The 134,571-nt window shown below is 48.9% G+C and overlaps 2 protein-coding genes, 1 long non-coding RNA gene and 1 pseudogene across 8 annotated transcripts; 1 reads left to right on the forward strand and 3 right to left on the reverse strand.

The window, feature by feature from the left end:
- Positions 1–14,894: 14,894 nt before the first annotated feature.
- CCNJL (cyclin J like) lies at positions 14,895–69,315 on the forward strand. Of its 5 annotated transcripts, XR_003522339.2 has the most exons (7): positions 14,895–14,972; positions 16,087–16,201; positions 42,666–42,879; positions 63,716–64,018; positions 65,578–65,737; positions 67,189–68,147; positions 68,847–68,982. XR_003522339.2 is itself a non-coding variant. In XM_027607022.2 (6 exons), the coding sequence occupies exons 2-6, from the start codon at positions 16,136–16,138 to the stop codon at positions 67,610–67,612; spliced, it is 1,167 nt and encodes a 388-aa protein (XP_027462823.1). In that variant the 5' UTR covers positions 14,895–14,972; positions 16,087–16,135; the 3' UTR covers positions 67,613–69,315. The 5 variants fall into 5 exon arrangements, 4 of the variants coding, with proteins under 4 accessions (XP_027462823.1, XP_027462826.1, XP_027462825.1 ...); XM_027607022.2 differs by having other exon boundaries at positions 67,189–69,315; XM_027607025.2 differs by lacking the exon at positions 14,895–14,972 and adding an exon at positions 15,048–15,124 and having other exon boundaries at positions 67,189–69,315.
- LOC113929829 lies at positions 22,918–28,035 on the reverse strand. Of its 2 annotated transcripts, none has more exons than XR_003522340.2 (3): positions 27,779–28,035; positions 25,108–25,277; positions 22,918–23,236 (listed from the first exon to the last, which is right to left on the reverse strand). It is a non-coding gene; the product is annotated as an uncharacterized LOC113929829 (long non-coding RNA). The 2 variants fall into 2 exon arrangements; XR_003522341.2 differs by lacking the exon at positions 27,779–28,035 and adding an exon at positions 27,560–27,614.
- A 7,571-nt stretch (positions 69,316–76,886) lies between the features above and the next one.
- On the reverse strand, positions 76,887–82,644 carry FABP6 (fatty acid binding protein 6). The gene is made up of 4 exons (XM_027607026.1): positions 82,481–82,644; positions 81,120–81,295; positions 79,543–79,632; positions 76,887–77,110 (listed from the first exon to the last, which is right to left on the reverse strand). Exons 1-4 carry the CDS (start codon positions 82,545–82,547, stop codon positions 77,057–77,059), a joined length of 387 nt encoding a protein of 128 aa, XP_027462827.1. The 5' UTR covers positions 82,548–82,644; the 3' UTR covers positions 76,887–77,056.
- Positions 82,645–84,972: 2,328 nt separating this feature from the next.
- LOC118357019 lies at positions 84,973–85,342 on the reverse strand (annotated as a pseudogene).
- Positions 85,343–134,571: the final 49,229 nt, after the last annotated feature.

Here is a 134,571-nt window from a genome sequence, read left to right on the forward strand (position 1 = left end):
TGGAACTCTGGGGCCCTCTTCCCTCCAAGTTTCCTCCTCCTCACATCCCATCCCTCAGTGGGCTCTAGTGAGACTGACTAGGTACCGGTTAGAGCCTAGCCTGTGGAGTCAGATGGTCTTGGTTCAAATCTCTGGTCTAGGTGACCTTAGACAAGTTACTCAATCTTTCTGTGCCTCAGTTTCCCTATCTGTAAAATGGGGCTAAGACTAGTACCCATCTTCCTGGGATTTTGTGAACATTGAGTTAATTTATAGAGGGTTGCTAGAAGAGTATCTGGCAAACAGTAGGCCCTATCTATGTTTGCCATTGTTCTTTGCAAAACATATCCCAAATCCTCTACTTTTCTCTATCCTCATTATTACTACACTAGTCCAAGCCACGGTCTGCACCCACCATCATGGCTGGGAGTCCTGTTTTCACGCCCTCCCCACCAACCCACTCTCTCACAAAACTGCTGATCAACCCATGTCACTCCTTTGCTTAAAATCTTCCTATGACCTCCCATCCATGGCACTTAGAATAATGTTCCTGGATTATGATGTCCCTCACTCTCTGGCCTCCTCTCTACCTCATCTCCTCACCCACTAAATTCCTCGTTCACTCACCTTCTGCAGTAACAGACCAAGCACACTCCTGCTTTGGGCCTCTGCACCACCTGCTCCTTCCACCCCAGATTATTCCTTCCCCTAGACCACGCATGGCTGGGTTCTTCTTGTCCCTCAGGTCTCAGCTGAGGCTTTCCATGACCCCACTGTCGTGTGGCCTCCGATTACTTACTCTGTTCATGACTACTTTAATCCCTCTGCGTGGTATTCACTACCCTCTTGTATTTTTTTTTCTTTCTTCTTTTTTTAAAATGTCTGTGCTACTTTGAATTTCCCTGAAAGCAGAGACTGAGACAAGGCTTTGGGTGTGGATAGGCTATTTGGAAGATGTTGCCAGAAGTCGAGGGTGAGGATGCAGGGAGAGTACATGTGCTGCCTCAGCGAGGACAAGGGTGCCAGGAGAGACAGGAAGGTGCACAGCATAAGCGCATTAGCCTTACTACTGAGGGAGGGGGAGGGGCGGGATCCCACCAGGACCTCCTGGAAGCATATGGGATACCTCACAGACTTGTTCTGCTGAAGATGGGAGGCTGAAGCCTTGATCCACTGGCTCCCATCCCCCATTGGCTGAGGGCTGCCTTTGGAGCATTATTTCCCTGACTTCCAGGTGGTGCTAACCTGAGGGCCAGTCTAGTTCTGGCTGCCTGGCTGCCTTGGAGAAGATTCTAGCAGCCAGAGGCCGGTCAGCCATTCCCCACTCAGCTGTGACTAAACTCAGAAGTGGGCTGTACCACAAGCTCTGGAGGTCTGCTGCCTGACCCATTTTCCCCTCTACAGTATAAGTTCTTAGTGAGTGGAGACTGTCCTTTCTGTGCACTCTTGTATCCCAAGAGCCCAGCATAGTGTCAGACAAATAGTTGGTACAGTAAATACTAGTTGAAGGAATTAAATTCATCCTTTATTCAATCCAGGGGTAGTTACCATTGTTATCTGCATTTTTACATTTTTTAAAAGATTTTATTTATTTATTTGAGAGAGCATGCAAAAGCAGGGGGAGGGGCAGAGGGAGAGGGACAAGCAGACTCCCCACTAAGCAGGGAGCCATACTAGTCTTGATCCCAGGACCCAGAGATCATGACCTGAACCAAAGTCAGATGCCTAACCAACTGAGCCACCCAGGTGTCCCTTAAATTTTTTTAAAAGTAATCTCTATGCCCAACATGGGGCTCGGGCTCACAACCCTTACAACCCTGACATCAAGAGTCACATGCTCTACAGACTGAGCCAGCCAGGTGCCCCATTATCTGCATTTTTAGGTGAGGAAAGTCAAGTTCAGCCACTCAGTTCACTGGTCATACAGCCAGAATGTCAACCCAGGCAAATCTGACTAATGGCTTTCATGTTGTGTTAGGGTGTGATTAGAGGATTAATAAGGATGAAAAATGCAAATGGTTCAAAGTCTGAGAGGGTCAGATAAATAATTACAACTGGCCAAGTTTGATCCAAGAGTGAGTGGGGGGTTCTCCTAGCAGAAACTGGAGAGTACATGCTCCATTTAAAGGCGGCATCTATGGTGGCCCACACTTGGTGCCTTACAGCGGGATCAGCAAACCTTTTGTGTAAAAGACCTGATAGTAAATAGGTTTTGTGAGCCATATCATCTCTGTGGTGGCTACTCACCTCTGCCACTGTAGCATGAAAATAGCCACAGAGAATACATAAACAAATGGGTGTGGCTGTGTTCCAATAAAACTTTATTTATAAAAACAAGTGACAGGCCAGATTTGGTGCTTCGGCTGTAGTTTGCTGACCCCTGCCTTGTAGGACTGTAATCCAAATCTTCCAATTTTTCAAGGGAAATGGAATTGAGCTTTTATGTGAAATTTCCCAATTCTAAAACTATGATATAGACCGCCAGTTTGCACTCACTAATTTAGTGGTTTGCCATATTGCCTTGGAAGTTTGTGTACTTCTGTTCAGGAAATAAGACCTGACATCAACAATCATAATACATGTGGCATGTGAAAAATACGGTAGTTCAAAAGAGAAAATTTCCTCAGGAAATAGTTGCTAAAGCTGTAAGGAGGAGGTGGTGCTTAACTGGGGTTTAAAAGTTAGGTAAGGGGTGCCTGGGTGGCTCAGTCGTTAAGCGTCTGCCTTCGGCTCAGATCGTGATCCCAGGGTGCTCGGATCGAGTCCCGCATCGGGCTCCCTCCTTGGCGGGGAGCCTGCTTCTCCCTCTCCCACTCCCCCTGCTTGTGTTCCCTCTCTCGCTGTGTCTCTCTCTGTCAAATAAATAAAATCTTTAAAAAAAAAAAGGTAGTATTTTTCAATGTAAAATTTATACTGTGGGAACATTCCCAGCGAAGGCAATGGTATGAGCAAAAATATTTAGGGAATCACAAATATTCATTTTGACAGAGAGCAGCAGGTGATAGGGCTGGAAAACACGGAAGGAGATCAAGGACTCCAAGGAGATAGGGTCCAGTCTATAGACCTTGAGCAATGCTTACAACTGCCCTCTGGGAAGGTTGATGTTAGCAGTGCCCACTTAAGATTGGAGCCTGGGGGCGCCTGGGTGGCTCAGTGGGTTAAGTGGTTAAGCGTCTGCCTTCGGCTCAGGTCATGATCTCAGGGTCCTGGGATGGAGCCCTTCCTCCCAGCCAAGGGCTCCCTGCTCAGCAGGAAGTCTGCTTGTTCCTCTCCCTCTGCTCCTCCCCCAATTCATGCTCTCCCTCAAATAATAAATAAAATCTTAAAAAAAAAAAATAAGATTGGAGCCTGGAGGGATCAAAAAATGGAAGACCAGGGTGCCTGGGTGGCTCAGTTGGTTGGGCGACTGCCTTCGGCTCAGGTCATGATCCTGGAGTCCCAGGATCGAGTCCTGCGTCGGGCTCCCTGCTCAGTGGGGAGTCTGCCTCTCCCTCTGACCTTCTTCCCTCTCATGCTCTCTCTCTACCATTCTCTCTCTCTCTCTCTCAACAAATAAATGAAAACTTTAAAAAAAAATGGAAGACCAATTAAGACACTGTTATAGATTAAAAAAACAAAAAAGACACTGCTATAGACTGAATGTTTGTATCCTCCCCCGAAATTCATATGTTAAAGTCCCAATTCCCAATGTAATGGTATTTAGATGTGGGGCCTTTGGGAAGTAACTGGGTTTGAATGAGGTCATAGAGTTGGAGCCCCCAAGACAGGATTGGTGCTCTTATAAGTGTTGAAGGGACCAGAGCTTTCTCTCTCCACCATAGGAGGATATAGAAAGAAAGCTACTGTCTAAAAACCAGGAAGAGGACCTTCCTCAAGAACCCAACCATGATGGTAGCCTGATCTCAAACTTCCAGCCTCCAGAGCCGTGAGAAATAAATGTCTCCCAGTCTAAATCACCGAGTCTGTGGTAATTTGTTATAGCAGCCCAACTAAGTCAGAGACTGTTTTGATAGGCAGTAAAGGTTTCTTACATGGCGCTCTGAGCTCAGGACCAAATTTCTAGCTTTAAACCTAGAATCATAGAATGCCAAAGCTGAGAGGGAGCTCAGAGGTCTAACCACATCTACCCCCACCCCACCCGACCCCCCTGACAGATAGGGAAGCTATGATCTGAGAGATGTCACCTGCCTGTGGTCATACATCAAGCTAGGGCAGAGGTTGGCTTGCACCTGGGTTCCCAGGGCCTTTGGGCACATATGACAACATGTTTTAGAAGCCTATCTCTCAGGAAGGGAAAAGAGGCTTGACTCTATAGGTCCTGTAAATTATAAAAACCCAACATAAAAAAAAAGGAAAGACAGCAGGAAAAATATTTGCCATAAATTCAATACACTAATTCTTGTTAGTTTTAATATATAGCTAGCTCGTCCTTTAGCAAAACCTAATATGCCAACAGATAGAGGGATAAAGGACAGTTTGCAGAAAAAATGCAAGTGACAGATAATCACATTTTTAAATTCCAACCTCATTGGAGAGCCGAGAAATATGAACTAAAACAATGTATTCAATTTCAAATCAATTTGGGGGAAAATCTAATATACTTTTCTCTCCTTGTTTTGTTTGGGTAATGGTGACTTTGTTTTGGTGAGGGGTCAGGGAAGCAGTCACTTTCTAACATTGTATTGACAGGAATGTGTTTTGGTAGAATCTTCCCGGGGGTTAATTTATAATCTGTTTCAGAAGCCATAAAACTGTTCATACCCTTTATCACAGCAATTTCACTTCTAGGAGTGTGTCCTCAAGATATGATTGGAGAAACATAAAGAAAGTATGTTTTTAGGATTTTTAACTCAGTGTTGTTTATCATACCCAGAGAAAAACCAGAAACAATGTAAGAGTTACCAATAGCTCTTAGTCATAGTTTAAAATATCCAACAATAAAAGACTGTTTCAATAAATAATGATTTATCCATATGATAGTGTATTATGCAGCCATTACAAATATTTTTGAAAGATATTTTTTTAAGGTATCTCATGGAAAATGCTCATAAGACAATTTGGGCCTTAGAAGAGCAGGACACAAAACGATGTGTATATGTGATCACAACTTACTGGCAGCACGATGATTTGGGCTCACACCTATTCAGTGCCCTGTACACACGAGGCATTATACCACCTGATCTTCGTACAACGCTATAAAGGAGGTGATCTTATTATCTCCATTTTGCCAACGAGGAACCTGGGGTTAAGTAACTGGCTGAGAGCAGCAACTAGAAAGAAGCAAGGCCAAAGACTAAAGTCTGAGGTGGTGTCACTGAGAACCCAGCCAGGGTGGGAGAAGGGTAGTACCTTGGAAATGTCCCTGGTGATATAGGATTAAGGTCCTTGTATCAGTAGATGAACACTTCAGTTTTCAGGGGCTCAGAACGAAAATCTTGGAGGTCTTCTTGATTCCCCTCTTTTACACCCCACATCCGGTCCCTCAGCAGGGCCTCCTATTAGCCTTAACTTCAAAATATGCTCAGAATCTGGACTCTTCTCACCTCCTCCACCACGGCCACCTGGAGCCTCCGACCTAGTTTTCCTTGCCCCCCATACCCAGAATACCATGTGGTATCGCACGGTTGCCTGGTGCTGGTAGGAAGATGGGGTTGTTTAGGATCTCAGTGATATTTTTATCATGCTTAGGAGGAGAGTGATACTTGTGTCATCAAAAAAAATTTTAAATAGGAGATTGTGCAGCCTCCTGTCTCCACCCCCCCAACAGCCTCAGGCTCCCCAGATGAGTGGCTGCTACCCTAATTCTTGGCCCTTCACCCTCAGGTCTCTGCCCACCTGGAAGCTTTGGAAGCACCTCACAGAAGGTGACCTACGGGCACCCTGCTGCGGGCCGTCAGGACCTTCCCACCTTGAAGGCCCAACCTGCAGGCCCCAACAAGCTTCTCTGGTTGCTTTTTACTGTCCTGGTCTCAGTTTCCTTCCTGTTCATTGTCTGTCAGAGGAGGGGATCTGGCAGGCTCAGGGGCTTTGAAGTTAATGGCTGCTTTTATTTCCTCCTCCTGGAGTCTGGGTTGTTCTGAGGGTCTTGCTCCATTGTTCCCCACAGACTCCTAGTCAGTCTGGGAGGCTCCTTACCACACACCTATTCCAGAGCTCACAAACTAGGGCTGATGGGGGGTGTGGCCACATGGCAATTTTTTTTTTTTAAGCCAGTGTTTTAAAAATTAAGCAATATCTCAATTTCTTCTTTCTTTTGAAAAATCTTACAGTCTGGCAATGACACGCCCAAATTCTGGAGCTGGAACAATCAGAGGGTGTTGAAGGGGCCTCTTGCTTTGGATGTGCCACAGGCTCTGGCTTCACAGCAGCCCCCCACTCTATACTGTTTCCCTGCACCTCCCTGGCCCTCTGCTCTCGACCCTCACAGAGAGAAAGACTTCTCTATCCCCATCCCCCCATCTCTCTTTCTATGTGTGTTGGCGGCGGGGGGGGGGGGGGGGGTTCAGGAAAGGCAGACCAGGAGAGCTATGAGCCTTTCTTCTCAGCAAGCTTCTTTCACTTAAACATTGTCTTCCTGATCTCATAATGCCCCTAGGTCTTTGCCCCCCCCCCCCCCAATCCCATTCCATCCCTTCCTTTGATAGAAGGAGAAACTGATGTCCATGGGAAGAAGGCTGTTTATCAAGTCCCCGCAATGAGTTTACACAGTGCTTTCTTCAGGGTCTGAAGAGCAACATTCTAGGAAGCTTCTAGCATGTTTGCTGCTATTCTGAATGACAAATATTAGTGAGCTGTCTGTACTTTCCCTCGTGTTTCTTCTTTTCACAGCCGTGACAGTTTTAAGGAAAGAGTAGTTCCTGCCTTTTACTAATAGGAATAATGAGGCTCAAAGAGCATAAATGTCCACAGTCGCAGAACTTACTGGGTCTCATGTGAAAAATGGGGACAGTAACTCCTCAACCTGAAGTCTCAGCCAGGTGATTCCTTCAGGCCCCATTAGCTCGGCTATCTCTATGTCCCTCATTTATGTACTAATTCAGTAAACCTGAATTGACCACCTCCTTTATTGTTTTATAAAGATTTTACTTATTTATTTGAGAGAGAGGGCACAAGGGGGGGGCAAAGGGAGGGGGAGAAGCAGACTTCCCGCTGAGCAGGGCGCCCAACACCAGTGGTGGTGGCCTACGCTGGGGGCTCAATCCCAGGACCCCAGATCATGACCTGAGCCAAAGGCAGACACTCGACTAAATCACCCAGGCGCCCAACCACCTCCTTTAAATCAGGCACTGTGATTATTGTCTTCAAGGAGCCTACACTGTGTGAGGGTAAATAATAATACTGAGGAGAAAGAGGGAAAATTTTTCCCCAAGTGTTGCCCATGGAGGGGGAGGGGTGAGTTCAGATTAAGTGATACAGTTTAGAATATCTTTGGGAGAAAACATAAATAGGTGTCTTAGTCCACTTGGGGCGCTAAAACACCATACCACAGACTGGGTCGCTTATAAATGACAGGAGTTTAATTCTCACAAGTTCTGGAGGCTGGGAACACAGATCAAGATGGTCCCAGTATGGTCAAGTTCTGTTGAGAGTGTTCTTCCTGGTTCATAGCCAGCACCCTCTTGCTGTGTCGTCACATGGTGGAAGGGGCTAGGGAGCTCCCTGGGGCCTCTAATCCATTCATAAGGGCTCCACCCTCATGACCTAATCACCAAAGACCCCACCTCCTAATACCAACGTACAAATTTGGGGGTGACACAAACATTCAGACCATAGCAGTGGATTTCCTCTGGAGTAGACTTCAGAGGGGACAGAGGTGGGGGCTGGGTAAGTGACACAATGTGCAGGACCTCGTGCGAAATGAAAATAGGGGGCCCCGGGTTTATAATGCAGAAATGTGCTGTTAAGGGTAGTAAAATATGAAGGTTTCTCCTTTCTCCTGCCATCTCTCAACTTGCCATGGGTTTTCTTAGTTGCTATTTAATGTTCTAAATAAAAAAATTTAAAATATTAACATGAGTTTTACTATTCATCTTTATATTGTGAAATGTCACCTTTCGATGTAAAAATAAGAGTATTTAACTCATATGTAGGATCCCTGAAATTACACAACCCATGTTTGATAGCTCATTTGTGCACGGGTATTTAGTTCCTACAATAATGGTAGAAATGCTGCAAAAAGTCAACTCAATGGTTCTTAATTTCACTTTTTTATTTTCTTTTTTTGTTCTGTTTCATTTTTGTTTTTTAATAAAAACTATCTATTTAAGGTGTACAACATGATGTTTTAATATATATGTATACACACATAGTGAAATGATTACTGCAGTCAAGCTAATTAACATATTCATCTCCTCACATAGTTACCTTTTTTTTTTTTGGTGGTGAGAACACCTGAGATCTATTGTCTTGCCGAATTTCCAATATACAATACAGTGAGTATTGACTACAATCATTGTACTGTACTTTAGATCTCTAAAACTTATCCATCCTATATAACTGCAACTTTGTACACTTTGACCAACATCTTCCCATTTTCCCCACCTCCCTGCCCCTGGTAACCACTATTCTATTCTCTGCTTCTATGAATTGGACGTTTTTAGATTGCACATATAAATGATACCACGTAGTTACTTGGCCCTCTGTAACTGGCTCACTTCACTTTGCATAATGCCCTCCAGGTTTATCCATGTTGCTGTATACGGCAACATCTCCTTTTTTAAGGCTGAATAAAATTCCATTGTGTGTGTGTGCACGTGTGTGCGTGCACACTACAATGTCTTTATCCATTCACCCAGCTACAGACATTTAGGTTGTTCCCATGTCTTGGCTATTGTGAGTAACGTGGCAATGAACTTCTTGAGGTGTGTCCATCTTGTGCTCGCTTCGGCAGCACATATACTAAAATTGAAGTGTGTCCATCTTATCAATACTTTACCTTTGGCTGACTGATGACTAAGGAAGGGCAAAAAGGAAAAGGAATGATGGGTTGCCCTATCTTTTCCTTTTCAACAGTGTCATAATATGTGGTTGCCTAATACAAGGAAGCAACACCAATAAGAAAGGATATGAGAGAGATCCTTGGTCATTCTTGTTTCTTAGAACGCTACTGCCTTCTGTTATAGGTTGAATTGTGTCCCTCCAACAAGAGATGTTGACATCCTAACACCCGATATGTCAGAATGTGACCTTATTTGGAAATAGGGTCAATCCAGATGGAGTTAAGATGAGACCCAGTAGGGTCTCAATCCTGTATCCCTGACTGGTGTCCTTTAAGAAAACTGTGAAGGTGGGGGCAGAGATGGCATTTACGCAGCTGCAGGACAAGGGACACAAAGGACAGACGGCCACCACCAGAAGCTGGAGGAGGCAAGGAAAGATCCTACCCAGCGTCTCAGAGGGAGCACGGCCTTGCTGACACCTTGATTTCAGACTTCTAGTCTCCAGAACTAGAGAGAATACATTTTTGTTGTTTTAAGCCACCCAGTATGTGTACTTTGTTACAGCATCCCTAGGACACTGCTATACCTTCTTTCTGGGTTCAGAGCAAGTTCTATTTCAAGTGGAAAGCATGGCCTCTCGGGGGTGCATCCAGGAACTCCCATGCCTAGTAGGTCCACTGGACTTCTGTGCTCATGGGACATGGAGAATATCATATGCGAAGGGTGGCAAGGAACAGCAGACAAGGCTCCTCAGCTCGTGTGCATGCTCCACTGTCCCCTTCATTTACAAACACCGCTTCGAAGATCAAACTCAAGAATTTCCAGTGGTGACGGGAGAGCATTAAACCAAGCACAAGGCCCTTCTGAGCACAGGCCTGTGCAACTGCATAGGTCATACGCGTGTGAACTGGCCCCCAGGGGGAGGGAGATTTATTTTTTGATCTTTTACCTTTCTTTTTTTAATTAAAAAAAGTAATATGGGCCAGCTTTCCAAATGTCCTAGGTTTTGAGCTCTGTTTGCAAAATGCTGCCTTTTTATTCTTCCTGCCCAGCTCTCAGACCTAATCTGTAGAGTTGTATCTCAAGAATTTCTAGTTAAGGACCAGAAAGGATTTGGCCAACGTTCTTCTGACTATGTACAGCACACAGCTAGAAACAGTTTGAAAGCGTGGTTTCTGGTTAAAGACCAAAGTGGTAAGTAAACAAGGCTTATGTCTCTAGGTTTATGGTCCAGATGTCTTCCTTCTGTCCCTATAAACAGAGCCAGCCTTCATGAGTTGGGTCCTAAACGAAACAAAGCAAACCATTAAGACCCAAAGGAAACGCTACTCAAAGTATATGCTTATCTTCCCCTGAAAAGCTGAGTGCTTGAAGAATTTGTATCACTGACTCGCCTGCCACCGCAGGGTGGTCATGACAGCAAAAGGCTGGAAACAACCTAAATGTCCAGCAGAAAAAGACTGGTTGCACGTCTCATGATGGATCCATTCTCTGGGACACGGGGTAACGGTGCGGCTCTGCGACCACAGCCGTGGAACCAAAAGGAAATAACAAGGTGCAGAGGGATGTGGACCATATGCTGTCGTTCATGTACGAGGAAAAAGGCAGAAATGTCTACGTTATTAAATGCACAGATCACTTCTGGAAGGAAACATAAGGCACCGGTTTTCCTTGCGGAGGAGAATGAGCCCTGGGACCAGGGTGCGAAGACACACATTTCACCATATATATTTGTGGTGTGAGAGTTTGTATCCTATGAAAAAGGAAAGAAAAAGAAAAGTTAAAGTGAGAATCTGATAATATTAGATTGACTTGTCCTCTGAGGAAGATGGGAAAGGTCAGAGAAATTTTCTTTTTCCTGATTTTATACATGGGCAAGTTGTAGGTAGGTAGGGTAGTCTTGCCTGAATCTTTGGCTCCCAGCCTGTAAGCCTCAGAGACTGGGGGTGGAAGGGTGTTAATTGGCTCGTAGTGAGCCCTTGATAAAGGTTTGATTTTGAATGAATGAATGAGTGAGTGAACCAATGAATACTTCTTGGCTTGGGTGGGGTGTAGTGGTGTGGAGAGTTCCTCTGCTGGCCACGGGAGGAAGCTTCTGCTGTTAAGGGCACTGACGTCATTTCTACCCGTGGACAGTGACTCACCACCCAAACCATGAGTGCAATGGTCTCAGGAGACGAGAGTCTCCTGAGAACGATACACAAAGGACAGCAGAGTATGCATGATTTTTAGAATCCTCTTAAAATCGTTCCTGGAGAAAAGCCAAGTTTCTGCCTCCCTCTGTCATCCGTCAGAACTCCCGATAACAGACAGCTGAAGTTTAGGAAAAGAGGAGTCCTGATTGGTGAATTATAAAGACCTTTCCTCCTTTGGTGAACCCTGCACAGAGAGGTGATAATACTGCTATGAGGAATGAAGAAGAACAGCAACAGGAACAGAAAGCAAAACAATACTTTGAACTGTTATTCAGTGGAGGCCCCTCTAGTAAGTAAGTGATTAAAAAAATAATAATAATAACATGGATGTGGTGCCTGGGTGGCTCAGTCGGCTAAGCATCTGCCTTTGGCTCAGGCCATGATCTTGGGATCTTAGGATCTTGGGATTGAGTCCCGCATGGGGCTCCCTGCTCAGCGGGGAGTCTGCTTCTCCTGCTTCTCCCTCTGCCACTCCATAGCTCATTTTCTCTCTCTCAAATAAACAAATAAAATCTTTAAAAAAAAAAAAGCATTGACTTTTTTTCTGATTATAAAAGTAATGCATGTTTCTTGTAGAAAACTTAGAAAATACAGATATCCTAGAATAAAAAGTAAATGAAAATTTCCCATAATCCTACCACTCTGATTACAGTTAATATTTTTATGGATAGTCTTCAGCTTCTTTTGCATATGTACTTAACCAGTCCCTGTTCTAATAGTTCACTATAATAAAAAAAAAATGTGATGAAACCCCTATAAAGAAATCTTTGTACTCATCTGCTTATTTTTTTTAAATAAATTTCCAGGGATGCCTGGGTGGCTCAGGCAGCGAATCTTCTGCCTTCGGCTCAGATCATGATCCCAGGGTCCTGGGATGGAGCCCTGCATCAGGCTCCCTGCTCATTGGGGAGCCTGCTTCTCCCTCTGCCTGCCGCTCCACCTGCTTGTGCTCTCTCTCTCTCTGACAGATAAATAAAGTCAATAAATAAATAAATGACTGAATAAATAAATAAATAAATTTCCAGAAGTGGAATAGTTAGATCAACGGATACATTTAAATTTTTTTTGTTATATCTTTTAGTAAGATGGTATTAATTTATATTCCCAACAATACTTACATTTGTTAACCTTATGTGTTATGTTTTTAAAAATCCTCAACAAGGATATACTGCACTTTCTAAAAAATTTTTAAAAAATTTTTTTAAAGATTTTATTTACTTGAGAGACAGAGTAAGGGAGAGACAGTGAGAGAGACAGTGAGCACGCACAAGCTGGGGAAGAGGCAGAGGAAGGGAGAAGCAGACTACCCACTGAGCAGGGAGCCCAATGTAGGGCTTGATCCCAGGACCCTGGGATCATGACCTGAGCCAAAGGCAGATGCTTAACCGACTGAGCCACCCAGGAACCCCTAAAAAAGTTTTTGGTATGTCTTTGCTAGTGAGTATGAACATTTTCAAAATGATACTAATCCATTTGAATTTCTTTTTTCATGGCGTGCCTGTTCATCCATTTCTGAATTTTGGTGTTAGTGTTTTATGTAGTATTGATTTACATGAGATCCAGATAGTAAGACAAACTTATGTCACATTTGTTAAAAACATTTTCTCCAATTGGTCATTTGCCTTTTCAATGATACTCGGTATGTCCAAGTCTTGCACATTCATTCAAATATATATACTCATTCTTTGGTTTTTCCTGCGCTTTGTATCTGGGCTTTCTCCTCTGAAATAATTCACCTATGTTTTCTCTTAATTGACTTGTAATTTTGTTGTTGTTGTTTGTAGTTCTTTGGGCTTGATAAAGCTAATTTATAGATAGGGACCCATAAAATGGAAGCCACCCTAATGACCTGTCCCACATCACAAATCTAAACCTAAGACAGACTGCGCTTTTCTGGAAACACCTGGCAAAGAAACCTAAAGTACACCAATCACGAATCTCCAAATTAGCTTTAGCTAGTTTACCTTACCTTAGAAAACAGGACCTGCTAGCCTTATAAGGAAATCCCCAACCTCCTACCTAGCCAATCATGCCCTGCTTCTGTATCGCCTTTTCTAACATTCTGTAAAACTTGCTCTTGCCCAAAATCCCTCTAGAAGACCACTCCACTGCTGGTGAGGCTGTATTCCCCCAATCCACGGACTGTCTTCCCTTGAATAAAAAGGACGTCAAATTTGTTACTATATTGTTTTAGTTTTGTCATTTCACAGGTTGTTATGTTTATTTTGGTGATGGTTTAAATAAATCTCTAGGTGCACCTGAGTGGCTCAGTCGTTAAGCGTCTGCTTTCAGCTCAGGTCATGATCCCGGGGTCCTGGGATCGAGCCCCACGTCGGGCTCCCTGCTCGGCGGGAAGCCTGCTTCTCCCTCTCCCACTACCCCTGCTTGTGTTCCGTCTCTCGCTGTGTCTCTCTCTGTCAAATAAATATATAAAATCTTTAAATAAATAAATCTCTAGGTTTTTTTCCTTCAATTAACTAATTTCCCCAGCCTAAATTATTGAAGAAATTATCCTTTTTCCCACAAAAGTGAAATGCCACATTGATCCTAAGGTTACTATTTAAGTATCTTGTATACGTCTCTAGGCTTCAATGATTCCACTGATGCTTATCCAGCCATTGTTGTATCAACACCACACTATTACAATTACAGCTTGGCAATATGTTCTAAGATTTGGTAATGCAGGTCTATCCTCCATTTTTAAAATATAAAAAGCTTAGGTTTTCTCACAGATATTCTTCCATTTGAGTGTTAGAAAAAGTGTTATGTGTCATCCCTCACCCACCCCTATCTATCTGCAATCATTAGAATTTTTTTTTTAAAGATTTTATTTATTTATTTGACAGAGGGAGACACAGCGAGAGAGGGAACACAAGCAGGGGGAGTGGGAAAGGGAGAAGCAGGCTTCCCTTGGAGCAGGGAGCCCGATGCAGGGCTTGATCCCAGGACCCTGGGATCATGACCTGAGCCAAAGGCAGACGCTTAATGACTGAGCCACCCAGGCGCCCCGCAATCATTAGAATTTTATTAAAAGAGCTAATTGATGGGCGCCTGGGTGGCTCAGTTGCTTGAGCATCAGACTCATGATCTCAGCTCAGGCCTTCATTTCAGGGTTCTGAGCTCAAGCCCCACAGTTGGCTCCACGCTGGGCAGGGAGCCCATTTAAAAAAATTTTTTTTGAGTAAAGTTGGTATTTTCACCTCCTTCTATTTCTTCAAGCCTTTCTTATTGTTTCAACTTTTGTAATTTCTTCATTAAGAGCCTGCACTTAACAGTAAATTTATTCCTAGGTATTTTACACTTTTACAAGAATATATATATGTATGTATATATATATATTCTATTAAAACTGGTCTTTATGCTCCAATTGAAGCTTATCAAAGCTGACTTAAAAATTTTTTTTCCAGGTGGGTATGCGCTTGCAGGAAATCAGTCAGAAACTAAAGGCTCTTTAGTCGTGGCTATTTATTGAGTGTTCTTTGTATACCTGACATGGCGATTATTCTTTTACACGAATTATCTTATTTAATAATACAATATCTCCAGCAGGCTGCTGCAATTTTTGTTCCCATTTTATACAAGAAGGTTCCCAGGCTTAGAGCGAGTGAGGAACTTGGCAAAAATCATCCAGTTTGTAGGTGGATTGGAAACAGATCTGTGACTCTCCGAAAGTATCACAAAAACCCAATCAGCCAAGAGGACAGCCCACTGATGTGCCAATAGACCAGCTGATTCAAGGGAGTGCCTTTCCGAAAACAATCAGCTGAATTAAAATGACAATGCTTTCCAGCCACCGGACCCTTCCAAAAGACCGGTTTTCCTCCAACCTAAGACGAGATCTACACTCTGCGGGAACACAGTAAATACCAGTTCATTTACTGATCCTCCTTTAGAATGAAGGACTCGTGGGTAACCAAGAGTGGCTTTTCTCGAGCTTTCGTGGGAACTGTCCGTTTGGAAATCTACCTCCCCATACTAGGACAAGTTTAAAAGGAAAGAAAGGAAAAACAGGTGAAACCTACGTAAGATTGGCTACAGCAGCGCAGGCGGGAGACAGAACTTTCTGGGGGCATCCTGCCCGCGCGTTTCACGCGTGGTTGCGCGCAGGTGGCGCTGCGGTCCCTGCGCTCCCCGCGCAAGCCCGCGAGGCGCCCAGGAGGCCACCCAGAGTCTCCGCGAAGGTGAGAGGAAGCTTTTCCACCCAGGCGGGGGAGGAGAGCGGGCAGGAAGCGGAGCCAAGACTGGTGAAAGAAAAGACTCCAATTCCCAGCCCCCCGCCCTGCGGGGTGCGGGCCGGCGGCGCATGCGCGACGCCCGGCCCCCAATTCCCCCAGTGAGGGAGGGAGGCCCCCGGCGGCCGGGAGGCTGCGAGCCGCGGCGGGACCCGAGCGCACACAGGGGCGCGGCGGCGGCGGCGGCGGCGGCGGCGGCGGCGGGGGCGAGCGGGGCTGCGGAAGCGGCCGTCGAGAGCGTGGAGCGCCCCGCTCGTTCGCCCAGACGCGTGCAGGCACCCGAGGGCACCGCCGGCTCGGCCCTGATAAGGGCCTGGCGCCCGCAGCCCCCCACGCCCGAAGAGGGATGCGTGAGTTTGGCCCCGGCTCTAGGGCAGGATGTGGGAGCAGGACAAAGGCTGGGCGGCGGGGGAGGAGTTGGGGACGGCGAGCCGGTGGCCGCTGCCGGAGCCCCAGCCTCGGGCGACCTAGCGGAGTCGACAACTTTCCCTGCAACTTTTGCAAAAAGGAAGATAAAAATTCGGCCAGTTGTTGCACAGCTCCAGGTCGCCCCGGCTCCCGCGAGCAGAGGGCAGAGGGGCACCGCACCCTCCCCGGGACCGGAGACGACCACCGGCTCCGCCAAGCAGGGCAGGAAGGGGCGCCCGTTCGGGCCCCAGCCGGGGACGAGCGAGGGTAAGGGTGCCGGGGGTCGGAGCCCGGGGGCGTCCTGCGGCTGCTCAAGTTGCCGTGTCTACGCAGGGTGCGCCCTGAGAGCCCGGTAGCGTCGAATCGCTGCGCTGCATACCCGATGATGGATGAACCGTGGTGGGAAGGGCGCGTCGCCTCGGACGTCCACTGCACCCTTCGCGAGAAGGTCAGTTCCTCCCCGGCCGCGGTCGTGGGGCTGGGCATTTGATTGGGTCTCGATTCGATATCCTCTGGTCGTCCCGCGTAGGTACTCGAACCTACCGGCGCCTTGCCTTCTTCCTGCCCTTACCCTTCTCCCGGAGTGTCGTGGGGGAGACACTGGAGGTTGGGAGCTTTAACTGGTTTTACTTATTAGGAACCCAGACAGCTAAACGGAGATAGTCACTGCACTACTTAAAGCTGTATTTCCCATAGTGTTGACACCTGAGATGAATTTAAATAGTACATTTTAAAAAAGATTGTGTATTTATTTTAATGTGAAATTTAAAAATGCATATCTAGCAAGCTCTGCATAGGATAAATGATGCTGATTCTCATTGACTGTAATGATGTAGCAGTTTAAGATAGAAAAAGTTGTGACTCGATATAAGGAAAAGTTAGGTAAATGAAAGTACATGGAATATATAGTTATGCCCCCCTCAAAAAAAAATCGCTGGGATGGGACTGAATAAAATTTAACTAGTCTATAGGGGTGCCTGGGTGGCTCAGTTGGTTAAGCGACTGCCTTCGGCTCAGGTCATGATCCTGGAGTCCCGGGATCGAGTCCCGCATCGGGCTCCCCGCTCAGCGGGGAGTCTGCTTCTCCCTCTGACCCTCCCCCCTCTCATGCTCTCTGTCTCTCATTCTCTCTCTCTCAAATAAAATGAATAAAATCTTAAAAAAAAAAAATTTAACTAGTCTAAGTGAGAGGCTACAAAACTGGGAGGATGTGGGGAAAAACAAACACTCCCCTGTCCCCTGCCAGTTTGCCTCTGGGGGTGGCCGATATGTGATCCCTACACTCACTCCGCTCACCTTAAAGAGAGAAGTGCTGGTGGGCACTGAGAAGGTAGAACCTCCAAGAAGGTTGGTGGCATGGCCTGTGTGTCTCACCTGCTTCTGGGCTGAGACTGGGAAGGGTGGTTTGGGAAACAGGTGTGAAATAGAATGTATTGGTTTTCCTTCCTTCCTTTTTTTTTTTTAAGATTTTATTTATTTATTTGAGAGAGAGAGCAGAGGGAGGGGGAGAGGGAGAGGCAGGCTCCCCCTGTGAACAGGGAGCCTGACTCGGGGCTGGATCCAAGGACCATACGATCATGACCCGAGCAGAAGGCAGATGCTTAACCGACTGAGCCACCCAGGCGCCCCTTGTGTTTTGGTTTTCTAGGGCTGCTGTGACAAGGGGACTTAAAACAACAAGAAATGTGTTCTCTCACAATTCTGGAGGCTAGAAGTCTAGAATCGAGGTGTTGGCAGGGCCATGCTAATTCTTGGCACCCCTTGGCTTGGAGATGCATCATTCCAAACTCTTGAGTTGGTTGTCACAGGGCGTTCTGTGTGTCTGTCTTGTTTTCTCTCCTTATAAGAACACCAGCCATTGGAATAGGGTCTACTTGAATCCAGTATGGTCTCATCTTAACTAATTACATCTGAAAAGACCGTTTCCAAAGAGGGTCACCTTCAGAGATTCTAGGTAGACATGAATTTGGGGGCATGGGTGGATACTATTCAGCCCAACGTGGGGAGGGAGAGGCCTTCCTAGGGGGGTACTTGGGTCCCTACACAGACAGGTCCCACATCCAGTGCATTTGTACCTAGTGTCTATGGAGTTCTGCTTAAAAAGTCACCAGCTATTCAGGGGTTTTTTTCCCCTCATCAGGGAATAGCTGTCTTCCAACCGTATTACTATTATTATTTTCCTGTACCTACTAGTCTACCTCTGTCTTGCATTGGTTTCCCAGGCCATAGCTTTTTTCTGCTTCCTTTGGTCCTCTCCCGGGGGAGCAGAATGGCCAACATGCAGCCCGTTTTGGTCATCTAGAGAAGGAATCTAGGTCTTGGTGTTCAGTTAGAAAGCAAACCAGGCAGTCTAGGCTTGGTTCTTTTCTGGGTGGTGGCTAAATGAAGTAGAGAGAACTGCCATGGCAACTCGGCTTCCTTGGTTCTCATAGGCTTGAGTGTTGTCCGTTCTGCTCAGAGCTCAGGAGCAATGACCGTGACCTCATTTGCCCCTTTCATGCAGGAAGGCTGTCTGAGAGCAGTATAAACTGAATGAGCTCAGGTACCTGAGAATCCCCCATCTTTTATCCAAGCGTTCCAGCCACTCAGGGCAGCAGGGGCAGGTAGTCCCCCACTAATTGTGCCTCAGCCACACCACAGTGCCATCCGTGGTAGTTTCTTACGGGCTGCCCACCTCAGGGGGAGGAGAGGTTGGCCCGGGTTTTACAGGTTAGAAATAGAAACCTCTCCCCGGGGGTTGATGCCCGGGGTCTTATCTCAGGTTCCTTTGGCTATAGTGTCCTGCCTTCCCAATATATTAACTATTTTTCTGCTTTATTTCTTCTTTCTGTTCAAAGAAGCAGATGCCCCTCGAGACAAGTTGGCTTTATGGAGAGTTTTCAGAGAAAAGTGAGGACTAGGGGGAATCCAGACCAGCCTCACCTTTCTTAAGGAATGAGGGCTGGCCTTTCATTTTCCCCAGAGTAATTTTTTAGTAAACATCTATTCCAGTAATACATTTCTAACCCTGTAGGACAACTTCGTAAGTGTCTGGCACACAGTCGACCTTCCTTGTTTGTCAAATGTTGCCAGATGAACACAGAGCATGTTTGCATGTGTGCTGTGGAATTGTCAATCATTGAACCAGGAGTGGTTCTGCTCCCTGGATTGATGCAGGAAGCAAGGCTGGATCAGAGAGATAACGGGAGCCCCACTTTGTCAGATGTGCGATTCCAGAGTAGTGTTATACTATTCGTGTGTAAAATGTGACACTGTGGAAGTGAACTGTGGTGTTGGATGCAGACTAGTTACGGCGGTCAAACCCCGAGCCGCTTGTTTAGTCTCTAAACTTTGAACCTGGCCGCCATTGTCCATTCTTTCCACTACCACCAGAACTTAGATCGTGTCAGTTCCCTGCCTAAAAGACCTCCAGTGTCCTCCCATTGCATTCACAACTACCTGTGCCCGTGGTACCTGACACAGTTGGGCCCGGGCCTGCTCTCCTACCTTGTCTCCCACTCCTTCCCACACTGACCTCCTTTCTCTTCCTTGAATGAGTCAAGCTTATTTTGTGTCTCAGGGCCTTTGCACTGGCTGCTCCCTCTATTTGAAGTCTGCATTCCTCTATTACTATTCCTCTGTGTCTCTCCATCAAATCATCCTGTTTTGTTTCCTTTGTAATATTTACCAGTATCTGGATTTATTTCCTGTTGATGATCTTTTCCCTTCTGCTAGAATGGATGCTCTGCAAGAATCGAAGAATCGGCCAGTGTCAGTCTTGTTCAGTGCCGGGTGTCAGTGTCCAGAATAGAGCCTCTCTGATCTGAGCGGAGTTGTGAAAAGAATGAATCTCCTTTAGTTTCTTCTTCTGTAACCCAGGCAGGCGGGTATTTTATAGGAATGTTAGGAGTGACTTGAGGACTTGAGAACTGTGGGAGGTATGTCACGTGACAGGCCTTGTGCCTTTCCACTTAATGATTGTTAAATATGAGGCCGAATGTGAAACCGACAGTCACTTTCATGTAGTGTGTGGTCAGAGTAAGGCTTGGGGTTTGTGATCACCCTCGGAAGGCTTCATTAAGTCTGACAGGTAATCCTTATTAAGAAAGGCATCATTATCCCATTGGGCTATTGGATGGTAGGGGGTTGAGGCTGAGAAAGGCATCAGTTTGCCAAAAGTCACGTCCCTGGGACCCAGCAGCTAGACACTGTCAGCAAAATCTAAGCAGCTAGCCTAAAGCATCCTGACTGTGATGGGGAGAATGGAACCTTCCTCCCGCCCACATCGCTCTACTTTTATCCCATGCTCAGCCTTAAATTGCTGCCTTCATCATCCTTCCTGGCCTTGCTTCTGCTGGAACTGACCTAGAATCCCTTTCTCCCAACTACTTCCTCCTGGGGGTGGGGCTGCCAGCCAGTACAGGGGAGTCAGGTTTCTTACTTGTAACACCTGTGCCCTTGAACTTCTTCAGTGAACATGAGGTGGGGAGCAGATCCTCACCAGGCCAGTGGTGACAGTGAGGCTGTTGGTGATATTTCCCCATTACCAGGTGTATGTCCCCATGAGTATCCAGATTAAAGCTGAGAGCCCATTAAAACCTGGGGCGCCTGGGTGGCTCAGTTGGTTAAGCATCTGCTTTTGGCTCAGGTCATGATCTTGAGGTCCTGGGATCGAGTCCTGCATTGGGCTCCCTGCTTGTGCTCTCTCTCTCACTCTCAAATAAATAAAATCTTTAAAAAAAACAAACTGAGAGCCACCTTTTCTTTTTCCCCCAAAAGAGGAACCCACCTTAAGTTTAAAATTAGCTTTAAATGGGGCGCCTGGGTGGCTCAGTCGTTAAGCGTCTGCCTTCGGCTCAGGTCATGATCCCAGGGTCCTGGGATCAAGCCCTGCATCGGGCTCCCTGCTCCGAGGGAAGCCTGCTTCTCCCTCTCCCACTCCCCCTGCTTGTGTTCCCTTTCTCGCTGTCAAATAAATAAATAAAATCTTTGAAAAAAATAGCTTTAAAATAAGTTTAAAATTTAAGACCCCACCCTCCCAAAGCCATGTTGATAAGCCCTACTTGGCATGATCTGGTAGCTTTATCTTCCGGGGCCCTGGGGAGCCTGCGTGTCAGAGGCTCCCTCCTTCATCCTGTTCACCTCATCCTAGGATCGGGGTCATGGGATATCTCGGAGGTCTTTTTGGCCTGCCGAGATCTGCAGGGCAATCAGCCTCCTTCCTGAAGCTTGCTTTCTTTGCACACTCAGAGAACTTTACCTGTGTGAGACCACGTTTCTTGAACCTGTAGACTGATAGAGGACATTTTTACTGATTTGTGACTGAATTTATACAAAGATCTTCCTACACACCATCAACAAAAAGGACATTTAGTGATGATAACGTTGGCAGTTACTGTTGATTGAGTACTTACTGTTTCAGGCGGTGTGCCGAGCGTGCCCGCCCCCCATGCATTGACCCCTAATGCTGGCTTTGACCTTGTTTTACAGATGGGAAACTACAAGATTCAGAGGGTGTAACTCTGTTGAGAGCAAACAGATCATTGTATCAGAGCTTGAACATAAATTCATTTGCAAAAACATCCATTTTAACAAAGATTGGAAATCTGTGGCAGGGGACCATCAAGGCTGTACCATCCATGGCACTGTAGGCTCTGGGTTTCAGTCTGTGTTATGATGACTCTCCAACTTGGGTTTTCTTTAAACCACCCCGAGAAGCTAGCGGTCCCAGGCTCTGGCCTTGCCCTGGGCTTTGCAAGAGCCTTCTTTATTTGGTCCTGGTACCTCAGCTGTGTGTGGTGCTTCTCACCCTGAAGCGATTTGGCCTCCGGTGTTGTGTGTCCCTGGGATGGACATGATGGTGTTCTAACTTGTCAGGGCAGGGGAGGGACACTTCTAGGCCTTCTCCTACCCGAACTCTGACAGCTGGAGGTGGTAGAATCTCACCCCAGCTCAGTCCCCTGCCCCTGGGTTAAAGCCACATCATTTTCTAGTGGCTTCCAAAGCTTTCACGTCCTTTTATTTGTCTCTTCCAATATCAGTGTTTTGTCTTCTCACTCTTCTCCCTAAATTCCTTAAACTTCCCCACTGCAAGGCTGACCATTTGACTCTTTATAGAAAGTGTTGATCCAAGTCCATGCTCCACAGTTTGCCTGGATTGAGCCCTAACTGGTTTTTCTGTTCTCCTCCCCTTTTGGGTTTCTGCACACCCAGGGGACAGTTCTTCCCAAACCATGAGACCAAACTGGATCTACCAATAAGAAGATGTTTTAGATACTGGCCACAGGACATGTCTGCCCAGCTTAGTTCCAGAATGTGTCATTTAAGCCTATCAGACCCCAATGGCTGGTTTTGACAAACCCTTACCCACCAACAGGGCTGCCTTATGGTTGTGGTCTTCAAGGGAGACCCTAAGTTGCGGGTCCTCAGGGCCCTTCCTGGAGGGGAAGGTGAGGCTTTTAGTATAAGCAGGGTTTCCTGCAGTCCTGTTGGCACGGGTGATGGGGCTGCCCCCCAGGGTTGTATAGAGAGGATGGAAGACGGATTGAGAAATGGGGTGGGGGGGGCTGGTTGAGACATCATTCATGGTGGCGTCCAGCTTTGAGACTCCCTGACTCCAGGACCCCCACCTGTATTCTGAAGGGAGCTGGGGACAAAACTGAATCAGAATTGGGTGTTTTCTCATGAGCCCCTCTGGTCTTAGATGACAGAAGGTCTCAGTGTGCCCACAACACTCACCTGACACTTGGTCTCAGTGCACCTTACCTGTGGACGAAGCAAATTGCCTTAGAGCCTTCCTTTCGTCTGCACATTTGGATGGTGTGATCCCCGCCCCACCTGCCTCCCACGTGTCCCAGGAGAAAATACATGGGTATGGATGTACTCGGTCAGCTTTTGGGGCCTCTGGATTTTGGGGGAGGGCAGGGGGTTGGCGGGTACCCCGGTTGACTGGGGAAGCCTGTGCCAAGTGAGGGGAGGATGTTTAAGGCTTTGAGCTGGCCCCATGCCTCTACCCTTGACTTGTTCTTTGTCTTCCTAAACCACACAGCCCCTTGGGTAAAGGGAGTGCAGCCAACGATTCTCTGGTGTATCTGAGCACCTGGCAGAAAGAGGTGACACTGGGTCTGCTGTTTTCTCTTTTTGTTTTTTTAAAGTTATTAAACGTAGACACACACACACACAGAGTGGGGTGGGGTTTTTGGTGGTTTTTTTTTTTTTTTGCTTGTTTGTTTATTTAAGAGACTGCAAAAATAAATACAAGCAAACAGAAGAAAGCAAAATTCCTCCTACAGTCCCAGCACTTGGAAGTAATGATATTTTGGGTTAGGTTCTTCTCTTCCTTTGTGTGCATGTCATCATGATACATTTTTATTTTGTCTTCTGTGTTTTGTTTTTTTAGTAAAAATGGAAAATATCTTGAGTCAAAACGCTCTGTTCATTTCATAGTTTATCATGCACACATTTCCGTATCATTCTTCTGCACCCAATTCCTGGTTATTGGACACTAGCAAAAAAAAATTAGAAACAAGCAATTGTGCTTATTTAGAATAAGTAATATGAGAACATGGTAATAAAAACTAAGCTATATAAAGGGGTAGGTAGTGGGGCGCCTGGGTGGCTCAGTCGGTTAAGCATCTGTCCCCAGCTCAGATCATGATCCTCGGGTCCTGGGATCAAGCCCTACTCAGCAGGGAGTCTGCTTCTCTCTCCCTCTTCCCATCCCCCTGCTCATATTCTCTCTCTCGCTGTCTCACTGTCTGTCTCAAATAAATAAAATCTTTAAAAAAAGGGAGTGGTAGATAGTGAATAGGCCTCCTTCTACCCTGTTTCATTCCCCTAGTTCCATTCCATTTACCCTTTCTAAAAGGTACCGTTGATCCCAGCTTCTTGTCAATACTTCCAGAGTTATTCTGTGCATAAACAAACACACATATGTGTGTGTGTTCTAACACAAGTGTAGTAAAATTTGCACTTTCTTGTACCATTTGATTTTTTTAATGTGTATTTTTAATAATTTAAATATTTTCTATGAAACCAGTGAACAGAAGGGTTCTGTGACCAGAAAGGTTTAGGTTTTTTTTGTCTTTTCTGCTCATTGTAACTATGAAAGAATATAGTAGATGCTTTTATTGAATAAATGGATGGGATATTTCTTTTTGGCCATTTTTTATCTAAAAATATATATTTTATCTTATAAAATGCCATTGTAGTATACCATAGTTCTGTAAATTAATTTTTTTCTTTCATAACCCTATATACTAAATAACTTATGTCATTAACTATTTTTCTACAATGCCATGCATCATGTTTTATTGTGTGGATACACCAGGATTTGGTTGGCTCATCTCCTTGTTGGATATTTAGGTGGAGCTGCTTATTCATTTTTTAAAATTGAGTTGTAATCTATAGTGCAATGTACAGATCTTAAGTGTGCAGTTTACAGTGCACAGTGAGTTTTGATAAATGTATGCACTCATGTAACTACCACCATATTCAAGATACAGAACATTGCCAGAGCACCTAGCTGGTGTGGCTCTTGATCTCCGAGTCATGAGTTCGAGCCCCACATTAGGTACAGAGATTGTTTAAATAAATAAGCTTGAGAAAAAAATCTTAAAAAAAAAGATACAGAACACTGCCATCAACCTAGAAAGCTCCCCTGTGCCCCCTCTCAGTCACTCACTCCACCCTGCTCCCAGCCCCAGGCAGTGATCTGCTATTTGTAGATTGTATTTATCTTTCCTGGAGTTTTGTATAAATGGAGTCACCCGCACGTACTCTTTTCTTTCTGCCTTTTTCTATTTAGCATAATGCGTCTGAGATTCATCTGTGTTGTTGTGTCTATGAGGAGTTTGTTTTTTTCCTGCTGAGTAATATTCCATTTGTTTATGTATGCAACACAACTCTTTCATCCATTTCTCGCTTGTCCTTTGAGGCATTTCTAGTGGACTGTTTGATTATAAATTGCACCGTGGTGGTGATCTAGTCTGTCTGTGCATATGGCCATGAGAATAAATTCCTTAAATAAAATTGTCGGTCATAGGGTAAAATTTTGAGAATTTTGCCTGTCACCAGTTAATAAATTCCCAAAAGGTTGCATCTGTTTGCACTTCCACCAGTGGCGTGGGAGAGTGCCTGCTTCCCAACAGCTTTGCAAGACCAAGGTATTGCTTTTTTTAAAAAAAATCAGTGCCCTTTGGATAGGTCAAAGTGGTGTCTCCTGGCTGTGTTTGAAAGGAATGGGAACCCAGGGTGGGAAAAGCACTGGAGGCTGGAGGGCAATGGGAAGGGAACTCTGAATCAATCTCCCAGGACCCGGGGAGCCCCATCTGCACCCCCTCGGTGTGTTGCTCCCAACCCCCAGGTGGCACTTACTTGGAAACTGAATCCTTCCAGATTTGCATTTTCCAGAGGCATTGGCTCCCTTGGAGGTCACAGGAGCAGGCGATGCCAGAACCTGGGCATTCTTTGGGATACAGACAACCACACTGGTACCACGAGCTACTCAGTCCAGAAATGACCATCCAGTGACTTGGGTGGGTGGGCTGGGGGAACAAGAATGGGAGGGGAGGGTCATTAGAAGAGAAGCACCAGGAACTAGATTCAATGACTATAAGGAAAAGTTGGAAAGAACCTAAATGCTCATCAGAAGGGAATTGGTTTTGCTGTGGGGGACCCATTAGATGTGATGGGCCAAGACAGCTTGGCACATAATGACTGCCGATTTTTCTGATCATTGTGAAAAACCCAGACAACTCAGAGCATGTCTGACTCTGGAGTGTACCTCAGTTTGTTTTGACTTTTTATGATAGAGATTTTTAAAGATACACAAAAGTAGAGAGAATAGTAAAATGAATTCCATGGACCCTCCACCGAGCTTAGTACCTATTTCATCTGTTCCCCAGACAGCATATCATTTACCTATAAATATCTGCTACCAGACTGTTTTTTAATGTAACACCTATGCCATTATCACACCTAACAAAATTAACAACAATTCATTAATATCTATTGTTGTCCAGTCCATATTTAGTTTCTCCATGTGCCTCAAAAATGCCTTTAAAGTTGGTTTATTCAAAACATTATCCAGATAAGGTCCACATATTACATTTCTTAAAAAATTACTCTTGGGGATGCCTGGGTGGCTCAGTCGGTTGAGCGTCTGACTCTTGATTTCAGCTCAGGTCATGATCTCGGGGTTGTGGGATCAACCCCCGCATTGCGCTCTGCACTCAGTGGTGAGTCTGCTTGGGATTCTCTCTCCCTCTCCCTCCCCCCCAAAAAGTAATCTTTTTTAAAAAAATTACTCTTAAGTTTTTTATTCATGATGGTCTCCCTGCCCGCCCCCATTCCCTTAAAAACATTTTTTTTCCTGTAACATTGCCTTTTGGAGAAACCAGATCATTTGTTCTGATAAATGTCCCCTACCCTTGATTTGGCCTGTTCCTCATGGGATCATTTAACTTGAGTACATGGTTCACAATTTGTTTTCTATACTTCCCTACTCTTGTGGGATTTTAATATGCTGTAACCTGCTTGCTGTTGAGCTGTCAGCTCAAACATCACTTCCTCAGAGAAGCCTTCCCTGACTCCCAGACAAGGTCAGGCATGGTCCCCTTGTTACATTCTCAGACCACCCCATGTTATTCCTTCAGCGCTTAGCACAATTTGTAATTATACAGTTCTTAAAGGGAATATTTGATTTAGAACTGGCTTAACCCCTATAAAGGGCAGGCCCGTGAGGGCAGGCTGGGGCTGTGTCTCTTCAGTTCCGAGCAGAGTGACTACTGCACATCGCAGACACCTTATCTGGAGTCTGTGCCCTACAGCCCACACATTGCCTTCCTGGACTTCGCTGTTGAAACAGGCTTATGGGGTAGGTAAGCATGGCTCCCAGTAATCCATCCTGCTGGTAGAGAAAGGGCCTCTGAGAGCTTAAATGCTCAGCCAGGGCTTCCCTCTTTAAGTGGAAGAGCTGGGCTTTAAAAACCATGCGATCTGCTGTCCAGAGCCTGACTTAGGACAGGCAGGAGAATTGCAGCCAGCCTTGAAGTCAGTGATGGTGCGACACGAACTTGCCCTCGAGGGACGTGAGAATGCGGGGGCTCGTGGTATAAAGCTGTTGGCTCTGAGTTCATATCTCTTGGTAGTCTGTCCTTTTGTACTCACTTTCTGTTTTGAAATAATATCAAACTTACAGAAGAGTTGCCAGCACGGTACAGCGATTGGGAACATTTTAACACATTCGCATTATCGTTCTCTTCTTCCATCTTTATTTGTTTTTTCTCTGGACCGAGTTGCAGGCATCATACCCCATTATCCCTTAACACTTCAGGGTTTATTTTGCATGGTTACTTTTGAGATTGGCCATGAAGTGGTTTTTGGGGGCATTTTTGTCAGACCACTAGGAACATCTTCCCAGGTGTCGGGAACTTCCCTGGAGGCCTGTTTGGGGAGGAAGGGATTTTAGCATTCTGGTGAGAAAGGAGGAAGCCTAGGGGCCACAGGCAACCTTTCTACACCGTGATTCTGGGGAAGGCAGAATTCTGGCTTATTTTCTTGGACCATCTCCATGACCTCATTGGCAGACAGCCTCTTTATCCAGCACGTACTGAGCCCCAAGTATAACCTGTAGACCTGTGGGGGGCCCTGCCAGGGGAGTGTGGCCTCAACCACGATAGTCCACATTACTGTACATTAATGGGTGTTTGCTTGACAAACCTTCCTTGACGATCCAGGTCCTCAGGCAGCCCTCTCGGGTGTATACTATAATTATCCCCATTTTACAGGTGAGACATCCTTAAGCTTAGGTAGTTAAATGACTTACCTAAGGGCGCCTGGGTGGCTCAGTCGTTAAGCGTCTGCCTTCGGCTCAGGTCATGATCCCAGGGTCCTGGGATCGAGGCCCACGTCGGGCTCCCTGCTCAGTGGGGGGCCTGCTTCTCCCTCTCACACTCCCCCTGCTATGTTCCCTCTCTCGCTGTGTCTCTCTGTCAAATAAATAAATAAAATCTTTAAAAAAAATAATAAAAAATAAATGACTTACCTAAGACCATACAGCGAAGAAGACGGCAAAGCCAGGATTTGAAGGCAGGCAACCTGGCTCCAAAGCTCACATTGTTAACTACTACAGATGGTCACACCTCGTTGCCTAGAGACGCATGAAAAGCTTCAAAGAGGAGGTGCGGTTTGGGCTGGGTTCAAAGGATAAGCAGAAGCTTGCTAGGCAGAGAGAGGTGTGGAGGAAGTTCATCTCCCGGGGCGGTGTGTGACGGCCACTCGGGGACCTGCGAAGGGCGGTCTGGTGAGTAGGAGAGGGGAGGAGAGGGACCAGGAACGTGGGCTCTGGGGATGCGGGGCTCCCAGAGGTGTACGCATGTCCTGCGAGCGCGCGGAGTACTAGGAGGAGGGAATGCTGGATCACTGGGAAATGGCCTTGGCCTTGGAGACCTGTGTCTTCAGCGTTGGTGGTGGTCCAAAGAAATGGCATCTGAACTAGGGCAGGAAGTGGGGAGACTTGAGAGTTTTAGGAAATAGAGTCAAAGGACCTGTTAACAAAAGGAGAGAAGGGTTTCAAGTTTCTTACCGGTTGGAACAAAGTAATTTTCCATTGCTGAGCATGATTGGCTTTTTTCACAGTGAACATGGTTCTTAGAAAACTCCTCCTAGCATGTGCTAGTTTCTGTTTCCTCTTTAAAGACTTCTGTTCACTTAAGGGAGTTAATGTGTATTGGGTGCCTACGATAGGCCAGACGCTGTTAAATGCTTGGCGCACATTATCTCATTATCATCTCATTGACTATTAATGTTGCTTTAAAAAAAGACAAGTTGGGGCACCTGGGTGGCTCAGTCGGTTAAGCGTCTGCCTTTAGCTCAGGTCATGTTCTCAGGGTCCTGGGATTGAGCCCCGCATCGGGCTCCCTGCTCAGCAGGGAACCTGCTTCTCCCTCTGCCTGCTACTCCCCCTGCTTGTGCTCTCTCTCTGTCTCTCTGACACATGAAGAAATAAAATTTAAAAAAGACAAGTTAATTGTCCTGACCAAGACACTGGCAGTTCTTAAACATCGGTGCGCGTTCATTCTTGCATTCAACGTATATTTTTTATTTTATTTTATTTTTTTTAAAGATTTTTTTTTATTCATTTGAGACACAGAGATATGGAGAGAGAGACAGAGAGAGAGAGAGAGAGCATGAGCTGGGAGAGAGGCAGAGGGAGAAGCAAGCTCCCTGCTGAGCCAGGAACCCGATGCGGGGCTCGATCCCAGGACCCTGGGATCATGACCTGAGCCGAAGGCAGACGCTTAACCATCTGAGCCACCCAGGTGCCCCACAACGTATATTTTTTAAAGCCCGCCACAAGCCAAGCACTACGAGCTGCTGGGCGTAGAAGTGTTGAACACAACCAAGTTCTCTACCTTCATGGAGCATGTGGTCAAGCATCAGGCTCAAACGAAGTGCACACAAAGCCCGGATGGGCGCCCAGCTGCGTCCCCAGGAAGTCTGAGACAGTAAAGCTGGAAATGGGTAATGCAGTAGACCACGAGGGCTGCCTCAGACTGGAAACAGTAGAATTTTATTCTCTCACAGTTCTGGAGGCTAGAAGTTCAGAATCAAGGCGTCTGCAGCTCTGCGCTCCTCCCAGAGGTTCTCGGGGAGGATCCTTCCTTGCCTCTTCCTTGGTGCTCCTTGGCTTGTAGCCACACTGGTCCCTTCTCAGTCTCCATATTCACCCCGCCGTCCTCCTGTATCCATCTCTGCCTAGTCTTTCCTCTGTGTGTCTCTATTTTCTGCCCTCGTGGGGACACCAGTCATTGCTTATGAGCCCACCCTAATCCAGTACAACCTGGTCGTCACTTGATCACATCTGTAAAGACCCCATTTCCCAAAAAAGGTCACATTCTGAGGTTGTGGGTAGATAGGGATTTTGGGGAGACGTTATCCAACTCAGTACAGGGGGAAGCCTCCATTTTTCTGTGAATTCTTAGAAGATCCCAGTGCCTGTCATCAGCTGACCACAGTGGCAGAAACCCTGGACGGTAGATCAGCGGGGGAATGGCGTCCCAGCAGGAGCGACTCAGGGATAGTGGCAGTGCTTACCCTGCTCACGTGTTTCAGGCTGGTAGGGTCAGGGTGCCCAGGGGGATCCATCAGAAGGAATCTGGAAATCGGCGACAGGACCTGGAAGTGTCACATGAAGAGCTGTTGAGGCCACCGCTTAGGAATGGTGACCCAGGAGGGAAGGTAGAGAGATCCAAGGGTTGGACCTATTCCAGAGAACCGCCCCTGCACTTAGATAATGGAAGGTGTGGGAGAATGAGGGGCACCCCCAGTTGAGAAGGTGTGAGGGATGTGGTCATATCCGGAAGCTGCCAAAATGAAGAACCTGGGGGACATTTTATAAAAAGGCCACGAGTGTTGTCTCTGGGGGCGTGGAGAGGTCCCGGGGGCCGGGGTGGGAGAGGGACTGCGGAGAGGTAGGCACATGTGTCTTTGGCCACAGCTGGGTGCCCAGCAGCCGTAGCCGGGCCTGTCACAGAGTCTGCTCTAGAGGACAGAGGCTCTGGCTCCTGGGAGCGAGGCGGTGTGTCCAGAGCTGACCCTTTTCTGAGTTCAGAGGGCCAGTGAAAGATGTGGTGGCTTGGCGTGACCTTTCTGTCTGCTGGCAGGAAGCTACAGGCCGGAGGTCAACAAGAGGGATGTCACTGGCTCTCTGTGCCGCAAGCCACTCTCTCCGGAGTGTTGAAATAGTTTTCTCACAGAGATGTTGGTTCTTTACTGAAAATACCTCCCAGGGCTTTATGAAGCAATTGGGGCAGAGAGGGGAAGGAGGGTGATCCTCGGGCCTCGCAGGGCCTCCTAGGTCAGTGGTGTGTACTGCTGAGGCCTCTGAAGAACCAGCCTACCCCCTTCCCCTTTCTTTTTCCCTTTCAATTTGCAAGTCTCCACTTCCTGTTGGTCACCTTGGTTACACATGGTGTTTCTCCATGTCTTGCTACCCTTTGTTCTCAGGCAGACACGATCCCTCAAGCTGTTTCCCAACCAGCTGGCCCAGTGCCTGGAGGCCCAACCTCCCTAGGGAGGCAGTGGTTGGCAGCACTGAGGATGAGCATGGCGGGAAGCACAGAGGAGACCAGTGTGGTTTTCCGTCAGTGGCCAGTGTGGGAGAGCCCCTCGGCCCTGCTCTGTACCTTGGCCATTTATGAAGTGGTTGTCACACTCAATGCAGCATCACACCCCAGGCCCAGCCAGTTCCTCTGATGTCCAGGCCCAGGATTTGCCACTAACCTGCAATGTGGCCTCGGTTTTCTGGGTACCGACCAGTCCTGGGGTGGTACCACTGACCGGGCCCCCCTCAACAGGGTGAGTGCTGGGATGGGGAGCCCAGATGGAGTTACAGTTGTCCGTAGGGCGATAGCACAATGAGAGACAGAAGTGGGGGCATGTGTGTGCAGAGAATCAAGACTATGTACATGCTCACACTTCTCTCTCAGTGGTGGGATTGCTAGTGAATTCAATTTTCTTTGTATGCATATATGTGTTTTCTAAAATTTCTATAGTAATAAGATGTCTTATAATCGGTTCAAGATAACATCACTTTGGAAGGAAAACACAAACCTAAACTATCCCATGGAAGCCACAAAACCGTGTTATGGGCGTGGAGTCAGAAAGCCCAGATTCAGATCTGTCACTTATTAGCTAGGTGACCTTAAGCAAGTTCCACAGCCTCTCTGAGCTGTCTTCGTCTGGAATACTGGGATGCTGATAATCCCTACCTTGTGGGCTTGTTGGAGGCTGAGAAGACAGAATGCGTGGGACACAGTATCTGGCAAATGAGATACATATATATTTGAAATTATGTATGTAACACATGTATATAAAATGGAAAGTTGTATAGAACTGTTCATCACAATGGGTGATTCCAGATACTTGTGAAGACCAGAGAGGAGGTGTAAAAGCCTGGGGATGCTGAATTCCAGGGGAAAGAGAAAGCTGTGTCCTTGCCTTGGGGTGGCACGTGCCTCAGTCTACCCAATAGCAGTATATGGTTTCCAAGGAGGAATCAGGTGTTTGCAGAGGATCGGGAGTTGAGTTTCTATAGAATATATAGAAAAGATACGTGTATATAGTATCTGAGGTGGGGCTGTTGGCGGGTTGGGGGCAGGGATTTAATTTGGAGCCGAGTCCCTAGACCCCGCAGGGCAGGGCACCCAGGGCCGCCTGGGTAAGCTGGCATCTGGAGCCTCTTGTGCCACTCCTAGGCTCCTAATGGCGTGGTTGTGGGGAAGTTCTTACCAGGGCAATTCTGCACGTGAAAGCAATGGTTTTTGATCTCAGCGAGCTTTTCAGTAAATCTCTCCGCTTAGCATCATCAACTTATTGGGAGTTGAGCCAGGGATTTTCCCCGGAGTCTCACCTTGCAGATGCATTGAGGTTTAATTTCCCCAGCACACCCATGCCCAGCTGCCAGCACCCTAAAGCACCATCTCGCAGAACGAGCTCTCTGGGATGTTGTTACTCTGCCCGCCACCCCCCACCCCCGCCCCCACCCCGAAAGGGGTGGTGGTAATGGTGATCTGTGGATAAACAGATTGAACCTAGAGTTTCCTAAAACTATGTTAAGTTTTTTCCTGAACAAATGTTTCAGGGCTTCCAGTGAGCTTTTAGGAAGGAACAAAGTAGAATGCAGTATATAGTATGGCCCACAGATCCCTCTTCTTCAGGGAGTGAACCTTGGGTCTGGGATGTCATGGAACACACATTGGGAAACATTGCCTTGGAAATGACTGAGTGTGGAGTGCATAATTTATCATTCTTGAAGTTCCCAGTCCCCTGTAAAACACTACCTGCTTCCTCTGTGTTCACCCTCTGCTGCTATTGGGTAGACTGAGGCGCGTGCCACCCCAAGGCCAGGACAGAGCTTTCTCTTTCTCCTAGAATTCAGCATCCTCAGGATCTTACACCACCTCTCTGGTCTTCAGTTGCACATTATGATCGTTTCATTCGATCTAAGATCAGGAGCAAATCATTTTTACTTACCTTTTCATTTCAAGTATTTGCCTTTGTCCAAGGTTGAACGTTTTGTTAATTATTAAGTATCTTTTTTGTGTCAAGAATTGAGGCCACAGAGCTGAACAAGACGAACCCATCCCTTTCCTCATGATGTTTACAGTCGAGGAGTGAAGAAAGACACTAAAAGTGAATGGGTGGAAGGACGGATGGATGGATGGATGGAGAAAAGTTCTAGATGCTTGGAGAATATCTGATAGAGGCATGACCAGGGAACACTTTTCAGAAGTGACTTTTAAGCTAAGATCTGAAGGAAGAGTAGGTTAACAATGAGAAGTAAAACCATAAGGCAATTAGAAAACAACTCAGTGCAGGACACCAAGGGTTAAAATGAAGACCTCCCTTCCTCCCTTAATAGGAGAAACCAGGGGTGACTGGCTGAACTTTTACAGTGCATGTGACCTTCAAACTTCTCTGAGGTTAGCCTCAAAATGCCGGCAGAGCCTGTGTGTGAAGAACACAGGCTGAATTTTCTCCCCCATCTGTCCTGCAGCAGTGACAGGCCAGGGTCCCTGCCCAGGTGTCCTGGCTGTGGGCTCCAGCCTGTGTAGCTGCACAGCAGCCTGGCCTCACCCATTCTCCCAGGCACATCTGAGCCCAGCACAGGTGTACAGTGTTTGCCACCTCTGCCAAGGTCAGTGCCTTTGGGGGAGGAGAGAGCAGTGGCGGCGAGCCACATGCCTGGAATCTTCAGCAGCCTGTCCAGGCAGCCCTGCTCCCTCTGCATGCATCCCAGTTTGGGTTTTGTAGGCGTTGTGATTCACTTGTCCGCGGCCTTTCTCGGAGCGCTGTCCCTCTCAGATAATCCTCTTTCTGCTTTGGAACCCCCAGACAGAGCTCTTGGTCAGCAAGCAGGGTGGTTATTAAAGGACTCAGCCTTTTCTGAACGTGTACCACCTTCCTTTTCCCCAGAATGGTGCCTCTAGTCACAGAAGTGTCCCGTGTCATAGCAGAGTTTCCCACTCAGGGGGCAGTCCCCACACCCCCATTGGTTACCGAGGAAGGATGCAAGGCTGGATAAGGAGACTGGGGCGAGGCAGGGATGGCCACAGGCAGGGAAAACATTCCCCCAGCTGGTGTTGGCTGAGGTCACATCTGTGTTCATCACGAAAAACACTCCATTCATTCAAACATTCATTCACTCATTCAGCAGATACTCATTAGCGCTTGCCTTGTGCCAAGTACCAGGGGTACATCTAAGACCTGGAGGGAAAAGTGACTCCCTCTCTCTGACAGAGGTCACATTCTGCAGGATGGAAGGAGGAAGACAGTTAATAAGCAAGCAAACCCACTGCGCAGTGTGGGAAGACACAGGCTGCTGTGGCACGGGAGGGCGGCCAGGGAGGGACCATCACGGACACCACAAGGGAGAGAAATGGCCCAAATGTCCAGAATGGGGGTCTGATGGAGTCACGACACAACTGCACAGTGATGAAACGCTCGGCGACCATTGAAAACGTGGTTTCCAGTGCCATCTTGAAGGGGAAGTGGGGTACACTTGTAGATTATGATCCCCTGTTGTGGAATTTGCACAGAGAAAAACGTGAAGAATCCATGTAAAACTTAACACGACTTCTCTGCGCGAGGGATCAGAAGTGATATTTGTTATTTTTTTCTACTTTTGAAAATTTGTCAGTGAATATATAATTTATAACTAGTAAAAAGGAAGGAAAAAGATGACTACTTGTGGGTTGGACTTGGGTGGGATGTTGCATCTTGCGAGGACGAAGTGGGATATTTAGCATAGTGCTGGCATGGGGCATATTCTTATGAAAGGGCTGATTTTCTCACAGTCGTGATGATGTGGGATTGCCAGGGAATCCTTGGGGATACATTTTGAGCTGGGCCTTAGTATAGTGGGTATCTAGTCCCTCCCTCTTTTTCTTTTCAAACTGGAAATACAGTAATTGGAATTCAAATCGATTACACGTTGAATGTTTTTTTAAAATTTCAGTCTTGGGCGCCTGGGTGGCTCAGTTGGTTAAGCGACTGCCTTCGGCTCAGGTCATGATCCTGGAGTCCCAGGATCGAGTCCCACATCAGGCTCCCTGCTCAGTGGGGAGTCTGCTTCTCCCTCGGACCCTCTCCCCTCTCATGCTCTCTCTCTTATCTCATTCTCTCTCTCAAATAAATAAATAATCTTTAAAAATAAATAAATAAAATAAAATTTCAGTCTTTTTTGAAAGTTATTTTTTAATTTGTTTTTGAAGTTTGTTGGACATAACAATGTTAGGTTTCAGGTGTACAACATGGTCACTCGAAAAGTTCTATATACATTAAGCTATATGTTCACCATGATAGTTACCATCTGTCACCATACAACGTTATTATAGTATATTGACTGTATTCCCCATGCTGTGCTTTTCATCCTCGAAACAATCTTTTTTTTTTTTTTAAGACTTTATTTGACAGAGAGACAGCGAGAGAGGGAACACAAGCAGGGGGAGTGGGAGAGGGAGAAGCAGGCTTCCCGCCGAGCAGGGAGCCTGATGCGGGGCTCGATCCCAGGACCCCGAGATCATGACCTGAGCCGAAGGCAGACGCTTAATGAATGAGCCACCCAGGTGCCTACAATCCTCTTTTACTGACGTAACATTATATTAGTTTCAGGGGTACAACATAAGGATCGAATATTTGTATATATTGGGAAATGATCACCACAATAAGTGTAGTTAGCATTTGTCACTCAACATAGTTACATTTTTTTCTTGTGATGCGGAGTTTTAAGATTGACTCTCTTAGCAACTTTCAAATGTACAAGACAGAATTACTAACTGTAGTCACCATACTGTACATTACATCCCCAAGATTTATTTACTTTATACTTACAAGTTTGTACCTTTTGACCGCCTTCACCCATTTCGCCCATCTCCCACCCCCTCGCCTGTGGCAACCACCAATCTATTCTGAGTTTGGGTTTTGTTTTTTTTTTTACTTCGAGTGTTTTTTAAAAATCCACAGTGTTGAAAGCATGAAAATAAAAATCACACAAGATCTGAGTGGTCCAAGATACCGCTGTGAACATTTTGTTGTATATCTAATAGTTTTTTCTTGTCCTTTGTTACTATTTTTATTTTTCTCATTATTACTATTTTTAAAAACCAAAATAAACTATTTTGGTAACAGAGGCAGTTTTTTGTAAGGTGGATTCCACCCCCGCACCTGAACTCCTCGGGGCCACCTGTCCCTGGCTCCAGCCTGCTCATTTAAAGATATAGCTGAGGAACGCGTGCTCTCCTGTCCGGCTCAGGGGATAGAGGGCCCGCGGCTTGGGAGGGAGAGTTTCTGGAAGCCTCTGCCTGTCCCGATGCCCCTCTTCATCTGTGCCCTGCCCCCACCCTTTCTGCTGGCCACAGAGATGTTGCCCCTGCCCTCCTGAGTGGAAGGTCACTCTGCCTGGCCTGGTTCCTGCCCCTTTCCGCCCACACTGGCAGCCGAGTGCCTGCCTAATCCGGGAGGGCTTTACAGGCCGCCCCTCAAAGCAGGCTGCTCTTTTGTTTCTGGAATCCAGACCCCTCGATAGGAGGGGCTGGCTTCATGCACCCCTGCTGCCGGCTGCCACGGCCTTCAGGCTGACTTAGGTCAAAAGTGCCTGGGGAGGAATTCGGATCTTTAGAGCAAAGCCCTTGTAATGAAGGCCTTTCCCCCCTTAATTGGGTTAGGGAAGGAATCAGCTGGGCTCTCAAACTAAACAGGGGAGGCATGCTGGCGTCCCACACTGTTGTTCATTTGCCAAGGAATCGCCCTTCTCGGCACCAGAAGCTGAGGCTGAGAGCCCCTGATTCCATTTGGCTTGGGGGTTCTCTGGAAGACCTGGAATGGGCGGCTTGGTTTCCTTTCTTGCAGAGGCCCTCGGGCCCAGCTGTAAACCCTCAGGTCGAAAGCTGCATTCCACCCGACAGAGCACGTTCCTTTGAGAGTCCAAAGAGCTTTTCACAGAGGCAGATAAGCTCCGTTTATCTGAAGTTTGATTGCCTAGCTTGAGGAAAAGGCCACTAAAGCTTGCGGATTGCTGTTAAGTGCCACATACTTTACAGTTGTGGCAGTGTGCCCCCCCCATTTTTTAGGACGAGGGCACTAGGGTTCAGAACTCACATGCCCAAGGTTAATAAAGAGTGGAGTTGAGATTCCACCCCAGAACTGCTGACTGCACAGTCCCTGCCAGGCTGCTCCCCAATATGTGGGGAGAGAAGTGTATTTGGTGTAGGGAAACATATTACTGTATTCATTCTTTTTCTTTTTTACGACTATTTTTTAGAGCAGTGTGAGGTTCACGGCAGTACTGAGCAGAAGGTACAGAGGTATTCCATATACCACCTGCCCCCACACAGGCACAGCCTCCCCCATATCCACATGCCCCACCAGAGTGGTACATTTGTTATAGTCGGTGAACCTCAGTGATACATCATTTTCGCTTAAAGTTTATGGTCCACATTCAGGTTCCGTCTTGGTGGTGTACACCCTGTGGGTTTGGACAAATGTATAATGACATGTATCTACCATCATAATATGATACAGAGTAGTTTCGTTGCCCTGAAAACCCTCTGTGCTTGGCCTGTTCTGTCCCTCACCCCCCCAACCCCTGGCAACCACAGCTTTTCTTACCCTCTCCGTAGTTTTGCCTTTTCCAGAATGTCATATAGTTGGAATCCTACGATACGTAGCCTTTTTGGATTGGCGGCTTTCCCACAGTAATGTGCATTTAAGTTTCCGCCTGCCTTTTCCTGACTGTTTGTTCTTCTGAACTTGTGCCCATAGTTCCAGAGCAGCTGCCTCTGCGCCAAGCACGCCCTGGACCCCGGCAAATGGTACAGGCCCGACGGACCTGGCCCCCACCCTCAGGAGCAAGAGCTTAGCAGGAAGACACATAAATAAGTAAATATTTGGCCACGAAGAATAGCATGCTCTGAGAACCAGGGGGGACCTGATTTGGAATGGTGAGGGGTCAGAGAAAACCTCTCTTAGGAAAGGACATTTATTTATTTAGTTCGTTTAAAAGATTTTATTTATTTTATCTGTCAGAGAGCGAGCACAAGCAGGGGGAGCGGCAGGCAGAGGGAGAAGCGGGCTCCCCACTGAGCAGGGAGCCCGACTCAGGACTCGATCCCAGGACCCCAGGATCATGACCCGAGCCGAAGGCAGACGCTTAACCGACGGAACCAGCCGGGCACCCCAGGAAAGGACATTTAAAGCAGGATGTGAGGAACGAGCAGAAGTGGGGATAAAGAGCCTCACAGGCCTAGCTTTCAGAATCCTGCCTGCTTTTGGCACCAGCCTCTTCTGGGAAGCCCTAGCTGCTAATTCCTCCTTGACGTGTATTGTTGCCTGTTCCAAAGGTCCATAGCTTTTTCTTTCTTTTCTTTTTTTCTTTTATGCACGAATGGCTTCCTTTGAGAATCTGCTCAAGCCACTGGACCCTTTTCCCAGGAAAGTATACCAAGGGAAGACCTACAGTATGTTGCTCTGAGCTCTCTTCTCCCAGTTCACCCGAGAGAAAATTCCAGAAGCTGTTAAGTTTGGCTGCGTTGAGCAGGGAGGGAAGTCAGGACTTTGCATCTCTTCCTTGTTATGTTTTGGGACTTTGAACTGCCTCGAGGAGGGCCGTGCTGCCAAAGGTCAGTTGTCTGATTTCCAGCAGTGGCTGCCAACGGAACACCAAAGATCTGTGATTGTCATTGCTTCTTGTCAAGAGCCTCTGAGCCCTCAGTTGAGAGGAAATACCCAAGTAGCCTGCAAGCTTGTGGGGGCTGCTGGGGGCGGTGAGAGGGAGGCTGCTGTTGGAGCTGTATGGCCACAGTCCTGGAGGAGCCTGGCTGAGAGGTCTTCACGCATGGCCATCCTGCCCGTCTTGATGCCCAGCTCCGAGCCCTTCCGTGGCTCTCTGGTGCCCTGAGGGCAGGCTAGGTACCTTAGCGTGGCACACAGGATGGGACTGTGCCTAACCATCCCCACCTGCTCTGTCCAGGCACACCCTACCTGTCTGTCTGTTCCAAGTGCTGCAGATTCCCTGGGCTGAACACGTGTAGCTTTCTAAGTGCTGTTTTTCCTGCTGAGCTTCCTTCCTTCCTGCATCTTTAACAGGTCAATTCCTAGATGTCCTTCCAAATCTTGGCTGGATACATCTCTCCTCCTTGAAGTCCCCACTGACTGCTCCTTTATACCGATGGGCTCAGGCATTTGCTCCTCACCACTACAGTTCAGTCCCTCTTTTTGCCCTGGTTCTCCCCCTCCCTGCCATCATTCCTTCCACAACTGGTTATTGGGCACCTGACGATGTTCCCTAGTCACCCTAAGGTGGTGAGAAAAAGGTGAGGAGCCAAAGCAGACCCAAACCCTGCCGTCAAGGAGTTTGAAATCCCATGTTGGCCACATAAATTCATCAACGAAGATGATAATACACAAAGAAGTCAAGTCTTTTTTTTTAAGGAAATTAAACTAATGATAAATCTTTTCCATGGTTTAAACAAACAAAAAAATCGGGGAGCCTGGCTGGCTCGGTTGGTGGACCTTTCGACTCTTGATGCCCAGGTTGTGAGTTTGAGCCCCGCATTCGGCATAGAGATTACTTAAAATGAAGGGTTGAAAGAAAAGATACGTTGAAAGTCTTGTGATCTCAGGTCTGTTGCAGGTTAAATAAAGCCTGGGGTCTCAGGACTTTTTCCAAACTCAGTTTCTTTAGGTGTAAACATAAGGGAGAGGCAATAACTTATTCATCTAGGAGCACCTTCCATGAGCAAAACTCTAGGGTTACCAAGAGAGCTGTCCCGGCCTCGGGGCTCTGTGAGGGAAGGAGCTGGACAAGAAGAGATCCCCTGGCTTTTTCCTTTGTAGTGTTGATCACAATCTGGACTGGTGTGATTGCCTTATCATTTGATTTCTAGCTCTCTCTTACTGGGCCATAAACTCCATGAGAATGGGTGATGTGTCCATCTTATTCTTTTTACAACAGCTTTATTGAGAGATAATTCATATGCCATAAAATTCACCCTTTTCAAGTATACAATTCAGTTGCCTTTAGTGCATGCAGAGTTGTGCAACCATCAACACTATCTAATTTCAGAATATTTTCATGATCCCAAAGAGAAAGCCCATATCCATTAGCAGTCACCCCCCCGTTAACCTCCACCCACCCCTAGCTCCCAGCAGCCACTAATGTACTTCATGTGTTTGTATGGATTTGCCTATACTGGACATTTCATATAAATAGGACCACAATATGTGGCCTTTTATGACTGGCTTTTCTTTGCATAGCATGTTTTTAAGGGTCATGTTCATGTTCTTTCTTCTTTATGGCCAAATAATATTGCATGGTATGGATATACTACATTCTGTTTATCCATTCATCAGCTGATGCACATTTGGGTTGTTTCCATTTGGAGGCTATTATTGATTCAAGCTAGCTGGGTCTGAGGACCCAGAGGAGGTCCCGCAGGGCCAGCCAAGAGGGTCCTCGGCTTCTTGCAGGACAGAAATCAAACATGAGCCAAGAGGAAGCGAGAGCAGTTTGTTGAAGACGTAGAGCAGATACAGACAGCGTGTCTGGAAGACTCAGAAAGGAAAGAAGAGTGAGTCTCCTCTTTGCTTGGGGCCTGGGGTTTTTGTTGAGGATGGTGGTCTCGTGCAGTGTCTTCTCAGGCATCCAGGAACAAAGAGGAGTATTTAGGTGTCCTGCACTTATGCCCAGAGCCAGGAGTCTTTGTGACTCATTGGTCTTGGAAAACGTTCATGTTGATCCTGCCCCATCACTCCTGAGATGTTATCTGTTGTGCTGAAAGACTCCAAAGAAATCATTAACTTCTTGACCTTTACAAGGAGGACGTTACTGTACCATAAGGTGTAGGGTGGGGGATAGGTCCTAGCAAGAAGAGAGGCAAGAAAAAAAAGTAGTTTTTCTTAGGGTCCCTTCAGTTTCCCTATCTCGTGTTGGATAATGCTGCTAAAAACATTCCCATACATGTTTTTGTGTGGCCATATGTTTTTAGTTTCTTCACATCCTCACCCATACTTGTTTATTTTCTGATTTTTGTTTATATAATGGCCATTGTAATGGGTGTGAGGTGGTATCTCAAGGTGGTTCTAATTTGCATTTCCCTAGTGATTAAGTGTTGCACATCTTTTCATGTGCTTATTGGCCATTTCTGTCATCTTTGCAGAAATATCTGCTCAGTCCTTTGCCCATTTTTAAATTGGGTTGTCTTTTTATTGTTGAGTTGTAAGAGTTCTTTATATATTCTGGATACAGCCTCTTACTGATACATGATTTCCAAACATTTTCTCCCAGTCTGGGTTGTCTTTTCACTTTCTCGATGTTGTCTTTTGAAGCATGAAAGTTTTAAATTTTGAAGTCCAATTTAGGTATTTTTTTCTTTTGTTGCTTCTGCTTTTGGTGTCATATCAAAGAAACCATTGCCTAAGTCATAAAGATTTGCTTCTGTTTTCTTCTAAGAGTCTTAAAATCTCCAGTGCCTGGAATAATGTCTGATATATAGAAGGTACTCGATACTTACTGAGTCAAATGAATGAATTAATATATCTTGAATGAGGGCACTGAGGTGGCTCAGTCCATTAAGTGTCTTGCCTTTGGCTTAGGTCATGATCCCAGAGTCTCCTGTCTCCCCAGGCTCTCTGCTCAGCGGGGAGTATGCTTCTCTGCCCCTCCTCTGGCTCGCATGCACGCTCTGTCCTGCTCACTCTCTGTCAAATAAGTAAAATCTTTAAAAAAATAAACATTTAAAGAAGTATCTCCTGAATGAATGAATGAACAGATATCTCTTGTCCCAGAACTGTTGCTACCTGCATAGAGCCTCAGGGCTAAGAAAGTGACAGTATACTGCCGAGGGGCTCCAGGTTGTTTGAATCTCACCCCCAGTGAATCTGCCATGAATCTCACCCCCAGTGAATCTCCCACAGTTCCTTTTCTGCCATCTCCTTCTTGCCCATTTCCCCTCAGTTTTGCTTCTCTTTAGTTTCTCCACTTGACAAAATGTAGCTACAGCATTTCCTAAATAAATCATGTCTGGCCTACTTTGGTTAAGTTGCAAATAGGGTAGGTATATAAGAAAACTTTTCCTGTCATAAAAATCTTGGTGGGTTTGATATTTCTTTTGTGGGCTTTTCTTGTGTCAGAGAAATACATTCAGATAACATGGCAGTATCCGAATGACAAAGTACAAGTTGCCTCCTTGCGGGGAAGTATGTTTGGAATTTACTTCTAGAAAAAAAATGTGTATGTGCAAGCAGATAAAATGAAAACTAAGGAATTTGGGTGAAGGGTATTTTAGGAGTTCTTTGTACTATTATTTTAAACAGCTTTTTGTACATTAAGTATTTTTTAAAAGTCATCTCTCACGGCCCCACCCACAGAGGGAATTAAGCCGGGGACCCTGAGAGGTGCCCGTGTGCTGGGCGTTTACATTCATTTTCCGTCTAATCCTCAGCTGTTGAGGAGGTGACAAAGGTGAAGGCAGGTGACCAGGCCGGCACAACTTGGTGGAGTAGTACAACCAGAATTTGGATGCTGGTTCCTGGCCCTCCAAGCCTGTACATACTCATCCTTTCCCCAGGGAAGGACTCGCATCTTGGGGGCCTGTTATCTCCGTCACCTGCCTCTGTCATCATATCCTTGGCACATCACGAGACTGTGCTCACCGAGGGCAGACGGGGGACAGTTCAGGAGTTTCTGGAATGGGGCGGTGGGGGGGGGACTGCCATCCTGGGGCTTGAAGGAAAACGGCCAGGGTATGGAGGGAATCGCAGCCCCTAACCAGCCAGCAGGCGGGCCCCCGTGTCTAGCTTTCCTGGGGCATCCGAGGCTCTCAGGAGGCGGCCCTGACCCCCAACCCCCTTCTGTCCTGCCTGTCCTCCAGGAGCTGAAGCTGCCTGCCTTCCGAGCCCACTCCCCGCTCTTGAAGAGCCGCCGGTTCTTTATCGACATCCTGAACCTGCTGAGCGGCCACTGCCAGCTCTGTCCCACGGCCCGGCACCTGGCCGTCTACCTGCTGGACCACTTCCTCGATCGCTATAACATCACCGCCTCCAAGCAGCTGTATGCCGTGGCGGTCTCCTGCCTCCTGCTCGCAAGTATGTGCACTCGCCGCTTCCCGCCGCCCCCTCCCTTGAGCCTGGGTGCTCCTGAGTCATTTCACGTTTCCTAGATCTTTGCATGTCTTCTGTGTCCGTCCTTTGCTGAGAGCGAACTGTAGTAATAATAATCAACATTTTCTTTAGCGTCTGTAATGTACCAGGATAAGTGATAAGGATTTTTGTGGCTTGATCTTAATCCACACAGTGACCCCAGGAGATGGATACCGTAGTACCCCCACCCGCCGCCATTTTACCTATGCACAGAGAGATTAAGAAGCTTGCCTTGGGTCGTCTATCTTAGTAGATAGCAGCCAAGATCTGAGCCCAGCAAGGCATGGTGCCAAAACATGTGCTCTGAAGTCCATGTCACCTGCTTCCTGGCATCGGACCTCTCAGGGTGTGCTAGAAGGGAAACCTGAGCAACCACTGTTCTTAGAGCTGTTTAGAAATGGGACTGTTTGATTGGGGCCTAGCAGGACCCACTGTGTGGTCACCAGTCCTGAGCACTGGCCTCCTAGCGTTTGTATCTTCCAGCGAGGCCTCACAAAACACGCAGCATGGCTTTGACCATCCGTCCGTCTGCCTTAGTAGAGACAACCGCATGACTATGCTGCTCGGATCGTGCGCTTAAAATACGGTTCTGTCCTGCCATCCTGCCTCTTAGAATCGCGACCTGGTTTACCAGCAGTCTGAGGATAGGGATCAGCTGTCAACGTCCTGTCTCTCTGACCTCAAGCATCTTCGGCCAAGCCCCCCTGCTATCACAGAACTTCGCACATGCTCTCTCTTCTGCCTGGCGAGCTTCCCTACCCCACCCCGCCTGTGTGGTCCTAGTTAAATGTCACTCGAGCCCTGCATCCCTGAGAGACCTTCCCCCACTGCCCTGGGCAGGTGAGATATCCCTGATACATGTTTCCATGGCATTGTGTACTTTTAATTAACACCCACCTCCCCTACGAAACAGTGAGTTTCAGGGAGGGTAGGGAGCCCACTACATCATAAGACATCAAAATATATATATATCTAGGTGGAGTAAAGGAATGAATGGAGCTAGAGGTTCCTTCCGCGTTGGGTCCTGTGCTTCTCCAAGGTGCCCTGCCAAAGAGGGGTGATATGCAAAGTGGTCAGCTGTGGTCGTGACCTTTCCTTGACATCTAGTGTTTTCTCCTTAGAGTTCAGTCAGATTTGACATTCCCCTCCACAATATGTTATCATCCTGTTTTAATATTGTCAGCCCCTCCCCAATCCTTGAGTCCCATGGGTGCCTCAAGAAGATAGTACCCGTTTTCTCCTGTGGCTTTGTCTGCTCTTGGCATGCTGCCGTGAACCCCTGTGGGCACGATCACCCAGTTCTAGAAGCATGGCTTTCGAGTTTTAAACACTCTGTATTGTTTTCTGCCATGGCACCATACACCTGCTGTTATTCATAATCCCTTTTGCGGCTTTGAGTTTACAGCCTCCCAGTTTGTGATTTGCTCTACCTTGGGCCTGCTGGATTTGCCGTGTTCTACAGAGAAGGCAGTCTTGCTGGGTGGGAATCCCGCCTGCCTGTGACTTTAAAGTCCCAAAGGGACATGCCACTCTCTTCCATCTTGGGCTTACAAGACATCCCCATCAGCCTCAGCCGAGGGCAGAATGGGCATCGTGTTTCAGGTGGCCCAGGAGGAGTGTGCGCTGTGGCCTTTGGCCTGCGGCTGTCTGTGATCTTTCGGCTGCATCGAGGCCCCATGGGGGCAGGGGACTCAGATTTCCATGGGGCCATGGAGGCTGTCCCCCAGCGTCTGTCTGGGGAGCTGGGACGTGAGGCGCATACTGGAGACTCCTTTGTGCTGCTGCCGCCATGGTGGAGGGAAGGGAAGGGGGCCTTTCGGACGGAGAGGCAGACACCCCCACCCACATGTCTGAGGGCGGCAAGCAGCCTGGGGCGGCAGGAACGGAGTTTTCAGGACGCCTGCCATGCCATATGCTCAGAGGCCTTAGGAAAGAAGAGTTTCCACGACAGCCTGAAATCCCATTCATTGTTCCTTCCCCTCCCCCCAGGCTGACTGTCGGCCACAGGGGGGTCACCTTGCCTCAGGAACCTTTGAGTTCTGCTAATTCAGTACCAAATAATTCCTCAGTAAGAAGAGCCACAGTGCTTGCCCCCACCTTTCGGTTCTTCAGGTTTTAGAGCTGCTTCCAGATAAGGGCCTTGGCACGGATGGAACCTTCTCACCTATGTGCAGCCACCATGCCCCCATGCATAAACCAGGGGTCGGTCAAGGGGCCCTTGTCTACAGGCCAATGGAAGGAGGTGGAAAGAGCAAGAGCTTATAGGTTGTCCCATGGCCGACGTGTGGCAAAGCCACCCCGTGGGCTTCCTATGACTGAGTTACCTGCATTTCCTATACAGGAGAGCATCCTAATCTAAATCTAGTCTGGACAGAAGTAGAGCCGTTCTCTCTGCTCTCTTCTTCATCTGATACAGCTTCCCTCCTCCTCTGTCTTTTTGTGGTTGCTGCTGTAGTTGCTTAATTAAAAGGGTAATTTGACAGCATGGAGACCCCACCACTTCCAGGTGAGTTGGTTTTGACAGTGTGCCTTTACTGTCGTCCCAGCGGGGGCAGCTTTGTCACTTACTGGTCCCTCTCTGTGCGCCCAGCCCTGTGCCAAGCACTTAACAGTCACATCACATGGAATCCTCCCAACCAGCTTACGTGGTTGTGCTGTCATCTGCCCATTCCAGAGGCTCAGAGAGGCTGAGGAACTTGCCTAGGGTCACACAGCTCAGAGTTTCGTTTATTTTTAATTGCGGTAAAATTCATATCACAATGTGAAATTTACCATTTTAACCAGCGTAAAGCGTACAGCTTCATGGTGTTTAATACATTCACACTGTTGTGCAACCATCCCCTCCCTCTAGTTCCAGAACATTTTCATCACCCCAAAAGGCACTCTTGTATCCACTAAGCAACCGCTTCCCGCTCCTTCCCACTCCCAGCCCCTGGCAGCCACTCATCTGTTATCCGATTTGCCTATTCTGGATATTTCGTACGAAAGAGTCACACAGTATGTGAGCTTTTGTGTCTGGTTTCTTTCACTTAACGTTTTCAAGGTTCATCCACGTTGTGGCACACATCAGTACTTCGTTCCTTGTTACGGCTGTTGTATGGATATACCGCAATTTGTTTATCCTTTTATCTGTTGTTGGACATTTGGGTTGTTTCCACCTTTTGGCCGTGAGGATTTGGTACTGCTGTGGAACATGCACTGCTGGCTTCATTAGAGCACCTGCTTTCAGTTCTTTTTTTTTTTTTTTTTTTTTTTTTTTTTTTAAAGATTTTATTTATTTATTTGAGAGAGAGAGAATGAGAGATAGAGAGCATGAGAGGGAAGAGGGTCAGAGGGAGAAGCAGACTCCCCGCTGAGCAGAGAGCCCGACGTGGGACTCGATCCCGGGACTGCAGGATCATGACCTGAGCCGAAGGCAGTCGCCCAACCAACTGAGCCACCCAGGCGCCCCAGTTCTTTTAGGTATAAACCTAAGAGTGGAATGGCTGGTTGGAATGGGCTCTTCGGTGTTGAACTGTTGAAGGAGACTCTAGAGTTTTGCTTTAGCCCAGCTATTGCTGCTCAGAGATGCCTGGGTGTTGAGTCCTTAGTCCCGGGGCCTGGAGCAGCCGGAGGCAGGGGATAGGGAGTGAGGGGCGCCTGGGTTAAGTTGGTTAAGCATCTGACTCTTGATTTCGGCTCAGGTCATGATCTCAGGGTCGTGGGATGGAGCCCTGCCAGGGCTACGCGCTGAGCGTGAAGCCTGCTTGGCATTCTCTCTCCTTCTGCTCCCCTCCCCCTCCCATGTGTGCTCTCTCTCTCTAAAAAATTTAAAAAAGGAGAGAGGGTGGGAAAGAAAACCAGAAAGGCCAGAGCCATGACCAGGGTGGCCTTTTTGCTAGGGCAGCATGGCCTTCAACGTGAAGACATTATCATGACGATTAAAAAAAAAAAAAAAGTATGAGATACATTTTTATTGCTAAAAAAAAATTTGTATAAAAAAAAAATTGGTTTCCCCAAAACCTGTAGTCCTGTTGCCACAGTTTGGTGTGTATACTTCCAGACCCAGACTTACTTATGTGTTTTCATAATTGGGAAAATAAATCTATTTTTATTTACAAGGGAGAAAAAAATGAATCCTAGATTACACCCATATGAACTGCCCAGTAAACAAAATTGCAGGATTCCCCTCTTTCCCCCTTTTTCATTTTTTTCTCTCTCTATATGTAACCCCAGTTCCATCATACTTTCTCTTCTGGACCGTGAGCCCCATCCTGCCCCTCGCTGACTGCTTCTGGTACGTGAAAGGCAGGAAAAGCTAAGGATGACAAGTCTGTTTCTTGGGATAGAGTTCTCACTTTCAGGTTTTTGTAGGTGAGGCCGAGTCCTCTGCTACCCTTCAGCTCAGCTCTCATCCCCCTCCCCAGGAGAGAGGAGCATCAAGCACAAGGGTGGTCATGTGGCCTTTCTGCAAGGCACTGGTCCCCATGTAGGGCCGGATCCTTTAGTCCAGACTGAATCTGCCATGCAGTGCTGCACGTACCTGGAGAAAGGCTCCTTTTCCTACTGTACGTTTTTATTTTATTTTATTTTTTTTGAAGATTTTATTATTTGAGAGAGAGAGGGTGTGCGCACGAGCAGTGGGGAGGAGCAGAGGGAGAGGGAGAGAGAATCTCCAGCAGATGCCACACCCTGAGCGCAGAACTCACCACGGGGCTCCATTCCCACAACCATGAGATCATGACCCGAGCGGAAACCAAGAGTCAGACGCTTAACCTTCTGAGCCCCCCAGGTGCCCCTCCCCTACAGATATTATAACAGGGAGATTCAAAGAATAAAGTAAAAAACCTGTTGCCCATCCCACTCGCCAAAGATAGCTTCTGGCAGTACTTTCTTCTTTTTCCAAAATTGAGCTGGTGTATTTTCTAGAAATGTTCTGTGCATATAGAGACATAGGGTTAATCCTCACGATTAAAAGATTCTGTACTTGCAAATTTTCCCATCCAGTGAAATTTATTTGTAACTTAAAAATCTGTATTCACAGAACTCTGGTGGTCATTCGCGGACACGTGCAGTCACCCCATATGCACGTTCCCAGCTGAGGTCAAACAAGGCAACGGTCTGCCTTCTTGTTGTCATCTCTCATACTTACAAACAAGGGTCTTTTTCTCAGTCTGTTTAGTGCCACATTTTCTCGTTTTTTTGCTTGTTGGTGGTTTTACTGTTTAAAACGGCCCTCAAGGGGCACCTGGGTGGCTCAGCGGGTTGAACGTCTGCCTTCGGCTCAGGTGATGATCCCAGGATCCTGGGATGAAGTCCCGCGTAGGGCTCCCTGCTCAGTGGGGAGCCTGCTTCTCCCCCTCCGTTTGCCTGTCGCTCTGCCTACTTGTGTGCTCCCTGTCAAATAAATAAATCTTTAAAAAATAAAATAAAATAAAACGGCCCTCAAGGGGCTGCTGGGTGGCTCAGTCAGTTGAGCGTACGACTGTTGATTTCAGCTCAGGTCATGATCTCAGGGTTGTGGGATCGAGCCCCGCCCTTGGCTCCGTCCTTAGGGAGGAGTCTGCTTCTCCTCTCTCTTCCTCTGCCCTCCCCCTGCACGCGTACTCATGTGCTCTCCCTCTCTCCCCTTCCCTGCCCCCCCTCTAAAATAAATAAGTAGATCTTTTAAAAATAAATAAAATAAAAGGGCCCTCAAGCATCATGCTGTCTAGCGTTCTTGAACACAAGGCTGTGACATGCCAAACAAAGGAAATCTGTGTGCTAGATAAGGTTTGTGTAGGTGTGAGTTGTGACATGCTGGCTGTTGAGTTCGGTGATATTGAATCCAACAGTATATTGGCCAGAAATACACAGGTTCTGTATTGATCGATTGATGAAAACATGACCAGAGGCTCACAGGAACCTAACCCTGAACTTCCCCTGGAGCGTGGTTCTGTGTTTGCTAGGGCAGTATCCCCAGTGACTTTATCGAACACAGCTTCTGAGAATAACCAGAATCAACTGTGTGTTTACACAAGTGGGTTAATACCAAAAATGCTTTCTTCGTAGTGCATCAGGGAACATCTTTCCTGTCAGTCTGCAGGGTATGCCTTACACTTTATCGATTGCAGAGTTCTCCGTATCATAAACACTGCCGTCTCTGTGATGACTCATTTAGATTGCCATCCATTTTTTTCACTACTGTAAATAAACGGTATGACAACAACTATCATTTTCCCTCTAACTTTGCCCATCTACGTGTGTCTGTGAGAAAAATGCCCTGCCATGCAATTGCTTTGGTCAAAGGTGTGTGCATTGTGCGCATTTAAGATTTTGAGAGGTAGCATTAAATTGCTTTGCAGAGGCTTTAACCAACAGATGACGAGATCCCTTTTTTTCTTAAATTGAGCTTAATTTGTGGGAGCCTTTGGAACCACGCTTCTCTACCTAAATAAACGAGGAGCAGTGTCCCTCCCCCATACTGGCCCCTCATGGGTGTCTACTTGTGACTTTTCTTCTGTGCTCCCAGCAGGCAGTGCATTTGCATCCCACCTTTCTGTCTTGTCCTATCCAGGATGCCCAGATGAGAAATGAGTTTCCCAGACCAATTGATTTGAAGACTCTTTGAGTCAGAAATCATTAGCCTCATCTCTTAGTGAAGGTACGGATAGAAGCTGTTGCCTGTCTAGGGCTTAAGCTCTGGACCTCAGGAAATTCTAAGAGAGGCCCGGCCCATCTCTTTCCCAGTAAAACACCTTCACTCTCCTTCAGTCACCCCCGCATCCCTTCCTTTCCGTAACCCACTGCTTTGATTACTTAGCAACTGCTGCTTCTGAGAAGCAGCTTCTCTGACAGCAGGGCAGGGGGGTAGGATGGGGTCTCTCTGTTGGAGATCTGGAAACTTGAAAGCAGTCTTAATCCCTCCTGGTAGACAGGAGTGAAGGAAGGCCTGCGGAAGTTAAGCACACCAGCTATCCCCCAAACTGAGAATGCTTGAGATGCCTCTAGGGCACTAATTGTAGCCAGCAGATGCAAAGGGGGCCATTTTCCCAGGTGTCCTTTTTTTAGGGGTGTACTTTGGACAAAGCATGAGATTTATTTACAGGATTAAACCCAAATCTGCAAGGATAGAAATATGGCTGCCCCCATTCAGGAGGTAATTTGTGTAAGGGGGGCTAGGAGGGGGGCTCCTGTGTGGCTCCGTCGGCTAAGCGTCTGCCTTCGGCCCAGGTCATGATCTCGGGGTCCTGGGATCGAGCCCCGCGTCAGGCTCCCTGCTCAGCAAAGAGCCTGCTTCTCCATCTGCCTCTGCTGCTCCCCCTGCTTGTGCTCTCTCTCAAATAAATAAAGTTTTTTAAAAAATACAAAATAAATTTAAAAATTAAAAAAAAAAAAAACCACTTAAGAAAAGGTGGCTGGGAGGAGTACTACCATTTCCTCCCTGCCGTGGCCTTCCATTTCAGAAATCGGGATGCGTCTTCCGTTCAATGTGTGGACTTCACATGACAGTCGTTGATTATTTCCTCCAGAAAGCTGCTGCAACATCGACGGTGCCTCTTCTAATCAGTGGCATTTTGGTGGTGGCCACTCAGCACAGGGTGGACTGGAAAAAGTGGTCTGTCTCATGAGGGCCACACCAAGTACATCCGGGCTTGGGGCTCTGATGTTGTAGTGCAGTGAGTGAGGCCATGGTGATTTTCCATTTCCTGTTCCCATCTCTGCAGACTGGCAGGCTTAGAGCTATTTTCAGGGAAAGGATTTTAGGTGACGTGTCGGTCAGGAAGCTGGCTGGGCCGGAAACTCAGAAGTGTAGTTTGTGTAGTTTGCTTTATAGCAAGTCTAGTGCTCAAGACTGTTGGTCCAGGGCCTGGGGTTCTGAGATCCAAGTGGAGTTTTTGGGGGTTGTGTGTGTGTGTGTGTGTGGCTGGGGAGAATAAGGGAGGAATCTTAAGATGCATGGGTTAGTTGAAGATGCAGTGTTCAGGAGTCCTTGACCCCCATGGGTGAGTCACTCGAAAAACTTTATTTGACCTCTACTGTACACCTGGGGAGGCGGTGGCAAACAGAAGGAATATCTACAGTCCTTGTCACTGAAGATAATTCATTCCACACACATGTACCTACATACGCTGAGCCTGGGAGATGGGGGGGGCACAAAACAGATCAAGTCTCCGTCCTCATGTTGCTTATGATCTGGAGGCATCTCCCAAAGAAGCAGCCTTCAAGCCAGGGATTGCCAGCAGGGCTCCGGGCACCTGCCCAGCGCAAGCTAGTGGCCCTTCTAAGAAAATCTAAGTGTCGGGGTGCCTGGGTGGCTCAGTTGGTTAAGCGACTGCCTTCGGCTCAGGTCATGATCCCGGAGTCCCGGGATCGAGTCCCGCATCGGGCTCCCTGCTCAGCGGGGAGTCTGCTTCTCCCTCTGACCCTCTTCCCTCTCGTGCTCTCTCTCATTCTCTCTCTCTCTCAAATAAATAAATAAAATCTTAAAAAAAAAGAAAAAGAAAATCTAAGTGTCTTTACTTTCAGGAGAATAGGCTGGCCCACATCTTAGTGGGAAAATGACCAAGACATTGACTTCAGGCACCCTGTCTGATCTTCACACTTATCTGCAGCTTGGCTGCTGGGAGCTAGGCATTCATCTTTCTTTTCTTTTTATTTACTTTAACCTTGAACCCTCTCTGGAGTGAAGAATTGTGTCTTACTGTACCCTGTCCCCTGTTACATCCAGGATTGCGTTACGCACATTCTCCTGTTAATGCTGAAGGGAAGAGGGCAGAGCTAGCGAGTTCTTATTCATTGGAACCCTTCCCCCCGGGAGAGCCACCGCCAAGTTTATCAGATTATACCTCTTCCTTGTCTTGCCTCAGAGACTCAGGTTCTAAGTGCTGGAGAATGTTTGCTCCGCTGGTCCCAGAAGCCTGGCCTTCGTTGGGCACACCCTACCTAATCAGCGCGACTCGGGATACCACCAGCAGGGCAACTTCGGTTGGTTTTAAAACGACTCTCAAACCCAGCCTGTTATACCCTTGTGTGGGGAGATTAGAGATGATTTTTATGTTAGGTGTGTTTGCCTGGATTTTCAAGATTGTCTTCAGGGAGTATCTGTTGCCTCTCCCTGCCTCCTGAGTCTTCATTTTAATTATAAGCATTTCAGTGTCTAGACAGGAAAAGTGTCGTCTTTGTCACTGACATGTTGGGGTTCCTGGAACTCTTCTAGGAAAGTCTGATTTGTGGGCATTTATAAAGCAGATTCACACTGAGAGAGTCTTGGACTAAGGCAGACCCATGTTCCGGAACCTTCTTTGGCAGTTACTCTGCTCGTTCTGGCTCCTAGGGTCCCATCAGTGTCATTTTCTGAGAATTTTACACTGTTTTTCTTCAGTGGGGGAGTGATATTTTTTCTTTGTAGAAAATTAGAAAATAGAGAAAACTACAAAGAATAAAACAAGGGGCACCTAGCTGGCTAAGTTGGTAGAGCATGCAACTATTGATTTCAGAGTCGTGAGTCTGAGCCCCACGTTGGGTGTGAAGCCTACTTAATTAAAAAAATAATAATAATAAAGAATAAAATAAAAATTACTTACAAATTCACTACATTATTTTTTTCTGTAATCAAAATTTGGGGGTAGAGGGCAGATCCTGGCCCCAGTGATCAGGGAATGGCTAATATGTTGTTTATATGCCAGGCGGTTCTTTGAGTTCTTTGCATGGATTTACTCATTTGATCCTCAGAACAATCCTATAAAATAGGCAGTATTATTTTCCCCGCTTGATAGAGGAGGAAGCCGAGGCCCACTAAGGTGCCTTGCCCAAGGGTATGTGGATGGGGCCCAGGGAGCCATCTCCCTGAGTCCTTGCTCTCAGCCACCACACACAACAACAGCCTTTGTCCTACAGCTGGATTGCTCCCTTCCATGGCCGCACCGGGAAGACAGGCTAGCAGGTGGTGGGGTTGCTAGGACACTCCTGGCTCTCTTTTCTGAGCCTGCAGAGCCACGTGTTTGCTGACCTGGGTGAACACCGTCTGCAGGACCAGGTCTCGTGTCTGGAAGCCCGCTCCCCTTCTAACCTTGAGAGAAGTGGCCAAAGTGGCCTGTCCCCCTCCTTTCCCCTGCTTCAGCGGAGGTGTCGGGACCCCTGATGTCCACACCTCTAGCCCTGCAGTCCAGAAGGACTGGCTCTCTGCTCTCCCTGCAGCCGCGGCCCCATCAGGCCTGGTCCCGAGCAGCCCCTGGTGAGCTGGGAGTGAGCATTCTGCACAGCAGTGACCTCCGTTACCAGAGAGAACTCTGTTCCCCTGCAGGGAGCCCTTGCTCAGCCCTGGCCCCAGATGCCAGCCATGCACCTGACAAGGGTCACCCCTCCCACTGCCCCTGCTTTTAGGTTAGTCAGTGAAATAGTTTGTAAAGCGGAGCACAAAGGAGCCCGGGATTTGTTGGGGCCGGCGTGTGACGTCCTTGCACCATTGTCTCCATTCTGAGACGGGGAAGTCCTCGTAGCCAGAGGGGAAGCCGCTGTGTGACCCACCTGGCCAGATGCCACCTCTGACCTGGGAGGCCTTTTTACAATTTCCTCCTGAAGAAAACAACCACCCGCAACCTCACCTCTTGTCTCTGTTTCCAAACTTGGACTCAGGAATTGGCTCAGCCAGCCGGAAATGTGCTTTCATTCATTCCTTCGTTCGTTCATTCCTTCATTTTTCCAGTATTCATTGAGCCCTACTCTGGGCCAGACCGGGGATGCCGCCGTGGGTGGAGCAGCTCGCTTTAAGGGAGGAAGGAGACAGGCGCTGGGAGGAGGGACACACTGTAAGGCCATGTGCGGACGGTGCTTGATCTGTTTTGTGCTGCACTGTGTCCGAGGCCCGGCACCTTGGGGGTATATCTGTGTGGGACAAGTCCTCTTCAGGGACAGGGACTGTCAACATTGCTGCGCCCCATGCCATCTCCCTGGGGCTGTCAGCCACTGTCAGGACCTTTCTTTGTGTCCTGAGGAAGGATGAAAGTCACCCAGGGAAGGTCCCAGGTCCCCCTTCACTCCAGGTCTCCCCAGCTGGCCCCTGAGATCAGAGGCTTTTTCTCCAGGACATTTCCCACCCTCCAGACCCCTGCAGCAGGTCAAGGGCAGAGAGGGAGGGGGCGCTCCCTGCTGCACCCCCTCCCCCTGCACTGTGGGCCTCACAGCTTCCTCCCTTCCTGGAAGAGTGCCAGCACACTGCCTTTAGCTGGAGGGGTTTCACGCTCCATCCCTGGCTGTCTCTCTCTCCGTATCACATCCTGTCCAGAAACTGAGCTGCCGTTGTGCGTGTGACTACAATTGCACAGTTGGCCCCGAATCAACGGGAGTGCACCTGCAAGAGCAAGGTCCAGTGTTGGTGGGGCGCCAGGCACCATCCCAGAACGCTGAGCTCTCGCGCCCCCTTTGCCACAGGTCCACTTCTGTTGTCCCGGTCGCAGGGGCCAAGATGTTGAGACTTTGCCCTCACAGCCAGCGAGTGGCTGGGCCTTTGTAGAACCCCGGGAGGGAGTCATCATCAGTCATCATCCGTCATCATCCTGCCCTCCGTGCTGCATCGCCAAGTAAAACGGTCTTTGAGAGGGTGTTGTCCTCAGAGCAGTTTTCCTGGCTTCTCCGTCACATTGCTCAAAATCTGTCTCCCATGGCTCCTCAGAAAGACACTGCCTATCGGATGTACGAACAGTGTCCCCTAGGGAGACAAGTAGGAAGCCCCCTCCTGGCCTCCAGTAACTACAAAAAGCCAAAGAATTTTTTAAATGGAAAAGCTGGTGTGGGTGGGTGGGTGGGGATGTGGTCCTTTATTACAGAAAGTATCCCCTTAGAGATAGCTCTTCCACTTCATTCCTGTCACTGGAAGAAAAAAGTAGGCCCTGCTGTCTACAGACCTTTGTTGGAAAGGCTCTGGAATTAAAGAGCTAACTAGTATAAGCAGGGGGAGGATGACGAGAGTATGTGTGCAGAACAGGGCCATTAGGTGGGGAGGGGCCGTAGCTGGGCTCATACCCACGTCTGTGGGAATCCATGCACCCAGACAGCTATGGAGACTTTCTGGGATTGCCAGGACCCTGGTGACTCTGAGAGGCTCTGGACTTTGGAGCCATTTATTCATCATTTTAGAAAATAAATCTGTATTAAGTTTATGCCAGATGCCATGCTGGGTGAAGGGCTCTGTGGTTCATAACACACGTGAGCCCTGCCCTCCTGGAGCAGATAACCAGATTTCCAATTTCCCTTTGTCCCTGACCAGCTGGGTGTTGGGAGCAACTCACTCAATCCTTCTGAGCTTCTGATTCCAAGTGGGAGACACTCCCAGCCTCCAGGCTTGTTACCAGAATGCACTGAAAATGCAGTGACAGGGAGAAACCCCCCCGCCCCCCCCCGGGGCTGCCTGTGTTTCTCGATGCCAGTTTTGCTGTGGCAGAAGCTGGCATGCAGCAGAGAACCGAGCATGGGAGTCCCGGTGCCCCCGGAGCTCACATCCTGGTGTGTGCACATTCTGCCTCTTGCTGACCAGCTCGGTGACCGGGAAAGTCCCACCCCTGTGGGGAGGACCCATCCGGGAAAGGCTGTGGACCCCAAACTCCCCTTTGCCTCCCTCTACGTGAACCTTGGGACCTCCAGCCCCAGCGTGGTGTTTAAGGTCACAGTCCAGGGGAAGGAGTCTGGAGCCACTCTAGCATCTAGCGCAGCCCGGCAGGGGTGGGGGGAACCTTTTATTGAGCTTATTTCTACCCCTTTTTCAAAGCCTGTAAGAAAATGTCTTGTAGCGCTGGCTACCAGCTTTGGTTCATCTGTACCTAACAGGACTTTAGAAGAAGATCCCAGGTTTGGGTACAAAGGATAAATACCGTGTTCCGTAACTCATAGAGCAGCAGCTGCTGCCGTTTATGGGATGCTGTCTGTGCCTGAGGCCCTGAGCTTCCCTACCACCGTTGGAGGTCTGGGTTTCCGGGTGATGGCCCGAAATCACACAAGTTACATATATATATTACTGGGGCGAGGATGGAAAACTGGTGCCTGAGCCTGAACTTGATTGAGGCTTTTGGAAAGGGCATTCCCAACCTGTTTCCAGTCAGGACCTCCCCCAGAATCTGGGCTCCCCAGGTCACAGAATGCTCAGCCCTCATTAAACACTGTCAGCTCACATTAAATATTTGCCCCTCCTGGTGGCCACTTCTCTGCCCTCGGAGGAAGGAAGAATCTGTGGAAGGAAGAATTAGCATTGGAAAGGTCTGCATTCAGCCTGGCCCTGCCTGGGAACTCGTGGGCCCGTGCTTCTGCCCCTGGGTACAGGGGAAAGCTCCCCATCAGAGCTTCCTCGTTCCCCTTGGGCTCCCACTCACTATCTCTGCTGCCTAGCCCTTCCCACGGTCACCTCCAAAGCTGTCCGGCCCACCCAGAGGGCCAGGCAAGACCGCGAAACCGCTGGAGCTATCCCCCTGACCTGCCTGCCTCCCTCTCCCCTAACATCAGCACCTTACAGAGCAGGACAGAGGGGCTTCTGAGGGTTGTGGGGCAGCCATGGGGGTCTCAGTTCCAAATCTGATTTTGTTCTTGTTCTCAGATGACAAGAAGGGGGGGAAACTTTAAAAATAGGAGAGTGGCCCTTCTTGGGGAACAGTAGCTTTGCCTGTTTTTTTTAAAGCATTGCATTTTAGGGCACCTGGGTGCTTTAGTCCGTTAAGCATCTGAATCTTGATTTCAGCTCAGGTCTTGATCTCAGGGTCCTGAGTTTAAGCCCTGCTTTGGGCTCCATGCTGGGTGTGGATCCTACTTAAAAAAATTTTTTTTAAAGCATTGTGTTTCTTGGGGCGCCTAGGTGGCTCAGTCGGTTAAGCGTCTGCCTTCCGCTCAGGTCGTGATCCTGGGGTCCTGGGATCCAGCCCCACATCCACATCGGGCTCCTTGCTCAGCGGGAGGCCTGCTTCTCCCTCTCCCTCTGCCCTTCCCCCTGCTTGTGTTCTCTCTCTGTCAAATAAATAAATAAAATCTTAAAGAAAAACCTGGTTCTCCTTAGCCAAGAATCTGTGGCCTCAGATCGGAGCCTAGGTCTAGCTCCTGAATGGACAGCAGGTAACCCTGAATGAGTCCATAGACAGGCGTCTTGCTGGGCCTGAAGGACTCACGGTGGGGGAGTTTTCACGGGGAGCAGGGTGTAAAGCAGCCTGCTTAGTAGCGTGTGAGCAGCCGTGGACCTGGACATCACAGATGGGGCCACACTGACTTTTTACAGAATTCTACTCTGCGTGTGCACCTTTTCGTTTCGGAATTTTTCTAAAGGCCGTCTAAATGTTGATGAGTGTTGGAGATGGGTAACGTCTTCTTGGGGGTTCATTATGACATTTCTTTCTTTTTCCAAAATAAAACATTCTTTCAGCAATTAAAAATATTGTTTCTCTTGGCCCTCATTCAGAAAAGTCAGGAATCCTATTTGGCCCGCTTGAGGCTTGTTTGCTAGGACCTTGGGTGGGAGAAGAAAAGCCAGGCTTTAGAAGGAGTCAGTTCATAGAGACAGAAAACAGAATGGTGGTTACCAGGAGAGGGGGGTAGCAGGGACAGTGAGTTACTGTTTCATGGGGATACAGTTTCAGTTTTGCAAGATGAAAGGAGTTCTGGTGATTGGTTGCACAACCGTGTGAATGTACTGAAGGCCGCCGAACTGTACGGTTAAAATGGTAAATTTTATGTCATGTGCATTTTACCACAACAAACAAAAATGCTATTAAAAAAAGAAAAGGGAAAAAAAAAAGCTGGCCTGTGAGAGTCCCTCCTGAGGCTTGCTGGATTTGACAGCGTCTTGCCTCTGTGGTTGAGTTAGGCCACTTGGTTGGACTCATGGTCGTCGGTCCAATAAATGTGTGACCTGCTGGGAATGGCCGGGGGTCCTCCAGGTTGTCTGTGCACCAGCCCCCGGGAGGAGCAGGAGTGTGCAGAGGGTGTGCAGAGGGTCCTCAAGGGCATTATTTGGAGGTCCCACCCCCTGCCCCCTGCACTGAGGGCTCATGCGCCTCTCCCTGAGCTCCAGACCTGGGGCAAGCGCTTCAGTTATTTTAGGATTTTTTTCTTAAATCTTACAAGTAGGTCGATATGGCTCCACCTGCTCAAATTTGGGACAATGTGAACATCCAGAAAGAAAAATGTAGACAGAATGATAGAATTATTAAAAATTCATTTCAACCCCAATGTAGTTATTTATTCAGGAAAGACTCATTCATGGATGCTAAAGCATTGAGTTAAAGGTTGTTGGGAGACAGGGTATTCAGAGTCTGAAGGTGTCACCTCACAGATTACTTATTAATTTCACAGGAAAATGGTACCTTTAAAATGGAGAGATCTGGTGTCACCACCACCTTAACCAAGCGATCAAACATAGCATCGCTCTTGCCGGGACAAACTGACGTTATATAACTCCTGATGTGATCCGGTAAGAAGGACAAAACATCGCTTCTGTGGTTTTCTTACCCAAACTGTTTGATCCTGAGGAGACAATCCAGAATATGGGGCATATATATATATATATATATTTTTTTTTTAAGTAAGCTCTAGGCCTAACGCAGAGCTTGAACTCCTGACCCCGAGATCAAGAATTGCATGCCCTACCAACTGAGCCAGGCGGGCACCCCCAGAATATCGGACATTTTAGAAGAAAACGGGCATGGATTCATCCAGAGTCAGTGTCTTGAAAAACAAAGAATGGGACTAAAGAGATATAACAGACACCATGTGTGAGCCTTGTCAAATCTGGATCCAAAAAAACAAGCTATAAAAGACATTTTGGGGACTCCTGGGGGAAAGTCAAATGTGGATTGAATATTAGAAAATGCAGGGGCGCCTAGCTGGCTCAGTGGGTGGAGCGAGCGGCTCTTGATCTCAGGGTCATGTGTTTAAGCTCCACGTTGGGTGTGGAGCCTACTTAAAAAAAAAAAAGGAAAGGAAAGAAAAGAATATGTTATTGCATTAATGCTGTTGTTCTTAGGGTTGGTAATAGCATTATGATTATGTAGGAAAATGACTTCAGGGATGGACGCTGTCCGGGGTGGCATGTCACGTCTGCAACTTAATTAGAAATGGTCCCGCAAAACCAGTATGTATACACACACACACGCACGCACGCACGCACATGCACACACACGCATACACACGCACGCACACACACACCCCCCAAATGTGGCTCAAAGTCAGCAGTTGGTGAATCTGGCCGAAGGGTCATCTGTGTTCATTGTTTACATCATTTCAACTTTTCTGCGGATTTGAACGTTTTCCAAATAAAACATACATTGAAGGAGCCACAGTGAGTCTGTGGCTCTGGTCTGCCTTGGAAAGACTCAGACTTCTGTCCCCCACACATCCCGGGGGACCCGCCTGAAGACTTCCAGGCATCTGGTGTCAATGCAGTTTGTTGATAAGCAGTAAGCAGCTGAGTGGCGGCACTTGGTGGTGGCAGCACCAGGGACAAAGTGCTGGCCCGCTCACAACCATGGGAGGAGGGGAGGAAGTGTCTGCCAGGCACGTGCAACACCAGGAAACTCATAAAATCTTTTCTGGCTGCGAACTGTATTGTGCTGGGGAATAGTTGCTGAGCTGGGGTCTGCCGGCCAGCAACCAAGAGCTGGGGCTATAAGGTCGCTCCTAGATGTGGAGCAAAGTTCTCCGAGCCTCGGGGGATCTGAACAGAACCTGCCTGGGAGGATCCAGTGCCCGGCCCAGCAGGAGGACTCTGTCCCTTTCTGTGTGCTGGGCACTCTGGAAACATTTTCCATCCTGCGTGGCCCTTTCATCTCCACGGGGGCATCTTCCTAAACAGGAAACAAGCGGCCTGTGGCGTTTAGACTGTTAGGTCCAGAGCAAAGTCCTTGAGGATTCAGACTCCACCCTGCCTGGCCCTGGCCTACAGAAGCTTCTCCAGCCTGGGGAGCAGGTGAATTCAGATTCCTTAGTAACCCGTGGCCCCTTCCACTGGGGGGTAATCCCCTCGGGCCCGGTGACTAGGGAAGAGACAGAGGTCTGAAAGGCTTGAAAAGCTCTGAGGGCAGGGAGAAAACTAATCGCATTGAGCCCATCTGCCGGTCAGAACAGATTGCTGTGCTAGTGTCTTAGCGCCACCCCCAGGGCTGTGACCTTCGCTATGGCACCCTCTGCTCTGGGGGAAAAAAAGAGCACTTGTATCCACTGAGTGTCTGTGAATGGTGTTGGCTTCGCTCAGCACAAGGTTCAGGGAAAACTTCACAGTTTTGCAAAAATATTTTTTCTTTCTTTTTAAATTGCACAAAGATACGATCGTTGGAGAAAAAATTAGGGAATGCAGGTAATCGGAGATAATCAGAGAACAATTCAAATGGCCTAAAATTCAGCTATCGAGAGAGTACCATTCATCCTTTCAACAAATATTCATTGGGCAGTTACTCCGTACCAGGCAGTGTGGGAAGCTGGGGACACAGCTGCAGGTGGGTCAGACGTGGTTCTTGTCCTCACAGGCTTCGACCTATTAATGACCTATAGGTCAGGTGCTAGCCATTAATATTAATAGTTGATACTAAGCGATTTGAGCGTGAAAAGTGCCTTGATGACATCCAGTGGCCTCTGAACTGAGCGCCAGAGGACACGTGATTAAGGTGAGTGAAGGGATGAGCACGCCCAGCTGGAGGAGTGGTCCCCTGCTTAGGGAGGATGTGGGGGGCTGGCAAGGCCTTGTCAGCCAGGCCCCACCCCAGGATTTCCAGCCATACAAGAGGTTCTTCCCGCTTGGGCAGCATTGACCTTGGTGTTCCTGCCTGAATTGCCCCTGCTCGCAAGACAAGGGAAGGTGTGTGCCCTGAAGATGGCGCCACGCCAGGCTTCGGTCCCGACGGAGAGGGCTCTGGAAGGAGAGGGTCTGGGCTTGCTGTAAGCTGCGTGGCAGTCTCCACTCTCCTCGTTCTTCTGTACATTTCTACCTGCTCACTCCTGCCCGGCAAAGACCAGAGCCTCACGTCACACCATCTTTGCCCGCTTAGTGGGTTCCTTACGGCTCGCTGAGAAGATCTCAGGGAGGGGCACCTGGGTGGCTCAGTTGGTTAAGCAACTGCCTTCGGCTCGGGTCATGATCTCAGGGTCCTGGGATCGAGCCCCGCATCGGGGCTTCGCTTCTCCCTTTACCCACTCTCCCTGCTTGTGTTCCCTCTCTCGCTGTCTCTCTCTCTGTCAAATAAATAAAATTTAAAAAAAAAAAGATCTCAGGGACATTTTTGGAGGCCTGCCTAGGGAATGCATTGCATCCGCCGTAAGGCAGCCTGAAGTGGTTACTTCCTTCCGTCTCCTAAGAAGGGTGAAAGTCTGATGGGAACTGGGTCACGAGCTCGCAGTTGTGCACAGGTGTGTGGATGCTTTGTCGTTCTTTCAGTCGGCACAGACAGACGCATGCTTTCTGAGCTCGGCTGGCCACCCTGTCTCTTCTGACATTCACTCAGCAGCATTCTGCCCCCAGTGAGCTTGGGCTCCGAGGCCACAGGCAACCACGCCAAGGCCAGGCCTCAGGACTCACCGTGTGATGTGCAGGTCAGGCGGGACGGGGACTGTGGTCGCGGAAGGCTTCCAAGGGGCAGGGACTTGGAGGGTGAAGGACGGGGAGAGTTTGGCGGAGTGAAGAGGGGAAGGGTACCCCAGGCAGAGGGGTGTGTAGATGAAGGCTAGCGGGCGAGGGGGGCGCGGGGCCTTCAGAGAACTGCAGGGACGGTGGCCACAGCCAGGTGTGTGTGGTTTCCGCAGGGCCAGGTGGGTTAAGGCTGGGAGGCCCGTGGCCACCGCCGCACCTGCAGAGCCTCCCACCGTGGAGGCCGCCCCTGGAGCTCTCCACCATTGCTGACTGCCAGGGATTGTGGTGTAAACACCCCGTCGGTTCCCTTGACCCTCGAGTGGGATAATCGAGGCTCATGTTTAATTTGTGTTTGTATCTAGCTCCGTGAGGCTCTATTTCATGCTGTTTATTTCCAGGGCCCTCCAGTATCTATTCATTGTTCCTTCATTACCTTCTGAGCCGTGTGACTTGCCTGTTGATGGAGTTTCACATCTTTTTCGCCACCGCCATTGATAGGAATGTATCGCAGTTATCTCTTCCTACCACACAAATCATGCCCACACTTGGTGATCTAAACAACAGTGATGTGGTCGCATGGCTTTTCCTCTGCTGGTTTCACCTGCGCTCATTCATCCAGCTGCTGGAGGGACGGGGCTGGAAGGTCTGAGATGGTCTCATTCGCATGTCTGAGAGTTGGTGCTGGCTGTCACCTGGGTACCTCTGTCCTCCTTGTGGCCTCTCCACCACCAACAGGCTAGACCTGCTTCCTTACATGGCGGTCCCAGCATGGCACTCCAAGGGAGGAAGATGGAAGTCCATAATGTCACTCACACATACAACACAACCAGTTTCGTTGACATGTAATTGACATACAACGTTTTATTAGTTTAGTATATGTGCCTCCGAAGGGAGCACATCATTGTATTAGTTTCAAGTATATATAAATCATTTGATATATGTACATATTGTGAAATGATCACCACAGTAAGTGTAGTTAACATCCATCACCTCACATAGTTACAATTTTTTTTTCTGGTGATGAGAATTTTTTTTTAAAAAGATTTTATTTATTTGAGAGAACGTGTGCATTGAGAGCACAGGCTGGGGGGAGGCAGAAGAGAGGGAGAAGCAGACTCCCCGCTGAGCAGGGAGCCCGATGCAGGGCTCGATCCCAGGACCCTGAGATAATGACCTGAGCCGAAGTCAGACGCTTACCTGACTGAGCCACCGAGGCGCCCCTGGAAGTTTTTACCTTTTGACCACCTTCACAGGTTTCCCCCCACCCCTGCCTCTGGTAACCACCAGTCTGTTCTTTGTGTCTATGTGTTTGGCTTTTTTAGATTCCACATATAAGTGAGATCATACAGTATTTGTCTTTCTCTTCCTGGTTTATTTCACTTAGCATAATACCCTCATGTTGTCGAAAATGGCAGGATTTCCTTCTTCGTACGGCTGAATATTATTCTATTGTGTATAAATAACCACATTTTCTTTATCCATTCATAACCCAGTGGACACTTGGGTTATTTCCCTGTTGTGGCTATTGTGATTAATACTGCAGTGAACATAGGGGTACGGATAACTTCAAGATAATGTTCTCTTTTTGCTTTTCCTCCCTTTCCTGTCTTCTCCCACGTCTCCCACTTACCGGTCTTTCCTAGGCTCACCTCCCAAGCAAACCATTTCTGAGGGAATCCAAGCTAAAAACCTATTGCTGGGGTTTAAACCCAATGCTGAGGGCAGTGGGGAGCCATTGCGGGGGGGGTGGGGCAGGATCAAATTTGCAAGGTCATTCTGACTCTGGCTGTCAGGCCCCTGACCAGTCCTGAGATTGAACTAGTAAGGGCCAGACGGGGGTGGAGAGAGGGCTCCCTTATTCCCCAGGCCCTCACTGCTGTGGCTAAGTGCCGTTGAGCGCCTCCTGTGTTCCATGCGCTGGCCTGAACATTTGGTGTGCATGTTCTCATTGTCTCTGACAAACTTTAGGAGGCTGAGGTTCCATTTTACAGAGGAGGGAACTGAGGCACAGAAAGGGTGAGACACCTGTGCACGATCACGCAGCTGGAAGCGATGGCTTGGGGGGTCCACACTCTGGTGTGTCAGACCCAGAGTGTGTGCTGTTAGTCCCTTGGCAGTGGGGCCTTTTTGGCTTTCCTCCCTGCCCGCACTGTCCAGGCACTTTAAGATGGGCCTTTACCTCCTGGGTGAAGGCAAGGGCCGGTTGTCCAGTAACCTCTGCTTCTCCTGCAGGTAAATTCGAGGACAGGGAAGACCACGTCCCCAAGCTGGAGCAGATAAACAGTATGAGGATCCTGAGCGGCCAGAACTTCACTCTCACCAAGAAGGAGCTGCTCAACACAGAACTGCTGCTCCTGGAGGCCTTCAGCTGGAACCTCTGCCTGCCCACGCCCGCCCATTTTCTGGACTACTACCTCTTGGCCTCTGTCAGCCAGAAGGACCACCACTGCCACAGCTGGTCCACCGCCTGCCCCCGCAAGACCAAAGAGTGCCTCAAGGAGTATGCCCACTACTTCCTGGAGGTCACCCTGCAAGGTGGGGCCCGACAGCGGGACCTGTTACCCCTTCCCCACCCACACAGACGCATGTCCACCCACGGAATCCTTACTGACCGGGGCCTGTCCACCCAGAGCACCCCCACTTCGCAGGGGATACACAAAGAAGGGGCAGCGATTCTCCCAGCGTGGTACCAATACTATGTAATGACAAATAGCAGCTTAGATCCTGGCAGCTGGCTCCCCACAAACTTACTGATCACCTGCTAATTTTCCTTACGGTAACCTGGAATGCTGCAAAGGATCTAATAGGATAGATTTGCAAGTAGGTCACTCTGGAAGAGCTGTCATCATACAAATAGGGTGGGGGAGGGGTTATGTTTCAGTAATGAAGTTTAGCAATAAAGTTACCCTGTTTGGGGACTTTGTTTGAATCCCACTCTTCCCATTGTCTTAAAATCCAGGTATTAGGTAGAATACCAGGTCAGAAATACTGTTGATACAACCACCCGATAACCCACCACAAACCAAAATGGTCCTGAGTAACAAGATCAACAGTTATATCGAGCATTAATTGAGCATTTACCGTGTACCAGGCACTTATTTTAGTGCTTTGAGTTATAAGATGTCATTGGAATTTCACAGTGACTCCACGTGAAAATCACTTCTGTTGTTCTTATTTTACAAATCTGTTTCCTCAACGGATGCTCAAGAGGTGAGGTAACTCACCCAAGGTCATTGCTGAGATTTGAATCTGAGGAGCGTGGTTCTGTGCCCGTGCTCGTAACCATAATGCCACTCTGCTTGACCCCTCCTTTAACTGGCAGACGTTGAAGTCATCAGAAATGATAAGCAATATAAGAATGATGATGCACTGACCACCAGTGTCATTTATGGAAATCCTGGGCCTCTGAGGTTTGCCTTTGCGCATAAGTAGTGCTGGCTTCCCCACCGTGCCAGACATCTTAGTAGGACATTAAGATGCATTTCACACCGTATACATGTACCAAAACATCACGTGTACACCTCAAATACGTGTAGTTTTTATTTGCCATTCGTATGTCAGTAAAGCTGGGGGGGGTGGTTCTTCAGTAAACCTAAGTCAAGTGCTAGTTTTCGTTAATGAGCATCAAATGCTTATGACCATTCCCTCAGTCATTCAGCAGATTTTTGTTGAGTGCCTACTGTAGGCCAGGCTTTGTTACTATTAGCAAGTTATCCTGTAGTCCCGCCCAAAACAGAAGCTTCTGCAATGGTGTGTCACTCACCCCTCACAGCCAAAGAAAGGACACGTGTTTTGTGGTGCTCTTCGCAGCCATTCAATGAGCCCCTGGCAGCCCCCTGGAAGCTCTGGGCGAAATTTTGAAAATCATTCCTCTAGGCTGACACCAGAAATCCCAGACTGAGAGCCAAGGTGTTTAAGCTTCAGGAGCGGAACTTCACGCTGTTTCTAATTTTTCATCCTGTGTGTGTATGGCAGCCATGAACAGGCTTGAACCGAATCATTTGTCTGCCATTTCTCAGAAGGCACAAGGTAGGAGGGGCACTGGGACCCCAGAGCGAGGCTCTCTGATGCTGACTTCTGTGATTCTCTTTCAGATCATATTTTCTACAAATTCCAGCCTTCTGTGGTTGCTGCAGCCTGCGTTGGGGCCTCCAGGATTTGCCTTCAGCTTTCTCCCTACTGGACCAGAGACCTACAGAGGATCTCAAATTACACCCTGGAACATCTCAGCACATGCATCGAAATCCTGCTGGTGTAAGTTCCACCCCTAATCTTTCCGTGTTTCCAGAATATTGAGGCACTTGCTCTTGAGACCCACCTCAGGCAGTTTCTCAAAGTCAGAGGGTTGTGGTGGCTCCCCCAGGTAGTGTCTCCCATAAAGTGGGCCATGGTGACTCTTGCTAGAATTGAGGTTTGCAGAGGTGGCCCTTCCTATTTTGGGTAGCTTTGGGTTTGCAATTTTAAGGTCAAGGGGTCGGGGAAAAGAGAGGCTATGTGCACACCCTTCTGAGTGTCTGGGCTGTTTGCTCTGAGCCCGGTGTATCAGTCCGTCTTATGGATGATTATGCTGAGTGATTACACTCATGATAAGCTGCTTTCTCAGATATGGCCACAAAGCTGACCTCTTAGCCAGCCAAGCCCAGAGTGGCTTAACATTAGAGGCCACAGCCTCCTTGCACGGGTCCCTGGGAATACTGGGGAGGACATGTTGAGTGTATCAGAGAAGATGCATAAGGGCAACGTAGACCCAACACCATGAAACTGATATTAAAGGAGGAAGTATTCAGTGGTGATGGCAGGGAGGAGGCAAACCCCAGGCTGGCTGCACCCCGTCCCTCTTCCACCCAACAGGTGGCAGCACCTGCTAGATGCTGGCCCTACTCACCACAGGCCGGACCCTGGAAAGCGGCCTCTCAGCCTCCTGATGTGGGAAGCTTTGCTGGTAGCTAGCTGCCTCTGTCTCATTTCTCTGAACTGTCCACCCTGCTCCCTGGACCTTGTTTTAAAATCTTTGTTTGTTGAAGGTGCCCAAAGCCAGAGCATATGGTCTGGTGTGAACGCAGATAGGTGACCCCAGATGCTTAGCCACCAGCCCTGCCTCTTCACCAGGGTGGTGGCTCTGGGATGGCCACCTTCTCAGATCCACAGCCTCCCTGTGCTCCTGTCTTAACCTAAGTCTCTACCGGATTAATGGATTTATTTCAAAAAGCTTTATGGGAAGCTTTCTTTTTTTTTTTTTAGATGGAAATAAACCTGTTGATTCCCTTTTCAGAAGGTGAAACTTAGGCCCCAGGGGCAGCTTGCTTGAGATCTGTTGGGGGTGCCTCAAAGGCAGAGGTTGTGCTCATCAAGTGTTGGGCCCCTCCCTCCTGGAGCTTGCACTTGGCACCAGGAGCCAGGTGGTAACCCAGAAATTATCATCTGGGCGGTTGACTGCTGAGATGGGCAGTGTAGCAGCGTGGGGGACAGCGAGGCTAGTCTCGAGGGGCCAGAAGGGGTTTCCATAGGAAGTAGATCCAGGCTAAGGTCTGCGGTCTGAGTTTAGTCAGAAGAGAGCGTGGTGGTGGGGGGCAGCACTACAGACAGCATGGGCTGGGCGCAGCCCTGGGGTCACAGCACACAGATCTCAAATCCCACTTGGCATACTCAGGGGTCTGCTGCTGTGGCCTTTGACCTCAAGTCTCACCCAGGTCCTTTCCTTTCAGAGCTTATGACAACGTCTTCAAAGACGCTGTCGTGGTCAAGAGCCAGACCTTGGCAATGGTGCCCGGCACAACCCCCGCCCCCACCCAAGTGCTGTTCCAGCCGCCCGCCTACCCCACCCTCAGCCAGCCGGCGACGCCGGGCCTGGCCCAGTTCCAGACCCCCGTGCAGGACCTCTGCTTGGCCTATCGAGACTCGCTGCAGGCCCACCGCTCTGGGAGCCTGCTCTCAGGGGGCTCTGGCTCATCCCTCCACACACTGTACCCCACCCTCCAGCCCCTGGATGTGTGTCCCCTGTCCCTCCCTGCACCCCTCAGCATGCAGATGGCCATCACAGCCGAGCCCAGACACTGCCTCGCCACCACCTACGGAAGCAGCTACTTCAGCGGAAGCCATGCGTTCCCCACAGGCTGTTTCGACAGATAGAGCACCTCCGGGCCACAGAGGGAGGCCTTGGAAACCCACCTGGGCAGGGGAAGAGGACACAGATGAGGGGGGCTCAGCCGAGTGAGGCAGTGGGGAGGCCGTCCCCACAGAGCCTCATTGGCTTTGAACACAGAGGGTTCATATTCTTTTTAAACAAAGCCGACCCAGAGCAAAGCGGTCAATGACATCCCTCCCCCGAGAGAATTCCTCTGGAAAACGTCTTCCACATGTGCAGCTGGGGTGCAGGGGGACGGCTCAGCCACCATCCTCCAGAGGAGGGACCTGGTGGATTGAGAAAGACCTGGTGAGAGGCCAGGAGACGACACAGGATGCAGGCCACCAGTCCGCGAGCACGTCTGGCGTCCAGCATCAAAGACTTCTTTATTCCTTGCCAGTGGCAGCTACACTGAACAAGAAGGGACTGCCTGATGTCTTCTCAGGACCCCCAGCAGAGGCCGACTTGGGTGCTCCTTCTCTGGCTCCGTACCGAGGAGCCTGCGTGTGTTTAAGCCTGAGTGTCGCCTTCCGAGGCATGGTGGGTGGCTGTCTTGCCTTTGTTGTCCAACCTAAAACCTTATTTGGCCTTTTAGATATTTCACATGCTGCTGCTTCCCGAAGTGACCTAGCTTTCTGTTCAGTAACATATCTTGTTTACATACTGTATCAGGGATTTTGTGATACTTGAAAATTCCTTACGAGAAAAAAAGGTTGATTGCCATCCCACGCAAGGGCTCTCGGTTCGAACCCAGCTTGTAACAGCAGAGCTCCTTTTTCAAAAGCATATGGTTGGGGAGAGCCACTTTCCAGGCTCTTGGTTCCGGAAGATTCCGTATCTTGGATGCTGTGTTCACCTGTAGAACTTCAGCAACCACCCAGAGGAAAAGGTGGTTGAAGGGTAGACAAAGGTTTACAACTAACACCGCCCACCTCCCTCCACCATGGGCTTACGGTGCGTGAAGTTAAACCCAGCCTTGGCTTTGAGTTCAGCTCACAGGGAAGGCTAAACTTGTGGAATATTGGCTTCATGCCGGCTGGATTTGGGGAGTGGGGCACGTACGTGGGTATATGTCACAACCACTGACAGGCAAGCGGTGGGTTAGATCGAAAGCCAGTATTTGGGTCCCTGCAGCGACTGGGCTCTCAGGAAGACTCTTATAACCATGTGCAATATGTTTTTATTCTGACTCATGGCTTGTGCTCATTGTATTTTTTTTTTTTTTTGGTTCGGGATCAGGGGGACACATTGTTCACCCATCAGAACTGGGAGGTGCAAAGAACCACAGAAGCATTTTTTGTTTGTTTGTTTGAAAAAGAACCCATCTTGGTTTTTTTGGCTTATGTGCCAGTCCAGGAGACTGGCTCGGACACTGGCAGGGAGGCGGCTGCGTGCTGCTCAGTTGGATCCGAAGGTGATTTTCAGAGTGAATGGAAGCTTCGGCATAGAAGCAGAAGAGGAGGTGACGGGGATAAGGCGCTGCTGCCACTTTGTCCCATGAGTGTGGAAAAACTACATGTTCGTTTGTTGCTTTTCTTTTTTTCCTTTGCCAACCTCCTTCTATTTATGTGAGACTGGTTTGGATTCCAAGTTAATGTGTCTGTTCTGGGACTGGGGCTTGTGAGGGGCCCCCCAGTAGAGCCTCACAGCCAGCCCAGCACCCAGAAAAAGACGTCCTGCAATAAACATAACATATCACCTGCTCTTGGTCTCTGTGCCCTTCCTGCCCTTGTCCTCTCAGCCAGCCCCGGGGGTGTCTCCACTCCCGCCGGGAGGTTGCGGTGGGGGGGGGGGGCAACACAAGACTGGCCCCCGTGGAGCTGGGTGCTGCCCCCCGAGTTGGGCAGCCGAGTTGTCCCCGGGCCTCCCTGGGGACACCCATGCCAGGAGTAAGGCTCAACATCCGGCTCTTGGTACCCACTATTGGTCAAGGTTCTCTCTCCACAGAAACAGCACCCATTATATACATAGCCAGAGAGATTTATTGTAAAGAATTGGCTCACACGGTTGGGGCTGACAGGTCAGGAATTTGGAGGGCAGGCCAGCAGGCTGGAAATGCAGGTAAGAGTTGATGTTTCAATGGAGTCCAGAATCTGTAGGGCAAGCCAGAAACTCAGGACTTCTGTGACAGTCTTTGGGGAGAATTCCTTCTCCAGGGAAACTGTTTTTGCTCTTAGAGCCCTCACCTGACTGCATGAGGAGCCCCCCCCCACACACATCCCCCCAACACACAGAGAGAGTAGTCTCCTATACTTAAGGCTTACTGATCGTAAATGTTAATCACATCTACAAAATGCCTTCATGGCAACATCTGGACTAGTGTTTGACTAAACCACTGTGCGCCACAGCCTCGCCAAGCTACCACATACAATTCACCACAACCACTTACTAGCTGTCAGGAGGCAGTTGACTCAACTGCTCTGGGCCTCAGTCTTCTCACCTGTTGAAATGGGGGTGATAACACTTGCCTCGTAGGGTTCTCAGGAGGATTAAGCAACATAATGCACGTCAAAACCAAACATAAATTCTTCTTCAGGATGCACCATTATTTTATGTACCAGTAAGAAGAATTAAAGAAAAACTTGCCAACTAAACCAGGGCACAGGGTTTAAGAGACTGCTGATTAAATATTGCATTCTTATTTCAGGAGGGTTAAAAAGTAAACATATGTGTACCATAGAATCAATGGAAGATGGTGTCAGCTGTTACGGAAAGTGTCAGACTCTTTCTGAAAGGAAAAAGAGCCCCACCCTCCACTTTCTCAGGTTCCTGCAGGAGAACCATCCAGGGGACACGGTGTCAGTGTGGAGCTGAGTGGTTCTCTCGAAACACGGATGCCTTTAGTGAGGACGGGGAGGTGTGGGAAGAAACACGTTCAGGGTGTGAAGCTGAGGTCGGGGCCCCGGAACTGGGGCAGTACTCCCCATCTGCCATGTGCAGGCAAGACAGGAGGAGGCTCTAGATTGGGGGGATTTGATGGTAAGGCAAGTCGTGGATTTACCAAGAACACCCACTTCAATATCCCTCTGTCTTTAGGCCTCAGTTTCTCCACCTATTAATGTAGAGATGGTTGAGTTGTGTGGTTTTGAGCTGAAGAGGGAAACAGAGCCACAGAGGCCCTAGGCTTCTGCCTTCCTTCAACCCAAGGGATCCGCTCGTACTTCTCCCACACATGGTGTTCCGTCTTAGATTTTGTTTGTGCCCGTGCTGGGCAGTAGTTTTGAAAGCTTGAAAAAGCACAGAGACAGCTTTAAAGGCCGCTCCGGGGCAGACAGCTATTTCAGTACAGAGATTTTCAAACTTGAGCAAGCTGCAAATGACCTGGAGTCTTCCCCAGAGGAGTGGGGCCTGGGAGTCTGCATTTTTAGCTGGCTTCCGGGTGACTCAGATGCGTGGGGTTTTTTTGATGTTCCAGCAGAGGACTTCATGCAGGACCTGGTTTCCAGCCCGAAGGACAGAGTGAGGACATCCCAGTCTGAATTTCTGAACTACCTGAGTTCTAGACATAGACCTGACCTTGTTCCGAACTTAGCTGTTTTTAATTCTATGCAGTATTTCTTTAGCCAAGCCATGTGAAGGCTTGGGACAGCCTGCTTCCTCAGGTTTAACATCATAAGTGCCTAGATTAGGGTTGGGGTCAAAGTTCCACTTCCTCATGCCCTAGGGGTTCAAAGTCCACCCCTCCAGAGCCACCTGTTCTGTCACCTACTTGCTCGGCTCCCTTCAGCCTTTCTATCTGCGATTCTCAACCGGGCTCATTCTTGCCCCCTAGAGGACATTTGGTAATGTCTGGAGACATTTTTGTCTGTCACCACTGGGGTGGGGGGATGGCAGGCATATAGTGGGAAGAGGTCAGGGACGCTGCTGAACATCCTACAGCCTAGGACGACCCCCCAAAAAAGAACTGTCAAGTCCCAAATAGCAGTAGCAAGATTAAGAAGCCTCAACACGTGTTAGCTCCCAAAGAGGTCTCTGTAAGAACCCTGGTCACTCATTACTCTTTATTTTCTTCATAGTTGTTAAAGCCATGTGAAATGATCTTGTTAGTTTGCTTGCTCGGTTTGATGTTTATGCCCTCAGCTATTTTCCCCCAGTAGAACATGAAGAATATTACCACTTCGTGAGGGTGGCATGAATCATAGGTGTTGGCATTTATTAAGCATTTACTGTGTACAAAGTGCTATGCTAAGGAATTTGCTCCTATTGTTGATAATCATCCTAGTAACCCTATAATGTAGGAACTATTATTAGCTTGTACAGATCAGAGAACAGGGGCATGGAGAGGTTATTTGCAGTGGGGACCTCAAACCCCGGCAGTCTGAATCTGCCCCGCCGCTTTGTAGTACCTCAGTCAAGGGCTTTGAATGAGTAAAAGGCTCTGTGATGGTCCCAGCTGGCCACCTCGCTCACCTGGTGGGGAAGACATGACAGGATAATGGATACTTGTTCATAAAAGAAAAGGGTTGCCAGGCATTCGTGCTCCTGATTTACGGCGTGGCAGGCGTGCTCTCGGAGCGCACTCACCAACAGACAGAAATACAGAAACAGCTTCTTGCATACCTGCCCCAGGCTACCGTGATTCACCACTCCATCTGTCTGCCCCCAGCAGGCTCGGATGTGGGAGGGGTTCCCTGAACCCCATCTGTGAAGGTGGAGATCTGGGACCAGGCTTGGGGCTTCCCCAGAGCATCCCCTGGGAGGGACCCTGCCTCTGGGCTGGCTTTGGCAGTCCCTGGCCCCACGAGCCTAGGAAAGAATCTTACCAGTCCTCATTCACCTCATTCTCTGTTCCTCAGGGAAGACCTTTGTGACTTGAATTTCAGCAGAAAGGCCATAGCATTTCGCAGGAGTCTCAAGTCCAGATGCCCACCAGGACCAGGCAGGTAATGTAGTGAACCCAGCCGGGTGACTGAGACAGCGTGATGTGGTGACTACTGCATTGAAACCAGTGTCTCCCTAGAGGATATGGCTTCTCCTCAGCTCTGGTCAATTATTACCTTTCAGGGGCGTAAGCTCTGCAGTGCTGAACTTTCAGATTTCCAGAACAAGTGGAAATCTGTCCTTCCTAGGAAACCTACTAATTTTTCATTTAATTTAAAATTAAATTTAAAAAATTCTTAACACAATAGATGACCAATAAAATACATTGTAAGTCAGAATAGTTCTTGGGCTGGAAGCATGAAAGTTCTAGTATATAGGCAAGAGCATTGGGCCTCAAAGGTGGAAGGTCTGAGTTTGTCTGCTCTTAGCTAGATGAACTTGGAAAAAGCCACCTCTCCTCTCTGAGCCTCTGTCTCCTCATTTATAAGGTGGGAAGGCTATCAGCTTGGGTTTATGATAACTAAGCATGGAATGTATAGTATCTTTCAACAATGAGTTCTATGAGAAAGAGTATAAATAAGTGGGACACAGGTGAGTCTCTGGGCTTCATTTCTGACCTAGCTCTAGCTTCTAAGGAAGAACTCGAGTGGTCTGGCTTCTGCTGGGCCGGCTCTGACCAGTATTTCAGGCTGCTGCCCTGGCCAGGGACACAATGGGCAGGGTATATAGGAAGTCATGCTTTCTGCAAAAATGGGAGGATTGGGACCCGGAATTGTCTCCAAAGTCATGTGTGGCTGGGGAGCATTTCACAGTGACAGGTCTCTGGTCTTCATCCCTAAGAGTACAGTTCAGGAGGATTGGGGTAGGGTCGGGGCTATTCTTTTAAGAGGACCCTCAGGAGATGCTCATGCACAGCCAGGTTTGCACCCTTCTCCCTGCTCTAAATGCTCTGACCCTGTGTGTGCCCGTTCTCCCAGTAGAACCTCCAAGAAAGGCCCTTATAGCTGTTTAATGAGCACTTACGATGTTCCAGGGCCTGTATTTGACACTTTGCTCATGCTCTCTCACTCAAGAGCTGGTATTATTACCAGAATTTTCCAGACAAAGACACTGGGGTTCAGGAAGGCTTAAGGTCTCAATATGCGCAAGTGGTAGGAATTGGCTTCAAATTTAGAAATGCCTGACTGAGGAGCCCATGTAGCCTCCAATGCCTTGTCACCCCTAGATGACACATACACTCGGCCACCAAAGCCCAATCACTCAAGCCCAATCACTCAGGATCTCACTGCCCGCCCTTCGCCCCGCCCCCCAGCAGACACGCCCACTTTGGTGTTCTCGGGGCCGCCGGTGGGAGGTGGAGCGCCACCTAGTGGTGATCTTTATTTTTTTAAAAGATTTTATTTATTTATTTCAGAGAGAGAGAGAATGAGAGATAGAAAGCACGAGAGGGAAGAGGGTCAGAGGGAGAAGCAGACTCCCTGCTGAACAGGGAGCCCGATGCGGGACTCGATCCCGGGACTCCAGGATCATGACCTGAGCGGAAGGCAGTCGCTTAACCAACTGAGCCACCCAGGTGCCCTAGTGGTGATCTTTAAAGATGCTTTGGTAAGCCGCTGCTTTCTCCAGATGAGCTTGGTGGAGGCGAGCAGTTGCCCCACAGAGTGAAAGAGATGACTCGCAAGGGTCAGAATGAAAGTCACGAAGAGCCTGGGGTACAGGGCCTCCGAACTGAGGCATGTGGAGTGGGGAGTCACTATAGCATCTCGAACAATGCAGCAAAATGGTGAAGCTCCTCTAACTTCTAGGAAGCCGTGGACATGGGTTTTTACCCTTTATCCTTGCAACTCCCCTGTGACCCAGGAAGGAAAGGTCTTCTTGGTCCATTTTGCACACGGACAAGGTAAGACTCACCGAAAGCCAGCAGCTTGGGCACGTGCCTTGAGTCAGTGAAGGAGGCAGCTAACCCTCTCATCACGCTGGTTGAGAATGATGGTGGTGATGGTGGAGGTGATGGTGGCTGGTCATGGCGGCAGCTGCTAATATTTAGTGAGCTTGTAGCATCACAGCTCTGTAGGTAAGTACAGTTATTATCCCCACTTTCAGGTGAGGAAACTGGCTCAGAGGAATGGGTGAACTTACCCCAAGGGGACACAGCTTCTAGGCAGTGGAAGAGGGATTCAAACCCTGGCAACACGTGTCCCCAGAGTCAAAGCTCTTAACCCCTGTCCCTTCTACTAGCTGAGGAAGCCTCCCTGCCAAGATGCCAGCAAAATGGATGCTTTACTCCAGCTCCCCTTACTCCATCCACCCCCCCCATAAGCTGGACTGAGAAGCCGTGGCCTCCATCAGGTGGCAATACCCAAACCCACATTATTCTCAGAGACCCTCTCTGCCATGTGACCGTGGGCAAATGTCTTCCCCTCTCTGAGCTGCTGTTTCCATATCTGTGAAATAGAGTTTAAACTAGTTGAGCTCCGAGGTCCTGCTATTCTATGCGTCTGTGACTCTATAACAAGACTGGCTTAAGAATTTCTCCCCTGCTAACAATTTGAATTTGTCCTTGAATCAGTTGCCAAAGAAAAAAACAGTCTCTGTCCTCTCCTCTCTCCGCCTCCCTCTCTCCCCTCCCCCTTTCCTCTCTTCTCTCCCCTCTCCCTTCCTCCTCCTCCCTCTTTCTCTCAGTCTCTCAATTTTCAGCCTAATTATGGTTAACTCTGTTATTTAGAGACTTATTATCCAAGCTCATTATGAGTAATTATTCAGTCTGGAGGGGAAACAGCAACACTGCTAGTTTAATTTAATGCTTACCTAGTTCACTTAATTAGCAATAAGTCTTGGCAAAACGATGGAATGCACGGGGTCCTGGCTTGGTGGGGGTTGGGGGGAGGCTGAGTGCTGTTCTTGGGAAGATAAACAAGTTCTAGGGCAGAATGTGGGAGGAGGCAGGAGGGAGCAGCCTGTAAGCGGGGTCGTGCCACCTGTTCAGGCTGAGGATGGCCTGTGACAGTGAAAGGTTGTTCATTACACGGGCTGGAAGGGCCTTGGGTCAGGTAGCACTTATGAGGCACCTGCTGTGTGCTAGACCCTGTGCAAGGCACTGAGCAAACCTTATTTCTAATGCCCCATATCTGGGACTTGGGCATTCAAGGTAATTTAGATAATCAGCTCTCATAGCAAGTACGTTCTCTTTTCAGTAGCCTTGCAGTAATTTTGGTTCTGCCAAGGACAGTGTGGCCCATTTAATGCTGCTGTGTCTGTTACATCTCTGTCTTCACTTAGGGAGGCCACAGGCTCGGGGCTTTGGGCAGGCAGCAGGATCTAGCTGTTGTTCAGCTTTGGCTTTTTTGATAGTTTTCATCTACTTATGGCAAATGATGTTGAAATATAGAAGTGATCTAAAGTTTCCATTGCAGCAAAAATAAGTGAATTGTCAGACAGAAAAATATGGGGTAAGAAGGCAGGGTAGGGTCCTTGCCAAGGAGGAAGGAGAATGGAAAAGAGGACCGTTAAGTGCTCTGGGTTAGGGATTATCTAGCCAGGGGGCAAGCTGCCACCCCCCGCCCCACTCCCGTGCCCTGGAGAGACAAATAAGCAGGCAGGGACGACCCAAAGGCTGCCTCAGAATCCTGGACCCAGCTCCAAGCACCCACTAGGAGGTCAGAATGACCCTCCCGACCGCCATCCCCGGCCAGCCAAAGCCCCTCACAGTTTCTCCCAGGCAGCGCTGTCCAAGTGAGGACATCCCAGGCCCTTCTTGTCCCTCTTGTCACTCCCATGGCCCCTTTGCCGTATAATACTCTCTCATTTCTCCTCAGTCCCTCATTGGTCCTCCTGGCCCCCTGTTGTACCAGTGGGTAAACTGAGGCCCAGAAGGATGCTTCCACAGTCGATTAACAGCAGAGCCACGGCCATGCCAAAACACCTTTCTGGCCAAGTTCTGGTGTCTTCCTCCTTCATCTGCCAGCCTTGGAGCCCAGCCGCAGGGCCCTCTCCTGGAAGTGCCACTCCTCCTACCCACCATCTGATACACCTGTCCTGTGGCCCACATGAGAGTCGGTGTGTTAAAGGAGCCCTGTGTCTCTACCCACAGAGAGGTGGGTAGCAAGGTGGGGCAAGGGTGCACGGAAATGTGCCCACCGTGCTTCTTGAAACACCAGGGGGCCAGGAGTATTTCAGTCCACATTCAAGCCTCCCTCTGCCATGTTGCAGAGCCCACAGGGGTCTCAGGGCCAAGGTTTGGCCTGTGTAGCCATCCTTGGGCCTTTCCCACCCCTACCCAGCTAGAAACTGCCCAAAACACCAAAAAACAAAAACAAAGACAAAGGGGTTTGGACAAACAGAATGTCTGTTCTTTTTTTTTTTTTTAAGATTTTGTTTATTTATTTGACAGACAGAGACAGCGAGAGCAGGAACACAAGCAGTGGGAGTGGGAGAGGGAGAAGCAGGCTGCCCCCACCCGCAGGAGGGAGCCCGATGCGGGACTCGATCCCAGAACCCCAGGATCATGACCTGAGCCGAAGACAGACGCTTAACAACTAAACCACCCAGGCACCTTGGAATGTCTGTTCTTATCCCAGCTTTCCTGGTGGCTCTGTGCACCACCCTCCGCAAGAACCCCGCCTGGTTGCTCAGGCCAGCCTCTTGCTTACACGCTCATAGGTCACGCCTCCGATGGTGGAGATCTGAAAGAAGCAGCCAGAACAGAGGGAGTCAGTGCAGGGGCCCCTAAGTGAGATGGAGCACAACTGGGGGAAGATAGGCCTTCAGTCCCAGACCTGAGTGGAAGTGAGCAGGTTGCACCACTTCTCTGAGCCTCAGTTTCCCAATTTGTTATGCGAGCCCCTGTGTAGACTCAGTATGGCAAAAGTGCTAAACAGATGTTAGGGGTGATGTGGCTCTTCATATTGTAACCTTCCATCTGTCCACTGAAATGCACCTACTCTGGGCACTTCCCTTGTGTTATCCCATTTAGTTCTCCCAACAACACAGTAGGGTTGTACCCATTGTACAGATGAGAACACTGAAGTCTAGAGGAGTCAAGTAATCCCTTTAAGATCTAGAGGCCACACTCAACCTCTGCACCACACAGCATTTATGGGACACCTGTTCTTGGTGATAGAGTCCCTGCCCCGGGGGAAGGCAGGCAAGGGGGTGCTGTTCAGTGAAGGTGCTGTCCTATGTCCTGGGCTCGAGGCCCTCGAGACCCACTGTCAGGGGGCATGCAAGTATCATGAGTTGATCCTGATAGCCAGCAGAAGAGGCAGCCTTCTCACAGGAAGTGGGTGGGTGGCAAATGGCGTCTTTGTGAGCAGTTCTGTCAAGGGTGGCAGTGTGAAGTGATGGGTGATTTGCACCTGGAGCAAGACGGAGTAGAGGGGGAGCTGCGAGCAGGCAGGATGCTAGGACTTGGTCTAGAGCGATGATGAGAGCATGGCGAGGGGTGCTCGTGTTGGCCTGGAGAGGGAGGAGGCGTGCCCACCGAATACACGCCCTGTTGGTAGAAAAGGACAGAGGTGTCCAGGATGATTCTGGGCCTCTAGGAAGAGGAGACGTGCAACCAAAACAGCTTCTCTCTGGCACCTAATCCGTGCGCATGCCTGTGCCTTGTGTATGCATGCATATGTACAGGTGTGTGTGTGTGTGTGTGTGTGTGTGTGTGTGTGTGTGTGTGTGTGTGTGTGTGTGTGTGACAACCCTGAACTCTGGGCACTGCTCACACCACACAGGCTCCATGGTCAGGGGCCTCTAGGCGTCAGGAAACAGGTTTCTTCAGTTTGGGAAGATTGATGCTCCTGTTGGGCGCAAACCTGCTTCTGGTTCTCTTACCCTGGGTGCTCCCCACACAACTCACAGGCGGGGAGCTTTGCTTCTGGGAGTCAGAACCCACTGGCTGACATTTAATGTAAAAATGTGTCCAGAGCTTTTATCAGATTTTCTAAGAGGTCAATTTCTATCCAGGAAAAAAATGGATAGTCATTTATGTTCTTTTATATATATATATTTTTTTTAAATACTGTGCATCTCTTCATTTTTAGGTCTTGTGTGTGTGTGTGTGTTTGTTGTTGTTGTTGTTAATTAAAGACCCACTGGCCTGGGCAGAGCTGGCGGAGAGCCTAGTCTAGAAGTCAGCCAGTGGGACCTGCCTCCACCACAAACTAGCTGTGGGGCTTTGGACAAGTTACTTGTTCTCTCTGAGCCTCAATGGCCTCTCTGTAAAATGGGAATAATGGGAGGTCCCTGAGTCTCTTGGGCCTCTAGACTGCGTTTGAGATGAGGAAAACAAGGAAACAAGAGGGGGAGAGAGGGGAGGGGGGCAAGGGGGTGGCAAACCCTCCCTCCCTCATCACGTCCCTTCTGAGAGCCTTGGGGGGTAGACTGGACCCCAGGGAGCTCTGGCCCAGGACATGGGCTCACAAGGGGAGAATGAAGTGTGGAAGAGCCTACTTTTTGCTTTTAACTTCACATCCATTTCTTTCACCTGGGGAAAATTCTGGAGCCCCGAGGGAAGAAACAGAAGGGAGGTGAAGGGAGAGCAGCACCTCCAATCTGTGCTTATAGAGCACCAAGTGTGGGAAGGGTCCAGCCGCAGATGTGTGTTAGTTAGCCCTGCCAGCATTTTTTAAAAGGTTTAATTCACTGCCAACATTTAGTAGTCTGGAGGTTTCACAGAGAAGTGCAAAGTTCCAGCTTCTCTTGAAAAATCAGAAGATCTAGCAGAAAGAGCCTGAAGTCCCTTGGGGAGGTGGAGCAGCATGGTGGCTGCCCTTGCGGGGCCCACCCAGACTCCCCCCTTCATTTAAACTCTGGGGTGGGTTCCAGGGGCTTCCACGCTTGGGCCCCTGAGGCAGCAGAGTCCCTGCCGAGCATCAGTTGCCAGCACTGTCAGAGATGCTGGGTGCCCTCCAGCTAACCACTCAGCTCCCAGCACCTCAGTGTCCTCACCTGGAAGATGCAGAGAAAAAGCCCTACCTAGCAGGTGATCGTGAAGGTCGAACGAGACGATGTCCCCCAGGCGCTCAGCACAGAGCCTGGCATGTGGGAAGTGCCCTGAGAGCCAGGGCTGGAGGCAGGAAAGTGTCCTGATCATTGTCCCAGGAACCAGCAAGACACTCACCTCCACCAGCCTGTCGCCCACGATCTCCGAGGTCTGGCGATAGTTGGGGAACTCCACCGATATCTTCCCACCCTCCATGTGCACAGTGGCCTGGAAGCGAAGCATAACACTGAACCTGAGCCGGCAGAGGCCCCCAAACGCAAGCCAGCCCCCAAGGGAGGAAGGGCTACCCACAGCGCCCCCTGCAGTCCCCTCTGGGATTTAACTTGCCTTGGAGATACAGGATGACATAGATCCACAGGTACAGACAACATGCACAAGTCACTCAACCTTATTGTGCCTCAGCTTTCTCACCTCTAAAATGAGGGTAGTAACTGTACCTCCTTCAGAGTTCTTAGGAGGATTGAAGGATTTCTTAGGACATATGGAAAGTACTTAGAACAGTGCCCGGCCCGGGATCAGTGCTCCTTGTTAACTGTGGGTTTGGTTATGATCCTCATTGTTAGGATGATGATGATGTCATGCAGAATGTGGACCGCAGCATTGTTTGTAATTGTAAACAACCTAAGTAGCCGTCCAGACTCTCCACCGGTAAGTAACTTCAATATCTATCAACCAGGGAGTGTGAAAGGAATGATAGCATTTCCATACTAAAAGATGCTGTGCAAGCAGTAAAAACAATAAGGCAAATCGATCTGTGCTGACACAGAACGAGATCCTGAGAAACTGTTAAATTGTTAAAACCCACAAGTGACAGAAGATGAACATTAGGACCACTTATTCTCTACTGTGGCAGCCTAAGGAGCAGAGTAGTCATGGTCATGGCTGGGGGCAATAGAAGGGACCCAGAGTCGGTGGAAGATCTGCGGGACCAGGCTGGGTAGGAGAGGACAGTCACCTTTTACTTCTTTCTTACGTAAGATTGTGGTTTCGAACCCATGCGAGTCCGATTCTAGGGCTGTGCTTCTCTAGGCTACAATGGAAGGCAGCCTGAGCAAAGGGTTATGCTCTCTGAAGCCAGGCTGCCTGGGTGTGGAGGTCTGCCTGTGCTGTGTGACCCGGCAAGCCACTGAACCCCATGGCTCAGCCTAACTCCCTCATCTGTAAAATGGGATAGTAACTGCTGCGACTTCGTAGGATGCACTGCAGTAACATGTGTGAAGTATTCAGTAGGTGTCTGGGATATATTAAGTGCAAGTGTTAACAATTTTTATTTATTTTTATTTTTTTATTTTTAAAGATTTTATTTATTTGTCAGAGAGAAAGAGGGAGAGAGCACAAGCAGTGGCAGGCAGAGAGAGAAGCAGGCTCCCCGCTGAGCAAGGAGCCGGATGCGGGACTCGATCCCAGGACCCCGGGATCATGACCTCAGCCAAAGGCAGACGCTTAACGACTGAGTCACCCAAGCGTCCCAAGTGTTAACAATTTTTAACAGTTGCGTTACAGTGTCTATTATTCACTATAGCATTAAGAACCCGGAGTGATTAACTTGCTGAGTAACTCAAGCGCTTAAGGCTGGAGGCTAGACTCTAGAACCGAGCCTCAGCTTGGGGTGCAGCCCCAAGGGGACAGGCTTGAGACCAAGAAGTTAGTCAGCGGCTTGGGGAAGGAGGGCGGGGCGGCCAGTGGCCTCTCACCTTGAACTTTTTGCCGCCCATGGTCTCCATGTCACACTCCTTGCCGATGGTGAACTTGTTGGTCATGGAGTGGCCGTTCGGGTAGTGCTGGGACCAGGTGAAGTTCTGCCCGTCCTGCTGCACCTCCGTGACAGTCTTGAAGTTTCGGCCCTTTTCGATAGCATCGCTGGGGAGCCCTGGCCCAGGGACAAGTAGAGCGGCATGTAAGAGGGGCTTACAACCTGTGGCTCTGGGAGAAGGCTTTCCTCCCTGGTGGCTGGCTAGCCTGATGGTTAGGAGCACAAATCCCAGTTCTACCATGAACCATGAGCTGGGATGCGTCACTACCTCTCTGAGCCTCAGTGTTCCCATCAACAAAATGGGGGTAATAAGGCCCATTTCACAAGGCTGTTGTGAGGAGGAAGTTAAAGTGATTGTGTCTTATAAAACTCCTGGCATGTAACTGACAACAAGTACTAACTGTTCTTCTGATAGCACCAAAACACAAACACAGCAGACACGGCCAAGCTCACCAAGCCCTAGGATGAATGGGACCAGTGAGACTGCCTTCTAACCCTGGTGTTTCACAGATGAGGCAGGGAAGACCCAGAGCAGGAAAGGGGCTTCCCAGCATCTCTGTGGAGGCTAACAGCAGAACCAGATCTACCATGGAGACTTGCGCCCTTCCAATTCCACGAGACTGTTGTAGGTCAAGCCAAGTCACTGTTCCTTCAGGGCCACTCCCAATAATTGACTCAGAGGGCTCTTGTCTCCCCAAGGCCCCTGCTTTCAGGGCCTCTCAGATCCCCTGGGACCGTCCTCTGACTCTTGACAATGGCACTGCCTCTGACTTAGAGAGTGCCCCAAGATTTCTGCAGGACTGTCAGGGCCACTGTCCCCTGGGTTCCTCACAATCGGTGCTGCAAATGGAGCAGTGAAGAGGAGCGGCATCGCTGACCTCAGCCCACAGTTCCTAGCGCAGTAAGAGGCCCGCGTTTGTTGAATGGCCAAATGAGTGCATGGCTTGTCAAACCTGGCCTCTATAGTAATCCCTTGGTCACCTCTCCCCAGGCACCACTCATCCTCTCATCATTGGGTCCTGGGTGCTAATGGTCTCTGCCCCTAATTTACAGTGTGACCTTGCGCACGTCATGCTGAGGCACCCCATCAGGAACGTCAGGTTGGCCCTTACCTATAGCAGGTGTTCAATATATGTCTTGAATGAATGAACGAGCCAGTCAAGCCTGCACCTCACCAACTACTGGCTTTGTGACCTTGGACTAGTAACTCAGCTTCTCTGGGCCTCAAGGAGTTTGGGTTGGTGGCCCCAAACTGGCTGTGACAAACTAGCCCAGGGAAGGGGTCTTCGTGCACTCACTCACCGAGGCTCTTCATGAACTCGTCGTAATTCTTGTCACTCTCGAACTCGTACTTGCCATTGAAGGCCATGCTGCTGGGAGAGCCGGAGGCCGCAAGGCAGGGGGTTGAGGAAGAAGGATCGTGGTGCTGAGGGGCCCGGTGCCCCAGCTTATAAACTCTGCCACACGCTGGGGCTTGGGCCCTAAGTCACCCCACCTCCTCCTCCAGCCCTGAAGAGGAAGCATTGCCTGTTTTATGACGGGGGCAGGACCCAGCGGAGCAGAACACTGAGGTTATTCACCCAGGGGAGTGCTGGCTGCAGGCCCTTTGCCACTCCCAGCAAGGGCGATGGCAATGCCAGAGTGTTCGAGGTCTCAGCCGCCTCTGCCCTCCCTCCCTCCCTTCGTCCTTGCCCTGCCCTCCAGCCACGCTCGCCTCACCCCTTATTTACTTGTCCACCCCCTCATTCATCGACCAAAGCGCATCGAGCACCTGCTGCATGCGGGGCTGGTACCAAGGCCACACGGATGAATGAGACATACACCCTCCCCCCAAAGAGCTTCCAGTCTAGTCTGGAGACGAAACACAGGCCTGCAGAGAACCCTCGTGCAGGCAGGATGTGATGAGTCCCAAGACAAATGCAGATGCATGGCCTGAGGCACAGGGAAGGAGCAGGGGGGCAGCTGGGGGCCGGGATATCTTTGCATAGGCGATGGCATTTGATGCTGGTCTGGAAGGATGTTTAGAGAAACAGAGGGTTGGAGAAGGCAGGGAATACAGGGAGACAACAGTAGGATGAGGGAACAGTGTGACGAAGGTGGGAAGGGCCATGATGGAAGGAAAAATGAGTTTGACTGCAGCAAAGAGCACTTGAAGGAGAAGAGACAGAAGCAGGGTGTGGATGATGCCAGCGAGGTGAAGCAGCAGTACGGGGGCCAGGGAGCAGCTTGGAGCAGGGCTGCCAGGGGGCACTGAAGACCCACCATGTGCCGGGCGCAGGCCAGGAGCTCGGTGGATTGTGTGTTGTTCGAAGCTCACGACCTGGGGTGGGGGGGCATTCAGATCCCAGACATCAAGGTCCTGTCCCGCCTGTCCTGTGGGATTGCTCCCCGGATCAGACTGAGGACTCTCCTTTTTCTTATTATTAATTATGGAAATTTCTGCAAGTCGGTCTCCTTTTCCAGAATCAGCTCTTCATGAATCCCCATCATTTCTTTCTTTCTTTTTGAATCCTCATCATTTCTATCTAAAGCAGAACTCACCACAGATCTGGGACTGAATGATTTCTGAGCAGGTGAAACCCACTTTGCCCCATTTTGCCAGTGTTCAGTCTCCAGTCTTGGAATTCCTTACTCCTGCCAGAGGTCTTATTTCTTAAAAAAACCATAAACACACACACATACACACATCCTCATCATCATTATCATTATCACGGGTTTTCTGATAAGTTATATATATTAACATTTCATAACTCAGAGCAAGTAACAGTCCTGTCACTTGGCAGAGATGGCCCTTAATAGTTTGTGTCTATCCTTCTAAACTTAAAGCATATACATATACTTCTTCTATAAATGAGACTATATTGTTCTGTAGCTGAGGGTTTTTTTTTTAATTTTATTTATTTATTTTGAGAGAGAGCACAATCAGAGGGAGCCGCAAGCAGAGGGAGAGGGAGAAGCAGACTCCCCGCTGCACAAGGAGCCCAGTGTGGGGCTCGATCCCAGGACCCCAGGATTATAACCTGATGATTAAGCAGATGCTTAACCGACTGAGCCGCCCAGGCACCCCTGTAACCTCATTTTTATATAATGATATGGGTACATGTCTGTATCATGACATAAAGGTAAATCATATCCCTTTTAATAGCTCCAGAATGTTCATAGTCTATTGTCTGTATGTTGTAATTTACATAACTTGTTAAGTAAACATTATGTACATGTTATGTAACAATGTAACTTGATCTTCAGGTTATTTTTCTAAACTTTTTCTATGACAGGGGTACCTGAGTGGCTCAGTCGTTAAGCATCTGCCTTCAGCTCAGGTCATGATCCCAGGGTCCTGGGACCCAGCCCCGCATCGCATCGGGCTTCCTGCTCAGCAGGAAGGCTGCTTCTCCCTCTCCCCCTCCCCCTGCTTGTGTTCCCTCTCTCGCTGTGTCTCTCTGTCAAATAAATGAATAAAATCTTTATTTATTTTTTTAAAGATTTATTTATTTATTTTGAGAGACTGAGAATGAGAGAGAGAGCGAGCATATGAGAGGGGGGAGGGTCAGAGGGAGAAGCAGACTCCCCGCCAAGCAGGGAGCCCGATGCGGGACTGGAGCCCGATGTGGGACTCGATCCCAGGACTCCAGGATCATGACCTGAGCCAAAGGCAGTCACTTAACTGACTGAGCCACCCAGGCGCCCATGAATAAAATCTTTAAAAAAAGATCTTTAAACTTTTTCTATGACAAATAACTCTGAGATAAACATTTTTTTTTTGCAGTTTTAGACCTTTATTTGACAATCAGCAATTAGTTCTTATCTACATTAACTGTGATAGATTTTCAGAAGCGGTGACAGGTACTTAGGTAACCACCATATAGATCTTGTTTGGTGATTCTTCATCCTCGCGATGTTTTCTGGACAACCTCACACGGAGACGGAATGGAACATTCCTTATTCCTTTGGCCCAGACAGCTTTGTTGAACCTGGTGTGAATGCGCACATCTGGAGCTCCCATCTCTTTCATGGCAAATTTCCAGATCTCTTTGAGTGCCCTAGGGGCACGCTTCCTGAACCCACTCTATGGATGTGCTTGTGAATGGTGATGGTATGTTTTCTGGTCACTACCTCGTTAATGGCAGAATGGCCCTTCTGGCCACACTTCTTCGCGGGAGCCATTCTGCCAGGCCCTGGTTGGAAAGTTGACATAAACCTTCTCTTTCACACCTCAGTACACATGTCAGATTATTCACTAAGGATGAATTTCTAGACATGAAATCCCTGGAACAAAGAGGTTTTGTATTTATATCTGTTACTCTGCTGCCTGTCTGAAGTGCTCTAGCGCTGTGTGCTCCTACCTAGAGCATGTGAGGATTCCCCTTTGATGCTAATGACGGCAGAACAACAGCAATAATAGCTAACATTTATCAGGTGTTTATTATGCACTGGGCATGCTGCTAAGTGTGTTACACAGATTATCTCATTTATTCTTCAAAAAGATTCTATGAAGTAAGAGTCATTTTCCCCATTTTGCCAAGGAGGAACCAGGGCTTCAGAGAAGTAACTTGCCCAAAGCCACAGAGCCCCTGTGTGGAGTCCCTACTTAGTACCACAACAACTGTCAATAGCATTTAAAGACATTTCCAAAAATCCTCCATAACCCATCGCCCTAACTCAATAAGTGTTATTATTTTTCTACTTTCTTCCTCCATCTTTCGCTCTTCTGTCTCCTCTCTCATCCTTGTGTTTTCTTTCTCACTGACTCTAATTATGGCAGATAAATGAGAGCTATAATCACTATGTAAATGCAATACCACTCTATTTTTCTTTGCTCAGCATTAGTTTGAAAACACAGTCCCATGTTTCCATAAAGCTGCCATGTTTATTATTAGAAATGGATGCATAATGTTTACTGTTGGACCTTTGGGAGGGCCCAGCTTACCCCATTAAATGTGAGACCACAGTGAGTTTCTTTATATGATTTTTTAGAAAGCATGTCCTTGAACTAAAACCCCAGGATGGAATCACAAAGTTATGGGATCTGGAACATTTTGTTTTTAAAGATTGATTGATTGATTTGAGGTGGGAGAAAGGGCAGAGAGAAGGGGAGAAGGAGAGAAGCAGACTCCCCACTGAGCATGGGGCAGGGGCTTGATCCCAGGACTCCAAGACCATGACCTGAGCCGAAATCAAGAGTCTGTCGCTTAACCGACTGAGCCACCCAGGCGCCCTGAGGTTGTGTTCTTTACAGCGTGGTCTTCATCATACACTGCTGAGGGTGCAGGAAAGGAAGGCTTGTGAAAAATAGAAATTCCTGGGCTCTGACCCCCAGAAGTTCTGGCTTGGGTGTGGGGCCCTGGAATCTGCGTTTGCTACACTCCCAGTGGTTGTGCTGCAGTTACCCTGAGAAGCTCCAGGCCAGGGGACGTGGAAAAGAGCCCGCAGGATGGACCAGACAGCCTCTCTGGGGCCCCACTTAACTTCCTTTCCCATTGACTTCCTTCTGCGTTGTCAGAACTGTTTTCTCCTCAATAGCTACTCATCCAAGGTCAGAATCAAAGGCAGGACAGGCGTGGTGGGGGTGTGGGACAGCACGACATTGGCACCGGGACGCCTGACTCAGCGGCGCTCCTTTTCCCTTCACTGGAGTTTATGAGCGCATCTGACCCTCCATCCCTCCTCCCACCCATGCCCTGCCCCTTTCCCTCTTCAGCCGGGGTCCACCTGTTTGTTCAGACACTCATTGAGGATCTTCCAAGAGGGGTAAATGAACTCAAACTGCCTCCATATCACAGTGAGGTTTTATGGGGCAATTGAGGTAAAAGCGACACTACCCCAATGGAGATCAAGAGGAGCCCCAAGGCTAATGCATGCCCCTGGGCCACCCCAGCTTCCCACCTGGACTCTGGCTCCAGCCTCAAATCAGCCACCATTATTCTGAGAGTAACTAGCCTAGGGAGTGAGAAATGCAGGTGCTTTAGTCCGCGGTTGGAGGAGAAGCCCTCCTCCTAACCTCCCCACCCCAGGACCTTCTAGCACCTTGCATGGAGTAAATGATTGATCAGGGTTACACATACCTTAACCAAACCTCCTTCCTCTTCTTTCCTCAACCAAAAATCTGAAATGCTACTTGGGGTTGATCCTAGAGTGTCAAGGCTAAATGGGATCTCTGAGGGCAATTTATTTCATGATGATTTTCCTAGCTCTGCTCTCAGGAGTCAGAGGCTAAGAAATTCAGCATTCCCTCCGAACACCCAGTCAGTACTTTGTTAACCCACAATTTGAAGCAGAAGTGATGGAGACTCTTAGGCCAGGAGGCCAGAGTTTGAATCCCAGATCTGCCACTCACTGGCTGGGTGACCTTGGGCAAGTCATTTATCTTCCTGTGTTTCTGTTTTCTCATGAGTTAATTAAATAAGTTAATTTCTGGGCCCCTGGGTGGCTCAGTCAGTTAAGCGGCTGCCTTTGGCTCAGGTCATGATCCCAGGGTCCTGGGATCGAGTCCCGTATCAGGCTTCCTGCTCAGTGGGAAGCCTGCTCCCCCCTCTGCCTGCTGCTCTCCCAGCTTGTACTCTCTCTCTCTCTCTCAAACAAATAAATAAATAAGTTAATTTCTGTAAAGCATTTTTCACAGAGCCTGGCGTACCTTATTTTGTTGTGCAAGCATGCTTTGCAGATGCTGCATTTTTTTTTTTTTTTTTTTTTTACAAAACCCTGTGTCAAGCTAGTCTACCCCGATCCTATTTTTCCAACAGCATTTGTTCACTTTATGTCTCTGTATCACATTTTGGTAATTAAGTCTAGCAATATTTCAAACTTTTTCATGACCATTATATTTGTGATGGTGAGCTGTGTTCAGTAATTATGACTCACTGGAAGCTCTGATGATGGTTAGCATTTTTAGCAATAAAATGTTGTTTTTTTCAGACAGCTGCTACTGCACACTTGGTCGACTACAGCATAGTGTAAACATAACTAGGAAACCGGAAACTTCATTTAACTCGTGGTGGTCTGGGACGGAACCTGCAATATCTCTGAGGGTTGCCTGTGTATAGAAGAGTGTTAGGTAAATGTTGCCGGGGCAGGCCAGCTGTGTAGCTTCAACACTGCTGTGTCTGATCACCAACTTTGCAGTCACAGTCATCTCCCTCTTTGCTAAATGTCACAAGCCCCAGAGTTTGGTCCTCATTCTTGTCTGTTCTCGGAGCACTCACTCCCCTGGTGAGCTTGCCCTGTCCAAGGCTTTAAAGACCATCTCTGTGCGGATGCCTCTCCAACTGTTTTCTCATCTCAGACCTCCCCTGGAGACTTATATCCAGCTGACTACCCAATAGCTCCACCTCACATCTTATGCCATCTCAAACTTAACATGTCCCAAACCCTGGTCTTCAGCCCTCAACAAAGCCTCCTCCTCCCTTGGACTGCTCCAGTTCAGTTGATAAGGAATCCCAGGGGCCAACATCTATTCCAAACCTGCAATGTGCTAAATGTTTTATAGGCATTAGCACTCAATTCTCCCAACCAATTGGTTAGATAGGTCCTGATATTATCCCCACTATGTAGATGAAGAAATGGAGGCTCAGAAGTGTCACACTCAGGTGGTAAGCAGAGATGACAGTCTGGCTTCGGGTCCCTTCCCTCATGTCCTCTAACTAAATGCAGCAATTTAGTTTGGATGCAGCCTCCAAAACCAACCGATTCTTGGAGATCACTGTTGCTCCTGCAGTACTTAGAGAGTGATCACAAAGTGCCAGACACCATGCTGAGTGTTTGACACATGGCACCGCGAACTTCCCAAAGAGCTGTTATTATCCCTATTTACAGAAAAGAAAGTCTAGGCTCAGAAAGGTCAGATGACTTGTCCAAGGTCACACAGCTTATTGTTGATGACACTTGGATCTGAACTCAGTTCTCTCTGACCTGAGGGGTGCTTAACACCACTGTGGATCCTGCCAGATCTCTGATGAAAGCAGAATATCGGTCTCTGATTCTAATGTCAGAGTCATGACCCATGCATTCGTTAATTAATTCATTCAATATACATTTCCTGAGCACCAGGCTATGTGTGAGGGAGCAGCAATACACAGCAAGAGAAAACAGGCCCCACCCCAATAAATGAAGCTCCAGCCTCTCAGATCATCCCCTTTGCCCCATTCCACCCCCTAATTTTAGCCTCACTTCCTTTCTTATCCAGCCCATCGATGCATCACTTCCTCTACCAGGACCCTCAATGTTCATTGGTTACTTTGGCTTCCTAGGCCCCATCCTTGAAACCCACCCCCCAAATTGTCTTTCCACCTCCCCTCTCCAGGACTGCTGACTCCAACCAGAAGAAAAGGCCCAGTGCAGGGGAAGGGAGGGCGACACCACAGCAAATTCATGATCGTCCCTCAGCTAGGTTTTGAACACTCAGCAGTCCTTTCCCTCATTTCCTACCACCCAGGTCTACTCCAGCCCCAGCCATCACCTCAATGACGATATAATAATCCACAGTATGGATGTATCACTTTGTGATAGAACTTGTCCAACCAGTCCTTACTGTTGGACAATTAGTTTAGGTAGGAGAAAGTACATAAATGAGTGGGAGACTCCATGATGTGGAGAAAACAAAAGCATTATTAAAGACCATGAGTTAATATGAATAATATTATTTGAGGTAAGTGGGATGGGGCTGAGGTTCTGGGAGAGGTTCATTGGTCATGAGATTTATGGCAGAAAGTGAGCTTCATCAAGGTCCATGAACCAAGCCAGGAGGCAACATTCTATACACATCTATGAATGTTCTGGAGTGGGTCCATGGCTTTCATCAGGTGTTCCGAGGGGGCCTCCCCAAAAGTGAAAGGCCACTAATCTGGTCTATAATTTGTAACGTAAGCTCTGATCAGAAAGGCCAGGAGAATTTATTTAAAAGGTCAGTGAAGGGGCGCCTGGGTGGCTCAGTAGTTAAGTGTCTGCCTTCGGCTCAGGTCATGATCCAGGGGTCCTGGGATGGAGCCCTGCTTTGGGCTCCCTGCTCAGCGGGAAGCCTGCTTTTCCCTCTCCCACTCCCCCTGCTTGTGTTCCCGCTCTCACTGTGTGTCTCTCTGTCAAATACATAAATAAAATCTTAAAAAAAAAAAAAGATCAGTGAAGTAAAAATGTGAGTTTAAGCCCCACAAAGACCTGGGGTCAAATCCCTGCTCTTCAGTTTCATTTGTGTACCTTTGAATAAGTTACTAAAAATTTTTGAGCCTTTAAAATAGGAATTTAGTGGCACCTGGGTGGCTCACTGGGTAGAGCAAGCAATTCTTGATCTTGGGATTGTAAATTCGAATCCCACGGTGGATGTTGAGATTACTTAAATAAACAAATAAAATCTTAAAAAAAAAAAAGGATATTCATGCGTCATAAACCAGTACAGGGGGCGCCTGGGTGGCTCAGTCGGTTAAGTGGCTGGCTCTTGATTTCTGCTCAGGTCATGATCTCAAGGCCCTGGGATGCAATGCAACACGGGCTCCGCACTCAGCAGGGAGTCTGCGGGAGGATTTTCTCTCTCCCTCTGCCCCTCCCTCTGCTCACTCTCACTCTGTCAAATAAATAAACAAACCAGCACAGGACGGTGACCTCAGAGAGGATACTGGAGATGAGATGGGGAGTCTTATAGCCTTCGGTCTGTAGGGCAGCCTCCTCACTGGAGACAGTATTCGGCAAACAGGAAAACCCTTATTTTCTGTTTCTGCTGTGTCTCTGCCGGTTCCGCTCTTATTATTGAGTTGATGGAATGTCCGACTGTTGTAGACACAGCCCTTCGGGTTGCAAATAAAGAAACCCACTTGAACTAGGCTAGGCCAAAAGGGGTAATGCATTAGGTTGAACCATACATAATTGCTAATATTTGCTCTTCTTGACCTTTAAAAACAACACTTTCATATGGTTCAATCTTAATGTATGGATGCAGGGCCAACTCGGGGAACCCAAGTGGTGGAAATGGAGTAGGGCGACACGAGGAACTAGGACCAGGAACTGGAAAGCGTCAGGAGCCAGTCTCTCTGGCGTCACGTGCAGCTTCTCTCTCTCTGTGTCTACTTGATTCTCGCTTCCGGCTGTGCTTTCTCTCCTGCCCACCTGCACCCAGACCCCCGGGGCCTTCCGCGCGGCCAACAGAAGCTCAGTCGGGAGACATAATCTGATTGGTCTATTGTGAGTCAGGTGTCTGCTCTGGTCCAATCATCTGTGGGCAGGGAGGCAGGAGTCTTTAGTGAAAACAATGGAAACAGATGTGAGCGGAAAAGAAACTTACTGAACGGACGTAGATTAGATCACAGAGCTTTCAGGCTTGGGAAACAAGCCGGAGCAGGAGACGATAAGCAGCTGGAACCACAGCCGCAATGACATCACAGCAGTGGTTTTGTTGGGATCTGCTGGACTGGGCAGTTTTCACCCCTATCAACGGCGACAACGGCTCGCTAGCTTTGCAGCCACCATTCCCCTGGGAAGTGGGTATGCCCCCCTCAGTCTCCCAACCAGAATGGAGTCTCTCTCTTTAAAAGAAAAAAAAGAAAAGACTCTAGGGGCGCCTGGGTGGCTCAGTTGTTAAGCGTCTGCCTTCGGCTGGGCTCATGGTACTGGTGTCCTGGGATCTAGCCCCGTATCGGGCTCTGCCCAGCGGGAAGCCTGCTTCTCCCTCTCCCACTTCGCCTGCTTCTGTTCCCTCTCTCGCTGTGTGTCTGTCAAATAAATAAAATCTTAAAAAATACATTTTTATTTATTTGGTAGAAAGAGAGCACAAGTCAGCAGAGCGGCAGGCAGATGGGTGCCCTCAGGTGCCCGACCTGAACCGAAGGCAGACGCTTAACCGACTCAGCTACCCACGCGCCGCTGGAATGGATTCTCTTGTCTCTGCTTCTTGTGCCTCCCCAGCTGCAGAGGAAAAGTCCCAGTGGGAGTGTCTGGTTGAGCTGAAGTCATGAGCAGGCACCCCATTGCCACAGGGTGATGAGAATATGAGTATCTGGCCTTTGCAGCCTTGTATTAGGAAGTGGACCCCACCTTCCACCAGAACTCATGCAGTGGGGAGTTCTCTAAACATAGATGAGGGTGCAGACACTCCGTTCCACCACTGGGCCCACTGCTCAGGTGGAGAGGGACAATTTTCGAAGAAGGGACTGTGGGATGGGCAAATGCCCAGAAAGTGTCCACAACAGTGACCTCTCCCCCAAGGTCCTGCCCAGCTCATGTGCTGTGTTCTCCAAGAAGCCTTTTTCTCCTCCCATTGTAGTCCACCCTGGTCAGGCTTTCTTCTGCTTAGAACCTGCTTAGGAGGGCACAGGATTAAATTGTTACTGTTGCTTTTCTATCTGAGATTGAAGCAGCTGGAGGGCAGGAAGTTTGCCTTATGCCTCTCTATTATCTGTACAACAGCTGGCCCAGGGAAGACCTGTAGTAGGGACTTAACCAGTACTTGTTGGTTGACTAAGGCATTAGTCAGGGCTCCTGCAGATAAAAGTAACAGACACTGATTCTTAGTCAGGGCTCCTGCAGATAAAAGTAACAGACACTGATTCTTAGTGATCAACGAACGAAAAAGGAATTTCTGGGGAGGGTACGGGTAGCTCATAGAAAGGATGGAAAGCTAAACCATCAGATCTCAAGATGGCACATAGCACCAGAGAGCAAGAAGGAAAGATGAGTTGAATCACCTTCAACCATCCTCCATCCTTACAGCACTCCACTTAAGACTCAAATTCCCAGCTTGGCCAACTGTTGGCTGTATCACTTGGGCAGGTGACTTAACTTCCGTGCTTGGGTTTCCACATTGGCAGAATGGGGCTAACAATCAAACCCACCTCCAGGGAGGATTGGATAACTCCATACATGAAGCACTCAGAAAGGGGACGGCCCCTGCTCTTACAGAGAAAGGGGAATGCATGTTCTTACAAGAACTTCAAGTCCTCTCTGATTCCTTAGCTACCTAGGACTGGAAAAGAAGATAGCTCACCCCCACATCTGCCAGTCTAATCCTGACTGGGGCCACGGCCAGGAAGGAGGAGGAGGAAGTGTAGGAGGTAGATCCAACAACATCCAAGCAACCTCACCTCCACACTTACAACCAAAGCAGCCCATGACCCTCAAAAATTATTGCTTCAGGCCAGAGTCAGGTGCCAAAAGGTCTTCATCCAGTTCCCTGTGCAGTTATTCATCTCCCTGTCTCCTGCCTCTGGCTAACTGTGATTAATGCCTGTGGCAGTCACAGGAATAGCTCCTAATGAATATCTAATGAACTCATTTGGTGTTAATGCGGTGTGTAATTCCGCAGGATGCTCATTATAATTTAGCCTTATTAAGTCTCTAGTTATTGCGAACTACTATTGCTCTAAGCTCAGAAGCAAGAGAAAAGTAATTATCTGGAGCAGGCAGTTAAATTATGGAAAGGACTGGACATTCAGAGAAGGCCAACCAGTGGCTACTCCTTTTTTTTTTTTTTTCTCCTTGGGGTGTAATGCTCTGTGCGAGGAACTGGGCGTGCAGGTCTTTGAGCTGAGGCAAGAGTGCCCTCCCTGACTTTATATCCTGTAATGTCAGAGCTGTGCAGGCTGCAGCCTGTGGGGGGCGGGGGACGGGGGGAGGGTCTTTAAGGCCCATCCAAAGGTGGCCCTGCTCCTAAATGGTCCACTTGTGTCCTGCTTGGGTCTGAATTTGCACCATGGGGGTGGATTCTTCTGCCTTGGAGGCACCGTTGCATGTCCAAGGTGACCTATGCCACACCTCAGAGTTCACAAAGGGTGACAGATAGGCTCTCTTATCTGAACATCACGGCATCCCAGTTATTGTCATCAAACTCCTTTGACAGATAAGAAGATTGACATGCACAGAGGTGAAGCCACTTGCCCAAGGTCACTGGGTGCCAGAGTGGTGGCAACAGAACCCGCATCCTCAGACCCCCAGGTGAGCTCTCTTTCCAGCTCACCTCTCGTTTTACCGCCTGGCATGCTTCTCATGCACACGTGACTCACATTTCCCCCCTAGATCAGATGTCCCTTGAAGTTGGAGCTGTGTCTATGACCCCTTTACCTGTTTGGCCTTGGTCCAGAGGGATGGGCTGCCAGGGCAGGCCCCCTGAAGCCAGCTGGAGTGTTCGCTCAAGCACAAGCTGATTCAGTTCTTTTCCCACCTCTCCCTGAAATCTTCTCCCGGTTTCTCACAACCAGCTTTATACTTTTAGCTAAAATGTAGATTAAACTTTTTTTTAAAGTTTGAAATCATTTTCTCCTGGAGATAAAAGTAACCCATGCTATTTGCCTAAAATTCAGAAAAATGCAGAAAAGTCTAAAGAACATAAGGATCTTCTGTAACCCTATCACTCAGATATAACTATTGTGTAACAGTTGGTATAAATATCCTTTCAGCCCTTATGATATGCACATATAAACACACATAGGAACATTTTATTCATAACGTCATCTACTCTATGTATTTGTATACACTATATGTATATGTCCTATTTGGGAAATTGCTTTTTTTTTTTTAAGATTTTATTTTTAAATCATCTCTACCCCCAACGTGGGGCCTGAACTCACAACCCCAAGATCAAGAGTCACACGCTCCACTGACCGAGCCAGCCAGCCAGACGCCCCTGGATATTGCTTTTTGTTAAACTTAGGAACATGAAATTTCTGAAAGATGAATTTACATTGTCAAAGAATAAAAGCAAATTTCAGAATATTCTCGGTAACTGCTCTGGGTTATGAGACGATACAAAAAAAGGGGGGGGTATTTAGAGAATAAAGCCCAAATCACCTCCTACACAAGCCGGTAAAGAAAAGTACTTATTGCTACCTTATCTCCCACAGTATCTCATTCGTCAGTGGCATGGGAAGAGCAATGGGTGGAAGACGAAGGTCTGAGTGCAAAGTCACATGGCATTAGGGGTCAGGATCAGTGGATGGGCCATGGGAGTTTAAACGCAAACCCAGGGGCCTGATGTGGCCCTCGCCCAACTCCACAGCCTCATTTTCTGTTGTGCCCTCTCTGCTGCAAATTCATTACCACTGGAACCGCCCACACTCACTCTGCTATTTCGCACCTTGCCTTTACACATACTTCTCTCTCTCTCATGCCCAGTGGCATAAATGGTGAGAACTCACTTTTGTGCAATACCTAATTTGATTGTTTGCCTAGGAAGTAGACAAAGAGAGCTCCTTGGAGGGCCAAGTAGGTTTTGTGTCAATATGGAAGAAAGTGCTGGGTGGTGGGGGAATGTTTTCTTTCCCCTTTGAGGTGGAAGGAGACTCATTCTGGCCTTCCTTGGTGCTGTGTTTAGTTCAGCCTCCATGACCAGGGAGCTGCTGTACACACCTAAATCACCCTGGAATTGACCTCCTGCTTCCTGTACTGTGTTCTGGTCAGCAAGTCCCTCTTTCCTAACTCTTTCCAGAACTTTCTGTCAGTCTTGGGTGAGGTGCTGTTGGCCTCTGCCTGTGGTCTCTCACCTCACTCACATCTAAGCAGACGCCTGGAGCTGTGGGTATGTTCATCGTGGCTGTTCAGACATGGGAAGGAATGGGTAAATTCAGGTTGATATCAGTGTGACCGCTATGTGTGTCTCTGTGGCTCTCTGTACAAAAATGCGCATTGCCCAGGTGCATGTATGTCTGTGATACTATACTGTAAGGGGAATTGCATGCATGTGTGAGAAAGTGTATGTATATACGTATCTGTATCCCTATATCTCTGTGTGTATGAGAATGTGTGCTTTCTCTGTGTATACGGTGTGTATACATGTGGAGTATTATGTACTTGTGTATACATATGGAGCAGAGTGCACACATGCTCAGCTATGGTTTTCTGTGAATGGCTCTGGATCTGTTTGTATACAGACATGTGGGAGTGTTTGTTTACTGAAGGGAAGGGAGATATTGGATGCCTAGACTACAAATAAAAACGAATAAATAAAAACCCTCAAACAATAAATAGTTATTATCTCACATAATTGGAGTTCCAGAGACAAGGAAAGGACTCTCAAGTTGACTGCATTGATCAAAACATCTTTAAGAACCTGTTCTTTGCAGCTCTAACCTGTTCTTTGCAGCTCTCGACTATGTTTGATGCTGTATCCTTCTGGTCACAAAATGACTGCAGCATTTCCAAATCCCACACTCAGACACAAAGAATCCAGTAACAGATACATGCAACTTTGCTTTGGGGGTGACTTTCCTAAGAAGGAGGAAGCTTTCCTATTTCCCCCCATGTCTCATTGGCTAGAACTTGGTCACATGGTCAAAACTAAACCAATCTCTGTTAAGAGGACTGAGACCACCAAGTTCCACTTAAACTAATCAGGACCCCCCCTTCCTGGAGCTGAGGATGGAATTAGCTTTTTAAAGCACAAGGCTGTAGTGCCTTGGTGGCTCAGTAAATTAAGCAGCTGCCTTTGGCTCAGTCATGATCTCAGGGTCCTGGGATCCAGCCTCACTTAGGGCTCCCTGCTCAGTGAAGAGTCTGCTTCTCCCTCTCCCTCTGCCCCTCCCACTCTGTGCTCTCTCTTGCTCACTCTCTCAAATAAATAAAATCTTAAAAAAAAAAAGCAAGCACAAGGCTGCTTAGAGGAATATCAGTCATTTGACAGAGTTCTGTCAGGACAACTAATGGGTGGGGCACCTGGGGCTCAGTTGGTAGAGCTTGGGACTCTGTCTCTGGGTGGTGAGTTTGAGTGCCACATTGGGTATAGAGATTACTTTAAAAACAGGGCGCCTGGGTGGCTCAGATGGTTGAGCATCTGCCTTCAGCTCAGGTCGTGATCCTAGGGTCCTGGGGTCGAGTCCCGCATCGGGCTCTCTTCTCCTTGGGAGCCTGCTTCTCCCTCTGCTTCTCTCTCTCTCTCTCTCTCTCTGTCTCTCATGAATAAATAAAATCTTTAATAAAAAAACAATAGGGCGCCTGGGTGGCTCAGTTGGTTAAGCGACCGCCTTCGGCTCAGGTCATGATCCTGGAGTCCCGGGATCGAGTCCCGCATCGGGCTCCCTGCTCGGCGGGGAGTCTGCTTCTCCCTCTGACCCTCTTCTCTCTCGTGCTATCTCTCATTCTCTCTCTCTCAAATAAATAAATAAAATCTTTAAAAAAAATAAAAAAAATTAAAAAACAATAAATCTTTAAAGATAAAAAATAAAAATAAAAAAACAGGGGCACCTGGGTGGCTCAGTTGGTTAAGTATCTGCCTTAGACTAAGGTCATGATCTTGGCGTCCTGGGATCCAGCCGTGTTGGGCTCCCTGCTCAGCAGGGAGTCTGCGTCTCCCTCTGCCTCTCCCCCCACTCATGCTCTCTCTCTCAAATAAATAAAATCTTTTTAAAAATAAAATAAACAGGGGCGCCTGGGTGGCTCAGATGGTTAAGCGTCTGCCTTCGGCTCAGGTCATGATCCCGGGGTCCTGGGATCGAGCCCCGCATCGGGCTCCCTGCTCAGCGGGAAGCCTGCTTCTCCCTCTCCCACTCCCCCTGCTTGTGTTCCCTCTCTCGCTGTGTCTCTCTGTCAAATAAATAAAATCTTAAAAAAAATAAATAAATAAAAATAAAAATAAAATAATGTTAAAAAAAGACAAATGGGAATGGATGTTAGGTAGACAGTCAGTAGTGTCTATTACAAAGGTGTGTGTATGCATGTATGCAAGCATGTCTGTAAGTGTACATTGTGTGTGTGAACATGGGTGACTATATAATATGTATGGGTGTTTCAATTACCTATTGTTGCATAACAAACCATTCCAAAACATAGTGGCTTAAAACAACAAAACTGGGGGGATTCACAGTGCCCGAACAGATAAAACGTGATTTGTAGATGCCTCCCTGGATGAGACTAATTGAAAAGCAAAGGAGGGGCGCCCCGAACACTGGGCCTCCTTTGAAGTTTCTTGGCTGAAAGCAGCCGGATTCTTACTGCCACTCAAGGTTCTCATCTAGGGAGTAAATACAGGCACCTGTCGTGGTCATGTACTTCACGAACTCCTTGCCTTGCACCTGGTGTATTGATTAAACTCACAATAAAAGCGGAGACAGAGCTTGGCTCAAGGCCTTTCACCACTAGAGCGTCTGGTCCTCGGGCCCTCTCGTTTCTCCTACTTTGGTGTCTGGAGTAATCTTTTTCATTTGCCATCTCGGCATTCGCTGGCTAACCCGACACAAAACTGTATCAGTTGCCATGATTCTGTGGGTCAGGAACTTGGGCAGGGTAGGCCTGGGTGGCCATCTCTACACGGCCTCATCTGTGGTGACTCACAAAGCTATATTCCACCAGTCGGTAGGCTGAGCTGGAAGGCGGAGGCTTCCCTCCCATGTTTGACCCAGCGCTTCTCTGCATGGCTCCTCTCTCTTCTCACATGACGAGCTTGGGCTTCCTCACAGCATGCTGGCCTCAGGAAGGCTGAACTTCTTACAGGGCAGCTGACTTCCGACAAGGAGGAAGCAAACGCTGCCAGTCCTCTTCAAGTCTGGATTTAGAAATCTCAGAATGTTACCTCTACCACAAATATTCAAGAGGAGAGAAGTAGAATTTACCATTTGATAGGCAGAAAAGCATGCACATGCAGAGAAGAAAGGAATCCATGACAGCCATCTTTGGAAATGATCTACAACAGGAGGAGTACGTATTGAACGTGAAGGTGGGTGTATCTGAGTGTGAGCCATTTTTGTCTGTGGGCATGAAGGAGTGTGAGTCTGTGTCAGTGTGCATGTGTTACCCGTGTGCCTGTTTATGTGCATATATGTACATACAGGTGGGAACGTGTGGAGGAATGTGTATGCGTGAAGTGTACATGGGTACAGGTATGTGTGCATGCACAGTAGGCAAAGCTGGCAACCTTGACCTGCCCTTGCTGTGGACTTCCTGGGTGGACACGCTGAGCCTGCAAATCCTGGTCAAGGTAACAATCCAATCATTACTAGAATTTTATCCTTGACTAGGAGGCTCTGGGTCCTAAGCCAGGCAAAAGACTCAGCCTTTACCATAACCCTCTGAAGCCACACTCTAGCAGGGAGGAGGAGACCCTCTACCTTTTTTTTTTTCTTCTTCCCTGAGATCTGGAGGTTTTCTACCTGCAGAACCACTGGCTCCGTGATTCCCTATCCCAGCCCTGCCTTTGGGATTGTAAACCTCAGGAAGGGATTTCAGAGATAGTGGGAAGCCCAAGCTCAAGGCTGCTCACTGAACCCTTGGCTTCTCTTTCACAGCACATTTCCCAGGAAAGAAAATCTGATGGTGAGGCAGCGAGCAGGGAGGAAAAGGCATGGGTCGAGTGCTACCTTGTGCCATCCCTGTGCGTCCTCTCTGGAACTTCACTCAGTCGCCACAGTGAGCTCTGAAGCAAGGACTCAGGTGGTCTTTTTACAGATAAGGGAAAGGATGCTCAGAGGCATCCTAAAGTCACACCTTATAAAGAGCAACGGGAGTGAAGAAGAGGGGGATGGAAGGAAGAGAAGGTACATCATTTTTCTTTGGCCACCAATTCCTTTTCATTAAGAAGAGTCTTAAAAACGGGTGCCTGGGGCGCCTGGGTGGCTCAGTCGTTGGGCGTCTGCCTTAGGCTCAGGTCATGATCCTAGAGCCCTGGGATCAAGCCCCACATCGGGCTCCCTGTTCCGTGGGAAGCCTGCTTCTCCCTCTCCCACTCACCCTGCTTGTGTTCCCTCTCTCGCTGTGTCTCTGTCAAATAAATAAAATCTTAAAAAAAAACTGGGGTACCTGGGTGGTTCAGTCAGTAAAGCATGTGACTCTTGGTCACAGGGTCATGAGTTCAAGCCCCAGGTTGGCGTGGAGCCTACTTAAATAAATAATTTTTGGAGCAGGTAATATATTCCTATGTCTCAATATTCAAGAGTAAGAATAGGGGCTACAAAGAAACCCCCCCTCCGTGCCCTGGCGCCTCTGCCGTTCTGCTCCCCGTGCCCTGCCCAGCCAACAGAAGGATCAGGCTCTTATGTATCCTTCAGAGCAGTCTGATGCATATATACACAAATATGTATACACATATCTGTTTATATATTCCCCCTCGCCTGTCACACTTTGATTTTTAAATTTAATATAGCTTGCAGAATGTTCCATATTGGTGCCAAAGAGGTCCTCATGCTTTATTCCAGTGGCCTGGTGTTTCATTCTGGGGCTCCACCATAGTGTATTTGAGCAGTCACCTATTAAAGGAACATGTAGGTTACTTCCAACCTTTCGGTATAACAAAGCTGCAGTGGAAAATGCATTAATCTGTTTCACATCTGTAAGATTATATCTGTAGGAGCAAGTTCCCTGAAGTAGAACAGCTGGGTCAGAGGATGTGCTAGAAGCTGGCAGATCATCCCCTGTGAGGGTCCATACCCGCCCCCCACCCCAGCATGGTTGAGAGCACCTCCTGGCCTCCCCCAACCCCCAGCTCCATCGCTGTGCTGGGTTTGAAGGGAGGTCAGGTGGAGACAGGCTGGGAGGGAAGGTGGAGCCATCCCCAGGGAAGCCCATGGCAGGAAAACAGGCAGGCACTTGGGGAAGGTCCTAGGACATCAGCTGGTGACACAGACCTCTCCCCAAGATAAGGCAGCAGCACCTTCTGTGCTGGGGCCTGAGTTAAGAGATGGGGATTCTGGGTCCAAGGTTCCCACCTCCGCTTGACAAAGGGCAAGCCCTTTCATAATGATAGCAGCCACCTCCAGGCAGAGCGCTGAGCTGGCACTTCTGCAGCCTGAGTTCAGAGAGGTTAGGGAACACGCCCGAGGTGGTCCAGCCCTTACGTCACAGAGTCAGGATTTGATCCCAGACAACACTGTGTTTCATGGCCTTGGCTTCCATCTCAAAGTCACGTGGCCTTGGTGCAGTGAGGGGCTTAGGAACTGGTTGGGGTAGAGCAGGTGGGCACGTGGCCCCCCACCACGGAGAAGACCGTGTCAAGTTCAGTTGTCACAGGAAGGCCTGACTCCTCAACAGTCTCCCTATTTTTCAGGCTGGTTTTGCGGTTCAGCGGAGGCTGTGAGCACCCTGGGGTCTGGCACTAGGGCTTACCACAGAACAGGGTACACGGTGGGTTTGCTGATGGAGATAAGGGAGAGGAGCTTAGGTGAAGGATGGGGAGAAGCTGGGTAGGGACAGAGAAGCCGCAACAGGTAGGACACAGGGCTAAGGCCAGCAAAGCGCCCTGCAGCACAGCTCCCCTCTCCTGCCCCAAGCCTCTGGCTGCCCCAGATGCCGTGACCTGGAGCGCCCCCTGGCGGCACACTCTGCAGCCCGGCCTGCGAAGGCGCCCGTGGGTCTGGGGGGGTCTGGGCCCAGGGGAGAGGGGCTGACCCTTCGGACCACTGTCATCTCTGGGGGGCTGGCTGGCCTGCCACTCCACCCAGGAGTATCCTTTCTCGGAGAAAAGTCGGCTTAATCATAGTAACAATGAGGCACTCACACGAAGAATCACAAAGGGACCTTTTGAAGGAGGAAGGGGACTCTTGAAGCCATGATTGGTCCATCAGAGTTACAGGAAAGGGTAACACATCTCTCAAGGGTCCTCCCCATCGTAACCTGGGATGTCTTAGCATTTGCACCGATGCTGTTTCTGCACCTTCACAGAGCTGCCTGGGTGAGCATCTGTTGCCCCATCACCAGGGGCTGGACCAGCCTCAGCCTGTGAGTCCCACTGAGCCAGAGGACAAAGCCTGAAATGAGACACAGAGCCATAGTGTAGAAAGGGGCTCCTGAGACCATCTTATCACTTATTCACTTGTCTATTCGATAAATCTTCTTGATCCACCTATGATGTACAGACATGTGGGCCCTGGGGATGTGGGAGCTAACAACAGGCAAGGTCCCTGACTTCTGGCAATTGAGAGTCCAGGCTGGGAGAGGCAAACAACAAAGGGACAAGGTCAAAGTGCTGTGGACACTATGCAACAGGGTGACACGCCAGTGTCTAAAGAGGTCATTTTCACACTGGTGGGCAGGGAAGGCCTGGTAGGAACACTCGGTATATACACTTCAATGCTTAGGACGCAGGACTGTGGATAGTGGCAAAAGTTCAGCTGTACAAGAGCTGGGGTGGCGGGGGGGGGGGGAGCAGCTCAGCATATGGCAGGAATAGAGGGAAGGGCAGAGTGGGGTCAAAGAACAAGAAGAGCTGGGGTCAGGGAGAGGGCAAGAACACACATGCTCCAAGGTTTGATTTGATTCCAAGGGCTGAGGTGGTCATTGGAGGGCTCTGAGCCTGAGGACAGCATGATCCAATTTGCATTTTTAATAGGTCCTGGCTTTTGCTTTGTGGAGAATAAAGGATGGAAGGGATGAGGGTAAAAGCAAGGAGGCCAGCTAGGAGGTGAGTCCAGGTCTCGAGATACAGAGGTGGTTTCTGCAACGGGGCGGGGAAGAGTCATGTTCTGATGAATCTTAGAGGCACAGTGGCCGGTGGGCGGTTGTTGACAGGACCTGCTGGAGGATTGTCTGCGAGGGGCCAGGAGAGCCGAGACCAGGCTGCGTGCCTTCCCTCCCACTCCATGCCCCTTCCCGCCGGGGTCTGGGGCCTACTGAGTCCTCTCCCTCAGCTCACTTCCAGCAGGGGCAAAGGACCCTAGACTCCACCGCCAGAGGCCCCCAAGGCTGTATCATGGGTGAGTGTGTTCAGAGACTAGGGACCTGGGGACCAGAGGTGCTCTCAGCCTTCCATAGCTTGCTCTCTCTCCCTCCTCTGCTCTCTCTCATTTTCCTCTCTTGGCCCCTCTCTCTGCACCCTCCTTCCTCTCTCACTCTCCTCCCTCTCTCCCTCTCCCCCCACTCTCTCTCTCTCTCTCTCTCTCTCTCTCTCTCTCGCTCGCTCGCTCTCTCACACACACACACACACACCCGGTTTACTGCAGCCTTATCAGAAGGAAGCCTCCAGCAGAAACAAGGGGTCTCCAGGGACAGAGTGAGAGGCGCTGACTGGACTTTTCCAAGGATTGGGAGGCAGGCTGCTGCCCTCCACATTCCATCCTCCTGCTGCCTCTGTGAAACCCTCCTGGTTCTTGCGGCAAGAGAAGCTGCGGTTCCCAACTAGAGGCAATTTTGTCTCAGGCCATTGGCAGCGTCTGAAAGCATTTTTAGTTATCCTAACTGGGGAGGGAGTGAGATTAGCATCTAGCGGGTAGAGGCCAGGGATGCTGCTAAATCTCCCACAAGGCACACGACAGCCCCCACCTCAAAGAATGATCTGGCCCCCAGATGTCAGCAGAGGCAAGAGAACCTTCCATGGGCTCGCCGCCATCAAACATGGAAGGGGCTGTCCTCTTCCCGGAAGCCCCGGTGGCCTCCCGCTGCCATGGATTGGGGGGTCACCATGTGACTGCACGGGGGCTGCACTGTCTCCCTCAGTCCTCTCAGCCACCCTGTGAAATACATAGTAGTCTTTGCCCAAGGGCACAGTGTACCTGTGAGTGAGAGGCCGAGCTGTTCATCAGACTCCAGAGCCTGCCCCCGTCTCGCGAATGGAAGGGATTTCACAGGGTCTGTTGCTGTTATGAGCAATGCGACATCTTGTTTCAAGTGAAGTCTTACTGGGAAGTCCAGTGTATACTAGATAACAGGACTGGGTTGAAGCAGCCTGGGAGATTCTCAAAGCCCCCCCCCCCCACGCCCCCACTTCCATCCTACCCCCTTGAGCCTCCAAGGCCATCTACCTACTCTGGGCCTCTGTGGGGGCGGCATAGGTTGTGCTCTGCAGACGGGGACACCATTCCCGGGGGCTACTTGTGGGGCTGGTGGGGCTATGGCAAGCTACCTCTAGGGCAGGGGTGGCAAGCAGGCGGCGTCTTGACTGTGAACATGCATTGCTTGTTAGACCAGGTGTCATGCTTAACTAACGAGGAGCAGAAGGGGGTGTGGGGTAGCTGTGAATGCTGAGGATCTGCCATCCCTCTTCTAAGAGACGGGAAATATGACATTGAATTTTACTAGAAGATACCTTGCCCCTCTCTACTCCTTGCAATTCAGTGGTGACTCCAAAATGGAGCCGTCCATCACCCCTGCGTTGAAAAATCCCACCCAAGACTGGAGGCACAGCTACATGGGGGTTCCTGAGAGCCTCCAGCACACCCTGGGTTAGGAAGTTCTGCCTCTTTCCCAGAACCCGGGCAGGTTTGCTTTTTGGGTGCTTCTACATTTGTCTTAACCTAATATTGACCTAGAGTCCTATGTTTGGGCAGAGAGGGGCTGTTGCTGAATTGTTGTCTTTTTTTTTTTTTTTTCCTGTCTTCACTACCCTTTGGTGGCCAACTGGGGATGTTCTTCCTCCTTCGGGTGCCACACTGGAGTTAGATCTTCCCCCTGAGGACCTTGGCTTCTTCCCACTCTTTGTCAAGCCGGGTGGCATCTCTGAGGGTCTGGTCAGGAGGACCAGCAGAGACCCTGTAATGCAAGACAGCAAGCCCTGTCTGTTCTCTCTGCAGGGGGTTCCCCAGCTGCCCTGGAGCCTGGGATGAATCTTCCTGGCCCTCTGCCTTCACTCCCTCTACCGTTCTGCCTGGACCCAGCTACAGAGCAGGGCCACTAATGCCAACAGTGATGTTCTCCCTTGTCTGTGGCTAGAGAGGCCAGGAGATGCAGGTTGCAGGCCTCTCTGGGGCACGTACCACAAAGAGAATAGCCCAGGGAAGGGCTAGCAGCAGCTGACCTCCTGGGAGGAGAGGCAGGGAGACACCTCATGCATACCCTTTTGTACCTCTTGAGATGTATACTATTGTGGACCTATTTTCAATAAAAAATTAACAAGAGAAAGCATCAAGGGGTGCCTGGTTGGTTCAGTCATAGAGCATGTGACTTGATCTTGGGATCATGAGTTCAAGCCCCATGCTGGGCATAGTGTTTACTTAAAAACAAAAACAAAAACAAAAAAACCTGGTAAATCAAAACAAACAAATCATATTTATGGGGCACCTGGCTGGCTCGGTCAGTGGAGCATGAGACCCTTGATCTCAGGGTCATGAGTTTGAGCCCCACGTTGGGGGTAAAGTTTATTTAAAAAAAAAAAAAAGAGGAAGAAGAGAAAGCCTCAGTTTGGGGCTTGATGCTAGAGCCCTTGGATGGGGAGGTGGCCGGGCCAACTGCAAACACAGAGAATAGGCTGTGGCTAGGTGGAGGGGCTCTGGGTCTCATCCCTTGTCTTGGCCCCAGAAAGATGAAATTCTGCCTTCCCGAGAAATCCCCTATCTGTGCATTTGTTTATTCAGGAAACAGATACTTCTTGAGCTCCTGCTTTGTGCTTGGCACCACACTGGGTGCTAGTCAAGGTCCCTGCTTCCCTGGACCAGATAGCCCTAGGGTATGTGTGTGAGGTGTAGACCGGGAAACAGGCAGACAATGCAAAGTGCTGGGACTGGGAGGCATCTGAGGAGCCAAGGAACGCCTCCTGGTGGAAGTGTTGTGGAAACTGAGGTCCAAAGAATGAATCAAAGCCAGGAAGGGTTGGGGGTGCAGTGCAGAGGGAGTCTGGGTGAGAGGCCCAGCTCTGGGACAGAGAGAGTGTGGGGATTTCTGGTAGGATTCAGGAGCCATGCAGCATGATCTCCAGCTACCTTTGAGCCCAGCTTTCAGCAGAACCTGGGCATATATGCAGTGTCTGGTCTTACTGTGTGTGCACATCTCTCTGCCCAGAGGCCAGTGAGTCACTCACCCAGGACTGGGTAGGTCTCTGTGGTTGCCCCACTGGCTAACATGGGGCCAGGCACACGATCAGGCTCAGTTTCTCCTGAATGGTTCTGGTGGCAAGTTCGTGATCTCCCACTGAGAGGACAGAGATCCAGCGACCATGAGTTATTAGCTCATCAGATATTTGTTGAGCACCTAGTCTTTGTCAGATACGGGCTAAGCCCTGGGGATTTAGGAGAGGTCAAGCAAACAAGTCTCCTGCTGGACTGGAGTTTACATTCCCCTGGGGGAGGACCCTGTGTGCAGAATATCAGATAGCAGGACTGCCGGAAAGAGGACAACATGAGGCTTGTGATAAAGTGGGTGTGGGGGTGGTCAGGGAAGCCTTGCTGGGGAGGTATCACTGGGCCATCTCCCCTATGAAGACCTGAGGGCAAGGCAAGAGGGCAGGGGAGGGCAGGGCACTCGGCACCCCGGCGAGTCAGAGTAACAAAAAGAAAGGCCCTGAGGCTGGAGGGAAGGGAATGAGGGCGTGAGAGGTCAGGGCAGAGACAGGGAGGGACTAGGTGGCTCCGCACCCTGTGGGCCATGTAAGATTTTGCATTTTATTCCAAGTCAATGAGGAAACCTTCCAAGTTTTTAAGCAGGGGTGTGGCGGGACTTGATCTGCACTTTTATTTAGTCTTTTTTAATTTAAAAAAAGATTTATTTTAGGGAGAGAGAGAATCTCAAACAGACTCCCCGCCGAGTGCAGAGCCCCACACTGGACGATCTCACCTCTCTGAGATCATGACCTCTGCTGAAACCAAGAGTTGGACGCTTAACCGACTGAGTCACCCGGGCGCCCCTTGATCTGAACTTTTAAAAGATCACAGCAGCCCCAAAGATTCGGGATATATTTTCAAGGATGAATGAAAACAAGTCGCCAATATGTTGGACGTGGGTTGAGGGAAGGGAGGAGTCCTAGAGGGCTCCTGGATTTGGGACCTGTGCAAGCAGTTACTTGAACTGTTGTCATTAGAAAGTGCTCGGTTTGGGGGTCGGATAGGCCCAAACTTCAATCCTCACTTAACCTTTTCAAGCCTTGGTTTTCTCTTCTGAAAAAATGACGACAAATGACAGTTGCACATAGAGGATGTTAATTCTTGTCCCTTTGATGAAGGATAATTGGAAGGCAGGCAGAGACAAGCACCCCACCCCCACCCCCACCCCTGCCCTAAGAGGAAACTACCTTTAAAAGGATTTTACACCATTGGAAGGAGCCCTCCATGCTTTCCCATAGGATAGATAGGTGACAAAAATCTGATTGGATGACAGGCACAGGGAGGGTTAATCAGATTGAAACAGCCCACCAACAAGCCCGTAAAAACCCCTAGACTTGGAAACTCCAGAGGCAATCCCTCCGGGTCCCCTCCCACTTCAGGAGCTTTGTACTATTCACTTTGCTATGGCTCAATAAACCTTGCTTTGCTGGCCACCACTCGTCTGGTCTCCCTCTCATTCTTTGAAGTGGTGTGACCAAGAACAGTGGGCACCAACGGAGAAAAATCCTGCAACACCTTGACCAAAGAGATTACAGATGTCCAGAAAAATAAGGTGTCCTAAGGTCACATAGCCAGACTAAGTACCTCCAAGTGTTTACTCAGAGGAAAACAAAGAAGATGAATAGAGGCTCTGGAGGCCAACGAAACACCCACTTAAAATCTCAGCTCTGAGCGTGCAACTGGTGTTCTCAGGGTCCCACGTTGGGTGTTAAGATTACAAAAAACAGGGGCGCCTGGGTGGCTCAGTCGTGTCTGCCTTTGGCTCAGGTCATGATCTCAGGGTCCTGGGATTAAGCCCCGCATCGGGCTCTCTGCTCAGTGGGGAGCTTGCTTCTCCCTCTCCCCCTGCTTGTGTTCCCTCTACCGCTGTGTCTTTGTCAAATAAATAAAATCTTAAAAAAAAAAAATTACAGGGGTGCCTGGGTGGCTCAGATGGTTAAGCGTCTGCCTTCGGCTCAGGTCATGATCCCAGGGTCCTGGGATCGAGCCCACATTGGGCTCCTGGCTCAGCAAGGAGCCTGCTTCACCCTCTCCCTCTGCCTCTCTCTCAGTATCTCTGTCTCAAATGAATAAATAAAATCTTCAAAAAAAAATTTTTTTTAATTACAAAAGATAAACTAAAAAAAAAAAAAAACCTCAGCTCTAAGCCTCAGTTTTCTTACCTGTAAAATGTATCTCATTTAATCATCTCAGGCCTAGGAGATAAGACATAAACATATTCCCATTTTACAGGTCACTAGTGGCATGCTCAGAGCTGAGATTTGAAGTGGGTGTTTCGTTGACATGTGAGAATGATAAAAAAATTAAAATTTCAGCTGCCATTAACAAGGTCTTATGGGAACACAGCCTGACTTTTAATGACTGCTTTTGCTACAAGGGCAGAGTTGAGTAGCTGTGACAGAGTAGGGCCTAGAGAGCCTAATATATTTACTCTGGGTCTTTATAGGAAGGTGGGGCGGGAGGCGGGGAGAGAAAGTGCGCAGACCGCTACTGGAAGGCACGACTGTACTTCCGCCCCAAAGAGGCAGAATAGATAAAATGCCATCCGAAATAACCCAGGGTCCATTTGAAGGCCATTGGGGAAGGAAGAGTTTCAAATCCGAAAAAGGCAGGTCATTGCGCAGACCGCTCCAACCTGGAGGGACCTTGGAGAAATCGAATCCAGCCGCCTCTTTTTAAAAAGAGAAAAACTGAGGCCCAGAGACACAAGGCAACTTGCCCGAGGCCATCGAGCACGTGGCTGGCAGCCCGGGTGGGGGTGGGTGGGGGTGGGTGGGCTGCCTCCCTCCCCGCGGGGAGATGCGGGCCAGCGCTCGGGTGGGCGGTGCTTGGGCCCCCGGGGCCTCTTCCGTTCAGCTGGGCCCCGGGGGCTGCGGGGCGCAAGGTGGGGAAAGCGGACAGCCCCGGAGGCCTCTCTCGGGCGGGAAAGGGGAGGTGCCTCGGCCCAGCCTCCGCTGCTCCCCGCTCCCTGCTTGGCGCGGCCCTCGGATGAGCCTCCACTGCGCGCCCCGGCCCTAAGGAGAGGTCGTGCTGAGCCTGCGGCTACCTGGGCCCGGGGATTTACCCGGCCTTCTTTTGTCTTTCGTCTTTTGTCTATTTTTCTATTTTGCAAAGGACGCAGACACGCCCCGCTCCCCGAGCTCGGAAAGCTGCGGGACCGGCGCGCGGCCGGGGAGCGCGGGTGCTGGAGCCTGCAGGAGCGGCGGGGGGGGTGGGCAGCCTTGGGTGCGCGATGCCTCCCGCCGCTCCCGGGATTCCAGCCCCGCCCCAGCCCAGTGCCCGGCGGGGAGCCGGGAGGGCCGCCCCGGGGGAGTTTCGAAGGCTCCTTTCAGTTGCAGCCCGCAGAAATAAGAAACGTAAGAGCAAACATTTATTAAGGGCGTGGCTCAGAACCGCTGCTCGCAGAGTTCGTTTGTGCAACTGTTCGATCCTTCAGCAACCCAAGCCCGAGCTTCCCAAGCCCGAGCTTCCCATGGCGTCCACCGTCCGTCACCTGGACCCTGGTTGCCCCAGGCCCCTGCACAACTCCTGATCTGACCCAGATCTCCCCCCTTCCGCGAGCACCCTTTCCTGGGGCCCTCTGGAGCCACGGTCTTCGGCAAACTGCTGGGTACTCAGCCTCCTCCCTGCGTGTCGCCTTCACCCTCCTGCCCCGAAACCTGCCCACCCCACCCAGGACCCCATCCTTACAGTCCCTTCAAGGGAAGCCGGTAATGTTCCCACACACTCCGGTCGATCAGGGCGCAGGGGGTAAGGTCACTCTCTGGCTTGTTCCTTGGGGAGCCTTGCCACCCGTTTCTCTTCCCCTCTCTTTCCGAAGTCGTTTCTTCCTGTGGACTTACTACCACCAGTCTAGACGGCCCACAACCCCACTTGTCACTATAGGGAAGGAAACATTCAAGGTCCAACAGCCGGGTTAAGAATTAAATTTACATGGGACAGATTGGCAGGAGGAAAAAAAAAAAAAAAACAAACCCACCACAGTTTTATTGTGTGCACAGAGGCCCGGTAGTGAAATTGAGACCCAAAGAAATGACCAAGGCAGGCAGTTTTTATACTTTTTAGACAAAGAGACAATAAATCTGTAAGGCATCGACAGGACAAAGAAAATTTAGCTTTGGGAACTTCAGTCGGTAAGGAATGCTAAACAGTCTGGGCTGGGGTAGTAAATTAGTGAAAAGTAACATGGTTGTTGATACAGCCTTCTGGGCTCTAATTTCCCATCTCTGGATAAGGTTGTCTCTCCGCCTGGTACAGGGAGGGTGCCTCTCACGTGGGAGATTTATTTCCTGCTCTCAGGGGGACAGAGAAGGGTCTGAGTATGCCTCTTACACAGGCTTTCTCTTCAGTAACTTTTATTTAAAATCACCAATATGGCAAAGTGGCCCAGCTTGGGGCAGCCTGCCCTTGCTCCCTACATTATTCTCTCCTGCAAGCTTCTTAGAAGTGACTCTCACTGGTCAGACATCTCCCTTACTCCTGTCCCCCTCGGCTCAGCTCAGCCCCTTCCTCCCAGGGTGGTAGCCTTAATTCCTATCACCAGCATCACAATTTTAGGGGTGCTCATTCTCTTTAACCGGCACCTCCTCTCCCTTCTTTTCCCTTCTCTTCCCTCCAGCATCTCTCTAACTTCATCCGGACCTCCAACCCATTGTCTTTGTCAGCCACTTTCTCCCTTCCTTCCAGTGCCATCCCCAGGCACCCCGTTCTCCTTCCCAGACTCCCCACTAGTATGGTTTTGTGTGTAGTACTTCCTCTCGCGTGGAATGCTTTTTTGAAACGCTTTTGTTCTCCCACAGAAATGTTTTGGTTTTCCTTGTACTTCACTGGCAGACTTTCTCAGTCTCCTGAACATATTCCTCCTCTGCTTTGGCATCAGAGTGTCATGCCCCCCACCCTCTCCTCACGTGTGGTCCTTAAACTCTTTCTTAAATCAAGGTGCATCTAGGTGATCTCATCCTCTGCTGTGCTAGCACCCATAGGCTCACACCCACATTTCTTTCTTCAGTTCTGACTTCTCTGGGGTCCAGCCACTAACTTGACACCTCCATGTGGATGCCTAGCGGCCATCTCAAAGCTAACATGTATTCACCGTGGTGACTCTGCTCTGTTGGTGTTGACAGGATTCTCTTGCCATGTCCCCAATCCTGTGCCCCCCAGTCTTCCCACTGCAGTAAATGGCATTCACACCATGGTTGCTCAAACCCAAATGAGGCATCATTTTGAGCCCTCTCCTCCCTTCTGTGGCCACAACCAGCCTCTCAGGAGTCCTTGTCAACTCCAAATGAGTCCTTGTCTCCCCTAAGTGTAAACACTCGCCCCCTAGATGATCACAGTATCCTCATCGCTGATCCTCTGCTGCTTCCTCGGGGCCCGGCAGGCCATTCACGCAGAAGCCAGTGTGCCCTGTCAGACCAAGTCATGCCCCCTGCTCAAACCGGGCCATGTCTCCCATTTCCCTCCAAGTGGAAGTCCCTACAGTGGCCCACTAGGCCTGATGACCTGGGCCCTGTGACCTCTGAGCATAGTCTGTTAGGGCCGCTGTAACAAAATACTACAAACTAGGCTGCTGATCAACAACAGAAATGTATTTCTCACGGTAGTGAAGGCTGGAAGTCCAAGATCAAGGAGGCAGCATGGTCAGGGAAGGGTCCTCTTCAGGGTCACAGGCCTGTCTCTGTGTCTTCACATGGCAGAAGGGGGCCAGGAATCTCTGGAGCCCCCTCTATTAGGGCGCCAGTGTCCTTCATGAGGGCTCTGCCCCATGACCTAAGTACTTCCCAAAGGCCCCACCTCCTAATGCCAGCACCTCGGGGATCAGGATTTCAACATATGCATTTTGAGGGGCCACCACATTCAGACCATAGCCCCTCTCTGACTCATCTGCTGCTGGTCCTCTCAGCGACTCGGGCCTGCCTTCCCCATGTTCCTTCCATGTGCTCGTTCCCCACACAGGGCCATTGACTGGTGGTCTCCCCTGCCTGGGAAGCTCATTCCCTCACCTCCCACATTTGGTTCAATGTCACCTTCTCAGTGCCAAGAGGAGGCACTTTGGAAGTATTTTCAGAATAAGTGACACCAAGTCCCCTGCAGCCTTAGGCCTTTGCTCAGCGGTTCCCTTCCCCCAGCTCTGCCCGCCTGCAAAGTCAAGGCCCCCTCCCTATGTAGGAGCCTGAGCTTCTCTCACATTTCCCTGATGACACTTATCACCTAGTGTATTTGATGTCTGTCTCCTGACCTGGTAGGTGAAGCTGGCTGTCTCCTTTCCCAACTCTATCTGACCCCTGGGAGATAGGTTCTCAGTAAATACTAACTAGATGGGCTTAACATTTGCATTCGTATACTTCTCCCTGACCCTCCAACCCAGCCCTGAATAGGGAAGAAGGAGGAAATGTTCCTTGGGTTTTTAAATCAACTCTTTCTTCCCAAATAATTTCTTGCAGCCACAGCCTAAAGAACCATCCATTCATATATTTATTCAATTAACTTTTATGTGCCTGGGACTATGTTAGGTGCTCTATACATTAGTTGTATATATCCATCTAATCTTCACAACTCTATAACATAATGTTATTACCCATTTTACAGATGAGGAAATTGAGGAACATGGTAGAAAGTCAGGAGTCAGTTCTCTGCTAAACCTTAAGACCAGGAAGACCCAAAATCCAGGCCAGAAATTCCAGCCAGACTCTGGACAGAGCCGGCTGGATGCCCCTCAGGCATCTCATACTCAACAGGTCCATAGAATTTGACTCTCCCCCATACTTCTCATCCATTGTTCCTCACCCCCACCCCGATGCCTCCATTTGCCTGTCATGCCGGCCAGAAACAGGCCTCACAGATCTAATCCAGCACCAAAGCCCTCCTTATCTTTGGCAACTCCACCAAGCCAACCTCCAGGCACTTGCCCCCAGCCCATCGCGCCCTTGCTCCAGGTCCTGAGCTTTCTAAATGCATAATATCCTGCAACAGTTCCCCAGTGTCTTGATGATAAAGTCCATGTTCCAGTCACTTCTTGAATCTCCACTTCTACCTTGCTCTTCCTACCCTACCAGACCTAAAGCTCTGGCCACAGCTGGGGCTGGGATGGAGGATTGGAGCTGTCTTACACCACTGGGCCTCTGTTGGGCGGGTCCCAGTTGCTCTCTTTGTCTGGACTAATGCATGATTGGACTCTACGACTCAGTTTGGCCTTCTCTGTCCCCTAGGATTAGATGATGCTGTGACAGCCAATGCTCATCCGTCCCCTAGAGGAATTGCTTATCTGTCTGTCCTGTCCCCCGAGTAGAATGTAAGCTGAAGTGCTGGGATCCCATTGGGCTTGGAAACAAAGGCCTGGCCAGCACAGGAGCCAACTCAGTATTAAAGTTGTTGAATGAGTGAATGAATAGATGAACAGGTAGAAGGATTATTTGTTTGTTTGTTTGTTTGTTTGTTTGTTTGTTTGTTTTTAAAGATTTTATTTATTTATTTGACAGAGAGACACAGCGAGAGAGGAACCACAAGCAGGGGGAGTGGGAGAGGGAGAAGCAGGCTTCCCGCCGAGCAGGGCGCCCGATGCGGGACTCAGTCCCAGGACCCTGGGATCATGACCTGAGCCGAAGGCAGACGCTTAACGACTGAGCCACCCAGGCACCCAGAAGGATCGTTTAGATACCAAGCATAGATGTAGGCACGTTTACACAGTTGTCCTAGGGTGGGATTGTCATACTCATGTAGTGGAATGGCCCAGAGCCTTGGCTTTGGAGTGAGATAAGTGGGTTTGCATCCTGTTTCTGACAGTATTTGTATGGGTGACATTAGGCGGGCTCCTTGGCTTCATTGTGCCTGGGGTTTTGCCCCTGGAAGGTAGGATGATAGTGTCATCTCTAGGTGGTTAAAGCAAAAGGCAAGACCAGTGAGAAGGGCTCTGCAGAGAGTATTTATTAAATGGTGGTTCTGCCTGTTTCTGCTGCTCCGCAGGATGGCAGGATGACAAAGGTAAGGATTTGACGAGCAGGCTGCCTGGGTCCAAATACTGATTCTTCCGTGTATGAGCTGTGTGACTTTGGGCAGATGACTTAACCGATCTGAGCCTCAGTCTTGCCATATGAAGTGGGGGAATAGTGCCTCCTTCCCAGGGTTGATGTGAGAATAAAATAAGATCATGTAAAGCAGTTAGCACAGTGTCCCAACAGCGGGTGGCCGTATTTTAGCCATAGCTAACAATGTAGCACATTTGAGTCCTGTAACGCAGTGTGATGGGCACGAACCCTGGGTTCTCTGTTAGTGACTTAGAGACCCACTTCTCCCTGCCATTCAGTTTACACATCTGTACAAAGGGTCAGCTCAGCGGGCTCCCTCTAGCTCTGAAGTGCCATGATTCTGAGTCCTGCCTGCTCTTTGTCATCCCTGACACTAGCTGGCACCCTCTCTAAGGAAACCCGCTTTCCAAGGAAAGAGGAGAGACCCCTTGCCGCCATCCCTCCAGCTCTGCTGCTTCAGCCTCCTCAGAGCCGGCTTACTGTGTGACTCATCCCCGCCGGGGTCCTGGTGCTTCCTCCTTCCACTGGGTGCCAACGGGTTAATCTGAGGCACTAATGGAACCGACAGGAACTCAGTGTTAGCTCACTAATGGGTCGCCCCATCTGCCCTCCCTGTAACATAATGCCTTGCCCCTGGTAAAAGGCACTCAGGGATTTCCTCTTGGCTCCAATCTGCTGGTTTCTGACATCTTGAAAGGCAGAGGCTCAAGAGGGAAGGAGGTGGCTTGGTGGAAGTGGGGACAGGCTGAAGGATGTTCTGAACCAGCAGTCAGGCAGCGGGGGTGTGCCAAGGAGGCACCGCCCTACCCTAGGAGCTCCCAGGCCCTGTGCTTTCTGCTACAGCTTTTCTATTTGCAAATGGAGGAGTGCAGAGAGGCCTCCATGCTTCCTGAGGACCTCCTGTCCGCCAGGCCGAGGGCACAGAGCAAGTACAGAGAGCTGAAGATCTTCCATTTCTTTAAGTTTTCTGATGATACCATGTTCTCTCACCTCCTAGCCTTGGCACAAGCCATTCCCTATGCCTGTAATAGTCTTACCTCCCCTGCTTTTAGCCTGTCTAACTCTATTTTTCAGGCCTTGCCTTTTTCCTCCCTCCCTCCCTCCCTCCCTGACTTCTAGAGCACTTACCATCTGCCAGGCTGTGCCAAGAATTTGGGATCCAGGAGTGAACAACACACACTCTGTCTCTGTCCTCCAAGAGCTCACGGATTCTTCAGGGAGGGAACAACCAATTAAACAATTTCACAAGAAAATAAAATACAATCATTTAAGTCACAATGAACATAAGAGGGACAGAAACAGGGCTGAGACAGAAGGTGGGGTGGGGGCACTCTTGGAAGAGGCAACAGCACGTGCACAGCTCAGAGGCAGGAAGGCAAATGGCCTGTTAGGAGAGTGGAAAGGCCAGTGTGCTGGAGCGTTGGAAGGGAGGAGGCCAAGGGGGAGGCTGGAGAGAAGGCCTGGCTGGAGCAGATCAGCCTGGAGGTCCTTCTTGGGGAAGCCAAGACTCCTCCCCTGTGTTTGGGTAGGTGCTCCCCCTTTCTTTCCCTATCACAGCACACATCACATTGGATCGTCACTGCCTGCTGATTTCTCTGACCAACCCCACCCCCAGAGACCGCAAATTCCTAAGGACAGTGACCACTTCCTGTAAGTGTTGGACCCTTTATTCTCTCTCTCTCTCTCTCTCTTTTAAGATTTTATTTATTTATTTTGAGAGAGAGGGGGCTAGTGTGAGGGGCAGAGGGAGAGAGAATCTCAAGCGACTCCAAGCTAACCTGAGAAGTGGGAGCCAGAGACGGGGCTTGATCTCACAACCATGAGACCGTGACCTGAGCTGAGATTAAGAGTCCGACGCTTAATGGACTGAGCCACCCCGGCGCCCATCTTTTTCTATCTTTCTTTCTTTTCTTTCTTTTCTTTCCTTTTCTTTCCTTTTCTTTCTTTCTTTTCTTTCTTTCTTTTTTAAGTAATCTACACCCAACATGGGGCTCAAACTTACAACCCTGAGATCAAGAGTTGCATGCTCCACCGACTGAGCCAGCCAGGCGCCCCAGTACGCTTATTTTTGACTCACTGCATGAAGCAAAATACTTCTCATCCATAGAGCTGCCAACACTGTCTCTCTAGTCGGCCCCATTTCAGTTAATGGTTCCACCATTCAAACAGCCCCTCAAACAAAATACCCAGGAATCATCGCGGACAGCTTGATTTCAATCTCTCTCCTCCTGGGTATCCAGGAAAAGACCTGTCCCTTCTACTTCTTGGATCTGCCAAGAAGTAGATCCCGGGTCTGCCCTGGCCATCACCCTGGCCCTGGCCACCACCCTGGCCCTGGCCACCGTGGGAGCTGCTCTGCTTCCCCATCACACCGTTCCCCTGTTTAAAATGTTGGCAAGTAATTTTTTTTTTTTAACTGTGCAGATTGAAAAGCCAAACAAAAACAAAAGCACAGTCACTTCCCACTGTGCTTAAAATAAAATCTTTATCCCGGCCTACAAGTACGTGCTGATCTGGCCTTGCCTGGGTCCAAGCTCCTAGCCTATACTCCCCCTTTGCTTTTTAGCCACACCACTCTCTCTCTCTCTCTCTCTCTCTCTCTCCTGATGCTTGCATATTCCAAGGTTCGTTCCTGCCACAAGATCTGTGTTTATGGTCAGTCTTCTCATTCTCAAAGGTAAACAGCGGCAGCGTGAGAACAGGGAAGTCATCTGCCTCACTCACTGATCTAGCCCCAGAACCTGGCACATCAGAAGTCTTCAGTTTTGGGGTATTGGATGAAAGAAAGAATTTATTTATCTCTTTTATATACCAGGCTCTGTTCTAAGCACTTTGTATGCAGGATCTGACTGAATCTCGCAGTGGCAGCCCTTAGAGAGGAGTGGCAGCTTGGAGAGGTGAAATGACCTGCCTGAGGTCACACAGCAAGGATGTCATGGAGCCTGGCTTCAAACCACCCTGCCTGCCCTCAAGACCTCATTAGCAATTACAAGGATGTGCTGATCCCCATAGCAAACCGTCATGTTGTAAGAATGAGCGAATGAATGAATGAATGAATGGGCAAATGATACACCCCTGGACAGAGTGGCATGCTTGAACGACAGACATGCCCCCCTTTCAGAAGGTCACCATCTTTAACTCCTCTGGTCTCTGTTTTGAAGTAGGGAAAGAAGGGAGCACTCTCAATGACTGAGGGATCGTTGCGGGCGATGTACTGTATCCAATGGCCCTTGTGGTTCTCTGCCCTGCCTAGCGCGGCTGCCATGTCAGCCTGGGCAATGGGGCACCCCGGGTAGCATCCTCGTAGCTGTGCCCACCCCCCCACCTTACAGGGCAGCTCTGCTCTCTTGTGAGAGCCGCGTCTCTGCCTGGCTGCCCACCCGCCTGCCAGCCGGAGCTTCTGAGCTCATCAATCACGCAGCCGTGCTCTGCCAAGCTGTATCTGAGGAAGACAAGTCAGCTGAAGATGGAATGGGCCTCAGGCTCGGGAGGGAATGGAAGGCACTGGGGCGGTGGGGGAGGGGCGGAGGAGGCTCAGAGAGACAGCCAAGGTCTGGATCAATCCCTGGCTCTGCTAAGGAGGGTCGATTGGGAGAGGAGGCAGGGGCAGAGTTCCCATTAGAAAAGCAGTGGGGTGAGCAGAAGAGGTGGGGAAAAGGCTGGTGTGGGGCTGGGGTGGTTTCCCATTGCAACTGAAATTCAGTCTACCCTGGTGCCCAGGGAGCAGACTGACAGCTCTGGGAGGGCGGGCAGTTTGTGGGGAGGATTCAAGCAGGCTCAGCTGCCCTCCCACAACGCTTGGCCTGCCCTGTGGCTCAGCTTCCCAGCACCCCCTGCTTCCTCACCCTCGTGGGGAGGGGAGTGGTGGGAGAGGCTGGGGCATCTGCAGCTTCACCACTCCCTCTCCTTCCTCAGATAGGAGCCGCTTGGGATTGGGATTTGCACTCTCTCCCCAGAGAGGTTCTGCTGACAGTCAAGATGTCTGAACTGAAAATTCCTTAGAGATCTTTAAGTCCAGAGAGGCAAATCGGCAGGGTTTGTTTTTGTTTTGCTTTTCAGTCTTCACAGTTTGAAAGGGAGGAGAGGAGAGGAAGGGAGGGGAGGGGAGGGGAGAGGAGAGGAAGAAAGAAAAAGAAAGGGTTAGTTGCCAACGTTGAAACAGGAATAGATTGCGCATAAAAATCTGATTCCTCGGGGGCCTGGATGGCTCAGTTGTTAAGCATCTGCCTTCGGCTCGGGTCGTGATCCCGGGGTCCTGGGATCGAGCCTGGCATCGGGCTCCCTGCTCTGCGGGAAGCCTGCTTCTCCCTCTCCCTCTGCCTGCAGCTCCCGCTGCTTGTACGCTGTTTCTCGCTCTCTCTCTGTCAATAAATAAATAAAATTAAAAAAAAAAAAATCTGATTCCTAGTTCACCTTAGAAAATTCAAAGATCTGGCAACTTTGGGCTGACTTTCCCAGAGCTGAGTAGAGGTGGCTTCCCACAGAGCCCACCATGCTGCTCGGCCCTTTGTGTTACCTCCCAGGCTTGGACTGGGTTTGGCCTTTTCCACCCCTCCCCTATTCCAACCCCTCCCTGAGGAAAGTGAGGTGCACAGTGGGCAAGGGATGGGAGCAGGGTCCCAGGAGTGAGCACCCTGAGGCTGGTGGGTCCCCTTGTTTCCTGTCCCCAAGGCTGCCTCTTATGAGCTGTGTCATCTTGGACAAGGAACCCAAGAACCCATGGGCACTTTATTTTTTTTTATTAAAGATTTTTATTTATTTACTGAGAGAGAGAGAGAGAATGGTAGAGAGAGCGCATGAGAGGGAAGAAGGTCAGAGGGAGAGGCAGACTCCCTGCTGAGCAGGGAGCCCGATGCGGGACTCGATCCGGGACTCCAGGATCATGACCTGAGCCGAAGGCAGTCGCTTAACCAACTCAGCCACCCAGGCACCCCCCATGGGCACTTTAGTTTTCTCGTCTGGCCATGGGGACAATGGCAGTTCCCTATGAGGCGTAAACATTTAGCTCGTCCTTTGTATGTTTACAAGGAAGACACTCTTAATTTTGAGTAGTAATATGTATGGTAATATATATATATGCTACAGTTAATATCGCCTCCCCCACACAAACCACCCCACACTTAGTGGCTTAAAACAATGTTGTGTTAGTGTCTCTTGCAGCCGTGTGTGTGACTTGGTTCAGATGGGTGGTTTTCACCTGGGATCTCTGGCATGGCAATATCGTGGTCACATGGTGGCCAGGGGTGTAGTCATTTGAAGGCTGGATAGGAGCTGAACATCTCAGATGGCTTTCTCACATAGCTGGCATTTGATAGGAGCTTTCAGCTGGAGCTCAGATGGGGCTGTGGACCACAGCGCCCACATGGGGCCTTTCCCTGTGGCTTGGGCTTCTCCCAACATGGGTAGCTGGGGGCTAAGAATGTCCCAGAGGAAGCAATCAAAGAGGACCAGATGTAGCTGCCTGACCTTTTATGTCACGGGGTGGCACTTGCACCATTCTTTATTGGTCTCAGCAGATATAAACCCACTGGGATTGAACGGGAGGGGACACAGACCCCACCTCTCAAAGAATGTTGGGGCCATCTTTTAAAACCATCACAGCAGATATATATAAACTGAAAAATAAGTCTCCCTTCCACCTCATTCCCCCAGGGCTGAATTACCCTCCCTAGTAGCAACCACTAATCCACTTCCTTTGTGTCTTCCCAGGGAGAGGCCATACATAGGGGGACAGGAGAGCTATCCGTACACAGATACCCAGAGCATTTACTCTGGTTAGCCAAATACTATTCTGACTCAAGAGCCAAATGGATTCAGATAGCTTCTCGGGTAAGCTATTTGTTGTCAAACTCTTGCTATTTGCTATCTGAAACGAAATGCAGGAGTCAAAGATTCCAATAATGCAGTATCCCCTGCTATCTGAACCCTCATTATCTGAATTCAGAAACCAAATAGATTTGGATAGCAATAGATGCTTGTGTAAATATACATAAAAACACCTCTCCCCGACTTGAAATGTGAGCATACTAGGCACACGGTTCTGTACCTTGCATTTTTTTTTTTAAGATTTTATTTATTTATTTGACAGAGAGAGACACAGCAAGAGAGGGATCACAAGCAGGGGGAGTGGGAGAGGGAGAAGCAGGCTTCCCGCTGAGCAGGGAGCCCAATGCGGGGCTCGATCCCAGAACCCCAGGATCGTGACCTGAGCTGAAGGCAGAGGCCCAACGACTGAGCCACCCAGGTGCCCCTGTACCTTGCATTTTTTCACTTAACAATTTATCTTGAAGATCAGCCTATTTGAGCAGGGTCTCATTCCTTGTAAGAGCACAGAGCATTCCATTGTTCAAATGCACCGTAATTTGTTTAATCAAATTGGCCACTTGCTTTTTCTCCCAATCTTCTGATAATCGTAATCCACACTACAGTGAGTAACCTTGTCCAGAAGTCTTTATGCCCTTGTGTAAGATTATCTGTGTGATAAATTCCTAGAGGCAGAATTCTAGGTCGAAGGGCAGGGTTCCTGTGACCATCTCTACCACGTCCTGGCAGGTCAGGCTCAGACTCCACATCTTGTGCTCTGGCCTGACTCTTCTGCCCTTGCTCCTGCTCAGCAGCATTTGTGTCTGTTTGTCTCAGGCCCCAAAGTAGTTGCTGAGGAGACTCAGACTGTGTTCCCTTTAAAGAGATTGAGAGCTTGCTTCTTGTGGCAGGTCCTGTACCCAGCTGTGCAGAGCTGTCTGTAGAACCTTCCAGATGTGCACAGGCCAAGAGGAGGAGGTATCATCAGGAGCACCAGTTGCTCCTTCCCTTGCTTTTCAGTGTCACTGGATGCTCACACACACTGGGTTCTACTCCCGTGCTCGCCACAGCAGTGAACCAAAAATCACGGACCTAAATTCTGGCTCCCACAGTGTGTGTCTTCCATTCCCATTTATGGCACAATTGTCCTTATGTGCCCTGCATTTTGATGAGGAGGTTGTACAGTGTGGTTCCCTGCCCTTCCCCTGCTGGGCTCAGCATCTAGGGCTCAACTACATTTCCCAGGCTCCCCCGCCCACTGGTTTCCTATCAGGTTTGGCCAATGGGAGGTCAGGGCAGACGTCAGGATGTACCCCCAGCACCAGCACTTCTGCAGTCCCTGGTAACGACTCCACAGGATGGCCCCTTCCTTCAGTGTCCTAGCTCCCCCTGTCCGGGGGAGGGAGGGGGGCATGGCTCTAGGGCTGCAGTGACACCTATTCAGCCCTGGGCTAATGGTGGTTTCCTACAGTTGTTGCTCTCTGGGTTGCCCCACCTATCCTTGGTTTCCATCTCTGCTGGTCTCTCTAACTAGTTGCTTGTCTTAACTCCTTCTCTTGAGCTCTCTGCCCTGGGTTTTGATTTCCTGCCTGGACCACTACCGATGGATGGGTGAGCACGTGGATGCAGGTTGGTCGGAACGCCTGGATTCAAATCCCAGCTCGACCACATACTAGCTGTGAGACCCTGGGGAAGTCCCTGACCTCTCCATGCCTCAGTGCCTTCATCTGTAGAGTGGGAATAATACTAGTACCTACCTCCTTGGCTTATCGTCAAGGTTCATTTGACCAGTAGTTTGTAATGTGCTTAGAAAAATGCCTGGATATAGTAAGCATAACAATAGCATTAGGGTTTCTTTTTTTCCCCTTTCATCTAGTCCTCACTTCTCTGAACAGGGCTGTTACTGTCCTGATTTTCCAGACATGGAAACGGAAGCCAGAAAGGTAAAGTGACTAAGACCACACAGCCCTACGTGGTGGCAAGATGCAGACTAGGCCAGTCAGACTCCAGTTGGTGTCCGCTCTAGCATGCCGCCAATTCAGACCACATTTGGTGGCCAGACTGGGGACCTGGGCAGGGCTGCTGCAGCTCCCAAGCTGATGGCTTGCCTGTCACCATACCTCTCAGCCCCAGCCCAGTTTTGCACATGGGAAGCCAACACAGCCAGCAGCCTGTTCCCCAGGACAGAAGGAAAGGGACAAGTCTGTGTTCTGGAAGGGAAAGAGGTGGTGGCAAAGGAGGCATAGGACCATTTTCACCCTCTGCATTGTAGTGACCATTCACGGAGCTCTTCTTATGGTGGCAGACACTGAGCTCATGGCTTTTCATGATAAATGACTTAAGATTTTTGGATCTGCATATAAAGGAAACCCAACTAAGTTGGCTTAAGGAAAATGCCAATGAGTGGGCTGGAGGAGCTGGGAAGTCCAGGAGCGGGTTTGGCTTCAAGCAGTGCATGGGGATGTGTAGTGCGTCGTCATCACCTTCGTCATCATCATTAACATCACCATCTTGGCTCTATTTCCTTCTAAGAAGTCATTTCATCCACAGATGGATGGGCTTTCTCCAAACTCCTATTCTCCAGCTCAGGAGCTTCAGGCAGGAGAGATCCTTCCCCAAGGCAGACTCTGGTTGGCCTGTGAGAATCTTGAGTCCACCCTAGCGACCAATCGCGGTGGCCAAGAAGGGGCATCATAATTGGCTGGTATGATCAATGCCCCATCCCTGTGTCCAGGAGGAGGCCAAGGCTCTATGACTGAAAGTCTCAACAGACCACATAGAACTGTCTGGATCCCAAGGAAAGGGACATATAAAAAAAGAGTAAATGAATGCATTCATGACTATGTCACCCGTTATGCATTACTTTATTTAATCTGTACTGTTAGCTTTATTTTTCAGAGGCACAGTCAGGCACAGAGAGGTTGAGTGAGAAGGCTGCTTTTACCCATGATGGTTCCCGTCCTCACAGGCCCAGCAGGGCTCAAGGACGCGGGTGGGAAGGCGAGAATCTAGGAGGAATGAGGAGTGGGAGAGAAGAGGGCAGACTGCTTTGGGCCCTGCCTTCAGTGGCCTACGGTTATTTCCTATAGGAAGGTCCAAGCTTTCTCTGTGGGCAAGGAGCTCACCAGTAATTGTGCTCAAGGACTCTGTCGCATTCCCTTGACCCAGGACCCTGGCTAGGGATCCACCAGCTTGTTTTTTTCTCTGTGGGCATGAGTCAGGCTTTGCCCTGGGCTCAGGTTTGGGGCTGAGCTATGTTGCTTGCTATCTGTGCATTTGTACATGCAGGAAACTGTCCTCATCAAAGCCAGTGTGTCAGAGCCTAGCCGCCCTGTTCCTGATGGAAGTCCCTGGCACCTCTCCCCGATCCAGCTCTGTGCCAGACAGTTCCTCTGACAGGCCACAGCCTCTCCCGTCTCCTGGAGTCTCTATCTCATGCTGTTCCTCTCGCCTACCTGGAACACACTTCCCCTCTAACCAGCTGACTCCTCAACATATGAAATTCAGCTCGGGTCACTTCTTTCAGCAAGCTCCTTTGACATGCCTACTGCTCTCCTCCTGGTATAGAAGCCTCTTCTCTGCGCTTATTTTTAGCTTAGCACGAATCACATTCTGATGAATTCTTTTTACTGGTCTGTTTTCTTCGCCAAATCCTAAGATCTCTAACAATAAGAACTTCATTTCTGAACACAGTTGGTGCTTTGTAAATGAGTGTTGAATTAACAAATGAATTAATAAAGGGTACCCCTGGGGCCCGTGACATTTGCTTTGCAGGTCTGGGCAGTGAGCAGGATGGCTGGGGAGGGTTGGGGGGATTGCGTTGGGAGTAGAGGCGGGAGCAGGGATGCAGCCAGGATCGCTGAGTCTTCATGGGCAGAGCCCTTTGATTTCAGGCAACCAGGGCAGGTCTCAGAGGCTCAGGTCACTGCTGCCTTCTCTGTGCCCTAAAAAATAGATACAGTAACGTTTAGTTCTTAGGTAAATTATGGAGTAAATCATAGACTTGTGTGGAATGGTGGAGTCATGGGAGCTGATGTCAAAGGGAGATTTTTTGATTATATAAAACTTTTCCTGGGGCGCCTGGGTGGCTCTGTTGGTTAAGCATCTGCCTTCAGGGCGCCTGGGTGGCTCAGATGGTTAAGCGTCTGCCTTCGGCTCAGGTCATGATCCCAGGGTCCTGGGATCGAGTTCCGCATCGGGCTCCCTGCTCCTTGGGAGCCTGCTTCTCCCTCTGCCTCTCTCTCTCTCTCTCTCTGTCTCTCATGAATAAATAAATAAAAAGTTAAAAAAAAAAAGCATCTGCCTTCAGCTCAGGTGGTGATCTCAGGGTCTTGGAATGGAGCCCCGTGTGGGGCTCCCTGCTTCTCCCTCTCCCTCTGCTCCTCCCCCTGCTTGTGTGATTTCTGTCAAATAAATAAATACAATCTTAAAAAACAAAACAAAACAAAACAGGGGCGCCTGGGTGGCTCAGATGGTTAAGCGCCTGCCTTCGGCTCAGGTCATGATCTCCAGGTCCTGGGATGGAGCCCCAAGTTGGGCTCCCTGCTCCGTGGGGAGCCTGCTTCTCCCTCTGCCTCTGCCTCTCCCCACTGCTCCTGCTCTCTCTCTCTCTCTCTCTATCTCTCTGTCTCAAATGAATAAATAAAAAATTCTTTAAAAAAAATTAAAAAAAAAAAACCAACAACAAACCTTTCCTATACCCTGTTAGGCTCATTTTTGAGGCCTGCAAATTAAACTGAAAAAAGACAGATTTGATCACACCCAGACAAGAATTCACAGAGAAAAATGACTCAAGGCGGTGGTTAGAATTTGGGATTCACACACCATGTTCATAGGGGAACGCGAGGAGGGAGAAGGGACTTACGGGAAAACAACGACTTGAAGGAAAGATAAAGGGGCCTCAGGAGACAGGTAAGATGATAGTTTTGTGACAATGTCTGTTTCCGTGTGGTCATTCTAGTCTCTACTCAGTCTTTCCTGCTTGCTTCCCAGAAGGGATTTATGACAATTGAGTTCTTTGGGGAGGCTATGCATTTAGGCAGATAAGTCATATCAGGAATTCAACTGCCTCCTGCCCCAAATAATTTTGGTGCCACAGTAGCATATCCTTGACCCCTTCATTGAAAAGTCCAGGGATGGGGCGCCTCACTGGCTCAGTCGTTAAGCGTCTGCCTTCGGCTTAGGTCATGATCCCGGGGTCCTGGGATCGAGCCCCGCATCAGGAGCCTGCTTCTCCCTCTCCCGCTCCCCCTGTTTGTGTTCCCTCTCTCGCTGTGTCTCTCTCTGTCAAATAAATAAATAAAATCTTTAAAAAAAAGAAAAGAAAAGCCCAGGGATTGTGGGGCGCCTGGCTGGCTCAGTCAATAGACCATGTGACTCTTGATCTCAGGTTGTAAGTTCAAGTCTCACACTGGGCATAGAGCTTGCTTGAAAGAAAGAAGAAAGGAAGGAAGGAAGGAAGAGAGGGAGGAAGGGAGGAAAGAGAAGAGAAGAGAAAAAAGAAAAGAAAAGAGTAAAGAAGTCCAGGCATCAGTTAAAGCTGTATCCAGGGGTTCAACCCATTTTGTCCAGTCTCAGGTTTCCATCTCTCTCTTATACGCATCAGCTAATTAATAATCTGTTTCACTCTTCCTTCCTCCTCCTCTAATTCTCTCTCTCTCTTCGTTCTTAAGAAGCTCCTCCCCTGTCATGGCCAGATGGTCTTCAGCACCTCCAGATGTGCACCAAACCAATTACTGGCAATTCCCCTTTTCCCAAGAGTTCCAGCAAAATTCCTTGGATCGGATCTCATTGGACCCAGCAAGCAGAAAAATTAGCTGACGAGCCACGCCAGGCCTGGCACACGTGCCCACCGCGGAGCCAAGTGGGTGGAAAGGCCAGGTCAGCCTCACCCAGACTGCATGGACAAGAGTGGAGGAGGGGTGGTTTCTGGAAGGATGACGAGGGTGCTACTAATAGAAGGAGTGGAGTGGATTCCAGGCAAGGGAAAACCACAGATGTCCTTTATAGAGAGAGAAGTCTACAGTGAGAAAAGCTGAATCATAGTCGTGGAATCACAGAGTTTCAGAAGATTGGAGCTGAAAGGCCCCTTAAAAATGGGTTCATGCAGCCCTTTTTGTGACAGCTGCTTGTCTAGAGCCCCAGGGAGCCCCGTGCTGTCGCTGGCTGGTGCCTGTGTCCTGGGCGGCCTGGGGTGTTGGGGGGGAGGGTCCCCCTGGTATTCTCCCTCCTCACTGCTCTTCTGCTGGAAGATTCTGGGTCACAGCTGCCCACCAGGGCTCTTGTTTCTGCTCCTTCCCGGTGAGCTCTGGGCTCTGGCCATCTGCCAGCCTGGCAGTCAGCCATGCCGACCATGGGCTATACGCTCCCTCCTTGACACACAGGCCCGTCGGAAAGACATCCAGGGCTCCTCCGGAGCTAGAAGCCAGCCGGGAAACACGGAGCAGTACAGCCTGAGGCGGAGGCGGGGGGCCCTGCTCAGGCCTGGGATGCCGAGTCTCCCCTCCCCTCCCTCCGCCAGCCCCGGGAGCCAGGGCCTGCCACTTCAACCACAAACTGAAGCATCCTGTTCGGACCTGTTCAGACACTTCTGAGACTTGGGGCCATTGTGTTTCTCCTGAGTGAGAGCTGAAAGCAAGAGGAAAAGACAGTTAACCTGAACAAAGCTCTACAGAGTGGAAAGGCCCACCTTCCTCTCCCTCTCCCGCAACTCTCTGCTCAACCTGCAAAGGTTTGGAGGCTCAGCAGAGGCTGACCCGGATCTCAGAGAGATTTCTCTGTGGCTCCTGCCATCCTTCCTTCCTTCATGTCCTCCTTCCCTCTTCCCTTCCCCCTTTACTTCTCACACAGAATGTTCCAGCAAAAAGGGTGCTTTGAAAACACCAACTCCGGAGATTGCAGACTGGCGGCTCATGGTTCAGAACATGTTGTATTTGGCCCTCCCACTGTTTAAGAAAAATTTGAGCCAACATTTTGAAAATTGGGAGATTTTACATAAAAATTCACATGTCTAGCTTCTTTAGAAAGCTACGATCTGTTAACACTGGGCCTGTGTGTCCACATGGCACCAACTGGCGATGCCGAGTGTCAGCTGCTTCTGTGTAAGGGGAATGGGCTACAGTCCGCTTTTGTCCCCTCCACCGAGACTGAGTGCCAGTTTCTATTTTCCTTCACCCTTGCCATTTTTGCTTTTATTACTTTAGATAGTGTGCCTACATGGCACCGTCAGGAATAGGAAATGAAAGACTGAGAGAGTGGCAGGTTTTAAGGAAATCAGGAGAGAAATGTTTCTATCATTAGCGTGGCCCCAGTGAGCATTTGGGTTTGCAGTCCCAATCTAATCAACACCTGAATTTTGCAGAAAGACTAATCTGGGCCCAGAAAGGTGCAGTCTAGTCTCTTGACCAAGGATGCATACTGAGCCAGTGGAAAGGTATCTGTGCCTGTATTTCTTGGATAGGGAGGTGGCTTTAGGTTCCCTCCATCCATACCTGCCCCCTCAGCAGGGATGAGGACATCCTTTCTGAAGCAGTTTCACCCTTGTCTCTGTGCCTTTGGCTTAAAGAAGGAGCCTTTGCTGAGGAGACAAGCAGCAGAATGACGGGTCTGGGACCCCTGCTGTCAGAAGCCTTCCAGGAAGGAGGGGTGGGGTGGGATGGATGAGGGCTGTCATGAAGAGGCTGTCTGGGAGCTGAGAGCTGACTTGTTCTCTGAGGCCACAGGCTCTGTACAGTGGCCTCTGGGAGACAGACATCATCTCACCAGACAGAAGGTTTTCTTGGTTTTTTAAAATCAATTATTTATTTGAGAGAGTGAGTGAGAGAGAGAGACAGAGAGAGAAGGAGCAGGGGAGGGGCAGAGGGCGAGGGAGAAGCAGACTGCCCTCTGGAGCAGGGAGCCCGATGCGGGCTCGATCCCAGGACTCCAGGATCATGACCTGAGCCGAAGGCAGATGCTTCACCGACTGAACCCCCAGGTGTCCCCAGACAGAAGTTTTTCATTGAATCTTGCTGTTTGAAGGAGCTGCCTGGGGAGGCCAGAAGTTCCCACTCTTGGAGATGCTCAGGCAAGACTGAAGGCCATTGTGGGGCTGTTGTAGGGAGATAAGAGGTAGAGGGTTTGGGTTGGGCTGAGGTTACTTTTTGGAGGTTCTCTGATAAGCAATGGAGGTTTGGGGAACCCCCTAAAATCACAAAGAGTTATGTGTCTGAGGAAAGTATTTATGGCTCTTTTTCAGATTCCCAAAGGCTCATCTGAGCCTACAAATAGGTTGTTGTGCAAGTGGGCAGGTAGTAGGCCAAAAGGCAGGACAGCGCAAAGCGACGCCCACAAGACCGCCCGCGGCCTGGGTTCCTTTCCGCGCTCCATCATTAGCCATCTGCTGCCTCGTGCCAGTGGCCCTCTCACCTAATCTCTCTCTGCCTCTGTAAGACAAAAATAATAACGGCACATACTTTGTAGTCTTATTTTAAAGGTTAAGTGAACTTACAACAATAGTTGACACGGGATTAACTATTTATTGTTGCTAATATTCCTTTCAGCTCTGAGCTTCTACTGTAAACAGATTCATGCATCTTGAATGTATACATACCTGGCAAGGCTTATTATAGTCTTGCATTTTTGCAGGAGGTGAAGCTATGATCCTTAGGCAGGACTCTTTTTTTTTTTTTTTTAAGGATTTTATTTATTTGAGAGAGAGAGCACAGAGGGAGAGTGAGAGGGAGAAACCGACTCCCTGCTGAGCAGAGAGCCCGATGTGGGGCTCCATCCCAGGACCCTGAGATCATGACCTGAGCCGAAGGTAGACGCTTAACCAACTGAGCCACCCAGGTGCTCCTAGGCAGGACTCTTTTTTTTTTTTTTTAAATATTTTATTTATTTATTTGACATAGAGAGAGAGAGACAGAGTGAGCACAAGCAGAGGGAGTGGCAGGCAGAGGCAGAGGGAGAAGCAGGATCCCCACAGAGAAGGGGGAGCCCGATGCGGGACTCGATCCCAGGACTCCGGGATCATGACCTGAGCCGAAGGCAGTCGCTTAACCAACTGAGCCACCCAGGCGCCTGGCAGGACTCTTTAATAGTGAAACTTCAGTCTGTGGTGGTGCAAGGAGGGGAACGGCATAGCTCTGCTTAGAACATTCTTTTTTATTTCTTTCTTTTTAAAGATTTACTTATTTATTTTATTTTATTTATTTATTTTAAAGATTTTATTTATTTATTTGAGAGAAAGAATGAGATAGAGAGCATGAGAGGGGCGAGGGTCAGAGGGAGAAGCAGACTCCCCGCTGAGCAGGGAGCCCGATGCGGGACTCGATCCCGGGACTCCAGGATCATGACCCGAGCTGAAGGCAGTCGCTTAACCAACTGAGCCACCCAGGCGCCCAAGATTTACTTATTTTAGAGAGAGAGCACAGGGGTGGGGGCAAGGGAGAGGGAAAGAAAGTCTTAAGCAGACTTCCCGCTGAGCGCAGAACCCTACATGGGACTTGATCCCAAGACCCCGAGATCATGACCTGAGCGAAAACCAAGAGTTGGTGGCTTAACTGACTGCACCACCCAGGCGCCCCTATTTCTTTATTATTTTTTAAGTGATCTCTACACCAAACGTAGGGCTCGACTCACGACCCTGAGGTCAAGAGACATGCTCCCCCGACTGAGCCAGCCAGATCCCCCTGCTTAGAACTTTCTTAACATGGCCTTAGTTCAAACTAAGTTGAACTTAGGTAAACTTCTTACGGCCTTAGTTTCTACAGCTATAAAATGGGAGTCATGATATCTCCTACTCCCCAGGGTTGCTTTAAAGATTAAATAACATAATTCATTTAAAGCATTCAAACAGTGTCTTGCACCTATGAGAAAGTGCTTAGCAGATGATATTTGTCCCCATCATTCTGGGTGGGAAGTTCTTTGGGAAGATCCTATAATCACAAGGTACGGGTGTACTGCATTGCACATACTACATCTCCGTTGTCACCCTGTAGGTTCCTGAGATTTACTGTTTACATATAGAGGCTCCCCTCTTAGACCGAAGGCTCTTGGGGACAAGAAACGATGGCCACCACAGTTAAGGTAAAGCGCATGAACCAAGAGCAAGGAGTTCCAGCCTAGGCCCTGGCATGAATTGGCAGTCTCTCCGCTTCATCTCGACATTTCATTTGTATGAAAATGTAGCTAAGACTTATTCAGCCGCTCCCTTGTGCTGATCACTGCTTAAAATGATTAAAGGAAACAATTTCGGTGATACAAACAAATTTATTTAACACTTCATGAAGCAGGCAGTCTCTGTTCCCGAGGGTCCAGTGAACGGCAAGATGGGGCAGGAGGCGGGAAGCTTTTATAGGGTAAAGAATAAGGAACAAGGAAGAGAAAAATAGAAAATGAGTAAGGAGCAGGAAATGAGTATAGAGCCCAGAGCTAGCTTGGCCTTTGGGGATTGACTGCCTGGATATACTGCATTTCAGGTCCAGCAGAGCATTTACACTGACACAAAAGTAGCCACGATTGGTTTTGCTGACTTGGCTCCCCCAGGCAGGAGTGGCTCCATGTTGGGCCTAGAAATTGATTTCAGCAGCACACTATGCTGACCTTTATGTGACTAATCTCATTTAACCATGGGATAACTTTGTAAAGTACTTGTATTATTCTCCTTCTGTATCACACGTGGAGAAACTGAGGCTCAGAGGTTGACTCCAGATCACACAGGAGGTAAGGGATGGAGCTAGTTCTGAACCCAGAGCCTATGTACTTCTCTATTTAACACAATGATTTCTAAGACCTCAATATCCAAACCCTGTATGCCGCCAAGAGTCAAAATCCTAGAACAGCCAATCTAGCCCCGGGCTGATTTAGTCTCCCCACTCTCTCTTATCCACCTGACACCTCTCTTCTTCCTACTTCTACCCTCAAGACTGCTGGGTTGCCTGGATACTGGGTTCCAGGTACTGGTACCAAAAGCCTTCATTTTATTTTCTCTTCTCTTCTAGGCCCTGGAAGTATGAACTACTCTTGGTCCACATAGCTAAATATATCTCCCTTAGGCTGATGGCTTCTCAAAAGTTACTGAAATAATTTACCTAAAGTGCCCATTTGTTGTGTGCTGATTTGGATAAATAAGGCTTGATCTAATCCCAGAGTGACTCTAAAGTGCCATTTATTTCACACGCGTTTATTAAATGCTGGTAATGTCCTGGATACGGCCCTAGCTGTGGGGCCACAGTAAATGAGTTACTCTCTAGCGGAGGAAGGAGGAAGAATGAAACCAACAGGTGCCTCCGTAAACATTTCCGATAAGGATAAACGTCGCGGAGCCGAGAGCACTAGGCAAGTGAGTGAGAGCGTGAAGAGATGTGTTCGGCGTGGAGAGGGTTCTCTGAGGTAAACCCCAGCATGGCCATCATTCCTCAGAAGACCTCCAGGAGGAAAGTATTATGACCTTATTTTACTGAGGATGAATGAGGCTCCCAGAAGTTAAAACCTTGCCGGGAGTTGCAAAGCTCAGAAGTGGCTGGCTGGGATTCGAACCACATCCCTCGCACTCCAAGTCTGTTAACTTCCCTGGCGCTGTGTTCTCTTCGCTATAAAATGAGTAAGTTAGAGTAAGATGACTTCTAAAGGTCTTTCTTCTAAAGTCATATATATGCGGTGGGGGGGGTGGTGGTGTGCACCTAGGTGGCTCAGTTGGTTAAGCGTCTGACTCTTGATTTCAGTTCAGGTCTTATCTCAGGGTCGTGAGTTCAAGCCCCATGCTGGGCATAGAGCTTACTTAAGAAATAAATTAAAAATAACTAACTAAATAAAATCATATATATGAAGAACATACAAAGGAGATCTCATGGCAGCTGAAGCCCCTAAGAGCAGGTGCTCTGGCTATTCTCTGTGCCAGGAATAAAACACTAATTGTGGCAAGAAAGCTGGGAGGTCCAGGCTTACTTATGTTCTGCCTGTGCACTGGGGTTTTAGAGAAAATGTATCAATGATTTAGCAGCTGCCGGAAGAGGTCAGCAGTCAAGATACCAATGCAAGTGCCTCCCACCCAGAAATTCCTGCCTGTGAACACAAAGGACCTCAGACAGTCTCGGAAGGGCTCACCTAGGTGGGCCTCCAGGAGCTGGGGCTAAGGGTGTGGGGCCTTTTTCTAGAGCTTTACAGTCTGGTAGTTTCAGGCTCACGGGAGCTGCAGTTTTGGGCTCCTCAAGCTTCCCTGTCCAAACTCTCTGGCAGAATCTCATTCCAGTGTCACCTCAGCTGTGAAAAGGTCCCTGATCAGAGCACAGACAGGGCCGGCCAAAACTTGCTTGTTCCTGCTCCCCTAGCTCTGCTTCCCCCCTTTATTAGAATGCTTCTAGGAAAAAAGTCATGATACTGAATATTATGCCCTGTCCTAAGAGGCCTTATAAAATGATCTCATTTAATTTCTCTTTGTTGTGGTAGTGGTAAAATATATGTAACATAAACATTTACCATTTTAGCTATCTTTCTCTTTACTACCGAAACATTTTTTTTTACGTTTATTCAAGTATAATTAACGTACAGTGTTATATTAGTTTCAGGTGTGCAATATAATGATTCAACAATTCTATACACTACTCAGTGCTCATCTTGATAAGTGTGCTCTTAGTCTCTATCACCTATTTCACCTCTCCCCCTCCCCCACTGGAAACTACTAGAGTTTGTTCTCTGTAGTTAAAAGTCTGCTTTTTGGGGGCGTGCCTGGGTGGCTCAGTTGTTAAGTGTCTGCCTTCGGCTCAGGTCATGATCCCAGGGTCCTGGGATCGAGCCCCGCATCGGGCTCCCTGCTCCGCGGGAAGCCTGCTTCTCTCCCTCCCACTCCCCCTGCTTGTGTTCCCTCTCTCGCTGTCTCTCTCTCTGTCAAATAAATAAATAAAATCTTAAAAAAAAAAAAGTCTGCTTTTTTTGTTTGTATCTTTTTTCTTTGTTGGTTGTTGTTTTTTTTTTTTTAGTTTTTGCTGTTGTGTTAGAGAGAGAGTGTGTGCAAGCAGGGTAGGGAGGGGCAGAGGGAGAGGGAGAGTGAGAATCTTAAGTAGGCTCCATGCCCAGTGCTGAGCCTAATGTGGGGCTCAATGTCACAACCCTGAGATCATGACCTGACCCAAAATCAAGAGTTACACACTTAACTGACTGAGCCACCCAGGCGCCCCTTTGTTCATTTGTTTTCTTCCCTAAATTCCATATATGAGTGAAATCATATGGTATTTGTCTTTCTTTGACCAACTTATTTCACTTAGCATTATACCCTCTGGATCCATCCATTTTGTTACAAATGGCAAGATCTCATTCTTTTTTTGTGACTGAGTAATATTCCATTATATATATATATATATATATATAAATATAAATGTGAGAGCGATATAATGTGACTGAGTAATATTCCATTATGTATATGATATATATAATATTCCATTATATATATATATATATACATATATATATCTCACATTTTCTTTGCCCATTCATCTATGGATGGACACTTGGTTTGCTTCCATATCTTGGCTATTATAAATAATGCTGCAATAAACATAGGGGTGCATATATCTTTTTGAATTAGTGTTTCCATTTTCTGTGGGTAAATACCTAGCAGTGGAATTACTGGATCATATGGTAATTCTATTTTTAATTTTTGAGGAAACTCCATACTGTTTTCCAGTGGCTGTGCCAATTTACATTCCCACCAACAGTGCACAAAGGTTCCTTTTTCTCCACATCCTTGCCAACACTTGTTATTTCTTGTGTTTTGGTTTTAGCTGTCTGACAGGTGTGAAGTAATACCTCATTGTTGTTTTGATTTGCATTTCCCTGACGATGAGTGATGCTGAGCATCTTTTCATGTGTCTGTTGGCTATCTGTATGTCTTCTTTGGAAAAATGTATATTCATGTCCTCTGCCCCTTTTTAATTGGATTATTTGTTTTTTGGTGTTGAGTTCTGTAAGTTCTTTTTTTAATTTGGATATTAGCCCCTTGTCAGATACATCATTTACAAATATTTTCTTCCACTCAGTAGGTTGTCTTCCATTTTAACCATTTTTTTTTTAAGTGTACAGTTCAGCAGCATTAGGTACATTTACAACCAGCCCCTGGTAAATATCATTCTACAGTCTGTCTCTGAATTTGCCTATTCTAGGTAGCTCATGTAAGTAGAACACAAAATATTTGTTCTTTTGTGTCTGGCTTATTTCACTTAGCAAGATGTTTTCAAGGTTCATTCATGTCGTAGCATGTATGAAAATTTCATTCCTTTATAAGATTGAATAATATTCTATCATATGTATATGCTACATTTTGTTTATCCATTCATCCGTTAATGGACATTTGGAATGCTTCCACCTTTTTGCTCTTGTGAATCATGCTATGACATGAGTGTACAAACATCTGTTCAGTTCTGTGCTTTCAATTCGTTTGGGTATATACCCAGAAATAGAATTACTGGAAGGTACCAGTATCATCTGCATTTTTCAGATGGGCAAAGCAAGGCTCAAAAGAATTAATTTGCCCAAGGCCAGGAAGTGGATGAAAAGCTATGTCATCCTTGCTTTCTCGGAGCTTACAGTCTAGTGGGGAGAAGAAAGACATTAAGCAGCTAATTACACAAAATGTTATTCAGTCACAATTGTGACAAGTGCTGGGTGTTCTCTTGTTCTACCACAGCTGGTCACCAAGCCCCTCACCTCCCCACAGCTCTCAAGTCCCCCTTCTTTGCTGCTCTCAGTGGCTGCCACCACCAACAGCCTCCCCAGGAGTCCCCCAGCTTCCATGCAACTCCAGCCCATTTTCCTACCCAGCAGCTAGGTGCCTTGCTAACGTGCCAATCTAAGCCTGCCATTGAATCCATTCAGATTCTTCAGTGTCTCCCTGAGGTCCTCCAAAATGGCTTATCATTCCTGCGTGCTCCTGCTTACCTTCCCCTCTCCGTGA

This window comes from Zalophus californianus, chromosome 5, assembly GCF_009762305.2.
Source record: "Zalophus californianus isolate mZalCal1 chromosome 5, mZalCal1.pri.v2, whole genome shotgun sequence".
NCBI classification, from domain to species: Eukaryota; Metazoa; Chordata; class Mammalia; order Carnivora; family Otariidae; genus Zalophus; species Zalophus californianus.

What these genes read in the sequence shown, in the direction of transcription:
- CCNJL (XM_027607022.2), top strand. Translation starts at nt 16,136, where the DNA reads ATGATGGATGAACCGTGGTGGGAAGGGCGCGTCGCCTCGGACGTCCAC. An exon ending in CCTGGAGGTCACCCTGCAAG is followed by an intron (nt 64,019 to 65,577) that starts GTGGGGCCCGAC and finishes ATTCTCTTTCAG; the next exon opens with ATCATATTTTCTACAAATTC. An exon ending in TGCATCGAAATCCTGCTGGT is followed by an intron (nt 65,738 to 67,188) that starts GTAAGTTCCACC and finishes CTTTCCTTTCAG; the next exon opens with AGCTTATGACAACGTCTTCA.
- FABP6 (XM_027607026.1), bottom strand. Translation starts at nt 82,547, where the DNA reads ATGGCCTTCAATGGCAAGTACGAGTTCGAGAGTGACAAGAATTACGAC. An exon ending in TGGGCGGCAAAAAGTTCAAG is followed by an intron (nt 79,633 to 81,119) that starts GTGAGAGGCCAC and finishes CTTCGCTTCCAG; the next exon opens with GCCACTGTGCACATGGAGGG. An exon ending in TGGGCGACAGGCTGGTGGAG is followed by an intron (nt 77,111 to 79,542) that starts GTGAGTGTCTTG and finishes TGCTTCTTTCAG; the next exon opens with ATCTCCACCATCGGAGGCGT.